Source organism: Petromyzon marinus, chromosome 66, assembly GCF_048934315.1.
Source record: "Petromyzon marinus isolate PM22_M1 ecotype Great Lakes invasive population chromosome 66, UKy_Petmar_22M1.pri1.0, whole genome shotgun sequence".
Taxonomy (NCBI): domain Eukaryota; kingdom Metazoa; phylum Chordata; class Hyperoartia; order Petromyzontiformes; family Petromyzontidae; genus Petromyzon; species Petromyzon marinus.
The window spans coordinates 7347574-7491752 of NC_133732.1; the positions used below are offsets into that span (position 1 = coordinate 7347574).

The 144179-nt window shown below is 48.7% G+C and overlaps 2 protein-coding genes across 3 annotated transcripts; both read right to left on the reverse strand.

Moving 5' to 3' along the window:
* Nucleotides 1–2547: 2547 nt before the first annotated feature.
* On the reverse strand, nucleotides 2548–26141 carry LOC116956624 (uncharacterized). 2 transcript variants are annotated; one of them, XM_032978382.2, is made up of 6 exons: nucleotides 23136–26140; nucleotides 20280–20334; nucleotides 12656–12761; nucleotides 11192–11278; nucleotides 10227–10391; nucleotides 2548–9127 (listed from the first exon to the last, which is right to left on the reverse strand). In XM_032978382.2, the coding sequence occupies exons 3-6, from the start codon at nucleotides 12759–12761 to the stop codon at nucleotides 7914–7916; spliced, it is 1572 nt and encodes a 523-aa protein (XP_032834273.2). In that variant the 5' UTR covers nucleotides 20280–20334; nucleotides 23136–26140; the 3' UTR covers nucleotides 2548–7913. The 2 variants fall into 2 exon arrangements, with proteins under 2 accessions (XP_032834273.2, XP_032834274.2); XM_032978383.2 differs by lacking the exon at nucleotides 20280–20334 and having other exon boundaries at nucleotides 23136–26141.
* Nucleotides 26142–26543: 402 nt separating this feature from the next.
* Nucleotides 26544–79085, reverse strand: LOC116956569 (uncharacterized). The gene is made up of 11 exons (XM_076054547.1): nucleotides 76710–79085; nucleotides 69750–69849; nucleotides 64921–65007; nucleotides 62120–62314; nucleotides 56387–56521; nucleotides 46493–47526; nucleotides 37285–37359; nucleotides 34645–34750; nucleotides 33087–33170; nucleotides 31177–31311; nucleotides 26544–30589 (listed from the first exon to the last, which is right to left on the reverse strand). The coding sequence occupies exons 1-11, from the start codon at nucleotides 78666–78668 to the stop codon at nucleotides 29478–29480; spliced, it is 5022 nt and encodes a 1673-aa protein (XP_075910662.1). The 5' UTR covers nucleotides 78669–79085; the 3' UTR covers nucleotides 26544–29477.
* Nucleotides 79086–144179: the final 65094 nt, after the last annotated feature.

The window sequence follows — 144179 nt, forward strand, 5'->3', positions numbered from 1 at the left end:
GTGGTGGGGGATTGTGTGATGGTGGTGGTGGGGGGGCCTGTGTGGTGGTGGTGGTGGGGGGGGGGCTGTGTGGTGGTGGGGGGCTGTGTGGTGGTGGGGGGGGGGCTGTGTGGTGGTGGTGGGGGGGATTGTGTGGGGGGGGGGGAGGGGGCTGTGTGTGTGAGTGTGGGGAGCGGTGGCGTAGCGGTGAGCGCTACGCTATGACTCCCGGGGTTCGACTCCCGGTCACGGCCAACACCGCCAGTGACGATTATCTGAACCGCTCCCGGGCCTCCCCCTAGGTCGACCCAGGCTCAAATGTGCACTCGGTGCAGTGCGGTAAAACATCGCCACTGGGGAGACAAAGGCGGCCTGGCGTGGTGGTGCTGGCCACCCACCCCCTCGTGTGCCACAGTGCCGGTAGCCTACATAGGCGCTCGCTAACAGCACTTGCCCCAACACTCACTCTGTTGGTGGTGTGGCAGAGGCGTGCAGACTGCCCTGCATGACATCTTTCACGACAGTCTGGACCACAGGACGGGGATCCACGGGGATTTGGAAGGAGGCCCCCTGGCGCAACAACTCCAGGGGCAATCTCTCCCCTCATTGTGAGCCCCCGGAAAGTCCCTGGGGCCAGGGTTATTCAACATCGCCTTGCCAAGGTGGCAACGCTGAGAAGAGGCTTGCGGAGCCTCCAATGTGGGTTTTAGACCTGGGCGGTCCTGCACGGGTGCCTTATTCTCTCTGCCCGTCCGCTATGCAGCAGAGGTGGAGGTAATTCCAACAAGACCTAACATCTCTTGCTTTATTGATCTGGTCAAGGCCTATGATACCAGCAACAGGCCAGGGCTGTGGGCAGTTCTTCGTGCTTTCGGAGAGTCCCCGACTCTCCGCTCACGATCAGCAAAGGGCCTTCACGATGGGTGGGCGGGCCCGGGTAAAACGACGTGGCCGGGAGTTTGGGAGCTATTCCCTGTTCACCTTGGGATGCGACCGGGATGTCCTCTGGCTCCCACATTTTTTAACGTCATCTTTGGCCAAGTAGTTTGAGAAGCTTCCCATGGCTGTACCGGAGGAATTTATATCTAGGACGTATACAATGGGAGGCTCATCGATGCCCAGGTGCGGTCGAGGGATGGCTCCCTATTCGTCAACCATGTTACGTATGATCATGATCTGGTGATTGATGCTCACTCAGAGGAGGAGTTGGAGACGCTGCTGCTGAACCTGGGGTGTGCCACCAAGAGGTGGGGCCTTACCATCAACCCCACCAAAATTAAGCACCTACCTGGTTATCTTGTGCCATCAGACACTCCACCCCCACAACTCCCAATTGGTGATGGAGCAGTTGTGGAGAGAGTGAAGAGTTTCCCCATACCTGGGCAGGGTGCTTATGACCAGCTCCGGTTTAGCAGCAGAGGTCTTACTCCGAATCAGTCGAGCGGCATTATCTTCTCATTCGCTGCATAACCCCATGTGGAAGCTACCTGGCATGTCGCTCCGCACAAAGCTTTGGGTCTTATCGGCCACGGTCATGCCCTCCCTTCTCTTTGCTTGCGAAACGTGGATCCCCCCGCATGGAACATCTGCGCCAGTTAGAAACATTCAGGGTGGCATGTCTGTGATCCATCCTGGGTTTAACCAGCAGGCTGGATTGTGTGAGGAGCTCACAAATCTTTGCAGATCTGGACAAAGTCCCATCGGTGAGCTCCTCCGGCAGGGAAGGCTGCGTTGGCTGGTTTACGTAGATTTTTCTCTAGATCCTCCGGTGTTACCCTCCACATTTAGAAACGTGCGTTTAGAGTGTTTGGCTTCTCTAGATTTCCACGTGATAAGCCACTTCGGTGAGCCATCATTTGTGGCTATGTCACTTCTGAAAAAAAGCTATATGGCTCAGGTGGGTCTTACCTGGCAAAACAAAAAATAGTTTAGTCTATAGAGGATGTCAATGGGCTTATCAGCTCCACGTTCTTGCTTGGACACGGCGTGCATCCATGATGTTGTGTGTATGTCAATGCCAGAACAGCGTGTAATTAAAACCCCATGGGTTACACAGCTTTCTTGCAGCCTCCTGCTACCGCTGTTATTAAACTAAACTTTATTTTAATTTACTAGGTAAGGCCCCACTGAGCCATGTAGCTCTTTTTCAGAAGCGGACCTGGCAATCACAAATAAGCTCAACGAAGTGGCTCATCGTCATGTGGAAATTTATAGCAGCCAAATACTAAATGTGGAGGGGAAAACCAGAGGACCTGGAGAAAAATCCACGCGACCATGAGAGAGAACATATAAACTCAAACTATACGGGCAAGTTTGGCTCGAACCCACGAACTCCTGTATAAAAGGCGAGGTAGTGAGCGTCTCGCCACTGTGGTTATTGAGCCGATCTGGCCCATACCTTCAGATCGCTCCAGCCGAGGTGCCTGCGCCTGGACCCACTCGGGCATTAAACTAGCCCAACATGACTTTCCCGAGGGGAGCCTTACATTAGCCACACGCACACAATCGCACACGCGGGTTCACGATGATGATGACGACGATGGAGCAATGACAGTGAAAGCAGTGGAAGAGATTTATTGATATGATGTTTATTGATGTGCGAATGCGAATTCGTCTCGTGTCTCGAAATGTTTTTTTCAATGCCCGCCGTATTGCTCGCAACTCAACGGCAGCAAGCGTCAGCATCGTCAGCAGGAGCACAGTGATGTGATGATGCGATGGGGCACGAGTTGCTTCCCCAAAAGACGGAATTGAATGCGACACGGTTGATGAGAAAAGATCACGTCAGACGTTAAAGAACTGCTCAACCCGGGCTATTAATGCTTTCATATTGTGCATTGCCTTTTGTGCCGTTCGCCTTTTGGCGTTGTTCTCCGGTCTAACACCGGTGGTGAGCCTAGACCGCGAAGGATGGCCGTCTCTGGTGCAGACCAATCGGTTCCGAGCACAATGCGTACATCATTATCAAAGCATGTTTCGGTTGCATTGCCCTTGTACTGTTCACCTTTTTGGCGTTGTTCCCCGGTCTAACACCGGTGGTGAGCCGAGACAAAGAAGGATGGCCGTCTCTGGTGCGGGCCAATCAGTTCCGAGGGCAATGCGAACATTTATACATCAAAGCGCGTTCGTTTGCATGTTTGACCACAAAGTGTGTGTGGCGAATGCAGACTTGATGATGCCATGCGAACGGCGTTGTCTAAACGGTGTTGGAACATCTCGACGCCTCCTGCGTATTATTTGCCGGACAGGGGTAATGAAGCATTACAAATGTTTTCATAATCTTTCATTCATCAAACAAGACGTCCCTTTCTAATGCGTGGGAAACCAAAGCCACGCTAACTTCCGAGCGTGGCCAGTCGCCAATTATTTTCCCGACCCGACGTTTATGCGAACAGAATTCAAAACCACGTTGCAACTCAACGGCAGTGTATGTGAGTGTGGGGGGCCTTTAAAAGATATACAGATTGTCTAAAAATGAACATACCATATAAGTAAGTTGAATAGTTGTATTGTTATTGGAGGGACTGACACGAATGTGATGTGACTACATGCATTGGACTTCCAAGTTTTGGTCTGTTGTGAATATTGATGGGCACTTTCTTTTATGCTTCAAGAGAAACCCCCACTGTCTGATATGACGACAAGTCTGACCCCCGTTCACACTACTTCACACCGTTAGATTTTAGCTTTATCTCTGCTTTTTTGTTGTTGCTTTTTGTTATTGTAAAGAAAGTTAAGTCTCCAACTAGCAAAGCAAGGGACCTTGGAAAACTTATGAACGGCGTAGGTTGATGTTGATGCTGTCATCATCCATCCCTACAGCTGTTGGAAAATGTTTTCTCAGCAGTTAGATTGGTCATAGCGAATAATGGGCGACATCAGCGTATAAAAGCCCGGCGTTCCATCAGTCCGTTTATCTGTTTATCCATTTGTCCACTTGTCCGTCAAACAAATTATGAGAGCCTACCGAACCAGTATGATCAATCAAATTATTGTTTCTCCAATTATTGTTTCATCCATTATCCAGCAATGCATAACTTTCCACTTACTGAGCATTTATTTAGAGTTTTCATAGTTGCGGTTATGGATGGAGGGCGACTTAAAATATATCTAATGAACTTTGAGGAACAACCCAGGAGTATCTGCACACATTGGGGGGGGGGGGGGGGTGGAAAAGAAAACACATTTGGGGGCGACATGCGGTGCGCTCAGAACCCCCTGCAGGAGGTTCGAATTTCGGCGGCCATATAGTCCAGTGGTTCTTAACCTTTTCACTGCAGCCTTGCATCCCTGTTAGTTCTCAATCGTTTAATTAAAATGTACAATGCTAATAAGCACATAGAGTATGATGAAATAAAGACATTTTTTTTACTTACGTGCCCGTGCTTAATTTGTGTTTTCGATTATTAACCTTCGAAGATAATCTGGCCTTTGTCTCGCACCCCCAGAAAGGGTATCTTGCACCCCCCCAAGGGGTGCGTGCACCTCAGGTTAAGAACCAAATGGTCTAATCAATAGCATACAAAAGTGAAACAACCTAAAGCCTATCAATTATATTGCGTGCATTCATGTTGCATTTCCGTCAGTATCTCGAATAAAGCAACACGACTATCAATGTTCTTTCGGGTACATTCATTTTTGGGCACCCTGTGTATGTGTATATAACATAGGAGACAGGTTAAGTCAACGGCCCTTTTCTGAAGGGGGAGTGGGTGGGGAGGGTGTAGAAGGTAAGCTTCAACATAAAAACGGTTTGGGATTCATCTTCTTTGGTTCTTTCGGTAAAGTCACGTAGAATGAGAATAAAATAATAAATTAATAAAATAACACAATTAAATTCTCACGACGTTTCGGCCACAACACAAGTGGCTCCAGCGCTGTCCTCCAGACAGTCTCGTCCCTTCACCTGACGAAGGGCACTTGTGTTGTGGCCGAAACGTCGTGATAATTTTTATTGTGTTATTTTATTTTATTAATTTATTATTTTATTCTCATTCTACGTGGTGACTTTACCGAAGGAACCAAAGAAGATGAATCCTTGCAGTCACGAAAGCTTTAAATCGAGGTTCGGGATTAGTTCGCGTAAATACAAACGCGTCGTTAAACCCGCCGGGTGGTGGCGCGTTTAACGGCGCGTTAATGTTCACGCGATCTGACCCCCACAAAAAAAATACCTCTATTAATACGGATAATATTGGTCGCGAAAGCCGACTACCGCTACGTCTTAAACAGAAGGAAAACCGTATTCGGCGAGGTGTCGTCCGAGGTTCGATGACGGGCTCTTCAATGGGTCAGCCCCGCAATATCTACAGGCACCGATCCTCAGTCACTCTCCAACGACCTCCCCCCTGAGATCTTCGCGTCGCCTTCTTCCAAGAGCTCCGAGGTCAAGGGGGGCACTCTGTCCCCCGCAGGGGTGACGGGGCTCCCGCCTCTGCACCGCGCAGCCCCCAGAGCTTTGGAAGAACGCTTTGCCTTTGTGGCCACGAGGCAAATCAGAGTCGTTTGAACCGTTTTAAGTCCTGTCTTGAAAACGCACCTCTTTTTAAAATCTGGCCTTCACCCCCTAGTTATGGCATAAACCAAACTTAAACTTTTTAAGTTACCAGGTGAAGCCCGCCGAGCTACGTTGCTCTTCGTTTTAGAAGCGACCTAGCTATCACAAATGGCAGCTCAACGTAGTGGCTTATAACCACGTGGATAAGTCTAGCAGCAGCCAAATACTCCGAACGCACGTTCATTCTAAATGCGGAGGGGAAAACCAGAGAGACATCCACCCGACCACGGGGAGAGAGAAGATACGAACTCTAAATAGAAAGCAGGCATCGTCGGGATCGGAATCGAACCCACGACCTCCTGTATACCAGGCGAGGTAGTTAACATATCCTAGCCACCGTGGTTCTGTTTATTTCCTGCTTTCAATATACGGTGACGCATTGGGTACGGACGAAATGAGCCACCTTTACAAATGCAACTTGTTTTTATATTATTGTAATTAATCATACGCTGTGTTTGGTTGCAAAGGAGCAGATCCCATGTTGTCCATAAGAGTTTTCCTTGGGGTTAAATTGCGTAAATATAAATGTGTCGTTAAACTCGCTGCCACCCGGCACAGCCAATTAGTGAGATTTGTCACGTAAACAAAACGTGGGCAATTCGTTACTAGTACAGCCCTAACCGGTTGTGTGTTGGAGAGTAAAACCCACTACAACATTCACAATTCGAGTAGCCGTGATGTTTCGCCGCCAGTAATTACAACAGCAACCAGCATCATCAGGCGATACAGCCAAAAATGTGGAGAAATCCTGCTGTTTCGTAATGTAATGCCTTCACTTGTGAGCCAATCAAGTGTGAAGATCAGAGGGGAGGGGGGGGGTGGAGTTAATGGATATAAATTTGCAATGGAGATTGTAATCATAACATGTCGCATCGTGCTTGTGTGGAGTATAATACTCCTCGGGATGGCTTTCCCAAAGCCCGAACAAAGCATCAAAAGCCGCTCTCTAACACATGAAAACACCATTTAAAGTCACACTGTAGAGTAAAACCTCGTTATTTCGGTATTTGATCGTTCTGAATTGGGGATAATTCGGCACGGCTGCCCTTTCGGCATATATACGGCGTGTATTAGCGATTGGCCGCGAGCCGAATTGCCGTACCGAATGGTCCAATTTCGGCATAGCGCGTGGAGCAACGCCGAGAGCCACGACCAAAAACAACGACTCGGTCCGTTGGTGGCGCTCGTGGTGAGCGTTAGTGCAGACCTGTCGCTTTGGACATCACCTTGTTTATGTGCACTCTGTGCAAGCCAAGCCTCTCAGAAATGTCGTCTACGCCCACATCAAGAAGTAATGGAAAGGGACTGAAGTATAAATCCCTTGGCGTGCGAGACAAATCCAAAGCTTTGGATAAAATGGATGCGGGGGCGTGTGTCAATGCGTATGGTGCGTGAAGACTGTAGGAGCAAGTGCTGTTAGCGAGCACCTACAAAGGTCGGCACGACGTACGAAGGGGTGGGTGGCCAACACCACGCCCGGCCGCCTTTGTCTCCCCAGTGGCGATGTTTACTACACACCGCACCAGGTACTAATTTGAGGCTGAGTCGACCTAGGGGAGGCCCAGGACCGGTTCAGACAATCGTCACTGGTTTTGGCCGTTTTGGCCGTGAGCGGGAATCGCACCCGAGTTTGGAAAACAAATTTGGAAAAAAATTTGTATCGTGGCAGGAGGCATTGGGGAGTACCTTTGTACATAATTCTGAATATTGGATAACTCGGCAAGGCCGGGGCCCCATGTGTGTCGAATTAACAAGGATTTACTGTAGTTCCCTATCATCACGAGAGGAGATGATTCAATCAGACCTCAGTCCCGACGGAAAGCACTTGGCCTCCTAATCGTGCGATTCAACAGAAGCTTTGCGGGATTTACCGAAAGGCACTTGAAAGGCCGTGGCGTCGGGGGGGGGGAGGGGGGTTTGCGATGAACACATTTTCACATTCTACAGCAGGAGCAAAAAAAAACACCAGACCGGTCACGCTGGCCACTCGGAACCGCTGAACAGTTGGGCGCGGCACCGTCAAACGTGGTCTTAAGTTTTCAAAACGTCTCTCCTCTCTCCTGAAAACTCCCATCGCATTCTCTGCGCGCGCACAGGGAGAATCGTTTGCTGTCCTTCAACCCAGCCGCCCCCCCCCCCCACCCACCCCTTCCCGCCCGCACCTCCAATTAGCGCGTTCGGCCGCGTAGGGAGCAAAAGAAGTTCAACGTCCGTACATACAACTCATTTCTTTTAGAGCTGCTCCTTTGTGTTTAGTTTGTTGTTCTTTTCCCCCAGTCCGCACCCACCTGCGATTAGCGCGGTTGGTCACGTACGGTGGCGAAAGAAGCTCAACGCACGCACCCACCCACCCACCCACCCGCGCCACTCGGGCGACTTACTCACGGGCATGGGTCCGAGCGTGCGCCTCCAAGAGGAAGCGCTGGAAGAAGCCCTTGCCGCACTCCTCGCACGAGTGCGGCCACACGCCCGCGTGCGTCGCAGAGTGCTCCTCCAGCTCGCCGCGCTTCGCGAAGCCCTTGCCGCACTCGGAGCACACGTGCGGCTTCTCCCCGGCGTGCCGCCGCGCGTGCGTGTGCAGGTTCGAGTGCTGCGAGAAGCCCTTGCCGCACTCCTTGCACACGTACGGCTTCTCGCCCGTGTGCGTCCGCCGGTGCTTCTTCAGGTCGGAGAGCTGCGCGAAGCCCATGCCGCACTCGCCGCAGACGAGCGGCCACACGCCCGTGTGCAGCACCGAGTGCGCCTCCAGGTGCGAGCGCTGGGCGAAGCCCCGGCCGCACTCGGCGCACGCGTGCGGCCGCTCGCCCGTGTGCGTGCGCAGGTGCGTGTGCAGGTTCGAGTGCTGCGCGAACCTCTTGCCGCAGTACTCGCACACGTGCGGCTTCTCGCCCGTGTGCCTCCGCGAGTGCTTCTCCAGGTCGGAGCGGCGGGCGAAGCCCTTGCCGCACTTGCCGCACGCCAGGGGCCAGGCGCCCGTGTGCGACGCCGAGTGAGCCTCCAGGTTGGAGCGCTGCGCGAACCCCCGGCCGCACTCGCCGCACACGTGCGGCTTCTCCGCCGCGTGCGTGCGCGCGTGCGTCTCCAGGTTGGAGCGCTGCGTGAAGCCCTTGCCGCACTCGGCGCACACGTGCGGCTTCTCGCCCGTGTGCGTGCGCGAGTGCCTCACGAGGTCGGAGGCGCGCGCGAAGCGCTTGCCGCACTCGGCGCACTCGTGCGGCTTCTCGCCCGTGTGCGTGCGCGCGTGCGCCTCGTAGCTGGAGCGCACCGCGAACCCCCGGCCGCACTCGCCGCACACGTGCGACCACTCGCCGCTGTGCGTCCGCGCGTGCGCCTTCAGGTAGGAGCGTGTCGTGAACCCCTTGCCGCACTCCTGGCACGCGTGCGGCTTCTTCCCGGCGGCGACGGCGGCGACGGCGACCGCGGCGGCGGCGGCGGCGCACGTCGCCGCGCCTTCGAGCGGCTTCCCGCAGCGCGCGCAAGCTCGCCGGGCCTCGCCGTCGTCGTCGCGTCGCGCCTTGTCCGTCGCCGTCGCCGTCGCGCCGTAGCCGCCGCACTCCTCGCAAAGGAGCTCCGTTGCTTTCCCTTCGTCGGCTGCGTCGGGTGCGGGAAACGCCAAATGCGCGGGTCGGTTAACCGAGGCGCGGGAAGGAAGCGGGTGCCGGAAATAGGGCGTCGGTAAGATTTTTAGGCCCGCGATATTTTGGCGACCTGTTCGCGGTCGCGAGGAGATGCTAACAAGCTCGCCTGGCGGACACGAGTTTTTTTGGCGTGGGTTCGATCCCGACCCGGACGCCTGCTGTGTATTTTGAGTCTGCGTGCCTCTCTCTGGACTCGTAGAACGGCCGATATTTAAGCCACGCAGAAACGATCAAGGATTAATAATGTTAGCCTATTCAAGCAAACAGATAGTCGGACTATCTAACTCATTTGAAGGGCAATGTAGACAAATTATTATCGAGGCTTAACCCCCCACCCCCCCATACTTAAGCGTACACATTTGGGTTAACCCCCCCCTCCCCCCTCCATGCGTACGTACTAAATGGCTGGCCCCTTATCACGTGGAAATGTATAGCAGCAGCCAAATGCTCTGAACGCGTGACGTTAATTCTAAATGTGGATGAAAAAAAAACGGAGGACACCCGAGAAAATTCCACGCGACCACGGGGAGGGGGCGAGAGACACGCAGACTCCAAATATACAGGAGGCAGTTTAACACGTAGCAGGCTTTTCGCGATTAATATTATTCACAATAAAGGTTTTTGGATTAGATCGCGGTAAGGATAAATGTGTCGTAAACCTCCAACACCCGACACGGCCAGTAAGGTTTGTGACGTAAACAACGCGCCAATTAGTTACTAGTATAGTGTAGGATAGTGTACAGTGTAGTATAGTGTACGGTGTAGTATAGCGTAGTATAGTGTAGTGTATAGTGTAGTTTACTACTTCAGCCCACCGGTGTGTTGGAGAATCAATCCACATTTACAATTTGAGTGATGACGTTTCGCTGGTAATTACACCCAGCACAGTGAAACAATCCACCAGCAGGCGTCAGGGTCGGGATCTCCTGCATACCAGGCGAGGGAGTTAACAGCTCCTAGCCACCGCGGTGCCCGAATTGCGTGCGACACAGATTACTGGCGACAAATAAAGAAAACATTCCACCATCTCTGCAATCGAAGGGGGAACCCACCTTGACCAATATCCTCCTCCAACAACTCCACCTCAATGAAGTTCTTGTCAGTTGCCGCTGCCGCTGCGGTACTGGTGGTGTTCAGGCTTCCGTAGGAATCCGCTTCATCCTCCTCTGGCCTCTCATTATTGGCTCCGTCGACATTAAAAATGTTGTTGTCCGGAGCTACAATTCAGAAAAAAGACGTGTGCCATAGTCTCTCAATCACGAGGGGGAGGGGCGATTCCTAAAGTAACAAAAGCAGGCGAACAGGCGCGCTCAGGATGCTTGTTTCGTCCGCCCGAGTTTCCACCCTGCTACCTTTTAGAATTCACGGCATCTCGCCTGAGTTTACGCCGGCCGAGGACGGCGAAAACCCTCGCTGTTACGTTGGACCCTCGTTTGATAAAATCGCCATCGATTAAAAATATTAAACATTTGTTTCCACGAGCCATAATGAAAAACTCTCCGGGTGCGCGACCTTCTCCCTCCCTCCTGTTCTTCTTCCGAATGGCTACTGACGTAGATGGCAGAGCAACAACGACAGTGTCACATTCGGGTGAGCAAGCCAGCAGACAACCGTGTCAAGAGCCAGCGGAGTAGCGTAGCTCTCTTTATGTTGTCTCTATGAGCCTGGGTCTACATGAATCCACGCGGCCACGGAGAAAGAGAGACGCAAACTCCAAATATAGAGCGGCAGGCGTCGTCAGGGTCGTGATCGAACCTACGACCTCCCGCGTACCAGGCGATGTAGTTAACATCTCCTATCCACTGCCGCAGAACGCACCGTGGCAATACGGTGGCCGTCTTTGTTGATGTAGGACGATGGGGAGGGGGATGGGGTGGGCAGGGTGGGCGAGGTGGGGGAGGGAGATGGGGGGGATGAGGTGGGGGGGGATGGGGGGGATGGGGGGGCAGAGTGGGGGGATGGGGTGGGGGGGGATGGGGGGGGCAGAGTGGGCGGGGTGGGGTGGGAGGGATCTTACCGTTTTGCTCCACTTCACTTTTCACCACAACCCTCAAATTCTCATCGCCCAGCCTCTCTTCTTCATCTTCCGGCATCGCGACAGCTCCTGCACGCGCCGCGGTCAAAGCGCTGCCGTTACCATTTGGTGGAACGACATGGCACGAGATTGACGTGGCCACGGCCGTTCCCCCGGCGATCGCGACGACGAGCGGCGACGAGCGGCGGCGGTCTGGAAGTGCTTGTGAACAGCTCAATTTTCGCGGACAATGATATTTGGCCTAAAACAATGAACTACATCATGGGACCTCCCTTTGCCAGTACCAAAATATGAGAAGAGGTTTTCCCCTTTTTTTCTGGCAACAGAACAGCTGTGTTAAGATGTTAAAACACCAAACCGAAACCTTTAACAAGGAATCATGTTACTGCATTAACCACAATACTTGAGGTCAGAATGCAAACAAAAAACATACTCTGATAATATATGTGACATTGTCTTTGAAACTGATTGGTCCACACTAGAGACAGCTTTCTTTCGAAAGTTAAATTTAAATAATTTGGAGCTTTCGTGACTGCAGGAATCCATACTCTTTGGTGGTTCTTTCGGTAAAGTCACGTAGGTAGCAAAAAATAATAGCTCACGACGTTTCGACCGCAACACAATGTATCTTTTAACCTCTCGTCACGGCAACTCTCTCGCCTACTTCGACAGTATTCTTGCTGTGGTTGTCCCGCCCGATGACGGTTGCTTGTGTGTTGCGATCGAAACGTCGTCATCTATAATTTTTTTTCTACCCACGTGAGACTATACCGAAAGAACCAATGAGTATGGTTAAATAACAGTTAGCAAACGAACTTACCTTTCATTATCGAGGTTTTCGGGTTAGATCGCGGCAAGTGGCGTAACCCTCCACGACCAAGGATTGAGGGTGGTTCACTGCGCGAATGATACATTTACAGTCGATGGTTTACGCTCACTCATCTCGCCACTGTGGGGAAACGCGGTGGCTACGAGATGTTATCTCCCTCGCCTGGTGTGCAGGAGGTCGTGGGTTCGATCCCGACCCCGACGCCTGCTGCTGTATATTTGGAGTCTGCGTGTCTCTCTCTCTCTCATCATCATCACGGTGGCTAGGATAAGTTAACTACCTTGCCTGGTGTGCAGGAGGTCGTGGGTTCGATCCCGACCCCGACACCTGCTGCTGCTGTATATTTGGAGTCTGCGTGTCTTTCTCTCTCCCCGTGGTCACGTGGATTTTTCTCGGAGTCCTCCGGTTTTTCCCCTCGCGCATTTAGAATCAACATCACCGCGCGTTTAGAGTATTTGGCTGCTGCTAAAAATGTCCACGTGATGATGATGATGATGACAATAAGCCACTTCGTTGAGCTATCATTCGTGATAGCCAAGTGGCTTCTGAAAAAGAGCTACACAGCAGCTCAGCGGGGCCTAAACTGGTCAAATAAGAAACGAGTTCAGTTTACTCACCAGCATCGGCATCTTCGCGTTTCACCAACGGGTTAGGAGACATCCCGGGATTTGGATGCTCTTCATATTCTTGCTTGATGAACGGCAATTTGAAGTGTGGATCCATCTGAAGGGGAGACGAACAAAAAGTGGAAATCCTCTCATTCCACAAACGAACCTCGCCGCAGATCTCATCAAGGAGCCACAAACCATCATCGCGCAAAACTCCGATGGTCATCCTCACAGCAGCAGGAGCTTTTGGCTGGCCATCAAACAAAAGACGATGTTATATACGCTACACTATACACTGCTATAACCTACACTATACGCTACACTATACACTACACACTACACTCTACACACTACACTATACACTACAATATACACTACACTATACACAGCTATAACCTACACTATACACTACACTATACACTGCTATAACCTACACTATACACTGCTATACACTACTATACTGGGGCTGAACGGTTAATCGATTTCAAATCGAAATCGCTATTTGAAACAATGCGATTAGCAAATCGCAAAGGCTGCGATTTTTTGCGATTTGAAAAGTCCTCCAACTTTCTTATTGGAATTGTTTTATTTTGTTATCATTATCATTTTAATTTATTTTACTTAACAATTGTTCTATGTTTGATTGTTCTATTTCAATTAAAACCTTTTAATAAATACATGTTGGAAGAAATTCATATATCTTAAGTTCTCATCCTTGCGTTAGAATCTATGGAGCAGTTCATACTTTGATGGTACGGTAAAACCTCGGTTTGCGAGTAACTTGGTCTGCGAGTGTTTTGCAAGACGAGCAAAACATTTTTAAGTAAATATTAATTTGATAAACGAGCAAGGGTCTTGCAATACGAGTAGTGTACGTGTAGACGCTTTTTACTGCCGAGCGTCACGTGATCACAACTGATATATTACGAGTGCTTTGATGTACGAGTGCTTTGGATTACAAACGTGTTTCCGGAACGAATTATGCTCCTCGCAATCCAAGGTTTTACTGTATCATGTGGTAATTCTCCATCACAAGTATTAAATATATTACACAGTCAACATTGAACTCAAACTTTACTTTAAAAGTTTTCATCGCGAATCGCAATAGCAATATCTGTCAGAAAAATCGCCATGAAATATTTTCCCCAAATCGTTCAGCCCTATACTATATACCCTTCACTATAAATATTACATTACACACTCCACTATACACTGCTTTACACGACACTATACATTGCTTTACATGACATTATGCACTGCTATAACTACACTATACACTACACTATACACTACTATACACTACACTATACACTACTATACACTACACTATACACTACCACACACTGCACTATACACTACACTATACACTACTATACACTATTCTAGATTTAAAGCTTTCGTGACTGCTAGGATCCATACTCTTTGGTTCTATTGGGTAAAGTCACATAAGTGAAAATAAAATAACAAAAAATCACGACGTTTCGGCCACAACACAAGCGGCCTTCATCAGGTGAAGGGACGAGACTGTCTGGAGGACAGCGCTGGAGTGGAAGAAGCCACGCTTAGATCACGACCTTTAAGCTGTGTGAGAAGAAAAAGACCACGCGCCTTGACAAAGGAATTAGCATATAATTTAGCATTGAAATGGCTCATTGAAATAGCTAAGTTAAAGTATACACATCCGCAGAGGTACCCCTTGACAAAGGAATTAGCGCTGGAGTGGAAGAAGCCACGCTTAGATCACGACCTTTAAGCTGTGTGAGAAGAAAAAGGCCAAGTGCCTTGACAAAGGAATTAGCATATAATTTAGCATTGAAATGGCTCATTGAAATAGCTAAGTTAAAGTATACACATCCGCAGAGGTATCCCTTGACAAAGGAATTAGCATAGAATTTAGCATTGAAATAGCTGAGTGATTAGCTTGTAACTGGTCACAGAAATAGCTATGTTAAAGTTAGAGCATATACATTCACCGAGGCACCTAGTACTCATCAAACAGGAGAATTTAGCGAAACACAACCACGCTCAGACATTGGACCTGTGTGCGAGCAAACAAGGTGTTCTGACAAAGAAATTAGCATAAAAATTAGCATTTGATTGGCGGATTTTAGGAAAGAGGTGGTGTACGTGCCGGTGGACTCGCAGTTTGGCGCGGGGGGGAAGGGGGGAGGGGGGAGTTTACCTATTGATGGTGTGAAAAGGGGGAATTTATAAGAGCTGCGAAAGTTTGGGGTACCACTACTTGAAAAATTTACTGTACCATTGAAATTAGTTTAATGTTTAGTTCGATTTAGAACATCTTTCCAATGGTTGCTTAATTTGAAACCATCCTCTCGGTTGAAATTGTGTCTGTGTTTGTAGATCTGAATTGCTTCATGAACAAATCTCTGATAAAAGCCCGTGGGTTTGCAAAGAACCTTGGTATCGGAGAAAATTATATCGTGATCCCCCACAGCGTTGTAACAGTGATCAGCCACGGCAGAAGAATTCGTTTTGCCGTGTTTCAAATCTGATTTGTGCTCGCGAATTCGGTCAGAGACATGTCGCTTTGTCTCACCGATGTAGCAATCACCGCAGGTACAACTCAATTTGTAAACCCCGGGGTACTGTAAATCAGGAATGACATTCTTCACGGATGGGATCAGATCACGAATTTTGTGTACTGTATTGAACCGGACCTGGATCTTGTGTTTGTTTAGAATTTTGGAAATCTTTTTAGTAACGCCTGCTATATATGGAAGTGTGATGGTTTTTAAACGTCCCTCCCTAAAACCTTCTGCTGCAAGACCCCCTAGATTATATGGTCTTCCCAAGATTCATAAAGAAGGCACCCCACTTTGACCCATCGTATCCACGATCAACTCCCCTACCTATAGACTAGCCCGTTTTCTGTCAGATACCTTGCTGCCTTTCACTGGCAAGACCGCCTCAGCAGTACTCACCTCAGCCCAATTGGTCTCTATGGTCAAAGACGTTGTACTGTCCCCTGACGATATCCTTGTCAGCTTCGATGTGGTCTCTATGTTCACCAAGGTCCCAGTACCTGATACCATTGAAATAATTGAAAATTTGGTCCAACATGGACTAGACCCCGACACACCTGCACTGGTTAGGCACTGCCTCAACAATACCTACTTTACTTGGAATGGCTCCTTCTACAAACAAAATGAGGGTACCCCCATGGGATCCCCCTTATCACCAGTGATAGCCAATATTTTCATGGAGAAATTTGAATCAGATGCCATCCAGACTTCCACCCTCAGACCTTCCCTGTGGAAGAGATATGTGGATGACACTTTCGTCATTTGGCCACATGGCCTCCCAGCTCTGAACCTTTTCCTACACCACATCAATTCCAGACATCCCGCCATCAAATTCACCATGGAAGTGGAGAAAGATGACAAGCTACCATTCTTAGATGTTCTGTTTGAGACGAGACCTGATGGCTAATTTGGGCATTCTGTCTACAGGAAACCCACCCACACAGATTCCTACTTGAAACCTGATTCCCACCACCACCCAGCCCAAAATAATTATCTCATCAAAACTTTATACCATAGGGCTCATTGCATTTCGGACCAACACCACCTGACCAGTGAATTAAAACATGTACACCTGGCCCTCAAAAGGAATGGTTACTCTGACCGTACCATTCGCCAAGCTCTCTCTCCCTCCATACAGAAACAACCACTTGATACTCCGGTCAAAACCATCACACTTCCATATATAGCAGGCGTTACTAAAAAGATTTCCAAAATTCTAAACACAAGATCCAGGTCCGGTTCAATACAGTACACAAAATTCGTGATCTGATCCCATGCGTGAAGGATGTCATTCCTGATTTACAGTACCCCGGGGTTTACAAATTGAGTTGTACCTGCGGTGATTGCTACATCGGTGAGACAAAGCGACATGTCTCTGACCGAATTCGCGAGTACAAATCAGATTTGAAACACGGCAAAACGAATTCTTCTGCCGTGGCTGATCACTGTTACAATGCTGCGGGGGATCACGATATAATTTTCTCCGATACCAAGGTTCTTTGCAAACCCACGGGCTTTTATCAGAGATTTGTTCATGAAGCAATTCAGATCTACAAACACAGACACAATTTCAACCGAGAGGATGGTTTCAAATTAAGCAACCATTGGAAAGATGTTCTAAATCGAACTAAACATTAAACTAATTTCAATGGTAAAGTATATTTTTCAAGTAGTGGTACCGCAAACTTTCACAGTCTTATAAATTCCCCCTTTTCACACAATCAATAGGTAAACTCCCCCCTCCCCCCTTCCCCCCCCGCGCCAAACTGCGAGTCCACCGGCACGTACACCACCTCTTTCCTAAAATCCGCCAATCAAATGCTAATTTTTATGCTAATTTCTTTGACAGAACACCTTGTTTGCTCGTACACAGGTCCGATGTCTGTGCGTGGTTGTGTTTCGCTAAATTCTCCTGTTTGATGAGTACTAGGTGCCTCGGTGAATGTATATGCTCTAACTTTAACATAGCTATTTCTGTGACGAGTTACAAGCTAATCACTCAGCTATTTCAATGCTAAATTCTATGCTAATTCCTTTGTCAAGGGGTACCTCTGCGGATGTGTATACTTTAACTTAGCTATTTCAATGAGCCATTTCAATGCTAAATTATATGCTAATTCCTTTGTCAAGGCACTTGGCCTTTTTCTTCTCACACAGCTTAAAGGTTGTGATCTAAGCGTGGCTTCTTCCACTCCAGCGCTAATTCCTTTGTCAAGGGGTACCTCTGCGGATGTGTATATACTTTAACTTAGCTATTTCAATGAGCCATTTCAATGCTAAATTATATGCTAATTCCTTTGTCAAGGCACGTGGTCTTTTTCTTCTCACACAGCTTAAAGGTCGTGATCTAAGCGTGGCTTCTTCCACTCCAGCGCTGTCCTCCAGACAGTCTTGTCCCTTCACCTGATGAAGGCCGCTTGTGTTGTGGCCGAAACGTCGTGATTTTTTGTTATTTTATTTTCACCTACGTGACTTTACCCAATAGAACCAAAGAGTACTATACACTACACTATACACTGCTATACACTACACTATACATTACTATACACCACTATACACTAATATACACTACACAATACACTACACTTCTGGCTGGCCATCGGAAAAAAGATGGTGGTCACCGCATCGCACGCTTTAAGATGCACTTCTGCAACCTTCCTATATTAGGAAGCTACTGGAGCTATGCCACTCTTTAAAATCATCATCGATATTGACAAACTCATTTCTTTAGAACTTCTTTCAGGGTTAAGTTCTTCCCCCCGCACCTCCGATTAGCACAGATGGCTACGTACGGTGCTAAAGACATTCAACACACGTACATTACACTATACACTACAACGCACAACATTACACACTATACATTACAATACGATACATCCTGCAATATGGGGCCGTCCATAAATGACGTCACGCAATTTTGGACGATTTTTGACCCTCCCCCTCGTCACACGGCGTCACAAGAAGTCAGACCCCCCCCCCCTCAAATATGACGTCACAAAGCTCTGCCCCCCTCCCCCCAAAATAAAACATGCTTCAAATCGCTTTAAAATATTGTCATTGTAGTATTATTTAATGTGGCGCTGCACTCTGATGTTGTAGGAGAAAACATTTATTAAAAATTCCATTTAATTAAGTAGATCGTGCTGTCTATATTTATTTAAAGTTGCGCATTTTGATGTGACGTCACATTTCTCAAACACCCCCCCCTCGTCACACATCGTCACAAATGTCTGACCCCCCCCCCCACCCCCTAGGTGCGTGACGTCATTTATGGACGGCCCCTATACACTACACTATACACAATACAAACTACACTATACACTACATACTACACCACAACGATACACACTACACTATGTGTAGGGGTGTTGTGCGAAGGAAACACACAGCCACACCTTGGTGGCTACAACCACGTCCGCTATAGCCCCGCCCCTCAGTAGTGTATGGGTATAAAGGGCGGGGAGCCAGAGAGCTCGGGGCAGTGTGTTGGGGCCAAGAATGAAGAACCAGTGAAGAAGGAAGGCCGGCTAGATAGACCCTAGGACTTCCCTGACCGCTGTCCTTTTGAGGGCCGGCAGGGTAAGCCAGTGGTGCGGTCCCAGAGCCTCAGAGCCGGAGTCCTTTTAAGGGCCGGTCTGTCTGGTGGGGTGCCGTGATCTGTGCTTGACCAGGGCCAGATCAGATAGCCTCCTCTAGCGCCTGTAGCTGGAGGAACTGGGAGCACAGGAGTTAGGCTAGATAGCGTAGAGGGTGTCCCAGCGTGTATACGGGTGATGGGGCCGTTACCCCTTCCAGTGTAACCCTTGTTACGTTAAATAAATAGTGCTGCCTCTACTCCACCGTCTCCGTGTCCCGTGAACCCACTACATAAGTACGACAATTCACACGACACTATACACTACGCGACGACACACACCATGCAATACACTACACCACGATACTAAATTGAAAATTCACATCTTTAGTCCATTGCCCATCAACGGTTAGCCAAAAGCCGTACGGTGCGAAAGAAGTCCAACGTACATACAACAAACATCGACGAATTGGAAGACCACTCGGATTAAAGCTATTCGCTGCTAAACTGAGACGTAAACTACGTTTTATTATTGCACGCTTTTTATTAACTCACTCTGTCTGTTGTTGTATCCTCAAATCTTGCAACTCAATTGTAACCCACTTCCCAATGTGGTATCGACTGCAAACTTGGTATACTGATGTCGCACTGATGACAATACTATATTCTATCATTAAAAATGAAAAATAAAACTTGGAAACAATCTTTTTGTTATGTTATGTTTCGGCGTGGGTCTCATTGACCACGGTCAACTGACGTTGGCTGTAATTGTCCACGGTCCCTTACGTCATGCCAAGCTTCGGGGCCACTTCCTGGAGTCGTGGAGTTCTTCCATTACTAGTGTAGTGTTGCTCCGGAGACACCTCGTAGGGGGGGCACGTCTTTATTTTCCACACGTACCCTAACCACTATACACTAATTCTTCATACAGTTGATCTTGAGGACCTCTTCCACTTGGTATATTATACGCGTCCTGTGTAGCGTGCCTAACCCGACTACGCTCCAGGTCCTCCGGCTATAATATACTATGTGAGACTACCTGACCTGACCCAGCCAAGGTACAGGTCCAACACTGACCTCACAGAGCTTCGGCCCTTAAAAGGACGGCGAAGCTTGGGGTTCAGAGTGCTACTCTAGCAGCGTCTTCCTTCTTCAACTGGTTATCTTCAACTGCTTCCGCCTCCAACTGCTTCCGTCTCCAACTGCTTCGGTTTTTAAACTGCCTGGACCTCTCCAGAGGTTCGCCTTATATCCGTTTCTCAGCCGAGGTGCGGACCTCAGTGAGGGACGTGGGTGACCCCACTGAGGTCCGCATGTCTGCCGTTGCAGGTCAGTGCAGCCGCAGCCCCCCAGCCTTTGGGAGTGTTTGCGAGGGATCATAGAATCCCTCGCGGCCCCCCAACTGCTTCAGGGCTGCCTGTCATTGCCTGCAAGTGCAGCCCATCCATGGCACTACACTAGTACGGTACATTTCATTAAAGTGTGTTTTCAATTAAAAAAAAATATTAATTCTTACCAGATTAGGGCACCGCTGAGCTGCTGTGTAGTGGCTCTCTTGTTCAGAAGCGACCCTGGCGATCACAAATGATCACAGCTCAAGCCAAGTTGCGGCTTCTCATCATCATCATGACCGCATGGGAAATTTGTAGCAGCAGCCAAACATTCTGAACGCGTGATGCTTGATTCTAAACGTGGATGGGAAAAACCGGAGGACCCGGAGAAAAATCCACCGCGGAGAGAGAGAGAAAGAGACGCAAACTCCAAATATACACTGGGCAGGCGTCAGGGGTCGGGATTAGAACCCACGACCTCCTGTGTACCAGGCGAGGTAGTTAACATCTCCTAGCCACCGTGATGATGATGATGAGAGACGCAGACTCCAAATATACAGCAGCAGCAGGCATCATCAGGGTTAGCATGGAACCCACGACCTCCTGCATACCAGGCGAGGTAGTAAATATCTCATAGCCACCGTGATGATGATGATGAGAGAGAGACGCAGGCTCCAAATATACAGCAGCAGCAGGCATCGTCAGGGTTAGGATGGAACCCACGACCTCCTGCATACCAGGCGAGGTAGTAAACATCTCATAGCCACCGCGGGGCGCTGCTTGCAAAGACGAGAAAGCCATCGACAACGAATATTCATGATGCCTGGAAGGAACGTCACCGATATTTATAAAGAAGCTGTGGGTCACATGTTTCACTGTAGGGCCAACTGCAGGGCTCATGTGAATTACAGTCAGTTAAGCCAACAGCATCAGAGTATGTATTTATAGTGGGAGGAATCCGATGAGCTTTAAAGCTCTTTTTTTATCACAGATGTCCAGTATAGCGGCTGTGTGATTCTGGCCAGAACCATGAGCCTTACAGATATATAAACACACACACACACTCTGGCATATCAGAAAGATGCTGTTGTTATTTTGGATGCTGTTATAAATGTCCACGTTATGATGATGACGATAACCTTTAGTTGAGCTACTATCATTTGTGATGGCCCAGGGGCCTTATCTGGTCAAAATAATAAACAGTTTAGTTTAACAGTTCATATTATTAGCAAGGGAGCAATACACACCGCAACGATTAGTGGATACGTGTTAACAATCACAATATTTGTACTCCGATTAGCGCGGTTGGCTACGTACGGTGCGAAAGAGGTTCAACACACACTACAAACTACAAGTATACATCCCACGATACTTTACACTACGATACGCTACACTATACTCTGCAATATGCACTACGATACACTATTATACACTACACACTACATTACTATACATTCCACTATACTAAATTGAAAATTCACTTCTGCAGAGCTGATTGTTGTTGTATTGAGTGTCTTGTCATCCCACCACACCTCCTGATTAGCACGGTTGACTATGTACGGTGTGAAAGAAGTTCAACATGTACACTATACACTACTATACACTATTATACACAGCACTACTATACACTACATTCTACACTACTATACACTGCACTACTATACACTACTATACACTGCACGACTATACACTGCACTACTATACACTACTATACACTTTACCACTATACACTGCACCACTGTACACTACACTACTATACACTACACTATACACTACACTACTATACACTGCACCACTATACACTACACTACTATACACTACACTACTACACACTACATACTACACTGATATACACGACTATACACTGCACTACTATACACTACACTACTATACACTACATACTACACTACTATACACTGCACCACTATACACTACATACTACACTATATACTCATCTACACACTACATTATGCACTACTATACACTACACTAGAACACACTACATGTATAGTAGTGCAGTGTATACACTACATACTACACTACTATACACTGCACCACTATACACTACATACTACACTATATACTCAGCTATACACATTATGCACTACTATACACTACATACTACACTACTATACACTACACTGCTATACACTGCACTACTGTACACTACACTGCTATACACTGCACTACTGTACACTACATTATACTCAGCTACACACTACACTACATTATGCACTACTATACACTACGATACACTATATACTACACTACTATACACTACACTGCTATACACTAATATACACTGCACCACTATACACTACACTATATACTCAGCTACACACTACACTACGATACACTACACTACATTATGCACTACTCTACACTACACTATATACTACACTACTATACACTACGATACACTATATACTACACTCAAGCTGGCCCGTTCACTATACCCTTTTGCTCTTTCGGTAAAGTCACGTAGGTCATAAAAAAACGACGTTTCGTGCGCAACGCAAGCGTCCATCATCAGGTGGGAGAGAGCTTCGCCTGCTTCACGATGACATTGCCCGCTAACAAATTCTCGACTTTTTTTAAATGAAAATAAATAAATTTTGCTTCCGTGAATTGCAGGAATTCGTATTCCTTGGGGTCTTTCGGGCGAAGACACGTAGAGATCAGGGCTTTCCGAAGAAAATAACACGACAAATAACACGACAACAAACACGAAGACGACGTTTCGGTCCCGACACAAGCCGACCGTCATCAGGAAGAATCAAATAAAACCGTTGAGAACAAAAAGCAAAAAGGATGGCTTGGCTTGAGATCGAAACGTCGGTTTTAAAAAAAAAATGTGTTCCTTTCTTTGAACATGAATCTACGGGGCTTCGCCGAAAGACTTCAGAGTTAACAAAGTTGGGTATCCACTGCTGGATGAATGCCTCCAACCCCACGCTGTGCAAGGCGTGGGGAGGGGAGGGGGGTCAAGATGACCATACTTCACCACGCCGTGCGTCACGTGCGGGGGTGTCAGGACTCACCACGTGTTGAGTCTCCACGTCTGTCTGTCTGTCTGTGTCTCTCTCCTTGTGTCTCTCCCTGTGTCTCTCTCCCTGTGTCTCTCTCCTTGTCTCCTTTCCTGTGTCTCTCTCCTTGTGTCTCCCTCCCTGTCTCGATGTCTCCCTCCCTGTCTCCTTCCCTGTGTCTCTCTCCTTGTCTCCCTCCCTGTCTCCCTGTGTCTCCCTCCCTGTCTCGATGTCTCTCTCCCTGTGTCTCTCTCCCTGTGTCTCTCCCTGTGTCTCTCTAGTCACCCCTCCCTCCCTGTCCCTCTGTCCACGTCTCCCTGTGTCTCTCTCCCTGTCTCCCTGTGTCTCTCCCTGTCTCGATGTCTCTCTCCCTGTCTCCCTGTCTCTCTCCCTGTGTCTCGATGTCTCTCTCCCTGTGTCTCTCTGTCTCCCTGTCTCTCTCCCTGTGTCTCGATGTCTCTCTCCCTGTGTCTCTCTGTCTCTCTCCCTGTGTCTCGATGTCTCTCTCCCTGTGTCTCTCTGTCTCTCTCCCCGTGTCTCGATATCTCTCTCCCTGTGTTTCGATATCTCTCTCCCTGTGTCTCTCTCCCTGTCTCTCTATCTCCCTGTCTCGATGTCTCCCTGTATCGATGTCTCTCTCCCTGTGTCTCGATGTTTCTCTCCCTGTGTCTCGATGTCTCTCTCCCTGTGTCTCTCTCCCTGTCTCTCTAGTCACCCCTCCCTCCCTGTCCCTCTGTCCAAGTCTCCCTGTGTCTCCCTGTCTCTCTCCCTGTCTCCCTGTGTCTCTCCCTGTCTCTCACCCTGTGTCTCTCCCTGTCTCTATCCCTGTGTCTCGATGTCTCTCTCCCTGTCTCGATGTCTCCCTGTGTCTCCCTGTCTCTCTCCCTGTGTCTCTGTCTCCCTGTCTCTCTTCCTGTGTCTCGATGTCTCTCTCCCTGTGTCTCTCTCCCTGTGTCTCTCTGTCTCCCTGTGTCTCTCCCTGTGTCTCTCTCCCTGTGTCTCGATGTCTGTCTCCCTGTGTCTCTCTGTCTCCCTGTGTCTCGATATCTCTCTCCCTGTCTCTCTCCCTGTGTCTCTATCCCTGTGTCTCGATGTATGTCTCCCTGTGTCTCTGTCTCCCTGTGTCTCTATGTCTCTCTCCCTGTCTCTCCCTGTCTCTCTCCGTGTCTCTCCCTGTGTCTCTCTGTCTCCCTGTGTCTCGATATCTCTCTCCCTGTGTCTCGATGTCTCCCTGTGTCTCTGTCTCCCTGTCTGTCTCCCTGCGTCTCCCTGTCTCTCTCCCTGTGTCTCGATGTCTCTCTCCCTGTGTCTCGATGTCTTTCTCCCTGTATCTCGATGTCTTTCTCCCTGTGTCTCGATGTCTCCCTGTGTCTCGATGTCTCCTTGTGTCTCGATGTCTCCCTGTGTCTCCCTCTCTCGATGTCCCCCTGTGTCTCTCCCTGTGTCTCTCTGTCTCCCTGTCTCTCCCTGTGTCTCGATGTCTCTCTCCCTGTCTCGATGTCTCCCTGTGTCTCGATGTCTCCCTGTGTCTCGATGTCTCCCTGTCTCTCTCCGTCTGTCTCGATGTCTCTCTCCCTGTGTCTCGATGTCTCTCTCCCTGTGTCTCGATGTCTCCCTGTGTCTCTCTGTCTCCCTGTGTCTCGATGTCTCTCTCCCTTTGTCTCTCCTCCTCGTGTCTCTGTAAGCCCCAGCCCCCTCCCCTCCTATCGCCCCGCCCCCTTTGCACGGCGCATCCAAGCGACAAGATGCGGCACAAGACACTGAAGCAGCCACCGCCCGCTAGAGGGTGGGGGGGTCGAACCGAGGCCGTCTTTCGTCCTGTGCTTTGCTCGTTTCGGTCACCACAAAGTCACTTGCCCGTCCACAACAACAACCGCCATTCGCCACTAAGTGGGAGGTGACGTCACCACGACGCCAGTGCCAGGCCATGTGCACCTCGAGGCCACGTGACGTGTCGAACGCCCGCTGGCAGGAGGTCACGGGGCAGACCCAGGTGCCACGGATCGACTGAGATGACTGGCTGTTGCACCACCTGTGCCCCCCTACTGTGCCAATCTGCTGTGCTTTAGCCACCCGGCGCTCCGCTCGTTGTTGTGAGCGTCGCTCCTCCGCCCTCCGTTGTTGTTGGAGGGCGACTGCCTCCAACTGCCCAGGAGCGTCCTTCACGAGCCTCCTCCACAGAGGCCGATCTTGACACCACTGGTATCGGTCATCGGAAAGTCCACTCAGCTCCACATCCTCCTGTAGCACGTCGCTCCATCTCTTCTCTAGCCCGTGCCGCGCCCGTCCACCCCCCCCCCCCCTTATCAGTTTAACACTGAACTGGGCATTCGCCCCCAATATTCATCCATAAGGTTTTTTTTGGGAGTTAATTCGCGTAAATTTAGGGTGCTTCAAACATAGTTTTTTAACACTCATACGGGACGATAATACACTGTAAGATGATAACAAATCATTAGACCTCCTTTGCCAGTACCAACATATAATAGGGTTTTTCCCCTTTTTTCTGGCAACAAAACCCTATTATATTTTGGTACTGACAAAGGAGGTCTAATGATGTAGATGCTCACACCGAGCCCTCATTACTTTGATAGTGCATTGTCTTTGAGCTGTGTGACGCCTTTTGGCGTCATCTGGTCGAGCACCAATTGGGTCGAGGCTCAAAAGAAAGCCGTCCCTTGGTGTGGACCAATCAGTTTAAAGGAAAATGCATCATATATCAGTATGTTTTTTTTGTTTGCATTTTGACTGCATGTATTGTGGTTAATGCAGACATGAATCCTTGTAAAAAGGTTTCAGTTTTGTTGCCAGAAAAAAGGGGGAAAACCCTATTATAACAAATCTAATTTTGATTTAAAGCTTTCGTGACTGCAGGGATTCATATTCTTGGTGATTTCGGTAAAGTCACCACGTAGAAGGGAAACAACAAAATAATAAAAATATAAAATAAAATTCTCACGACGTTTCGACTGCAACACAAGCAATCATCATCAGGTGTGAAAACTACAGTAAGAAAATTTGAAAAAAATGTGAAATTAGAATTTTTTTTGAAAACTTTCTTGCTGTGGTTTTCACACCTGATGACGATTGCTTGTGTTGCAGTCGAAACGTCGTGATAATTTTATTGTTTTATATTTTTATTATTTTATTGTTTCCCTTCTACGTGGTGGTGACTTTACCGAAAGAACCAAGAATAAAAACAAATGTAACGTTACAGGCTTCGAAGAGTCTCCCACTTAAATTTCGACTTAAAGCTTTCGTGACTACAAGGATTCATCTTCTTGGTTCTTTCGGTAAAGTCACAACGTAGAATGGGAATAAAACAATAAAACAAAATAAGACAATACAATTCTCACGACGTTTCGGCCACAACACAAGTAGCCCTCTTCAGGTGAAGGAACAGAACTGTCGGGACGACAGCGCTTCAATGTTTTGTTTTATTCTCATTCTACGTGACTTTACCGAAAGAACCAAGAAGAAGTCTCCTACTTGTTCGCCATCGTTGTCAATGCGTGCCCCGGAATCTTCTCCAAGTCGTCTCCAGAGCCATGGCGGCACATTCCTCGTGGTGTTGTTGCGTATTCTCACAAGCGTCAACATTTATTTTGAAGCACCCTGTATATGTGTCGTGAAACCCGCCACCACCCGCCACATCCAATTAGTAAAGGTTTGTCACGTGAACGGAACGTGCCAATTCGTTGCTGGTACAACACTAACCGGTTGTGTGTTGGAGAGCAAAGCCACAGCATTGACAGTGAGTTTGACGTTTCGCCAGTAATTACAACCAGCATCATCAGGCGACAGCCAGATTTGTACAGAAATCCCCCAGTTTCGTACTAAAATAGCTGTACGAACGGTAATCCCTATTTGAGTATGGTGACCCTGTATAGGTGACCCTGTATAGGCATGCATTTAAACAATGTATTCTTTAATTATTCGATTCCAAGCAGCACTCAGTTCCTGCCTTATTACAGACCAACGCAGACCTCATTGGTCACCCGCGTGCCCTTATACATCTCAAAGTTCATCCTTTTTAAATACTGTCATGGACTTTTAATGACCCAGCACCGTACAAGGTTTTGAGACTCGTGTGACAGGACAAGATAGACAAATGTATGTTTTTTTTAACGTGCAAAAGGAATCTCGTTGCATAATAAATAAACCTGCTTACCTCGTTGAAATAAATAATAACCTTTGGCCTTACCGGGGTTCAATGCAGGTAACTGTTGGTCATCCCATTCTGGTGGATCCACCAACATTGATCATCAGTGCTTGGTGTATTGGCCATCGCTGCAGTAGGGGATTGATAATAATCACGAGGCAGCTGATATCTTAGTAACCCTGCTCCGAGACGCCTGCAAGTTTGCGGGGTGGTGGGTGGGTCCCGAATCTTGGAACGGCACGAGAGGCTCTGTTGCTCTTACAAAGACGTCGTTACCGACGATAGCCGGCGCCAAACAATCTGTGCCACACGCCCCTCCCCGCGTGGCCTCGTGGTTGGAAGCCTTCCCGGGCGGAAGTCGTGCCGATGAAGTTGTTTCTATTTCATCTTCCGATTCCGATGACGTACGCGCACGCACGTCATCGAAGACTGATGACGTACGCATGATCAGGCCTGAGCTCGGGCCGAGTTCATAGCGCGCACGGTTCAGCCTGAGTCGAGCCCAGTTGGTCGTGCATCGGAATGGGAAAGGGTTAATAGCTCTTGAATGCAAATAGTTTGTGTGCATGCTGAACTTCTTTCGCACCGTGCGTAGCCAGCCGCGCTAATCAGAGGTGCGGAGTTCGGAGTTTAAGTGTGCATGCTGCGACAATGGCAACTGGTGTTCTTCGCATTATTTCATCTCATAAATTCACCGTGGTCAATAGAAACGCGACTCTGCTTCAATGCGTTTGCTGCGCGGTAGACATCTTCTATATATGTCAAAAAGTGTCTGTGGGTTTTTTGGTGGGTTTGTGTGTGTTCGCGCACTTGCGAACAATTTGCCTCTCCAACGGTGGGGTTTACGTAAAATAAAAATAGCCAGGTACCACGCCGTAAGCCCTGCGGTGAGCAAGCGCTATTCCTTTTTCACATCCGTCAATTTTAAATTAGTTAAATTAGCGATTTAGTGCGATTTTTTTTGTGCGCTTCCCTTTTCTTTATTTATTTATGACGCGTGCACGGCCATACCAACGCACGTGCCTTCGGTAGGGGGGACGGCCTATGCCAAGTCGCACGCCTTCGGTGGGAGGGGGACATTTTCTTTCGCGTTAAAAATACTATAAAAAATACACTAAACGCTGACGTTAATTCTTCACTGTGTGATGTCCCCCCCACCCCGATGCGTGCAGTTATTACTACTATACAGTCGCTAGATGCTACCACTATAGGCCGTAGATATTACTGCAGGGTGGCCGGGGAGATCGTAGCTGGGGGGGGGGGGTCAGGGGTAGCAGCCCAGCCCCAGCCTGCCAAGATGCCACCTCGGCCGGCTGGACAATGTAGACAAGTACTTTGTGCTATACAGTCGATAAATACTGCTATAGAGTCAGCATGTACTACTGTAGTGATAGCAGGTACAACCACAGTCGGTATGCACTGCTGTAATCATAGCAGGTACCACCACAGTCGGCATGCACTGCTGTAATCATAGCAGGTACCACCACAGTCGGTACGCACTGCTGTAATCATAGCAGGTACCACCACAGTCGGTATGCACTGCTGTAATCATAGCAGGTACCACCACAGTCGGTACGCACTGCTGTAATCATAGCAGGCACCACCACAGTCGGTATGCACTGCTGTAATCATAGCAGGTACCACCCAAGTCAGTACGCACTGCTGTAATCATAACAGGTACCACCACAGTCAGTATGCACTGCTGTAATCATAGCAGGTACCACCGCAGTCGGTATGCACTGCTGTAATCTTAGCAGGTACCACCCAAGTCAGTACGCACTGCTGTAATCATAACAGGTACCACCACAGTCAGTACGCACCGCTGTAATCATAACAGGTACCACCACAGTCGGTATGCACTGCTGTAATCATAGCAGGTACCACCGCAGTCAGTACGCACTGCTGTAATCATAGCAGGTACCACCACAGTCGGTATGCACTGCTGTAGTGATAGCAGGTACCACCACAGTCAGTATGCACTGCTGTAATCATAGCAGGTGCCACCAGTCAGTATGCACTGCTGTAATCTTAGCAGGTACCCACCACAGTCAGTACCCACTGCTGTTAGATTTTTAAGAGTAGTTTTGAAATATTTTTAAGACCCGGGCAATGCCGGGTACTTCCCGCTAGTTCCATATATATATACAAAAAATATTATTTGCAGCGTACACGAACTCCTCAAACTCCCCGAACATTCAGGTCATCGGCCCGACGTGCAACTCGGAGTGCAGGGTCAACTGGGAGCGTTGCAAAAAGCCCTTGCCGCACTCGGCGCACGCGTACGGCCTCTCGCCCGTGTGCGTCCGCGCGTGCTTCGCCAAATTGTTGCGGTGGGCGAAGCGCTTCCCGCACTCCCCGCACGCGTGCGGCCTCTCCCCGGTGTGCACCGCGGAGTGCACGTTCAGCTGGGAGCGCTGCGCGAAGCCCCTGCCGCACTCGGCGCACGCGTGCGGCTTCTCGCCCGTGTGCGTCCTCGCGTGCGCCTCCAGGTCGGAGGGCCGCACGAAGCCCTTGCCGCACTCCCCGCACGCGTGCGGCCTCTCCCCGGTGTGAGTCGCCGAGTGCACTTTCAGCTGGGAGCGCTGCGCGAAGCGCTTGCCGCACTCGGCGCACGCGTGCGGCCTCTCGGCCGTGTGGGTCATGCGGTGCGTCTTCAGGTGCTCGCGACGCGCGAACGCCTTGCCGCACTCCTCGCACGCGTGCGGCCTCTCCCCCGTGTGCGTCGCCGAGTGCCCCCTCAGGTGCTCGCGACGCGCGAACGCCCTGCCGCACTCGGCGCACGCGTGCGGCCTCCCGCCGGCGTGCGTCCTCGCGTGCTTTTTGAACTCCGAACGTTGCGCGAAGCGCTTGCCGCACTCGGCGCACGCGTGCGACCATTCTCCCGCGTGTACCGCGGAGTGCTTCTTTAACGTGTACGGGGTCGCGAACGCCTTGCCGCACTCGGCGCACGCGTGCGGCCTCTCGCCCGTGTGCGTCCTCGCGTGGGCGACCAAATGCGAACGCCGCGCGAACCCCTTCCCGCACTCGTCGCACGCGTGCGGCCTCTCGCCCGCGTGCCGCGTCGCGCGGCGCAACCGCGGGCGCTCGCGCCGCGCGAGCGCCTTCCCTCGCCGCCTGCAGACGCGTGGCCGCGCGCCGGCGCGCGGCCCTCGCTCCGTGCCGTCGGCGGCGGCCGTCGTGCGACGGGCGGCGCCCCCGGGCGCCTTGCCGCATCGCTCGCAGGCGCGCTGCGTCTCGCCGGGGAGGCCCGCGAAGCCTCCGCCACCGGCGCACCCCTCGCACGCGAGTTCCGCGTCTCTTGCTCCGTCTGTTTTGAACAAAGGAGGAAGGAGGGCAGCGAATCGTCGGACCAGCCGATGCGAGCGAAGAAGAAAAACTATCGGTCCCGGAAAACAGCACCGTTAACATTTCACGTTTGCATTTTTTATTGGGTCAAGGGCCGCTTCAATGATGATTCTGCTCCGTTCCAAAATCATCGGCCACAGTCTGTTCTCCTATAACGCCGCGTTTTGTTTTCATAACGCGACTTGGGTGTAACGCGATGATGAATGCATTATACGGAACTCACTTTTTACAACGCGAATACGAATTGGATATTATAACGCGAACGAGCGGACAGAACTACGTCGCGCGAGTAGGACTAAGCGCTCGTAATACGGCTTCCTCGGCGCAAGCATCATCATCGCACAAGGCGTTGGGATGCTGCTGGATGCTTCTAGATGCTACCCACGCGCCTCGGCCTTTGTTCAGGCCTGCGTTACACATCTCACGTGTTATCGCAAGACTGTGCTTTGGTCTCCTATATTCAAAATTACTTTTCACAACGCGATTTTTCCATGAAGCGCAGAAGAGACGGTACATCGAAGGCAGTGGAGTGGTTAAAGGAGGACTCACCTTCACACGTGTCTTCCTCTGACAACTCCACCTCGATGAAGTTCTGGTCTGGAGCATCCACGCATCCGCGAGAATCGCCCATCTCCGCTGGCCTCTCGTGACCTTCTTCACCTTTGACAATCCACACATCTGTGGCTGTAATGTAGAATACGCGCTATGGTAATGTAAGAATGGGCAGTTCGACGCTTACAAATCTTGCTATATTGCCTTTGTTTGCCTCTTTGGTCGTAAACATCAAACCGTTGTGATATCTCACCTACGTAGGTGAAAATAAAATAACAAAAAATCACGACGTTTCGGCCACAACACAAGCGGCCTTCATCAGGTGAAGGGACGAGACTGTCTGGAGGACAGCGCCCTTCACCTGATGAAGGCCGCTTGTGTTGTGGCCGAAACGTCGTGATTTTTTGTTATTTTATTTTCACCTACGTGACTTTACCCAATAGAACCATAGAGTATGAATCCTAGCAGTCACGAAAGCTTTAAATCTAGAATATCTCACCTATTTTCATGCATGTTGAACTCCTATCGTTACCTATGTAGCCAACCGTGAAAATCGGAGGTCCGGGAGAAGGACAACAAACTAAACACGGAAAGCTTCCTAATATCGGAAGAGCATTCCCGGCGGCCACAGAAGCGCATCTGAAAGCGTGCGATGCGGGGTGACAATCTTTGTTTGTAATGAGTGCAATGCAGCTTGGCGAGCACTGGACAGACACTGCAGTACACGTCGCGACACGTGTTCGAGAAGTTTGTACACACTGCAGCTTGGTAATGCTTTTTGCCAGACATCCTGTAGAGTAGCAAGTTGCAATAATCGAGCCATATCGGTACTATGCTACACGCCACCACCGTGTTGGCAACGTCATGACTCAATAGTGGCCGAAGGTGTCGCAGAGCCCTGATAACAAAATTGCAGGACCTGACTATATCACGCACGCGGTGATCAAACGACATATTCTGGTCGAGTGTGGTGCCGAGGCTCTTTAGATGAGTAGAAAACTGAACCCTGGGGTCAACGACTGCCACACCTGATCCTCTCACAAATGTTCTCGCCTGAGCCTGAGTGCCAACCAGCAGAACCTCCGTTTTTTCTACAACAAGCGGCATTTCGTGTCGTGCAAACCACACGTGCACCGCTCGCGTGCAACCTTCGAGGTTCCCGAGGCTCTTCACGCCTAACTTTGACTTCACTGCGGTGTACAAGTGTGTATCGTCAGCATATTGATGGGACTTGATGTCGTGCGATGAGATGACTTCGGCGATCGGAGAGACGTAACGTTGAAAACAGGAAGGGCCCGAGGACGGACCCCTGTTGGTACGCCTGCTAGGCACGGCACAGGCGATGACTGTTCGTCGCCCAGCTTGACAAACTGCGATCGTCCGTGTCGAGTAGGTACGACTCAATCCATCCCAAGTGGGGTACCCGACACACCGAACCTTGGGGGCCGTCCATAAATGACGTCACGTGATTCTGGACGATTTTTTACCCCCCCCCTCTCGTCACACATCGTCACAAATGTCTGACTCCCCCCCCCCCCCCCCCAGGTGCGTGACGTCATTTATGGACGGCCCCTTGACCTTAGCCACCCGATGAGTATCTCATGGTCGATGGTGTCGAAGGCGGCTGAGAGGTCGAGTTGAACCAACGCTGCGGCGCACCAGCCATCTGCGACCTTGTCGAGGTCGTCGGTGATCTTTCGCAGGGCCATCTCGGTGCTGTGGAACTTCCGGTACCCACAATGCAACGGGTTGAATCTGCTGCCGCTGCCTCCACAAGTGCTGGATCACAGGCCACGTGCATAGCCGCCATGGCCTGGCCATTCGACCCTCCTTAACACCTTAGGCATCTCTGGCACAATCTTTTTCTCATCGATCCGCTCTACTTTCGTGTAGGAATGAGCCCTTACCTTGTTTCTCAAATTCAGATTTCACCGCTTTCCTTAACCTTTCATCGTCCAGACCCGCTTCATCTCCTTGCACCTCAACTGCTCCTACACAAGAGATAAAGATCCCCCGTGTAACCTTAAGAGACTGTTGCGGCAAGTGCTGTTGGCGAGCACCTATGCAGGCCGGCACGGCACACGAGGTGGGGTGGGTGGCCAGCACCACGCCCTGCCGCCTTTGTCTCCTGAGAGGCAATGTTGACACAATGGACCAGGTACTCGTTTGAGGCCTATTCGACCTAGGGGGAGGCACAAGACTGGCTCAGGTAATCGCCACTGGTGTTGGCCGTGAGCGGGAATCGAACTCGGGTCGCCGGGTTCGTAGGGCAGTGCGCTAACCGCTACACCGCCACTACTACTACACACACGCGCATTCACACTAAACTGTTAAAACCGCAACAGAATAATATTCAAACAGTTTGGATTCCTAACACGCAGGAGACAGTCGCGCCAAATACTGCATTGATTCATAAATTAGTTATTTTGAGTCAGATCGCCGTGTGAATAAAATGTGTGTCGTAAACGCCTTCCTCCACCCAACACGGCCAATTCATAAATTTGTCACGTGATGAACAACCGCTGCCAGCTGATCACTACTGGTAACAAAGGTACCGTTATCTTTTACGAGCAAATGTACATTTTTGATTGCACGATTGTCCCTCCCCGACCGTAAGCATGTGCGTTGAACTACTTTTGCACCACCGTACGTAGCCAAATGAGGCAGGAAGGACAACAAATATAACACAACAAGCAGTTCTAAAGAATTTAGTTTTCAATCTAGATAATTTTAAGGGTGGTATATGGCTTCCAAATATCGGAAGAGCATACCAGACAGGCTGCAGAAGCGCATCTAAAAGCATGTGATGCGGTGACCGTCTTTGTTCTGATGGTTAACCAGAAGTCTAGTGTATAGTGTAGTGTATAGCAGTGTATAGTGTTGTGTATAGCATTTTAGAATTGGATTTTAGTGTACAGAGTGGTTTGCTCTGCAAGCCGTCTGGATGCCACCAAAGATTTGTCCATGAAGCCATACAGATATACAATCATAGACATAACTTCAACCGAGAAGATGGATTCAAATTGAGCAATCATTTGAAAGATGTTATTAACCATGTTAAACTTTAGCCGCCACTCTCCCTCTTTCCGTGCTCCCCCCCCCCCCCCATTCGTGGTACAGGAGCAATAGCAGGAGCAGCTTCACCATCCTGGCTCCCGCCACCCACACCCCAAAGCCCCCCCCCCACCCTGCATCCGTCCTCCCTGGCTCCTCCCACCTCCTCTTACCCTATATAATTAATCTCTCATCACAAATAGCTCTCTCTACAGTAATTTTGCTGTGCTTTTTACACCTGATGAAGGAAGCTTGTGTTGCCTCCGAAACGTCGTAATTTAATTGAGTTGTTTTCATTTTTGTTTCATTTTATTTAAAATTTTATACAAATTTTACCTATGTGACTTTACCGAAAGAACCAAAGAGTATCAATTAGCATTGCAATCGTATTTGATGTCTATGATCACTCACCATCATCTGCATATTCACGTTTCACTATCAAGTCGGAGCCTATCACTGGATTTGGATGTTCTTCGTATTCTTGTTTGATGAAGGGCAATTCGAAGTGTGGATCCATCTGAAGGGGAAAACAAAGGAAACATTGCAATCCTCGCATTCCATCAACGAACCGCAAAACCTCGCTGATCTCGTCAAGGGGCCATAAAACCACCATCACGCGAACTCCGATGGTCACCCTCACAGCGGCGGATTTTGGCTGGCCATCGCAGAAAAGACGGTCAACGCATCGCGCACTTTCAGACGCGCTTCTGCGGCTGCCTGGAAACGCTCGTCCTTCCGATATTAGGAAGCCGCTTGAGCTGGGCACTTCTAACTAATCTCGATTACAAACCCATTTCTTTAGAACTGCTTTTTGTGTTTCGTTTGTTGTCCTTCCCCTGCACCTCCGATTAGCGTGGTTGGCTACATACGGTGCAAAAGAAGTTCAACGTACTACACTATACTATACACTAAAATATACACTACATACTACACTATACTATACGCTAAAATATACACTACATACTACACTATACACTACATTCTACAATACACACTACACTATACGCTACACTATAATACACTATACACTACATACTACACTACATCCAAGGCTACACACTACACTACTATACATTACACCACGACACTAAAATTAATATTTTTAGAACTGCTTTATGGGTTTAGTATTTTGCCCTTCCCCCACACATCTGATTAGCACACACACATGTGACAAAACACACTATACTTTACACTATATACTCCACTATACACTACATACTACACTATACACTACGCTACACTTTACACTATATATTATACTATACACTGCATACTATACTATACACTAGGCTACACTCTACACTTTACACTATATAGTGAGGGAAAAAAGTATTTCATCCCCTGCTGATTTTGTACGTTTGCCCACTGACAAAGAAATGATCAGCCTATAATTTTAATGGTAGGTTTATTTGAACAGTGAGAGACAGAATAACAACAACAAAATCCAGAAAAACGCATGTCAAAAATGTTATAAATTGATTTGCATTTTAATTAGAGAAATAAGTATTTGACCCCTCTGCAAAACATAACTTAGTACTTGGTGGCAAAACGCTTGTTGGCAATCACAGAGGTCAGACGTTTCTTGTAGTTGGCCACCAGGTTTGCACACATCTCAGGAGGGATTTTGTCCCACTCCTCATTGCAGATCTTCTCCAAGTCATTAAGGTTTCGAGGCTGACGTTTGGCAACTCGAACCTTCAGCTCCCTCCACAGATTTTCTATGGGATTAAGGTCTGGAAACTGGCAAGGCCACTCCAGGACCTTTATGTGCTTCTTCTTGAGCCACTCCTTTTTTGCCTTGGCCGTGTGTTTTGGGTCATTGTCATGCTGGAATACCCATCCACGACCCATTTTCAATGCCCTGGCTGAGGGAAGGAGGTTATCACCCAAGATTTGACGGTACATGGCCCCGTCCATCGTCCCTTTGATGCGGTGAAGTTGTCCTGTCCCCTTAGCAGAAAAACACCCCCAAAGCATAATGTTTCCACCTCCATGTTTGACGGTGGGGATGGTGTTCTTGGGGTCATAGGCAGCATTGCTCCTCCTACAAACATGGCGAGTTGAGTTGATGCCAAAGAGCTCCATTTTGGTCTCATCTCGCCACAACACTTTCACCCAGTTGTCCTCTGAATCATTCAGATGTTCAGTGGCAAACTTCAGACGGGCATGTATATGTGCTTTCTTGAGCAGGAGGACCTTGCGGGCGCTGCAGGATTTCAGTCCTTCACGGCGTAGTGTGTTACCAATTGTTCTCTTGGTGACTATGGTCCCAGCTGCCTTGAGATCATTGACAAGATCCTCCCGTGTAGTTCTGGGCTGATTCCTCACCGTTCTCATGATCATTGCAACTCCACGAGGTGAGATTTTGCACGGAGCCCTAGGCCGAGGGAGATTGACAGTTATTTCGTGTTTCTTCCATTTGCGAATAATCGCACCAACTGTTGTCACCTTCTCACCAAGCTGCTTGGCAATGGTCTTGTAGCCCATTCCAGCCTTGTGTAGGTCTACAATCTTGTCCCTGACATCCTTGGAGAGCTCTTTTGTCTTGGCCATGGTGGAGATTTTGGAATCTGATTGATTGCTTCTGTGGACAGGTGTCTTTTATACAGGTAACAAGCTGAGATTAGGCGCACTCCCTTTAAGAGTGTGCTCCTAATCTCAGCTCGTTACCTGTATAAAAGACACCTGGGAGCCAGAAATCTTTCGGATTGAGAGGGGGTCAAATACTTATTTCCCTCATTAAAATGCAAATCAATTTATACAAATTTTGATATGCGTTTTTCTGGATTGTGTTGTTGTTATTCTGTCTCTCACTGTTTAAACAAACCTACCATTAAAATTATAGACTGATCATTTCTTTGTCAGTGGGCAAACGTACAAAATCAGCAGGGGATCAAATACTTTTTTCCCTCACTGTATACTACACTATACATATCAACTACACTACACACAGCATACTACACTATACACTACACCGTCAGAAAAATCTAAATGAGACATCTTCCCCAAATCGTTCAGCCCTAGTGGAGGGGTAATTTGATCATACTTTACCATGCTGGTCAATGCGGGTTGAGGTGAAGGACTCCGCGTTTGTCTCTCTCCTCGTCTCTGTGTCTGTCCCTCTGTCTAATCTGTCTCTTTCCACGTCTCTGTGTCTGTCCCTCTGTCTAATCTGTGTCTCTCTCCACGTCTCTGTCCCTCTGTCTAATCTGTGTCTCTCTCCACGTCTCTGTGTCTGTCCCTCTGTCTAATCTGTTTGTCTCTCTCCACGTCTCTGTGTCTGTCCCTCTGTCTAATCTGTGTCTCTCTCCAGGTCTCTGTCTGTCCCTCTGTCTAATCTGTGTCTCTCTCCTCGTCTCTGTGCCTGTCCCTCTGTCTAATCTGTGTGTCTCTCTCCACGTCTCTGTCTCTCTGTCTAATCTGTGTCTCTCTCCACGTCTCTGTCCCTCTGTCTAATCTGTTTGTCTCTCTCCACGTCTCTGTCTGTCCCTCTGTCTAATCTGTGTCTCTCTCCACGTCTCTGTGTCTGTCCCTCTGTCTAATCTGTGTGTCTCTCTCCACGTCTCTGTGTCTGTCCCTCTGTCTAATCTGTCTCTCTCCACGTCTCTGTGTCTGTCCCTCTGTCTAATCTGTCTCTCTTCACATCTCTGTCCCTCTGTCTAATCTGTGTGTCTCTCTCCACGTCTCTGTGTCTGTTCCTCTGTCTCTCTCCTCGTCTGTGTGTCTGTGCCTCTGTCTAATCTGTCTCTCTCCACGTCTCTGTGTCTGTTCCTCTGTCTAATCTGTTTGTCTCTCTCCACGTCTCTGTGTCTGTCCCTCTGTCTAATCTGTCTCTCTCCACGTCTCTGTGTCTGTCCCTCTGTCTAATCTGTCTCTCTCCACGTCTCTGTGTCTGTCCCTCTGTCTAATCTGTGTCTCTCTCCACGTCTCTGTGTCTGTCCCTCTGTCTAATCTGTTTGTCTCTCTCCACGTCTCTGTGTCTGTCCCTCTGTCTAATCTGTGTGTCTCTCTCCACGTCTCTGTCTGTCCCTCTGTCTAATCTGTGTGTCTCTCTCCACGTCTCTGTGTCTGTCCCTCTGTCTAATCTGTTTGGCTCTCTCCACGTCTCTGTGTCTGTGCCTCTGTCTAATCTGGCTCGTGTCTCTGCAGCGACCTCATCCGCCCCAATCGCATCGCAGCAGGCGACAAGATGCACCGACAAGACAAAATACGTGAAACAGCTAGATTGCGTACAAGACGAGGTCTCACTTCCAAACGAAGACAGCCCAACCATCGGGCGCGTGGAGTGTGTGCTCCGTGTCAAAATACGACACGAGATGTTGACAACCTCGCCTGGTATGCAGGAGGTCGTGGGTTCGATCCTGACCCTAGCGCCTGCTGTATATTTGGAGTTTGCGTCTCTCTCATCATCGTCACGGTTGCTAGGGGATGTTAACTACCTCGCCTGGTGTACAGGAGGTCGTGGGTTCGATCCCGACCCTGACCCTGCCTGCCGCTATAGATTTGGAGCTTTCGTGTTAACTACCTCGCCTGGTATGCAGGAGGTCGTGGGTTCGATCCTGACCCTAGCGCCTGCTGTATATTTGGAGTTTGCGTGTCTCCCCGTGATGGTCACGAGGATTTTTCTCCGGGTCCTCCGGTTTCTCTCTCCACATTTTGAACCAACATCACGCGTTTAGAGTATTTGGCTGCTATACATCTGATAAGCCACTTAATTGAACTATCGTTTGTGGCCAGGTCGCTTCTTAAAAAGAAGCTAACAGCTCAGTGGGCTGTATCTGGTAAAATAAGTTTTGTTTTATTCAACTTGGTTATCAATTTGAAATTTGATTTAAAGCTTTCGTGACTGCAGGGATTCATATTCTTGGTTCTTTCGGTAAAGTCACCACCACGTAGAAGGGAAACAATAAAATAAAAATATATAAAACAATAAAATTCTCACGACGTTTCGACTGCAACACAAGCAATCATCATCAGGTGTGAAACCCACAGCAAGAACATTTGAAAAAAGTGGCGTTTTTTTAACGTTAGCCCCACGGAGAGCGATTTGGCAGTTATTCAGATGAACGAGTCAATCTATGTTCGGAAAAGAGGAGGGGAGAGGCGAAAATAATGGATGCGGTCTGAAAGCCACCGTAGGCGTGAACAATCAATTAAGACCCGAAATGCTTTATCAAATCCTTCCAATGATTGCTAAGCCAGAATCCATCTTCTCGGTTGAAATTGTCTCTTTGTATATGTGGATAGCCTCATGAACGAATCTCTCATGGTAGCCAGATGGCTTGCAAGGAACCTCTGTCTTGGAGAAGTCAATGTCATGTGAGCCTACTGAATTATAACAGTGATCTGCCACGGCCGAGGTGTTGGTCCTACCGTGTTTAAGGTCTGCTTTGTGTTCACGAATGCGGTCCGAGACATGTCGTTTGGTTTCTCCAATGTAACTACTACCACAGAGGCAACTTAGTTTGTAACGCTTTGACCTCATGCTCCTATAGGACATCTGTGAAAAAGAGCTTTATAGCTCATCGAATTCCTATAGTATACATATGTAGTGGGTAACGAACTGGAGGAAGCTTTCTCTGAGGCAACACATTTATTACAACTTATCAACTTCAATACAAAAGGGGTAACGGCCCCTTCACCCGATGTGCTACGTAGAGCGGTTAGCTCGCCTGTTGTGGAGTAACTCATGCAGCCAGCTACGGCTCTAGGATTTGGTGTTACATGTTATTATTTACGTAGTTTATTGTAAAAATTCGGTCACAGTCCGTGTGATCACTGCTACGTTGCAATTATGGCTTTATTTTTTGGTGATTTCGAAAAGTTTTTTTCGTTTCGACATGTTTGTTTTGTTGTAGTACGGAGTTAGACTGACGGCCTTAATCTAAGTTGTGGTTTTTGTTGTTGTTTGATTTGCATCCCACTGGGATTTTTTGCACACAGCTTTGGTGCACGGTGCTTTTTTCAGGAATATTTTTGCTGTTTTTTTTCCCATGGATTTTCTGTTTGCACAGTCAACAACACATAGTAGTCACTTTAAGATGTTTTTCTTGTTCATGTTTTTTTGTTGTGGTTGCACCAGATTCAAGAGCCGAATGGCTCACAGGGCTATACCAAAATAAATCAACTGAAACTCTTCGGCTATCCCTACGGCTACACTGCCAGGGGCTTGAGTCTTCTCTGAAATCTTCGCTGGTTATAAGCTCGGAGCTTCACTGGTACAGCTCCAGCCTCGCCCTAGCCAGGGGTTCGGCTTTGCCCACAGGACTGTTTCCCTTCGGGGGGCCGTCCATAAATGACGTCACGCGATTTTGGACGATTTGTGACCCCCCCCCTCGCCCTCGTCACACGGCGTCACAAAAAGTCAGACCCCCTCCTCAAATATGACGTCACAAAGCTCTGCCCCCCCCCTCCAAAAAATATAAAACATGCTTCAAATCGCTTTAAACTATTGTCATTGTAGTGCGTATTTAACGCGGCGCTGCACTCTGATGTTGCAGAAGACATTTATTAAAAAGTCTAATTAAGTAGAACGTGTTGTCTATATTTATTTAAAGTTGCGCATTTTGATGTGACGTCACAGTCTGACGATACTGAGCTGAGCCGTTCAGGGCGCTGGCTTATATACAGGGTCATGGCTCACTCAGCCCCTGGCCACGCCTCCCTTCCAGAAGCTTCTCGAAGGCCCTGGATGATGACCTCATCCAACAGCCCCCTTCCCGAGGGCCTGGGGTCCCAACCGTTGGTCCCGATGCTTCTCCCCAGGGATTGCCGTGAAGCAGGGGTGGGGGACGTCCGAGGCACCGCGGAATCATTTTGGGTCTCTGGCCCTGCCAAGCCGAACGCAGGCGGGACTCGAAATTCAATAAATCTAGGAGAGCAAACCTGGAACAGCAATTGAGAGTAGCAGCAACATCGTCAATAGCCAGCTAACATCATCCATACCAGCTAACATCGTCAATAGCCAGCTAACATCACCACCACACAAGCCTCGCCAAAGAGAAGCTGTTCCAGCCCATCGCATTAGGGGCGAGTTAATTCAACGTTTGACCAAATATAAACGGGCTAATTTTTTTAAGTTGATAATTTTGCGTCGCCCGCGAATGATGTTACGTGAATATCCAAATGGCCCTTGGCAGAAAAAAAGGTTCCCACCCCTGGCCTAGGGCCAACTTCCCATCATCATTTTTGAGCAGGCCCGGCTCCCCTTCTGATCTCTACTCGCCTGAGCTCGTACTGCCGGCTATGAGTAGTGGCGATCATGGCCAACCATGCCACTACACACTCTTTGGTTCTATTCGGTAAAGTCACGTAGGTAAAAAATAAAGCAATAAAAATCACGACGTTTCGGCCACAACACAAGCGGCCTTCATCAGGTGAAGGGACCAGGCTGTCTCAAGGACAGCGCTGGAGTGAAACACAGCCACGCTCAGACCGCGACCATATGGGGCCGTCCGTAAATGACGTCACGCACCTGGGGGGGGGGGGGGGGTCAGACATTTGTGACGATGTGTGACGAGGGGGGAGGGGGGAGGTTTGAGGAATGTGACGTCACATCAAAATGCGCAACTTTCAATAGATATAGAATTGTTACAACAACGCTCCTACAGCATCAGAGTGCAGCGCCACACTAAATACGCACTACAATGACAACAGTTTAAAGCGATTTGAAGCGTGTTTTATTTTCAAAATGGAAATATGGTGCAGAGCTTTGTGACGTCATATTTGAGGGCGGAGGGGGGTCTGACTTTTTGTGACGCCGTGTTGAGGGTGGGGGAGGGGTCAAAAATCGTCCAAAATCGCGTGACGTCATTTACGGACGGCCCCTTATTCTGATTTTCTGTTGAAGAATCGCAGACGAGAGTGGTGTTCACTGTTCAGTCTCTTTGGGTCTCTGTGTCTATGTATCTCTATGACTCTCTGTGTATCTCCATGGGTATGTTTTCCGTTGGGTCTCTATTCGTGTGTCGCAGTGGGTCTCAGTGTTTCTCTACGAGTCTCTTTGTATCTCTGCGAGTCTCAATGGATTTCGGGGCCGGCCATAAATTACGTCACACACCTGGGGGGGGGGGAGGGGGGGGTCAGACATTTGTGACGGTGTGACGAAGGGGGGAAGGGGGAGGTTTGAGGAATGTGACGTCACATCAAAATGCGCAACTTTAAATAAATATAAATAGAATTGTTAGAACAACACAAATTTAGATTAATTTTCATTTTTAACTATTTTATTATTTTAAATTTACTAAGGTCACCTTTTATTTATTCCATGAAGGAGCATTTTGCTTCTCCATGGGAGAATGGAAAAGCATACATTTTGTACATTTGTTTTTAATGATTGTTATTAAACATTATGATTTAATGTTTCTACCAGGGCTTTTCATTCTGTGGAATGAATAAGTGATGATTATAATTGTACTCTCCATTTTGCTTCGTTCTACTACAATGTTTCAAGTATTTTTTTATAGTTATAATTACTTTTAATCTATGTATATAAAAGGGAAATTTGTGAATATGTGTCTGTTCGAAATGTTAAGCATGCTTCCCAACATGCAAAAAGTATAAAAATAGACTTTGTATTGGGGGGGGGCGCAATAATGGATTTAATATATTGCACGGAAAGCGAGCGATGACGTCACATCTGTGATGTCACCCGCATGCGGCAGCGTCACGCATTGCGCCTCCTGACGTCACGCAGTGTGCCTGCTGACGTCACGCAGTGTGCCTGCTGACGTCACCCCCCCACCCTCCGCGTCGGCCGTATATTAATCCAAGACAAGAATCCAAATTTCGATTTAAAGCTTTCGTGACTGCAAGGATTCATCTTCTTTGGTTCTTTCGGTAAAGTCACGTAGAATGAGAATAAAATAATACATTGATAAAATAAAATAACAATAATATTATATTCTTAGTTTTTTCGGTAAAGTCACGTTGAAGGGAAACAACAAAATAATAAAAAATATATATAAAACAATAAAAAAATTCTCACGACGTTTCGACCATAACTCAAACGGTCGTCTTCAGGTGTGTTGGTTTGCATAAATGTATTTTTAAACGTCGCATTTATTTATTTATAAAAAAACGTTAGCGCCACGCGCAACGATTTGGCAGTTTATTTAGGACTAGTCCATCTATATTCTGAAAAGAGGAGGGGGGAGACGAAATTTTTTATAATGTATGCTGTCTGAAAGCCACTGTAAGTGTGAACAATCAATTAAGACCTGAAATGGTTGATCAAATCTTTCCAATGATTGCTAAGATAGAATCCATCTTCTCGGTTGAAATTGTCTCTGTGCTTGTATATGTAGATAGCCTCATGAACGAATCTCTCATGGAAGCCAGATGGCTTACAAAGAACCTCTGTCTTGGAAAAGTCGATGGCATGTGAGCCTACTGAATTAGAACAATGATCTGCCACGGCCGAGGTGTTGGTCCTACCGTGTTTAAGGTCTGCTTTGTGTTCACGAATGCGGTCCGAGACATGGCGTTTGGTTTCTCCAATGTAACTACTACCACAGAGGCAACTTAGTTTGTAGACACCAGGGTATTGTATGTCCGGAATCACATCTTTTACAGACGGAACCAGATCACGGATTTTATGTAATGTGTTGAAACGGACCTGGATCTTGTGTTTATTCAAGATTTTGGAGATCTTTTTTGTGATCCCCGCAATGTAGGGTAAAGTGATGGTTTTGAAAGGCTCCTCAAGAGGGTTCTTCTTCATGGTTTGAGTGATAGCTTTGCGGATTGTATAGTCGGAGTAACCATTAGCCCTAAGAGCTTGGTGTACGTGCTTGAGTTCACTGCTTATGTGTTCCTGGTCGGATATGCATTGGGCTCTATGATACAGAGTCTTGATGAGAGAATTCTTCTGTGATGGATGGTGGTGGGAATCCGGTTTCAGATAAGCATCCGTATGGGTAGCTTTCCTGTAGACAGAGTGGCTCATTGAACCATCAGGTCTCTTTTTAATTAGGACATCCAAAAAAGGTATCTTGCCATCTATTTCGACTTCCATGGTAAATCTGATGGCTGGGTGTATGGAATTGATGTGGTCGAAGAATTGGTCTAGAGCAGGCCGGCCATGTGGCCAGATGACAAAAGTGTCATCCACGTACCTCTTCCATAAGGTTGGGCGCAGAGTGGCAGTCTGGATGGCGTCAGTCTCAAATTTCTCCATGAAAATGTTAGCTATAACTGGAGAAAGGGGGGAGCCCATTGGGGTGCCCTCAGTTTGTTTGTAGAAAGTTCCATTCCAAGTGAAGTATGTATTGGTTAAACAGTGTCTCACCAGGGGGGGTACCTCAGTGTTTAGTCCTTGATGAACCAAGTCTTCAATGATTGCAATGGTGTCAGGTACAGGAACCTTGGTGAATAAGGAAACATCAAAACTGACAAGCAGGTCGTCTGGGGACAGGGAAATACCCTTGATTGTCGATACCAGGTGAGTAGAATTTTGTACCGCAGAGGTGGTCTTTCCAGTGAAAGGACGCAGGATTTCAGACAAAAAACGAGCTAGTTTGTAGGTGGGGGAGCCGATAGTAGAGACTATGGGACGAAGGGGTGTATCTACTTTATGTATTTTTGGTAAGCCGTAGAATCTTGGTGGCCTGGCAGCAGAAGGTTTCAACGAAAACTGTTTAGATTGATCAATTAATGCGGTTGAATCAGAAATTATTTTGTTGGTTTGTGTGACGAGGCTGTTGGTGGGATCTCTTTTTATTTTTGTATAACTACCATCGTCGAGTAATTCTTTAATTTTGTTGTTGTATTCTATTTTATCCATGATGACAGTAGCATTGCCTTTGTCAGCTGAGAGGACTACAATATCATTCCTCTTTTTAAATTTATATAATTCAAAACGCTCATCTGTGCTGAGGTTGCTAGCTGGCATCTTAGCGTTTTTGAGGGTTGCAGCGATTTCAGATCTTGCTACGTCTGCAGCGATGTGACCCAGGCCCCTGAGAGCAACGTCTACTTGGGCAATTATATCATTAACTGGTATGTGTTTAGGTGTGACTGCAAAGTTTAGACCTTTAGCTAAAACGGATTTCAGACCATCGGAAAGAGAACTGTTACTGCGATTAATTACGACTTTGTTAATGTCTAACTTTTTGGTGTGTGGGTCCGGTCTTTTGTTGAAGAGGAGGTTAAATTTGGAAATCAGGTTTTCCTTACATTTGGTCGACATAGTAGCAGCTGAAGAGGCAGTCATATTGTCTACATGTTCCCAATCCGATGTGGACATTGTTGCCATCAATGATAAGTGTCATTTGTAGAGTGTCTTGTCTAACTGATCTAGTTCGGTGCGTATAAGTCTGATTTTTTCTGAGATAAGAGCTAAGCTAGTTTTGAAAAGAATTCGTTTCGCATTAGAAGAAGTTACAGCAGCAGAGGTCAGTGTAAATGCGATTGGTATTACCCCAGAGTCGCGGCATCTCTTCAGGAAGGTGAGAGACTCGATCAGCTGAGCTTTCTTATCCCGGAGTTTGTTGAAGGATCTTAAAGTTACGTGAAAACCCTCCCCGTATTTTATCAATTTATTATTCTGAGAATATTATTACGTTATTTTATTTTATCAATTTATTATTTTATTCTCATTCTACGTGACTTTACCGAAAGAACCAAAGAAGAAGAATCCAAATATCGGGCGAAGCTGGCTAGTAAAGCTCGTATTTTATAATTGTAACAGAATTTCAATATATTCTGAAAATCTGCAGTTTTAGTTAGACGTTGAATATTTTCAAGTTAATTTAATGCTAAATTTCAGCTTTCCAACTCCTCCTTTTTAATACGTGTTTTCTCCTACAACATCAGAGTGCAGCGCCACATTAAATACACACTACAATGACAATAGTTTAAAGCGATTTGAAGCATGTTTTATTTTCAAAATGGAAATATGGTTTTGGGGGGGGGGGGGGGGGCAGAGCTTTGTGACGTCATATTGAGGAGGGGCTGACTTTTTGCGACGCCGTGTGACGCCATTTATGGACGGCCCCTTACTGAGGCTGCAGGTTGCTCACTGCATCAGAGCCCAGGAGTCTTGAGGCTGCACGCTGCTCCTCGGCCTAGCTAAAAAAAAACCAAAAGAAACTCTGATCCAAGGTTTGTAATGCAAAGTACACATTCGACGTAAATTACCTTCACAGCGCGCATCCGTGAAAATGCCTTCTAGGGCTCCTCGAACGTTTAGGGCACCTGACCAATGTGCGTTTCGGAGCGCACAGGCCAGTTGATAGCGCCGTGCAAAGCCCTTCCCTCACTCGCTGCACGCGCGCGACCTCCCGCGGGTGTGCGTTTTCGTGTGCTTCTCCAAATTAGAGCGGTGTGCAAAACGCTTCCCGCACTCCGCGCACGCGTGCGGCTTCTCGCCCGTGTGCGACATCGCGTGCGCGACCAAGTGGGAACGCCGCACGAATCCCTTCCCGCACACGCCGCACGCGTGCGGCCTCTCCCCCGTGTGCGTCGCGGAGTGCAAGTTGAGCTGGGAGCGCCGCGCGAACGCCTTCCCGCACTCGGCGCACGCGTGCGGCCTCTCGCCCGTGTGCGTCCTCGCGTGCGCCTCCAGGTCGGAGGGCCGCACGAAGCGCTTCCCGCACTCCCCGCACGCGTGCGGCCTCTCCCCGGTGTGCGTCGCCGAGTGCACGTTCAGCTGGGAGCGCTGCGTGAAGCGCTTCCCGCACTCGGCGCACGCGTGCGGCCTCTCGCCCGTGTGCGTCCTCGCGTGCGCCTCCAAACCGGAGGGCCGCACGAAGCCCTTGCCACACTCCCCGCACGCGTGCGGCCTCTCCCCGGTGTGAGTCGCCGAGTGCACTTTCAGCTGGGAGCGCTGCGCGAAGCGCTTGCCGCACTCGGCGCACGCGTGCGGCCTCTCGGCCGTGTGGGTCATGCGGTGCGTCTTCAGGTGCTCGCGACGCGCGAACGCCTTGCCGCACTCCTCGCACGCGTGCGGCCTGTCGCCCGCGTGCGTCCTCGCGCGCGCCTCCACATTGGAGGGTCGCGCGAAGGGCTCCCCGCGCTCGGCGCAAGCGTTCGGGCGCGGCCGTTCCCCGGCGCGCCTCCGAGAATGCCCGTTCAAGTTTGGGAGCGTCGCAGACCCCTTCCCGCGCTCCCGGCAGGCGTGCGGCTTCCTCCCGTCGGTGGCGATTGCCGCGGTGCCCTTGAGCGGCATCCCGCACCGAGTGCAGGCTCGCGGGGTCCCGTCGCTGCTGCGTTGCGCCTTTGCCGTCTTCGTTGCGGAGCCTCTGGCCTTCCCGCACTCCTCGCACCACAGGAGTTCCGTTTCACTTGCTTCATCTGTTTACAAGGTGGTCCCCCCAACACCCCAACACCCCATCACCCCCCAAAAAACAAACAAAAGGGAATGCATAGTTTGGTAAACTGATACAAGAAAAATAAACAATGAGCGCCAAGAATCAGACGCCGTTCAACCTTTGATGTTTTGCGATTTCTTTGAACTTACGATTTTGCTTCATTCCAAATAGATTCATGGCTAGGACTATACAGCAAGTCCCCGGGTTGCGGAATACCCAACTTACGGAAATCCGACTTTACCGAAATTTTCCCATGAATCATGTCACGAAACAAAAATCAACATGCGGAAACGTTTGCGTTAGTAACGTAAGGGCGAGAGGTGCAGTGAGGTGAGGAAGCGGATAAAGACCGCGGGGCGGGGCGGAAGGGGGACGGCCGCCTTATGCCTCGCTCCACCAAAACGCCGCCTTCACCAAGGCCGAGCTTCGCTAGGATTAAATGAAATGTTATTTTTGTAGCGTTACGTAATCATGTTCCTTTTGTGGCATTGCGCAATTGTTTACAATGCTTTCAACTATATTTTCCCCCTCATCTTTTGTATTGCTAGTTTTCTTAATTTTAAGTTTATTTCATGAGTTATTTACTGTATGTACTGTGTATGTGTGTATCTGTGTGTGTAGGCAAGCCTACACCACCTTTGTCTTTGTATGCGTGTATGTGCATGTGCCGGACGGGCAACTCTGTCGTGGACAGTGCTGTGGGGGGAGGGCCAATTCCGATTGGCTCCTCCCCTCATGGCGTCTGTGTCCACCACAGTGGCTAAATGGGGGCTCTGGACGGGTGCGAGGGGCTGGTAACCCCTCCACCTTCAATTGATTACCACTAAACTACGAATGAGATATGTAACTAATAAGCTTGTGCCGGAGGCCCCGGGGGGACAGGCGTCTATGACGTCTCCTGGCCAAACCCCAATTGGCAGAGCCAGGAGATTGAATCTCTACCCTCGGGGCTCCTCCAGAAACAACGAAAAGCCACTTCGTGTGGCCACGTGGAATGTTCGAATGCTCACTGCGGAGGAGAGGCTGCCACTCCTCTGTCGGGAGCTGGACCGGTACCGCCAGGATCTCTGTGGCATTCAGGAGGTCTGGTGGACCGATTCTGGCTCCTGCCACCATGAGGGGTGGACGGTCCTCTACTCGGGGCAGCAGACTGCCAAACAACAGGGTGTGGCTCTTCTTTTGAACAAAAGAATTAAGGGGGCGTGGGAGCGTGGCGGTGAGGTGTGGGAAGCTGTAAGCCTCAGGCTACTTTGGGCTCACCTTCCCATCAACCGGAGGCGAGGAGTGGTGGTCGTGGTTACTTATGCCCCCACCGAAGACGAACGTCCGTGGAGGGATGCAGGCAAAGCCGATGAGTCAGATGCCTTCTATGACCTCCTGTCACAGGTGCTGGCTAAAGTGGCCCCTCGGGATAGAGTTATCTTGTTGGGTGACTTCAATGCCCGAGTTGGTCATGATACTGGCACCTGGTCTGGAGTGATTGGAGGGCATGGGCCAGATCAGCTCAATAACAACAGTAGGAGGCTGCTAGATTTTTGTGCAGCCCATGGGCTTGTAATTACCAACACGCTGTTCCGGCATCGGCGCATCCACACAACATCATGGATGCATGCCGGGTCCAAGCAAGAACATCTGCTGGACGACATAGTGACGGACCAGCGGATGCGAACCCCTGTCCTTGACACCAGGACCTACCGTGGAGCTGATCTGTCCTCTGACCATCGACTAGTCATCTGTAAGATGCACCTGCCATTCTTCCACTCCGGTGGTGGGTGTACACCCAGGACCCCATTCCAACCTAAAGTGGCCTGGTCTCAGTTATCTGATGAAAGTTGCAAGCGAGAATTTCATCATCGCTTGCAGCTGAGGCTGACATCGTCCCCCACTCCTCCTGACGTCGAGGGTAAATGGGCGAGGTTTAGGACTGTGACTCATGCAGCTGCAATGGCTGCTTTGGGTACGCAGTCCAGACCTCCCCAGAGACCCTGGCTGACAGAGGAGGTGTTGAGGATGGTTGAGAAAAAGCGACAGGCCCACTGTCATCGGCTACAGAATCCCACGTCAGAGAATGAGGAGGCTTACCGAAGCCTTCGCTCGGAGGTTCGGAGAGCCGTGAGGCACTGCAAGGATGGGTGGTGGTCCCGGGTTGCTGAGGAGATGGAGTTAGCCTCAGTGGCCCGCGATCACAAATCTCTATTTAACTCCATCAAAAAAGTAACCTGCAGCGCCACACCTATTACCATCATTAGGGGGAAAAACGGTGATCCAATCTCCGACCCCCAGGAACAGGTTTGCAGATTTGCTGAGCATTTCTGTGAGGTCCTGGGGGAGGGAAAATTCCTCAGCCAGGAAAACATCGTGGCACAAAGTGAGGATGACCCTGCTGAGGCTGCGGTGCCTCAAATATTGGAAGAAGTCACCCCCTGTGAGCGGCTGGCTGAAGTGCCATCTGTTGAGCAAGTACTGAAGGCGATCCGGAGTCTGAGACCAGAAAAGGCAGCGGGCAGAGATGATCTCCCAAGCGAAATGCTGAGGGAGGGTGGTGTTTGTGCACAGACTGCCCTACATGACATTATAACAACAGTCTGGACCACTGGATGGGTTCCGCAGGATTGGAAGGATGCCCTGGTGGTCCCCCTCTTTAAGAAGGGGTACCGCACAGACTGTAACAACTACAGGGGCATCTCACTCCTCAGTGTGCCGGGAAAGGTCCTGGCAAGGATTATTCAATATCGCCTTGCCAGGCACGCTGAGGAGAGGCTTGCGGAGCCCAATGCGGTTTCAGGAAAGGGCAGTCCTGCACAGATGCCATATTTTCTGTCCGTCTGCTACAGCAGAGGTGTAGGGAATTCCAGCAAGACCTACATCTCTGCTTTATTGACCTGGTCAAGGCCTATGATACCATCATTAGGCCTGGGCTCTGGGTTGTTCTTCGTGCTTTTGGAGTACCTGACCCTCTGCTCACGATCATTAAGGACCTTCATGATGGTGAGCGGGCCCGGGTAAAACTACGTGGCCGGGAGTCAGAGCCATTCCCTGTACACCTTGGGGTGCGACAGGGATGCCCTCTGGCTCCCACATTGTTTAACATCTATTTTGACCACGTAGTTCGTGAAGCCTTCAATAGCTGTACCGGAGGAATCTCCATATGGTACAGATATAATGGGAGGCTGATCGATGCCCGGGTGCGGTCAAGGGATGGCTCCCTATTGCTCAACCACGTTATGTATGCCGATGATTTGGTAATAGCTGCTCATTCAGAGGAGGAGTTGGAGACGCTGCTGCTGAGACTGGAGTGTGCCACTAAGAGATGGGGCTTTACCATCAGCCCCACCAAAACTAAGCACCTGCCTGGGTATTTTGTACCATCGGACACTCCACCCCCACAACTCCCAATCGGTGATGGGGCAGTTGTGGAGAGAGTGGAGAGTTTCCCATACCTGGGCAGTGTGCTTATGACCGGCACCAGTTTAACAGCAGAGGTCTCACTCCGAATCAGTCGAGCGGCAATATCTTTTCATCGGTTGCGTAACGCTGTGTGGAAGCTACCTGGTCTGTCGCTCCGCACTAAGCTTCGGGTCTTCTCGGCCACGGTCATTCCCTCTCTTCTCTATGCTTGCGAAACGTGGACTCCCCCTAATGGAACATCTTCGCCGGTTAGAAACATTTAGGCTGACCTGCCTACGATCCATCCTGGGTTTAACCAGGCTAGATTGTGTGAGGAGCTCACAAACCCTTGAGAGATCTGGGCAGGGTCCCATCGGTGAGCTCCTCCGGCAGGCAAGGATGCGTTGGCTGGGTCATGTAGCCCGCATGCCCAGACACCGCATGCTGAAACAGCTTTTGTTCGGCCGGATCGAGGGGGCTAAACGGGTGCGGCACGGGCTAGAGAAGAGATGGAGTGATGTGGTACAGGAGGACGTGGAGCTGAGTGGACTTGCCGATGACTGGTACCAGCGGTGTCAAGATCGGCCTCTGTGAAAGAGGATCGTGTAGGACGCTACTGGGCAGTTGGAGGCAGTCGCCCTCCAACAACAACGGAGGGCGGAGGAGCGACGCTCACAACAATGAGCGGAGCGCCGGGTGGCTGAAGCACAGCGGGTTGGCACAGTAGGGGGCACAGGTGGTGCATCAGCCAGTCATCTCAGTCATCTTAGTCAGTCGACCTGTGGCACTTGGGTCTGCCCCGTGACCTCCTGCCCGCGGGCGTTCGACACTTCACATGGCCTCAGGGTGCACATGGCCTGGCACAAGCGTCGTGGTGACGTCACCGCCACTTAGTGGCGAATGGCGGTTGTTGTTGTTGTTTGTGAAGTCTAGGCCTAGCCTAATGCACGGTAAGCGAACATTCGGAAATGGACGCTTTCTGTTAACAAGTAATATCAAAATGTTTCGTCGTATTCGTAAACAATTGGATACAGTATTTGTTCCGTCACTTTAATTATGGGTAGTGTCCGGCTAGACATTCGACGAAATGAAAGAATCGTAGGCTGCAGAGCGTATGTACAGCGACACGATACAGGGAGCGATAGAAAACGGACGACAGCACAATACAGTACTGAGAGAAAACGGTAGCGGAGGCATGAGTACTTCTGCCTACGAGATTTTATCTTTCACTGTGGGGGGAAATTGTTCAGTTTCCCAACATATGGAAAATTCGGGTTTCGGATCGTTCCCGGGAACCTAACCCTTCCGTAACCCGGGGACTGCCTGTACATAAGAAGCCACGAATACAACGCGATCGTCCGTCAGACGCCATGAACATTAACTCATTCTCTCTCTCGCTCTCTCTTTCGAGTCTACCTCTCTCAGTGCACGCAAAATTCTTGCCACAAACGAACCACAATACCTCCCTGATCTCGTCAAGGGGCATAAACCATCGTCACGCAAACTCTGGTAATGCTCGCAGCAGCGGCGGCTTTTGGCGAACTATCGAACAAAGTCGGTCACCGCATCGTGCGCTTTAAGATGCTAGATACACTACACTATGCACTGCACTATATACTACACTATAGACTACACTACTATACACTACGTTATACACTATACTATACACTGCTATGCACTACACTATACACTGCCTTATACACGACACTATACACTACACACTGCTATGCACTACACCAGGGGTCGGGAACCTTTTTGACTAAGAGAGCCATGAAAGCAAAAAATTTGGAAATTTATTTCAGTGAGAGCCATATAATATATTTTAAAAGTGAATTCAACTAAATGTCAGTATAATAAGCCTCTGAATTTATTCTTTTAAATAATGTTGTTATAACACTCACCATTAATGCGACTTCTGGTGCTGCATGGATTTGCTGATGTCTTTGTAGTCGGGTTGGTACTTTGTAGTCGGGTTGGTACTTGGTGAGGTTAAGCTTCATGCAAGCGTTGAGGCTTTCATCCGTTAAACGTGATCGTAGGTTGGACTTGATGTTTTTAAGATGTGAGAATGACTGCTCACATGCATACGTAGATCCAAACATGGTCAATACAGCAATACTCACACGCTGCAGTGTGTGGTATGTGACAGGAAGCGCGTTCCAAGTTTTGAGAATCAGCTGGTCTTCGGGTTGGAGTTTTTTCATTTCTGTCCACATGTGCTTGCTCGCCAACTCCGCTTTCTGTCGTGTGATTCTTTCCAAATCTTCATTCAGTGACTTGAACTTATTCACCCACATGTCTGAGGCCTTCAGGTCAGCCACTTCTGCTTCAAAATCTCTGACGGAGACACCAGGGATGTAATTCAGGTCGGCTGTGTTCAGTGAACACTCGTTTGGATGGGTGATGAACTTAAAAAGACGAGTGTGCTCACGAAATTCTCCAAAGCGTGCTTTGAAGGACTGTAGGAGACTGGATGTGCAGCCAGCTAGCTGGTGGAGATCAAGGTTTTGAATGGGCTCACTTGCTGTGCATGCATCTTTAAATTGGCTCAGTTTTTCAAAATGTAGTAAACGACCTGTTTCAAGATCCGTGATGAAAAGCTCCAGCTTGTTTTCAAAAGCAAATACAGCTTGTTGAAGGGATAACACTGTATTTCCAATGCCTTGCATTTTCACGTTGAGCTGGTTCAGATGTTCAGTCAGATCTACGAGATAGTAAAACTTGAGGAGCCACTCGGTGTCGGCTAGCTCAGGATGCCCGACGCCTTTCATTTCAAGGAAAGTCCGGATTTCGTTCAGGCAAGCCGCAAAACGGCTAAGCACCTTCCCTCTTGACAACCAACGCACATTGCTGTGCAAAAGCAGACCAGGATAGTTATTTACAACTTCATCCAGCAGTGTTTTAAACTGGCGATCATTTAAGGCTCGGGCAACAATAAAGTTGATCACACGAATGACCAGCGACATCACTTCGCCAAACTGCCTGTCACACATCTGAGCACAAAGTGCCTCCTGGTGTATAATGCAATGGAAACTTAGGATGGGTCTATTTTCATGTTCACGGAGAAGCGCCACAAATCCTTTGTTTTTCCCCACCATACACGGAGCACCATCAGTACACACTGAGAGAAGTTTATCCATAGGTAGACTTTTTTCTTGAGCAAACTCCATGAAAGACTTGAATAAATCCTCACCTCTTGTGGACCCTTTTAATGGCAGAACAGCAAGACTTTCTTCGCGCAGTGTGTCACCAACAGCATATCTTGCAATCACGCTGAACTGCGACAAATGGCTCACGTCTGTTGACTCATCCAAAGCCAGAGAAAAGAACGGCGCTGCATTTATGTCCTTCACTTGCGTTTCCTCCACTTTGTTTGCCATCACGATGGTACGATCATGAACAGTTCTTGCCGACAGAGGCATGTCTTGTATCCGTTTGATTATCTTGTCTTTGTTCGGAAGATCATCAAAAAGTTCATTGGCTACATCCAGCATGAACGTTTTAGCATACTCGCCATCTGTGAATGGTTTTCCGTTCCTCACTATTGCTAAAGAACCAGCAAAGCTAGCCGAATTATAGTCACCTTGCCGGGTCCATACGCGGAGTTGCTGCTGGCTAGCTTGCACCCTGCTCAGCTCTTGGCACGCTTTCTTTCTGCTGTCTCCCGCAGGGTATTTTGATGCAAAGGTAGCGTGGCGCGTGTCGAAGTGCCGCTTTACATTCGACCGTTTCAACGATGTAATTTTGTCATTGCAAATTAGACACACCGCAGAACCCGCTCTCTCCACAAAGGCGAATTCTTCGGTCCATTCGTCCTGAAATGTACGATACTCGTCGTCTTTTTTTCTTTTCGCCATCTTCTTCGTCGAAGGGTTAGCTTTGAGCTAATGACCGAGCAGACGCAGTCTCAGACTGATTCAAAAGGGGGCGTTTACCTGTTTTACCCAGCAACGGCAAACGTAGGCCAGTATCATCCAATTAAAATAATGGACAATTGCTCCTGCAGCCCTGAACAGGACATGCGCAGTGAAAAATCGATGGATGGATTAAAACAAGTGAGAATATTTTGTTTTATCTGCGAGCCATATGCAATCATCAAAAGAGCCACATCTGGCTCGCGAGCCATAGGTTCCCGACCCCTGCACTACACTATACACTGCACTATACACTGCACTATACACTACACTATACACTACACTACTGCACTATACACTACACTATACACTACACTATGCACTGCACTATATACTACACTATAGACTACACTACTATGCACTACGTCATACACTACACTATACACTGCTATGCACTACACTATACACTGTCTTATACACTACACTATACACTACACACTGCTATGCACTACACTATACACTACACACTGCTATACACTACACTATACACTGCACTATACACTACACTATACACTACACTATACACTACTATACACTACACTATACACTACACTATACACTACACTACACGACTGGACATCGAACAAAGACGGTCACCGCAACGTGTGCTTTCAGACGCCCTTCTGCGGCCGTCTGGACAGCTCTTTCGATATGAGGAAGCCACTGGAGCGATGCACTTTTAAATCATCATCTAGATTGACAAACTCATTTCTTTAGAGCTGATTTCCGTGTATAGTTTGTTGTCTTTCCCCCGCACCTCCGATTATCGCGGTCGGCTACGTACGGCACGAAAGAAGTTCAGCACACATACACTACACACTGCACTATACACTACGCTACAAACTTAGACTACACGCGACACCAGAGGTCGGCAACCTGCGGTTCCAGAGCCGCGTGTCGCTCTTCATGGACCGCTTTAACGCATTGCAGCTCTTGAAATATTGATATTTGTACCGAATATGAAAAAAAATGGCTCTACTACACACTACGATGCACTACACTCATACACACAACACCAAGATACACTACAGTATTATACACTACTATACACTACACCATTATACTAAATTGAAAACTCATTTTGATTTGAAGCTTTCGTGACTGCAGGAATCCATACACTTTGGTTCCTTCGGTAAAGTCATCACGTGGGTAGACAAAATAACAATGGATCACGACGTTTCGAGAGCCACACACGCGATCGAAACAGTCGTGATCCATTATTACTTTTCTTCTGAGCGACTGTGAGTATGAAAACGGATTTCTTGAGAACTGCTGCTTGTTGTTGTTGTTGTGTTTAGTTTGTTGTCCTTCCCCTGCACCTCCGATTAGCGCGGTTGGCTACGTACTGTGCGCAAATAATTGCCCCGTAAAAAAAATAGTAATAATAATCACATGTTGTACCTTTTGTGGGTCAAAATAGGCAACTGCGTGAGACCCCCCCCCCCATCAGTGGCGCCAAACTAAATATGGCCGGCGGTCAAAAAAATAGAATTAAACTTTTTACATTTCTCTGTGACGCGTGGTCGAGAAGGACTCTCTCACCTTCATCCGTGTCCCACTCTGATAACTCCACCTCGATGAAGTTCCGGTCCGGAGCGTCCGCATGCCCATGGGAATCGACCATCTCCTCCGGCCTCTCGGAACCTCCCCCACCTTCGACGATCCCCAAATCTGTGGCTGCGATTTTGGAAACATATAACGGTGTCCCATCGTTTTATTCACGATGGGTACGCTCCTGAGATGCTCGTCACTTTATCTCTCGTCACTTTATCTCTCTCATCGCTTTATCTCTCGTCGCTTTGTCTCTCGTCACTTTATCTCTCTCGTCACTTTATCTCTCGTCACTTTATCTCTCGCCACTTTATCTCTCGTCGCTTTGTCTCTCGTCACTTTATCTCTCGTCGCTTTGTCTCTCGTCACTTTATCTCTCACCACTTTATCTCTCGTCACTTTATCTCTCGTCACTTTATCTCTCGTCGCTTTGTCTCTCGTCACTTTACCTCTCGTCACTTTATCTCTCGTCACTTTATCTCTCTCGTCACTTTATCTCTCGTCGCTTTGTCTCTCGTCACTTTATCTCTCGTCACTTTATTTCTCACCGCTTTATCTCTCGTCGCTTTGTCTCTCGTCACTTTATCTCTCATCACTTTATCTCTCGTCGCTTTATCTCTCGTTACTTTATCTCTCATCGCTTTATCTCTCGTCACTTTATCTCTCGTCACTTTATCTCTCATCACTCTATCTCTCGTCACTTTATCTCTCATCACTTTATCTCTCATCACTTTATCTCTCGTCACTTTATCTCTCATCACTCTATCTCTCATCACTTTATCTCTCATCACTTTATCTCTCGTCGCTTTGTCTCTCACCACTTTATCTCTCGTCACTATATCTCTCATCACTTTATCTCTCATCACTTTATCTCTCATCACTTTATCTCTTGTCACTTTATCTCTCATCACTTTATCTCTCATCACTTTATCTCTCGTCACTTTATCTCTCACCACTTTATCTCTCATCACTTTATCTCTCATCACTTTATCTCTCGTCACTTTATCTCTCGTCGCTTTGTCTCTCGTCACTTTATCTCTCACCACTTTATCTCTCGTCACTTTATCTCTCGTCACTTTATCTCTCGTCGCTTTGTCTCTCGTCACTTTACCTCTCGTCACTTTATCTCTCGTCACTTTATCTCTCTCGTCACTTTATCTCTCGTCGCTTTGTCTCTCGTCACTTTATCTCTCGTCACTTTATTTCTCACCGCTTTATCTCTCGTCGCTTTGTCTCTCGTCACTTTATCTCTCATCACTTTATCTCTCGTCGCTTTATCTCTCGTTACTTTATCTCTCATCGCTTTATCTCTCGTCACTTTATCTCTCGTCACTTTATCTCTCATCACTCTATCTCTCGTCACTTTATCTCTCATCACTTTATCTCTCATCACTTTATCTCTCGTCACTTTATCTCTCATCACTCTATCTCTCATCACTTTATCTCTCATCACTTTATCTCTCGTCGCTTTGTCTCTCACCACTTTATCTCTCGTCACTATATCTCTCATCACTTTATCTCTCATCACTTTATCTCTCATCACTTTATCTCTTGTCACTTTATCTCTCATCACTTTATCTCTCATCACTTTATCTCTCGTCACTTTATCTCTCACCACTTTATCTCTCATCACTTTATCTCTCATCACTTTATCTCTCGTCGCTTTGTCTCTCACCACTTTATCTCTCGTCACTATATCTCTCATCACTTTATCTCTCATCACTTTATCTCTCATCACTTTATCTCTTGTCACTTTATCTCTCATCACTTTATCTCTCATCACTTTATCTCTCATCACTTTATCTCTCATCACTTTATCTCTCGTCACTTTATCTCTCGTCACTTTATCTCTCGTCACTTTATCTCTCATCACTTTATCTCTCGTCACTTTATCTCTCGTCACTTTATCTCTCGTCACTTTATCTCTCATCACTTTATCTCTCTCATCACTTTATCTCTCATCACTTTATCTCTCATCACTTTATCTCTCGTCACTTTATCTCTCATCACTTTATCTCTCATCGCTTTATCTCTCGTCACTTTATCTCTCATCACTTTATCTCTCGTCACTTTATCTCTCGTCACTTTATCTCTCGTCACTTTATCTCTCGTCACTTTATCTCTCGTCACTTTATCTCTCGTCACTTTATCTCTCACCACTTTATCTCTCATCACTTTATCTCTCGTCGCTTTATCTCTCGTTACTTTATCTCTCATCGCTTTATCTCTCGTCACTTTATCTCTCATCACTTTATCTCTCATCACGTTATCTCTCGTCAATTTATCTCTCGTCACTTTATCTCTCGTCACTTTATCTCTCGTCACTTTATCTCTCATCACTTTATCTCTCATCACTTTATCTCTCACCACTTTATCTCTCATCACTTTATCTCTCATCACTTTATCTCTCGTCGCTTTGTCTCTCACCACTTTATCTCTCGTCACTTTATCTCTCATCACTTTATCTCTCGTCACTTTATCTCTCGTCACTTTATCTCTCTCGTCACTTTATCTCTCGTCACTTTATCGCTCGTCACTTTATCTCTCTCGTCACTTTATCTCTCGTCGCTTTGTCTCTCGTCACTTTATCTCTCGTCACTCTATCTCTCGTCACTTTATCTCTCATCACTTTATCTCTCGTCACTTTATCTCTCATCACTTTATCTCTCGTCACTTTATCTCTCACCACTATATCTCTCATCACTTTATCTCTCATCACTTTATCTCTTGTCACTTTATCTCTCATCACTTTATCTCTCATCACTTTATCTCTCGTCGCTTTATCTCTCACCACTTTATCTCTCGTCACTTTATCTCTCGTTACTTTATCTCTCATCACTTTATCTCTCATCGCTTTATCTCTCATCACTTTATCTCTCATCACTTTATCTCTCATCACTTTATCTCTCGTCACTTTATCTCTCATCACTTTATCTCTCGTCACTTTATCTCTCGTCACTTTATCTCTCATCACTTTATCTCTCGTCACTTTATCTCTCGTCACTTTATCTCTCATCACTTTATCTCTCGTCACTTTATCTCTCGTCGCTTTGTCTCTCACCACTTTATCTCTCGTCACTTTATCTCTCATCACTTTATCTCTCGTCACTTTATCTCTCATCACTTTATCTCTCGTCACTTTATCTCTCACCGCTTTATCTCTCGTCACTTTATCTCTTGTCACTTTATCTCTTGTCACTTTATCTCTCGTCACTTTATCTCTCACCACTTTATCTCTCATCACTTTATCTCTCTCGTCACTTTATCTCTCGTCACTTTATCTCTCACCGCTTTATCTCTCGTCACTTTATCTCTCGTCACTTTATCTCTCGTCACTTTATCTCTCATCACTTTATCTCTCGTCACTTTATCTCTCACCACTATATCTCTCATCACTTTATCTCTCGTCACTTTATCTCTTGTCACTTTATCTCTCATCACTTTATCTCTCGTCACTTTATCTCTCATCACTTTATCTCTTGTCACTTTATCTCTCGTCACTTTATCTCGATGCAGTAGCCGTGTAGAGTTCCAGATGCAATTCGCGGATAGCAAAAATCGCGGTTCGCCAAGTTCGTGAATAACGATTACCGACTTAAAACACAAACAAAATAAATGACAACATTTATGTTGTCATTCATTTTGTAAATAATATTTGACATGAAAGACAATATAATAATAGGGTTTCTCCCCTTTTTTCTGGCAACAAAACTGAAACCTTTTTACGAGGATTCATGTCTGCATTAACCACAATACCTGCAGTCAAAATGCAAACAAAAAACACACACTATGATAATATATGCATTGTCCTTGACACTGATTGGTCCACACCAAGGGACGGCTTTGAGCCTCGACTATATTATCATAGTACTTTTTTATTGCATTTTGACTGCAAGTATTGTGGTTAATGCAGACATGAAGCCTTGTAAAAAGATTTCAGTTCTGTTGCCAGAAAAAAGGGGAAAAAACCCTATTATTATATTTTGGTCCTGGCAAAGGAGGTCTCATGATGTAGATGCTTACCACGAGCCCTCATTACTTTGATAGTGCATTGTCTTTGAGCTGAACGCCTTTTGGCGTCCTCTGGTCGAGCACCAATTGGATCGAGGCTCAAAAGAAAGCCGTCCCTTGGTGTGGACCAATCAGTTTCAAGGACAATGCCACATATATTATCATAGTATGTTTTTGTTTGCATTTTGACTGCAAGTATTGTGGTTAATGCAGTAACATGATTCCTTGTAAAAAGGTTTCAATTCTGTTGCTAGAAAAAAGGGGAAAAACCCCCGATTATTATATTTTGGCACTGGCAAAGGAGGTCCAATGATGAAAGGCAACATGAACATTTACACACTCTTTAGTTCTATTCGGTAAAGTCACGTGACTTTACCGAATAGAACCAAAGAGTATGGATCCTTGCAGTCATGAAAGCTTCAAATCTAGAATTAACATTTAAACGTTTCAATCTTATTCTTCCGTGCGGCTGATGTAGATGCAGAGCAGTGACCACAATGTCACATTCAGGTGGTCAAGCTACAGACAACCGCATCAGCAGGAGCAGCAGCTGGGTGGTGAATCATCGTCATCGTCGTCATCGCTGCGACGATGTCTCCTCCTTCGTATTCGTGTACCGGGGGCATTGCGTCGTTACGCATTGTGTACGGCCCCCGTTCTGGATTGACGCAGTCGCACACTGGCTGATGATGATGCTGCTGATGATGATGAATTACAATAGAAGGCTCGGAGAGGCCTTCATCTAGCAGTGGATAGTCCCTGGCTGCCGCTGCATAGGATGAGATTTGTCTTCTTTCGTACGGCTGATGTAGATGTCGCATTCAGGTGGTGAAACCCAGACTACAGCGTCAGCAGGAGCAGTAGGGGAGCAGTGAATCGTCGTCGTCGTTGTCATCATCATGGCTGCGGCGATGTCTCCTCCTTCGTATTCGTGTGCCGGGGGCACTGCGTCGTTATGCGTTGTGGACGGTCCCACAGTCATGGCACCGTCACTATCGGGCAGAGTTTTTGATTTTCCATTTGTGCATCATCAGCTATCATCCCGTATCTGCTGCTGCCATTGTTGGTGCAGTGGCTGGGGGTGGGGGACCACGAGCATCTTCGTGGAAGATCAAACCCCAGCGATAACTTTTCAGTCATGGGATCAGAGGACCGACTAATTGGCCCTGCCGGGTGGTGCCGGCGTTTAACGGACACGTTCACATTTACAGCGATCTAAGCCAAAATAAGTAATGTTTAAAAAAAAAAAACTTTTTTTAAAAACACGCTTTTATGAAACGTACCGTACTAGTAATGTCAGAACTCCACGGCTCCAGGAAGTGGCCCCGAGGCTCGCCACGACGTAAGGGGCCCGTGGTGATTTACAGCCAACGTCAGTTGAGCATGGACAATTAAGCCCAAGTCGAAACATAACATATATAAAAAAGAATGTTTTAAAATATTTCTTCTTTCATTTTTAACGATAGAATACAGTATTGTCACCGGCATCACATAATTATACCAAGTTTGCAGTCGACGCCACATTGCGCAAAATTGAGTTACAAGAGTTTGAGGATACAACAACAACGACGACAACGACAGACAGAGCGAGCGAAATAAAAGCGCGTAAAAACGCAAGTGAACTTTGATTACGGATAACGTCGGTCGCGAAAGCCGAACCGCTGCGTGCGTTGGAAGCCCCCGCCGCCCGCGCGCCTTCAGCAGAGAACTCACCGTCCCCACTGCGCGCTGGGCGCCGCACGTCGCCGAAGGCGCTCACCGGGGGCGCGACAGCGTCCGCCTCCTGCGACTCCACCTTGACGAGCGCCTCGTCCACGGAGGGCCGGCGCCCGTCGGAATGCTCCTCCGTCTCCTCCGGTCTCTCGCCGGCGGTCCCTTCAACTTTAACGATCTTCAGGTGCCGCGAGGCTGCAACCGAGGAAAAGCGCCGGCGGTCCTCAAGACGTTCTTTGCAGACCCACGGGTTTTTTTTTTTTTTATCAGAGATTTGTTCACGAGGCAATTCATATCTACAAACACAGACACAATTTCAACCGAGAAGATGGTTTCAAATTAAGCAACCATTGGAAAGATGTTCTAAATCGAACCAAACATTAAACTAATTTTCAATGGTACAGTATATTTTTCAAGTAGTGGTACCCCAAACTTTCAAAGCTCTTAAAAATTCCCTTTTCACACCATCAATAGGTAAACTCCCCCTCCCCCCCTCGCCAACCGGCAAGTTCACCCGCATGTACACCACCTCTACACCGTTCATCATGCTACGTCGGCCAATCAAATGCTAATTTTTATGCCAATTCCTTTGTCAAGGCACCTTGTTTCCTCGCACACAGCTGAAAGGTCGCGGTCTGAGCGTGGCTGTGTTTCACTCCAGCGCTGTCCTCGAGACAGTCTGGTCCCTTCATCTGATGAAGGCCGCTTGTGTTGTGGCCGAAGCGTCGTGATTTTTGTTGTTTTAATTTTTACCTACGTGACTTTACCGAATAGAACCAAAGAATATGGGTCCTCAAGACGGTCGGGAGGTTTGAACATTCAACGTCGGCTCGGAATCAAGAGTCTCTACGTGGACTGCAGGCGGAGGAATCAGACGGGTATTCCAGCACGACAATGACCCAAAACACACGGCCAAGGCAACAAAGGAGTGGCTCAAGAAGAAGCACATTAAGGTCCTGGAGTGGCCTAGCCAGTCTCCAGACCTTAATCCCATAGAAAATCTGTGGAGGGAGCTGAAGGTTCGAGTTGCCAAACGTCAGCCTCGAAACCTTCATGACTTGGAGAAGATCTGCAAAGAGGAGTGAGACAAAATCCCTCCTGAGATGTGTGCAAACCTGGTGGCCAACTACAAGAAACGTCTGACCTCTGTGATTGCCAACAAGGGTTTTGCCACCAAGTACTAAGTCGTCTTTTGCAGAGGGGTCAAATACTTATTTCCCTCATTAAAATGCATATCAATTTATAACATTTTTGACATGCGTTTTTCTGGATTTTGTTGTTGTTATTCTGTCTCTCACTGTTCAAATAAACCCACCATTAAAATTATAGACTGCTCATTTCTTTGTCAGTGGGCAAACGCACAAAATCAGCAGGGGATTAAATACTTTTTTTCCCTCACTGTATGAGGCTCTTTTTTTTTTACAGATGTCCGGTAGGGTCATGGGGTCAGGATGTTAGAACAACAACACCAGACAATACACACACACACACCATAGGAGTGCAAAGTACAGTAAAACCTTGGATTGCGAGTAACTTGGTCTGCGAGTGTTTTGCAAGACGAGCAAAAATTTTAAATAAAATTTTTATTTGATAAACGAGCGAGGGTCTTGCAATACGAGTAGTGTACGTGTCGACGCTTTGTACTGCCGAGCGTCACGTGATCACAACTGATGTACAAGTGCTTTGATGTACGAGTGCTTTGGATTACAAACACGTTTCCGGAACGAATTATGCTCCTTGCAATCCAAGGTTTTACTGTATAGGGAAAGATAAACAAATCTACAAATAAAGCGAAACTATTTTCGTCTTGATTTGAAGCTTTCGTGACTGCACGAATCCATACTCTTTGGTTCTTTAGGTAAAGTCGCGTATTATGAGACCTCCTTTGCCAGTAGCAAGATATAATCATAGGTTTTTACCATGTCATCTGGCAACAAAACTGACACCTTTTTACAAGGGATCATGGTTGCATTAACACAACACTTGCGGTCAAAATGCAAACAAAAAGACAACACTGATAATGTATTGGCACTGTCCTTGAAATTGATTGGTCCACACCCGAGGTATCAGTTTTGTTGCCAGATAAAAGGGTAAAAACCTATTATTATATCTTGCTACTGGCAAAAGGAGGTCTCATAATGTAAATGCATACCCCGAGCTCTCAATACTCTGATGGTGCGTTGTCTTTGAGTTTTGCGCCTTTTGGCGTCATCTGAGACTGGGCTCTAAGAAAAGCTGTCTCGGGTGTGGACCAATCAATTTCAAGGACAGTGCCACATACATTATCAGTGTTGTCTTTTTGTTTGCATTTTGACCGCAAGTGTTGTGGTTAATGCAAGCATGATCCCTTGTTAAAAAGTGTCAGTTTTGTTGCCAGATAAAAGGGTAAAAACCTGTTATTAATGTCACGTAGTTAGAAATAAAATAAAACGAATGTTTACTTTATTTTTTATTTAATTTCTAACTACGTGACTTTACCGAAAGAACCAAAGATTATCGAAACTATTTTATTGTTACCGGGTAAGGCCCCACTGAGCTGCTATGTTAGGAGCTCTCTTCCAGAAGCGACCTGGACATCACAAATGATAGCAGCTCAAGGAAGTGGCTCATCGTCATGACGGATTAAGAGGTTTAAACATTCAATAGCATCAGAATATTTGTTTACACTGGAGGAATCTGATGAGCTATAATGCTCCACTGAAGTCGAATCTAATAAGCTAGAGACATCTCCTTATATACTTCGAAGTCTTGTTCTTCGATTCTTGTTTACGGCACTATCTGTCCCATGTGAAGAGGTTTACCATCATCCTCGATTTCAGTTTTCACCACAATCCTCAGCGTCTCGGTGCCCAGACTCCCGTCATCATCTTCTTGCTTCACGACTGCGTCTGCAAGCAAAGACAAAAATATCCCCCGTGTAGCCTGTAACAGACTGTGACAGACTGTTGCACACCGCACCAAGTACTAAGTACTATTTTTGAGGCTGAAACGACCTAGGTGAGGCCCAGGACCGGTTCAGATAATCGTCACTGTTATTGATCGTGAGTGGGAATCGAACTCTGGTCATCAGGTTCGTAGCGCAGCGCATTAAACCGCTGCGCCACACACAAATCAAAGACCCCCCGTGTAGCCTGTAACAGACTGTTGGGGCAAGTGCTGTTAGCGAGTAGCAGCAGCTGTGAAGGTCGGCACGGCACACGAGGGGGTGGGTGGCCAGCACCACCACGCCCGGCCGCCTTTGTCTCCCCACTCCCCCGGTGCTACTGTCCACTACACACCGCACCACGCACTCGACTTGAGGCTGAGTCGACCTAGGGGAGGCCACGGCACCGGTTCAGATAATCGTCACCGGCGGTGTTGGTGGCCGTGAGCGGGAATCGAACTCGGGTCGCCGGGTTCGTAGCGCTGACCGCTGCACTGCTGTGTGTGTGCTCCTGCACACGGAGCCAACACCACTGAGGTCCTGGATTTTCAACGTCGCATTCGGCCTCCAGAGATTAAACCAGGATCCCCAAATGCAATGAGCCGATTGTTTCAGCCCAGTTACCAATTGCCGAACAAGTAATTGCACTGCATTTTTATTTTCTACGAGCTAATTTGGCTTATTCCAGCACTGATTATCATTACCGATCGCAGGGATGCTGTGAACCAAAACTACGAATAACTAAACGACAGTGGCACCTCGGAGATCTGTCTGTCCTTATTTCGTTGCAGAAGGCCGTTCGATCACCGATTTGTTCGAACACCGAATTAATTTTCCCCATAAGAATGAATGTAAATGACATTAATTGGTTCCAGACGTAAGAAATCTCTCATTTAGAAAGCATTTTTACGCGAAGTTTACAGTACTTACACGCATAAAATCACACGCAAAAAAAAACAACCAAGAAAGACAAGAAATAAATGGAATAAATGAAATAAATGAACATTGAACTTCACTTTACCTGTAGTAAGGAGAGTTGATGGCTTGAGTGGAAGGTGGTGAGGAGGAGGAGGTGGTAAAACCTTTGTCTGGGCAAGCGTCGTGCACGCTGGGCCACGTGCGTCTCAGTCGTGTACAGGTTCTTTCAAAATAAAGGTTTTTGGGGTGAGATCGCGTTATTTAACAGGTCCCTGCAGGGTGGGCTGGTAGGACAAGTCTCTGCGCTGTCTGTTGCTGATTTTACACCCAACAGCACGAGATTTCACTTCGTTAAAGTATTGAAAGGGGACAGACGGACGGATACATTAATATATTGCAGGCTGGTACACTCAGTTTACAACTTCGTTCCTACCAGCATAAATGTGTCGTAACCCTCCACCATCCGACACGGCCAATCAGCAAAAAAGTGTCACGTTGACAAAAGACAAAATAGTTCACTACTTTAGCCCACCGGTGTGTTGAAAGGTGAATCCACAACATTTACACTTTGATTAGTACGACGTGGATTCACTCTTCAACACACCAGTGGGCTAAAGTATTGAACTATTTTGTCTTTTGTCAACGTGACACTTTTTTGCTGATTGGCCGTATCGGGTGGTGGAGGGCTAGGACACATTTATAAATAACGCGATCTAACCCGAAAAACCTTAATTATGAACAATACTGGTCGCGAAAGCCTGCTGCGTGTTAAACTGAGGTTCTTTCAAGTCGCGATTGCCCGTTCGACCTCCGAATTTCGTTCGGTATTTCCGGGGGCCAAAATTTTTTTCGGAAATATCGTTCTATCACCGATTTGTTCGAGTTCTGGTGCGTTCGATCTCCGAGGCTTGACTGTATTTTTTAAAAATGTTAACAGGTTAAGGCCCCAGTGAGCTGCTACGTTAACAGGTTAAGGCCCCAGTGAGCTGCTACGTTAACAGGTTAAGGCCCCAGTGAGCTGCTACGTTAACAGGTTAAGGCCCCAGTGAGCTGCTACGTTAACAGGTTAAGGCCCCAGTGAGCTGCTACGTTAACAGGTTAAGGCCCCAGTGAGCTGCTACGTTAACAGGTTAACAGGTTAAGGCCCCAGTGAGCTGCTACGTTAACAGGTTAACAGGTTAAGGCCCCAGTGAGCTGCTACGTTAACAGGTTAAGGCCCCAGTGAGCTGCTACGTTAACAGGTTAAGGCCCCAGTGAGCTGCTACGTTAACAGGTTAACAGGTTAAGGCCCCAGTGAGCTGCTACGTTAAGGCCCCAGTGAGCTGCTACGTTAACAGATTAAGGCCCCAGTGAGCTGCTACGTTAACAGGTTAAGGCCCCAGTGAGCTGCTACGTTAACAGGTTAAGGCCCCAGTGAGCTGCTACGTTAACAGGTTAAGGCCCCAGTGAGCTGCTACGTTAACAGGTTAAGGCCCCAGTGAGCTGCTACGTTAACAGATTAAGGCCCCAGTGAGTTGCTACGTTAACAGGTTAAGGCCCCAGCGAGCTGCTACGTTAACAGATTAAGGCCCCAGTGAGCTGCTACGTTAACAGGTTAAGGCCCCAGTGAGCTGCTACGTTAACAGGTTAAGGCCCCAGTGAGCTGCTACGTTAACAGGTTAAGGCCCCAGTGAGCTGCTACGTTAACAGGTTAAGGCCCCAGCGAGCTGCTACGTTAACAGGTTAAGGCCCCAGTGAGCTGCTACGTTAACAGGTTAAGGCCCCAGTGAGCTGCTACGTTAACAGGTTAACAGGTTAAGGCCCCAGTGAGCTGCTACGTTAAGGCCCCAGTGAGCTGCTACGTTAACAGATTAAGGCCCCAGTGAGCTGCTACGTTAACAGGTTAAGGCCCCAGCGAGCTGCTACGTTAACAGATTAAGGCCCCAGTGAGCTGCTACGTTAACAGGTTAAGGCTCCAGTGAGCTGCTACGTTAACAGGTTAAGGCCCCAGTGAGCTGCTACGTTAACAGGTTAAGGCCCCAGTGAGCTGCTACGTTAACAGGTTAAGGCCCCAGTGAGCTGCTACGTTAACAGATTAAGGCCCCAGTGAGTTGCTACGTTAACAGGTTAAGGCCCCAGCGAGCTGCTACGTTAACAGGTTAAGGCCCCAGTGAGTTGCTACGTTAACAGGTTAAGGCCCCAGCGAGCTGCTACGTTAACAGGTTAAGGCCCCAGTGAGCTGCTACGTTAACAGGTTAAGGCCCCAGTGAGCTGCTACGTTAACAGGTTAAGGCCCCAGTGAGCTGCTACGTTAACAGATTAAGGCCCCAGTGAGCTGCTACGTTAACAGGTTAAGGCCCCAGTGAGCTGCTGACATGGTTCTTCTTAAGCAGCGACCCTGGCGAGCGCAAATGATCGCTCGGCAAAGTGGCTCCTCATCATCATCATCACCAAGTGGGCATTCACAGCAGCCAAAATGATCGAAATGATCTCAAAGCACGTTTAATAAACGTGGAGGATTGGAAATAAACTCCTTAAAGATCATATTCTTGGTTCTTTCGGTAAAGTCACGTGGAAGGGAAATAATAAAATAATAAAAATTAACCAATAATTTTATTGAACCAAGAATGTGAATCCCTGCAGTCACGAAAGCTTTAAACTCCTTAACAATCGTTTTTAAAAAATAAACGGTTTTATTAACAACTTCGCTGAACACGCGGTCGAAAAGTACGCCAATGGCGCCTGCTCCCACATCAACGCTTACTTGAATTAATCGATTACTTTATAAATGAATCTTCAATGTACGACTTTTGTTCGTGCGGAGTGAGGGTGCCCGCAACTCGTTCACACGGAGCGGGCGCACCTGAGACACGCGGCGCCTGCTTCTTGGGCGAGGCGATTCGAGAGTTTAGGGACCGCGGACTTTTTGACCTACACATATATTTAATAAGGCGTCCATACAAAATGTTAATTGCTTTAAAGTAGCGAATTCATTGATTAATTGATGCCGATTTTGATACAGGCATGCATTGTCACCGGATCTGAGTACGCGTGCAAAATGTGGATTGAATGGACAACGGGAAGTGGACGAAGATTTGACCCAGACAAACAGAGGAGATTTAAAGCTTTCGTGACTGCAGGGATTCATATTCTTGGTTCTTTTGGTAAAGTCACCACGTAGAAGGGAAATAATAAAATAGTAAAAATATAAAACAATAGAATTCTCACTACGTTTCGACTGCAACACAAGCAATCATCATCAGACGTGAAAACCACAGCAAGAAAATTTGAAAGTGGAGGTTTTTTCTTAACGTTAGCACCACGGAGAGCGATTTGGCAGTTATTCAGATGGACGAGTCCATCGATGTTCGGAAAATAGGAGGGGGGAGACGAAGAGAATGGAATGCGGCCTGAAAGCCACCGTAAGCGTGAACAATCAATTAAGACCTGAAATGGTTTATCAAAACCTTCCAATGATTGCTAAGCCAGAATCCATCTTCTAGGTTGAAATTGTCTCTGTCTTTGTATATGTGGATAGCCTCATGAACAACTGCCAAATCGCTCTCCGTGGTGTTAATGTTAAGAAAAAAACGCCACTTTTTTCAAATTTTCTTGCTGTAGTTTTCACACCTGATGATGATTGCTTGTGTTGCAGTCGAAACGTCGTGATAATTTTTTTAGAATTATTTTATTGTTTCCCTTCTACGTGACTTTACCGAAAGAACCAAGAATATTAACATAGGAGAGTCAAGTTAAGTGAAACCGATGAAAAAAAACACCGGAGGACCGGGAGTTGCTACGCTCACTCACCGCTGTGCACATCCTGGTCACGTATGACCGGGAAGTCTGGACCCATCCCTGGGTTTTGATTTTCTTGCTTGACGAAGGGCGGGTGGACGTGTGAATCCATCTGGGAAGAGCGGGGGGAGGGGCCAAAGAGACGAAGCTAAAGCACCACAGCTAACGATGACAAACGAGGCAAGATGAGAATTGGGCTTCATGGCAATAAACACGGGCGCTGTGTTAAGATGTTCAAACACCGAATGGACACAGCGCCAAGTCCGCATTAACCACATGTATTGTTGGCAAAACATGCAAAGAAACACGATCTGATAATGTGCACATTTTGCTGTACCGCCTTCGACCTGGTAGAGCGAGGCGTACGGCTCGTCCTTGACGCCCACCCACCGGTAGAAGGGAGATGGAACAGATGGGGATTAGTCCACACACTCTACTGTAGGAGGGAGTTAGATGGAACAGTTGGAGATTTGTCCACACACTCTGCTGTAGGAGGGAGCGAGCTGGAACAGATGGAGATTTGTCCACACACTCTGCTGTAGGAGGGAGCGAGCTGGAACAGATGGGGATTCGTCCACACACTCTGCTGTAGAAGGGAGTGAGATGGAACAGATGGGGATTAGTGCACACACTCTGCTGTAAGAAGGAGATGGAACAGATAGAGATCATCTGTGGAACGTTTAGCCAGTATAAAAATTGAAGCTCTCACAATACAATGGCCACCTCCACAGCTTCGTAGTCGTGGAGGTAGCTCAGCTATCCGTTCTTACATTTACACGCAAATTCCATCTCTAGCCCCGCCCACTTCGCTTATGACCCTACACCCATCTCAAACCTAAATAACATCCAGCCCCAGCAGCTCTCCCGCTATATTGTTTCCTGCTTCAGCAGCTCTCCCGCTATATTGTTTCCTGCCTCAGCAGCTCTCCCGCTATATTGTTTCCTGCCTCAGCAGCTCTCCGCTATATTGTTTCCTACCTCAGCAGCTATCCCGCTATATTGTTTCCTGCCTCAGCAGCTCTCCCGCTATATTGTTTCCTGCCCCAGCAGCTCTACCGCTATATTGTTTCCTGCCCCGGCAGCTCTCCCGCTATATTGTTTCCTACCCCAGCAGCTCTCCCGCTAAATTGTTTCCTGCCTCAGCAGCTCTCCTGCTATATTGTTTCCTACCCCAGCAGCTCTCCCGCTATATTGTTTCCTGCCCCAGCAGCTCTCCTGCTATATTGTTTCCTGCCTCAGCAGCTCTCCCGCTATATTGTTTCCTGCCCCAGCAGCTCTCCCGCTATATTGTTTCCTGCTTCAGCAGCTCTCCCGCTATATTGTTTCCTGCCTCAGCAGCTCTCCCGCTATATTGTTTCCTACCTCAGCAGCTCTCCCGCTATATTGTTTCCTGCCTCAGCAGCTGTCCCGCTATATTGTTTCCTACCTCAGCAGCTCTCCCGCTATATTGTTTCCTGCCTCAGCAGCTCTCCCGCTATATTGTTTCCTGCCTCAGCAGCTCTCCCGCTATATTGTTTCCTGCCCCAGTAGCTCTCCCGCTATATTGTTTCCTACCCCAGCATCTCTCCCGCTATATTGTTTCCTGCCCCAGCAGCTCTCCCGCTATATTGTTTCCTACCCCAGCATCTCTCCCGCCATATTGTTTCCTACCCCAGCAGCTCTCCTGCTATATTGTTTCCTGCCCCAGCAGCTCTCCCGCTATATTGTTTCCTGCCTCAGCAGCTCTCCCGCTATATTGTTTCCTGCCCCAGCAGCTCTCCCGCTATATTGTTTCCTGCTCCAGCAGCTCTCCCGCTATATTGTTTCCTGCTTCAGCAGCTCTCCCGCTATATTGTTTCCTACCCCAGCAGCTCTCCCGCTATATTTTTTTCACCTGATGACGATTGCTTGCGTTGCGATCGAAACGTCGTGATATTTTTTTTTCCTATCTACGTGGCTTTACCGAAAGACCCAAAGAATGTGATTTCCTGCAGTCACGAAAGCTTTAAGGCAAGACCGTGTTACAGGATGTTTTGTTATGGGACGCGCAGCAAAACCAACGGTGCCACGCCTTTTCGCAACACATCTCTCCATCCCATCACGAGGTGGAACGGCGTGGATGAAGAGTCTTCGTTGCAAAATTTTAAAGAAACTTGAAAAACTATTTTTTATTTATTTTACCAGGTGTAAGGCCCCACTGAGCAGTTATGGGGTGGCTCTTATTCAGAAGCGACCTGGTCGTCACAAATGATTGCTGCTCAAGCGAAATGGGATCATCATCAGCGTCATCGACATGTGGACATTCTTAGCGGCAGCCAAATACTCGAAGCGCGTGGTGACGTTGATTCTAAATGTGGAGGGGAAAAAACGGAAGATCCGGAGACGAATCCACGTGCCCACAGGGAGAGACAGAGAGGAGAGAGACAGACTCCAAATATACAGCAAGCATCGTGAATTGAACCCGCGACCTCCTGGGCACCAGGCGAGGTAGTTGACATCTCCTAGCCACTGAACCCACGACCTCCTGCGCACCAGGCGAGGTAGTTGACATCTCCTAGCCACTGAACCCACGACCTCCTGCATACCAGGCGAGGTAGTTGACATCTCCTAGCCACTGAACCCACGACCTCCTGCGTACCAGGCGAGGTAGTTGACATCTCCTAGCCACTGAACCCACGACCTCCTGCGTACCAGGCGAGGTAGTTGACATCTCCTAGCTACTGTACCCACGACCTCCTGCGTACCAGGCGATGTAGTTAACATCTCCTAGCCACTGAACCCACGACCTCCTGCGTACCAGGCGAGGTAGTTGACATCTCCTAGCCACTGAACCCACGACCTCCTGCGCACCAGGCGATGGAGTTGGCATCTCCTAGCCACTAAACCCACGACCTCCTGCGTACCAGGCGAGGTAGTTGATATCTCCTAGCCACTGAACCCACGACCTCCTGTGCACCAGGCGATGGAGTTGACATCTCCTAGCCACGGTGATGGTCTTGTGCAGTGGTGGTCCCGATGTCTTGTGACCCCCCCCCCGGAAAGTTTAATTCCAATTTGTGTATCAAGTAAAGGTTTATATTTAAAACGGAAATGAACACGCAAAGAGGGTGCTGGTAAACAAATCGTCGTGGGTTTATTTAATTTGTTGGTGGTCACGAGACATCTGGCCCGTGAACACAGAGCGGTGCCCTTTGCAAATCCACTGCTGGATGATTGCCTTCAACTCCACGCTGTGCAAGGCACTGGGGAATTGGGGGGGAGGGTATTTGACCATACTTCACCACGCTGGTCAAGTGCGGGTTCGAATAACTCACCCCGAGTTGACTTTGAGTTGGACCCTCTCACCGCGTCTCTCTGTGTGTGTGTCTCTGTCTCTCTGTCTGTGTGTCTCTGTGTGTGTGTCTGTGTGTGTCTGTGTGTGTGTCTCTGTGTGTGTGTCTCTGTGTGTGTGTCTGTGTGTGTCTGTGTGTGTCTCTCTCTGTGTCTCTGTCTCACCGCGTCTTTCTCTCTCTGTGTCTGTGTCTGTGTGTCTGTGTGTGTCTCTGTGTCTCTGTGTGTGTCTCTCTGTGTCTCTGTCTCTCTCTGTGTATCTGTGTGTCTCTGTTTGTCTCTCTGTCTCTGTGTCTCTCTCTGTGCCTCTGTTTGTCTCTCTGTCTCTGTGTGTCTCTCTGTGTCTCTCTCTGTGTCTCTGTGTGTATCTGTGTGTGTCTCTCTGTCTCTCTGTGTGTGTCTCTCTGTCTCTCTGTGTGTGTCTCTGTCTCTCTGTGTGTCTCTCTGTCTCTGTGTGTCTGTGTGTCTCTCTGTCTCTCTGTGTGTGTCTCTATGTATGTGTCTCTCTGTGTGTCTCTGTGTGTCTCTCTGTCTCTGTGTGTCTCTCTGTCTCTGTGTGTCTCTCTGTCTCTGTGTGTCTCTCTGTGTGTCTCTCTGTCTTTGTCTGTCTCTCTCCGCCTCTTTGTCTCTGTCTCCGTGTGTGTCTCTCTGCCTCTCTGTCTCTGTGTCTGTCTCTCTGTGTCTCTCTGTCTCTGTGTCTCCGTGTCTGTCTCTCTGTCTCGATGTTTGTCTCTCTGTCCCCTCTGTCTCTTCAAGTCTCTGGCGACCTCCTCCGCCCCATTCAACTCCCAGCAAGCGACAAGATGCAGCCCAACAGGATGGCATCCTCACTTTAAAAACAACCCCCCCCACCCACACCACAGCTGCGGATGGTTTACCAACCATCGGGTGCGTGGAGTGCGTGTCGCAGCGGCTTAACTCGCCCGTGCGAGCGTGAAGAACAAAAGAAAATCACAATTAGTGTAATCGTCTTGTGGGAATATACAAACGACTAAATAGATTATGAGACGATGTCTCATTCGCATAGTCATATCTCCGTATAGAAATATATACAGGGGCTCATCTACTTATGAACGAGTTAGCTTCCAGAGGTCTGTTCGTAAATCGATTTTGTTCGTAAGTCCAACTTTACTCCTGTTGATTCCAAACGCGTTGCACGGCGCGTACACTAAACACGGGGAATGGTTTTAAAAGTTGTATAATCTCCTGTAGATGGCACTGGTTTTTCACGTTTTGCAGATGTAGATGCCACTGGTTCTTCACGTTCTTCACGTTCTGCAGATGTAGATGCCACTGGTTCTTCACGTTCTGCAGATGTAGATGCCACTGGTTCTTCACGTTCTACAGATGTAGATGCCACTGGTTCTTCACGTTCTGCAGATGTAGATGCCACTGGTTCTTAACGTTCTGCAGATGTAGATGCCACTGGTTCGTCATGTTCTGCAGATGTAGATGCCACTGGCTCTTCACGTTCTTCAGATGTAGATGCCACTGGTTCGTCATGTTCTGCAGATGTAGATGCCACTGGTGCTTCACGTTGTTCAGATGTAGATGCCACTGGTTCTTCACGTTCTTCAGATGTAGATGCCACTGGTTCGTCATGTTCTGCAGATGTAGATGCCACTGGTTCTTCACGTTCTTCAGATGTAGATGCCACTGGTTCGTCACGTTCTGCAGATGTAGATGCCACTGGTTCTTCACGTTGTGCAAATGTAGATGCCACTGGTTCGTCATGTTCTGCAGATGTAGATGCCACTGGTTCTTCACGTTCTTCAGATGTAGATGCCACTGGTTCGTCATGTTCTGCAGATGTAGATGCCACTGGTTCTTCACGTTGTGCAGATGTAGATGCCACTAGTTCGTCATGTTCTGCAGATGTAGATGCCACTGGTTCTTCACGTTCTTCAGATGTAGATGCCACTGGTTCTTGATGTTCTGCAGATGTAGATGCCACTGGTTCTTCACGTGCTGCAGATGTAGATGCCACTGGTTCTTGATGTTCTGCAGATGTAGATGCCACTGGTTCTTCACGTGCTGCAGATGTAGATGCCACTGGTTCTTGATGTTCTGTAGATGTAGATGCCACTGGTTCTTCACGTTCATCAGATGTAGATGCCACTGGTTCTTGATGTTCTGTAGATGTAGATGCCACTGGTTCTTTACGATCTGCAAATGTAGATGCCACCACCGCCATCTATTGCACGGCAGTTAAGCTTATTACTCTCGTTCCAAACAGGCAACTGGACATACGAACAGGTATTTTAAAGTTCGTAAGTCGAGTGTTCGTAAGTAGAGTAGTTCCTGTAAAAGTATTTCATACACAGCCTATTTACGTGACCCAATGGCTCCTTCTGGAAACGCATCACTTCAGCTGCAAAACTGTGGACCGGTTTTTACACACATCTGTGAAAACGAGCTTTATAGCTCATCGGATTCCTCCAATGTAAAAAAAATGATTCTGATTCATCTCATCAGCAGCAGAGTCAGGCTTTGCTTAAGTCAATGCTAGTGAACGTCCCAGATGTTTATAGGGAAGGACCGGTTTCGACATTCAGTGTTTCATCAGCAGCAGAGTCGGGCTTTGCTTGAACCAACTCTGCAGATGAATTGCCAGATGTTTAACGTATACATGTATGCAAAAAAAAACACCATTCTGAACAAGCAAAGTGGGGCATCGCTTGAATGAGATGATTGCTTTTTTTTCACCACGCCAGAAGGTATCGAAGAACGGATCGACGATGACTGTGATTACAACAAACGGAGAATCACTTGGCCATCACGTAGAGTTATAGACAACGTCGATTACAATGCAGGCTATAATGCTCACAATAGACCCATTACAATCTCGCCGAGGAGCACGAACCACCATCACGCAAACTCCGACGGCTTTTCGTGAACCGTCGAACAAGGTGGGTCACCGCATCGCGTGGCGCTTTCGAATGCTACAAACACACTACACACTATACTATACACTCCATTACTATACCACACTATATACTATACACTCCATTACTATACCACACTACACCATACTACACTATACATTACACTGTACTATACACTACACCATATGACATTACACATTACACTACACATGACTAAATACACTACACGATACAATACACTACTATACCCTAGAGGCCTAGACTGTATATTGCATTATACACACTATACATTACTATACCCTACACTGTATATTACATTATACACGCCTATACCCTACACCACATTTTACATTATACACTACACTACATTGCTCTATAAACTGCTGTACACTTCCGGCTAGCCTTCGAACAAAACGGTCCCCGCATTGCGTGGCGCTTTCGGATGCGCTGCTTCTGAGGCCGTCTGGAACGCTCCTCCCTTAGGAATGCCACTGTGAGCTGTGTGTAGCCGGTGTGAGATATGCCTGTGATGAATCGCACGTGCAATTGTGCATTTCTGCTACGTGTTGCTGTAAATGCTACGGAGAGCCACGTGCGTTTTAGTTCGTGTAGCCCAGGGGTCGGGAACCTTTTTGACTAAGAGAGCCATGAAAGCAAAAAATTTGGAAATTTATTTCAGTGAGAGCCATATAATATATTTTAAAAGTGAATTCAACTAAATGTCAGTATAATAAGCCTCTGAATTTATTCTTTTAAATAATGTTGTTATAACACTCACCATTAATGCGACTTCTGGTGCTGCATGGATTTGCTGATGTCTTTGTAGTCGGGTTGGTACTTTGTAGTCGGGTTGGTACTTGGTGAGGTTAAGCTTCATGCAAGCGTTGAGGCTTTCATCCGTTAAACGTGATCGTAGGTTGGACTTGATGTTTTTAAGATGTGAGAATGACTGCTCACATGCATACGTAGATCCAAACATGGTCAATACAGCAATACTCACACGCTGCAGTGTGTGGTATGTGACAGGAAGCGCGTTCCAAGTTTTGAGAATCAGCTGGTCTTCGGGTTGGAGTTTTTTCATTTCTGTCCACATGTGCTTGCTCGCCAACTCCGCTTTCTGTCGTGTGATTCTTTCCAAATCTTCATTCAGTGACTTGAACTTATTCACCCACATGTCTGAGGCCTTCAGGTCAGCCACTTCTGCTTCAAAATCTCTGACGGAGACACCAGGGATGTAATTCAGGTCGGCTGTGTTCAGTGAACACTCGTTTGGATGGGTGATGAACTTAAAAAGACGAGTGTGCTCACGAAATTCTCCAAAGCGTGCTTTGAAGGACTGTAGGAGACTGGATGTGCAGCCAGCTAGCTGGTGGAGATCAAGGTTTTGAATGGGCTCACTTGCTGTGCATGCATCTTTAAATTGGCTCAGTTTTTCAAAATGTAGTAAACGACCTGTTTCAAGATCCGTGATGAAAAGCTCCAGCTTGTTTTCAAAAGCAAATACAGCTTGTTGAAGGGATAACACTGTATTTCCAATGCCTTGCATTTTCACGTTGAGCTGGTTCAGATGTTCAGTCAGATCTACGAGATAGTAAAACTTGAGGAGCCACTCGGTGTCGGCTAGCTCAGGATGCCCGATGCCTTTCATTTCAAGGAAAGTCCGGATTTCGTTCAGGCAAGCCGCAAAACGGCTAAGCACCTTCCCTCTTGACAACCAACGCACATTGCTGTGCAAAAGCAGACCAGGATAGTTATTTACAACTTCATCCAGCAGCGTTTTAAACTGGCGATCATTTAAGGCTCGGGCAACAATAAAGTTGATCACACGAATGACCAGCGACATCACTTCGCCAAACTGCCTGTCACACATCTGAGCACAAAGTGCCTCCTGGTGTATAATGCAATGGAAACTTAGGATGGGTCTATTTTCATGTTCACGGAGAAGCGCCACAAATCCTTTGTTTTTCCCCACCATACACGGAGCACCATCAGTACACACTGAGAGAAGTTTATCCATAGGTAGACTTTTTTCTTGAGCAAACTCCATGAAAGACTTGAATAAATCCTCACCTCTTGTGGACCCTTTTAATGGCAGAACAGCAAGACTTTCTTCGCGCAGTGTGTCACCAACAGCATATCTTGCAATCACGCTGAACTGCGACAAATGGCTCACGTCTGTTGACTCATCCAAAGCCAGAGAAAAGAACGGCGCTGCATTTATGTCCTTCACTTGCGTTTCCTCCACTTTGTTTGCCATCACGATGGTACGATCATGAACAGTTCTTGCCGACAGAGGCATGTCTTGTATCCGTTTGATTATCTTGTCTTTGTTCGGAAGATCATCAAAAAGTTCATTGGCTACATCCAGCATGAACGTTTTAGCATACTCGCCATCTGTGAATGGTTTTCCGTTCCTCACTATTGCTAAAGAACCAGCAAAGCTAGCCGAATTATAGTCACCTTGCCGGGTCCATACGCGGAGTTGCTGCTGGCTAGCTTGCATCCTGCTCAGAAGCTCTTGGCACGCTTTCTTTCTGCTGTCTCCCGCAGGGTATTTTGATGCAAAGGTAGCGTGGCGCGTGTCGAAGTGCCGCTTTACATTCGACCGTTTCAACGATGTAATTTTGTCATTGCAAATTAGACACACCGCAGAACCCGCTCTCTCCACAAAGGCGAATTCTTCGGTCCATTCGTCCTGAAATGTACGATACTCGTCGTCTTTTTTTCTTTTCGCCATCTTCTTCGTCGAAGGGTTAGCTTTGAGCTAATGACCGAGCAGACGCAGTCTCAGACTGATTCAAAAGGGGGCGTTTACCTGTTTTACCCAGCAACGGCAAACGTAGGCCAGTATCATCCAATTAAAATAATGGACAATTGCTCCTGCAGCCCTGAACAGGACATGCGCAGTGAAAAATCGATGGATGGATTAAAACAAGTGAGAATATTTTGTTTTATCTGCGAGCCATATGCAATCATCAAAAGAGCCACATCTGGCTCGCGAGTCATAGGTTCCCGACCCCTGGACTGTAGACTATTCAGAGTACGGGGCACACCCAGCTGTAGACTATTCAGAGTGCGGGGCACACCCAGCAGTGTGTAGACTATTCAGAGTGCGGGGCACACCCAGCAGTGTGTAGACTATTCAGAGTACGGGGCACACCCAGCGGGGTGTAGACTATTCAGAGTAAGGGGCACACCCAGCAGGGTGTAGACTATTCAGAGTACGGGGTACACGCAGCAGTGTGTAGACTGTTCAGGCTGCGGGACCTGATGGCGTCCCGGGACGTGTGCTGAGGGACTGTGCTGACGAGCTGGCTGGAGTCTTCACAAGGATTTTAAACCTGTCTCTGGAACAGTCCACGGTACCACCCTGCCTAAAAGTCCTCCACCATAGTCCCCCTGCCGAAAAAAACCCCGACATTTCCAGCCTCAACGACTATCGGCCAGTAGCACTGACGCCAGTGGTGATGAAGTGCTTTGAAAAGACCGGTCCGGAGTCACATCATTGCAACATTGCCCCGAAGCCTTGACCCCCACCAGTTTGCCTACAGAGCGAACCGATCCACGGAGGACGCCGTGGCCACAGCACTGCGTGCTGCACTGTCACACCTGGAGCAGCAGGGGAGCTGTGTGCGGATGCTCTTCGTGGATTACAGTTCTGCGTTCAACGCCATCCTCCCACACAAACTGGTGGTAAAAATGGGCGACCTGGGGCTTCCACATTCCACCTGCGTGTGGATGCATAGCTTCCTCTCGGGCCGCAGACAGAGGGTCAGAGTGGGCCGTCATACATCCGCAGCCCTGAGCCTCAGTACTGGCTCCCCCCAGGGCTGTCTACTGAGCCCCCTGCTCTACTCCCTCTACACACATGGCTGTGCCCCCGTCCACCATAGTAACACCATTGTGAAGTTTGCTGATGAGACCACAGTGGTGAGGCTCATCTCTGGGGGGGATGAGTTTGCCTACAGGGACGAGGTGGAGCGGCTGACAGCGTGGTGCAGGAGCAACAACCTGCTCCTTAACACCGCAAAGACCAAGGAGCTCATAATAGACTACAGGAGAAAGAAAACGGACATGCCACCACTAACCATCAACGGGGACTGTGTGGAGAGGGTGGCAGACTTCCGCTTCCTGGGAGTCCACATCGGGGAGGGCCTGACCTGGAGCGCCAACACCTCTGAGCTATTGAAAAAGGCCCAGCAGAGACTTTACTTCCTGAGAATACTCAGGAAGAATAACATCACACAGAAACTGTTGGTGTCCTTCTACCAAGCTTCCATCGAGAGCATTCTTACATACTGCATCTGTGTATGGTACACCAGCTGCACAGTGGCTCAGAGGAAAGCGCTGCAGAGGGTCATCAACACGGCCCAAAAAAATCGCCGGGTGCTCTCTCCCCACATTGGAAGAACTACACAATTCCCGTTGCATCGAAAAAGCGAAGAACATTATAAAGGACTTTTCTCACCCTGGACACTCTCTGTTTGAGCCGTTGCCATCAGGCAGACGATTCCGATCAGTCAAAACAAGGACAAACAGATTCAAACACAGCTTTTATCCTACAGCAATTACCACACTCAATACTGCTAATTAATTACGAAGTAATACTGTATACAATTGACTGTAAAATAAGGATGTGCAATGATAAAATGTACTTTTATGTGGGTATACTTGGGTAGTTTATATATAAAATTTATTGATTATCTTTTATTTTTATTTCTTGTTTTATTTAAATTTATGAATGATGTACTGACTGGTGAGCACTTTAAATTTCGTTGTACTGGTGACAATGACAAAATATCTTTCTAATTCTTCTATCTATTCAGAGTGCGGGGCACCCCCAGGAGTGTGTAGAGTGACCAGGGGTCTCAAACTCGCGGCCCGCGGGCCAATTGAGGCCCGCGGAACGATATTTTGTGGCCCCCTACTTGACATCAATTTTTTTTTTTACCATAGCTCAGGCTTGTGACAGCGTTGCTAATTCGCGTTATTCAACGCGAATTAGCAACGTTAGTCACTTGGTTGAAACGTGATTCCGGAGTGACACCAAGTGGAAGGAAAATATATCCTGTCACCCAGTGCAAGGTACAGAGGACTTAGGAAGTGGGCGGACTCAACAAGAGTAATCAGTGACCAAATAAAGACAACAGAGTTGCAATAGGAAAGGGAAAATAATTACATGGATAGCAAATAGCATGAGATGGGTGGCAAGAATAAAAGCCAAATGGTGGTTAGAACCTGAATATTATAAAGAAGTTATAGATTATTATTACAAGAGAAACAAAGACAAGGAAAAAGGACAGATATGTGCAATCGCAAAAGAAAACGAATTTACCAAGAACAATTTAATCAAGAAGAGCAAGACGTTAAAAGATATAAAACATGAGACAATGCACTTGATGTTAAGAATTAAGACAGGTGGAGTAACATGGACACCAGAGTTAGCTCAATGGCATCCAGAGAGATTTTGTAGAGCAGAAGGATATGTAGGATGTAAAGAAAATCTAGATCACTTTATTTATGAATGTGAAAGGTATAAACACCTGAGAGAGAACACGATTGATAAATTTAATAATGATAAGAAAAACGAAGTGCTCAAAAAAAGCTATGAACAATGATAACGTTTTCAAATACCTCTCAGAATATATAGAAAGGGCATACTAAATAAGATCCCAAATACTCAGGTATTGGGATAAAAACATGTAAATATATCACAATGGAAAGCCTGCCTTAAGGGTGACCAAAGCGCTGTAAAAGTGTATGGTAGGCAGAAGCCAAAGCATTGATAGTACCGTAATTTCCGGACTATTGAGCGCACCTGATTATAAGCCGCATCCACTAACTTTAAAAATAAAAATAAAGTTGTACATATATAGGCCGCATTTGTCTATAAGCCGCAGGTGTCCACGTTGTAACATGAGATATTTACACGGAAAGATTTTTTTAAAGTTTTAATTAAATAGCACCGGTAACATACACAAATACGTACTGCAAATGCTTTTTTTCCGAACAGTAGCCAACCAGGAACAGTCCATCCATTTTCTATCCCCGCTTTTTCCTAATCAGGGTCGCCTCTGAAAGCTTTTGTCGTCTTTTTTCATTGAGTCAGTTATTCACGCTACCGTCTCCAACGTCTCACCATTGATTCATTGATGCCAAGCTTACGTGCAGCAGCTCCATTTCCTTCTTTGACAGCCAGATCGACCGCCTTTGACTTGACAGCTGCATCATGTGCACTCCTTCGCGTGTTTTCCGTGATGACGGTGTGTGCATGAAGCTCAAAATGACTGATCTGAAGAATTTAGCGTGAGTGCATTTGATTGGTCCACTGTGGCCTGTTCGGTAATTGAATTGGTCTGATGTGACGGTAAATGTTTTGGCGGCATGAAGCTTGTGTAAAAAAACATAAATTAGCCGCACCATTGTTTAAGCCGCAGTGTTCAAAGCGTGTTAAAAGAGTAGCGGCTTATAGTCCGGATATTACGGTAGGTTTTTTTATTAACTTTTTTCCATTATTATTAAATGTGTTTTTTTTGTCACCCAGCCCCAGTCATGTCTCTCTCAAAACCTGCCGTGAAGAGAAAGGTTGGCGATGAGCACAGACAATTTCAGGAAAAGTGGGAGACGGAATATTTTTTTGTTGAGCACAGGGGCACTCCGACGTGTCTTATATGCACAGAGAAAGTTGCGGTGCACAAAGAATACAACATCAGAGGTCATTACTTAAGTAGACATACTGAGGAGTATGAAAAATACCAGGGAGATGAGAGAGAGGACCGGGTCGCCAATCTTAAAACATGTCTACTGAGGCAACAAGATTTTTTCAACTAAGCAAGCAAAGAGAGTGATGCAGCAGTCGAAGCTAGCTACGCGGTGAGTGAGATGATTACTAAGGCGGGAAAGCCATTCAAAGACGGCGAGTTCATCAAAAAGTGCATGTTACAGGCTGCAAGTATAGTCTGTCCGGAAAAGAAGGGCCAGTTTAGCAACATCAGCCTTTCAGCCAACACAGTGGCAGAGCGCATTTCTGCCCTGTCGGGTAACATATATACCATCAACTGCGTGAGAAAGCCAACACGTTTCCGTGTATACTCAGTCGCTCTTGATGAGAGCACAGACATCACTGACACTGCGCAGCTCGCAATGCATGTCCGTGGTGTTGACGACAATTTTGAAGTGACGGAGGAGTTGCTCACAGTGAATCCAATGCATGGCCAGACCACCGCTCAGGAGATATTCCGCCAGCTGTGTGATGCCATTGTGGATGCCGGTTTACCATGGAAGAGGTTTGCTGGAATAACAACCGACGGAGCGCCATCAATGACAGGGAGGAGAAATGGACTGGTGGCACTTGTTCAAAGAAAACTGGAAGAGGAGGGTGTGGAGGAGGCCATTGCTCTGCACTGCATTATCCATCAGCAGGCCCTTTGCAGCACATGCCTGAAGTTTGACAATGTGATGTCTGTCGTTGTGAAATGCATCAACCGTATCAGATCCAGGGGCTTAAAGCACCGGCAGTTCCGCGCCTTTTTAGAGGAAATAGAGTCAGCATATGAGGATGTGCTCTACTTCACCGAGGTACGTTGACTCAGCAGGGGAAACGTCTTGAAGAGGTTTTTTGAGTTGAGAGCAGAATTGAAAGCCTTCGTGGAGAAGTATGAGATGGCTGTTCCTGTGCTAAGTGATCCCAAATGGCTCATGGACTTAGCTTTTCTTGTTGACATCACACAGGAGCTGAATGTACTGAACAAGAAGTTACAAGGCCAGGGGCAGCTTGTCAGTGCTGCCTATGACAAAGTCAGACCATTCTCCACAAAACTTGTGTCATGGAAAGCCCAGCTCTCTCAGACAAACCTCTGCCATTTCCCAGCATGCAAGGCACTCATGGACGCGGGCACACCATTCAGTGGTGAGAAGTATGCTGATGCCATTGTAAAGCTACAGGAGGAAATTGATCACAGGTTTGCAGACTTCAAGACACACAGAGCCACTTTTCAATTTTTTGCTGACCCCTTCTCCTTCGATGTGCAAGATGCCCCTCCTGTGCTTCAAATGGAGCTAATTGACCTGCAGTGCAATTCTGAACTCAAAGCCAAGTTCAGGGAGGTGAGTGCAAAAGCAGACAAGCTTGGACAATTTTTGAGAGAATTGCCCCCCACCTTCCCAGAGCATTCTAGGATGTTCAAGCGGGCCATGTGCCTTTTTGGGAGCACATATCTGTGTGAAAAGCTCTTCTGCACATATCTGTGTGAAAAGCTCTTCTGCACCATGCACTTTAATAAGTCAAAGTACAGGTCCAAACTTACTGATGAGCATCTTCAAGCAATACTGAGGGTCTCAATTGCTTCCTCCCTCAAGCCAAATGTGGCTCAGCTGTGTAAGAAGAGGAAGCGCTGCCAGGTCTCTGGCAGCAAGGAGTAGGTAAGAGAAGCCTATGTTCTGAAGAACCGTTCATGTTCTGAACTGTTATTAATAAAGATTGAGGAGATTGGATCAGTTGTACTTTTTTTTGGAATACTTGATGCGGCCCAGCCTCACCCAGACTCTAGCTCCAGCGGCCCCCAGGTAAGTTGAGTTTGAGACCCCTGCTGTAGACTATTCAGGGTACGCGGCACCCCCCCCCCCCAACCCAATTCAGATGTCGGGGTGGACTCCGTGCGAAGGGACCGAGCCGTGTGACGTGCGGGGTGATGTGGGAGGGGCTGTGTCTGGTGACGGTTGCAGTCACGTGGACGCTCCCCGCGACAGAGCACGTGGCTCCGAAGCGCCGTTGTGCCCCATCCGTGGTGGAGTCGCTCGACTTCCCCAGGAGGACAGAACGCAACGCAGCGAGCGTCTACGCTTCATCATCTCAGAACTTTATTGTGTAACGAGGGGGGTTCGTTACGATCCACGGGAGGAGAGGAGACGGAGCGGACCGGCTACTAATGCACTTTAAAATCATCGAGATTTCAAACTAATTTCTTTACAATACCCTCCCCCTCTCGGCCTCAGATCACTGCACCTGAATGAATTAAATGATGGCGTCACCCTGCTGCTGCTGATCTATTTAAGACCGGGAGCAAGTGGAGAGGGCTTTACCATTCTGGCGAATTGCCCGATGATGCTGGATGTAATTACCAGCGAAACGTCGTACTCAAATTGTAAATGATGTTGATTCATTCTTCAACACACCGGTGGGCTAAAGTCGTGAACTATTTGTCCTTTGTAAACGTGACACATTCTTTACTGTTTGGCCGTGTCGGGTGGTGGAGGGTTACGACACATTTATAAATAAAGCAATCTCACCCAAAAACCTTTATTATGAATATTGGTCGCGGAAGCTTGCTACGTGTTAAAATAATTTCTTTAGAACTGATTTTTGTCTTTAGTTTGTTGTTCTCCCACCACCTCCGATTATCACGGTTGTCTACAGATGATGCAAAACAAGTTCAACATACAGACTATACACTACAATACACACTACACTATACACAATATAAAATATACTATACACTGCACTACGATACACTACCATACACCAAACCACAATATAAAATTGAAAACTCATTTTTTTGCACCACTTTTTGTGTTCAGTTTAGTGGGCTTGTCATTTTATCTCAACCAGCCAGAAAACCTCCTCCTTCAGCTAAGGTCTCTGAAAAGGTCTGGACTGCGTACCCAATGCAGCTATTGCAGCTACATGAGCCACAGTCCTGAACCTCACCCATTTCCCCTCAGCATCAGAAGGAGGGGGAGGACAATGCCAACCCCAGTTGCAAGCGATGTTTGAATTTCTGCTAGCAACTATCCTCAGTTGAAAGCAGGCCGCTGTGGGTTTGAATGGGGGTCCTAGATGGACACCCACTCCCGGAGTGGAGGAATGGCAGGCACATCTTGCAGATGACAAGCCGATAGTCGGTAGGGCAGATCAACTCCATGGTATGTCCTGGTGTCAAGGACATGGGCTCGCAACTGCTGGCCCATAATTATATAGTCCAGCAGATGTTCTTGCTTGGACCCAGCGTGAATCCAGGATGTTGTGTGGATGTGCTAATGGCGGAAAAGGGTGTTGGTAATTACAAGCCCATGGGTTGCACAGAAGTCTAACAACCTCCTACAAATTTCGTTTCAAAGCTTTCGTGACTGCAGGTATTCATCTTCTTGGTTCTTTTGGTAAAGGCACCACGTAGAATGGAAATAAAATAATTAAAATTAAACGTAATAAAATAAAATTCTCACGACGTTTCGGCCACAACACAAGTAACCTTCTGCTAAGATTCGCAGCGTCTTTTAAGCTAGGTGGGAGAAGTAAAGCGCCTTGACAAAGGAGTTTACATATCAAATAGGAGAATTTAGCGTTGAAATAGCTGTGTTAAAGTGTTGGATCAGCAGGGTGTTAAGGTCAGGAATTAGCATGTAACTGGGAGATTAGCATGATGTTAATGTGAGGGATTAGCATGTGACTGGTCACGGAAATAGCTATGTTAAAGTCAAAGTTTACATATGAACAGGGGCATTTAGTATGTTTATTTTATTGTTTTATTTTTTATTATTTTATTTCCATTCTACGTGACTTTACCGAAAGAACCAAGAAGAACCTCCTACAATTATTATTGAGCTGATCTGCCCCATGCCTTCTGATCACTCTAACCCGAGGGGCCCATTTAGCAGGAACCTGGGACAGGAGGTTGTAGAATGTGTCTGACACATCGGCCTTGTCTGCATCCCTCCACTGGTATTCATCTTCGGTGGGGGCACAACCAACCACCACCACCATTTCTCGCATCTTGTTGATGGGGAGGCGAGCCCACAGTAGCCTGGGACTTACAGCTTCCCACACCTCACCGCCATGTTCACACACCCCCTTCATTCGTTCAAAAGAAGTGCCACTCCACACAAAGACACACACACACGGACATGCAAACGCAATTCCCCACTCCCCCTCTTAGTTTGGAACTACATAGCGAACGCATTCACTGATGCTCGCGGCAGTGACGAAGCTGCGATTGGAGGCTCTCGCTGCCGAGTACACCGCGGAGTGCCTCTTAGGGCAACGGGAACCCCACGCCACACTCCCCGCAACACGTGTGGGGAGTGTGGCGTGTCTCAGTGTCTCTGTCTCTGTGTTTGTGTCTCTGTGTTTGTGTCTCTGTGTTTGTGTCTATGTGTTTGTGTCTCTGTGTTTGTGTCTCTGTGTTTGTGTCTCTGTGTTTGTGTCTCTGTGTTTGTGTCTCTGTGTTTGTGTCTCTGTGTTTGTGTCTCTGTGTTTGTGTCTCTGTCTGTCTCTGTGTGTCTCTGTGTTTGTGTCTCTGTGTTTGTGTCTCTGTGTTTGTGTCTCTGTCTGTGTTGGTGTCTCTGTCTGTCTCTGTGTTTGTGTCTCTGTCTCTGTGTCTCTGTGTTTGTGTCTCTGTGTTTGTGTCTCTGTGTTTGTGTCTCTGTGTTTGTGTCTCTGTTTGTGTCTCTGTGTTTGTGTCTCTGTGTTTGTGTCTCTGTGTTTGTGTCTCTGTCTGTCTCTGTGTCTCTGTGTTTGTGTCTCTGTGTTTGTGTCTCTGTGTTTGTGTCTCTGTCTCTGTGTTTGTGTCTCTGTCTGTCTCTGTGTTTGTGTCTCTGTGTCTCTGTCTCTGTGTTTGTGTCTCTGTGTTTGTGTCTCTGTGTTTGTGTCTCTGTTTGTGTCTCTGTGTTTGTGTCTCTGTGTTTGTGTCTCTGTGTTTGTGTCTCTGTGTTTGTGTCTCTGTCTGTCTCTGTGTCTCTGTGTTTGTGTCTCTGTGTTTGTGTCTCTGTGTTTGTGTCTCTGTCTCTGTGTTTGTGTCTCTGTCTGTCTCTGTGTTTGTGTCTCTGTGTCTCTGTCTCTGTGTTTGTGTCTCTGTGTTTGTGTCTCTGTGTTTGTGTCTCTGTCTGTGTTGGTGTCTCTGTCTGTCTCTGTGTTTGTGTCTCTGTCTCTGTGTCTCTGTGTTTGTGTCTCTGTGTTTGTGTCTCTGTGTTTGTGTCTCTGTGTTTGTGTCTCTGTTTGTGTCTCTGTGTTTGTGTCTCTGTGTTTGTGTCTCTGTGTTTGTGTCTCTGTCTGTCTCTGTGTCTCTGTGTTTGTGTCTCTGTGTTTGTGTCTCTGTGTTTGTGTCTCTGTCTCTGTGTTTGTGTCTCTGTCTGTCTCTGTGTTTGTGTCTCTGTGTCTCTGTCTCTGTGTTTGTGTCTCTGTGTTTGTGTCTCTGTGTTTGTGTCTCTGTTTGTGTATCTGTGTTTGTGTCTCTGTGTTTGTGTCTCTGTCTCTGTGTTTGTGTCTCTGTCTCTATGTTTGTGTCTCTGTCTGTCTCTGTGTTTGTGTCTCTGTATTTGTGTCTCTCTCTGTCTCTGTGTTTGTGTCTCTGTGTTTGTCTCTGTTTGTGTCTCTGTCTCTGTGTTTGTGTCTTTGTCTGTCTCTGTGTTTGTGTCTCTGTCTGTCTCTGTGTTTGTGTCTCTGTCTGTCTCTGTCTCTGTGTTTGTGTCTCTGTGTTTGTGTCTCTGTCTGTCTCTGTGTTTGTGTCTCTGTCTGTCTCTGTGTTTGTGTCTCTGTCTGTCTCTGTGTTTGTGTCTCTGTCTGTGTCTCTGTGTTTGTGTCTCTGTCTGTCTCTGTGTCTCTGTTTGTGTCTCTGTCTGTCTCTGTGTTTGTGTCTCTGTGTCTCTGTCTGTCTCTGTGTTTGTGTCTCTGTGTTTGTGTCTCTGTCTTTGTCTCTGTGTTTGTGTCTCTGTGTTTGTGTCTCTGTGTTTGTGTCTCTGTGTTTGTGTCTATGTGTTTGTGTCTCTGTCTCTGTGTTTGTGTCTCTGTGTTTGTGTCTCTGTGTTTGTGTCTCTGTGTTTGTGTCTCTGTGTTTGTGTCTCTGTGTTTGTGTCTCTGTCTGTCTCTGTGTGTCTCTGTGTTTGTGTCTCTGTGTTTGTGTCTCTGTGTTTGTGTCTCTGTCTGTGTTGGTGTCTCTGTCTGTCTCTGTGTTTGTGTCTCTGTCTCTGTGTCTCTGTGTTTGTGTCTCTGTGTTTGTGTCTCTGTGTTTGTGTCTCTGTGTTTGTGTCTCTGTTTGTGTCTCTGTGTTTGTGTCTCTGTGTTTGTGTCTCTGTGTTTGTGTCTCTGTGTTTGTGTCTCTGTCTGTCTCTGTGTCTCTGTGTTTGTGTCTCTGTGTTTGTGTCTCTGTGTTTGTGTCTCTGTCTCTGTGTTTGTGTCTCTGTCTGTCTCTGTGTTTGTGTCTCTGTGTCTCTGTCTCTGTGTTTGTGTCTCTGTGTTTGTGTCTCTGTGTTTGTGTCTCTGTTTGTGTCTCTGTGTTTGTGTCTCTGTGTTTGTGTCTCTGTCTCTGTGTTTGTGTCTCTGTCTCTATGTTTGTGTCTCTGTCTGTCTCTGTGTTTGTGTCTCTGTATTTGTGTCTCTCTCTGTCTCTGTGTTTGTGTCTCTGTGTTTGTCTCTGTTTGTGTCTCTGTCTCTGTGTTTGTGTCTTTGTCTGTCTCTGTGTTTGTGTATCTGTCTGTCTCTGTGTTTGTGTCTCTGTCTGTCTCTGTCTCTGTGTTTGTGTCTCTGTGTTTGTGTCTCTGTCTGTCTCTGTGTTTGTGTCTCTGTCTGTCTCTGTGTTTGTGTCTCTGTCTGTCTCTGTGTTTGTGTCTGTCTGTGTCTCTGTGTTTGTGTCTCTGTCTGTCTCTGTGTCTCTGTTTGTGTCTCTGTCTGTCTCTGTGTTTGTGTCTCTGTGTCTCTGTCTGTCTCTGTGTTTGTGTCTCTGTGTTTGTGTCTCTGTCTTTGTGTCTCTGTGTTTGTGTCTCTGTGTTTGTGTCTCTCTCTGTCTCTGTGTTTGTGTCTCTGTGTTTGTGTTTCTGTCTGTGTTTGTGTCTCTCTCTGTCTCTCTGTCTGTCTCTGTGTTTGTGTCTCTGTCTGTCTCTGTTTGTGTCTGTGTTTGTGTCTCTGTCTGTCTCTGTGTTTGTGTCTCTGTCTCTGTGTCTCTGTCTGTCTCTGTGTTTGTGTCTCTGTCTGTGTTTGTGTCTCTCTGTCTCTGTGTTTGTGTCTCTGTCTGTCTGTGTTTGTGTCTCTGTGTTTGTGTCTCTGTGTTTGTCTCTGTCTGTCTGTGTTTGTGTCTCTGTGTTTGTGTCTCTGTGTTTGTGTCTCTGTGTTTGTGTCTCTGTCTGTCTCTGTGTTTGTGTCTCTGTCTGGCTCTGTGTTTGTGTCTCTGTCTGTGTCTCTGTCTATCTCTGTATTTGTGTCTCTGTGTCTCTGTCTGTCTGTGTTTGTGTCTCTGTGCTTGTGTCTCTGTCTCTGTGTTTGTGTCTCTGTCTGTGTTTGTGTCTCTGTCTCTGTGTTTGTGTCTCTGTCTCTGTGTTTGTGTCTCTGTCTGTATCTGTGTTTGTCTCTGTCTGTCTCTGTGTTTGTGTCTCTGTCTGTCTCTGTGTTTGTGTCTCTGTGTTTGTGTCTCTGTCTGTCTCTGTGTTTGTGTCTCTGTGTTTGTGTCTCTCTCTGTCTCTGTGTTTGTGTCTCTGTGTTTGTCTCTGTCTGTCTCTGTGTTTGTGTCTCTGTCTCTGTGTTTGTGTCTCTCTCTGTCTCTGTGTTTGTGTCTCCGTCAGTCTCTGTGTTTGTGTCTCTGTCTGTCTCTGTGTTTGTGTCTCTGTGTTTGTGTCTCTGTGTTTGTGTCTCTGTCTCTGTGTTTGTGTCTCTGTCTGTCTCTGTCTCTGTGTCTCTGTCTGTCTCTGTGTTTGTGTCTCTCTCTGTCTCTGTGTTTGTGTCTCTGTCTCTGTGTCTCTGTGTTTGTGTCTCTGTGTTTGTCTCTCTCTGTCTCTGTGTTTGTGTCTCTGTCTCTCTGTCTCTGTGTTTGTGTCTCTGTCTGTCTCTGTGTTTGTGTCTCTGTCTGTCTATGTATTTGTGTCTCTGTGTCTCTCTCTCTGTCTTTGTGTTTGTGTCTCTGTGTTTGTGTCTCTATCTGTCTCTGTGTCTCTGTGTTTGTGTCTCCGTCTCTCAATGTCTCTCCGTCTCTCTCTCCATGTATGTCTGTCTTTGTCTCTAGCCCCACGTCTCTCTGTCTGTCTTCCTGACTGTGTCAGTCTCTCTTGCCTCTGTCTGTACCAATGTCTCTCTGTCTCTGTGTTTGTGTCTCTCTCTGTCTCTGTGTTTGTGTCTCCGTCAGTCTCTGTGTTTGTGTCTCTGTCTGTCTCTGTGTTTGTGTCTCTGTGTTTGTGTCTCTGTGTTTGTGTCTCTGTCTCTGTGTTTGTGTCTCTGTCTGTCTCTGTCTCTGTGTCTCTGTCTGTCTCTGTGTTTGTGTCTCTCTCTGTCTCTGTGTTTGTGTCTCTGTCTCTGTGTCTCTGTGTTTGTGTCTCTGTGTTTGTCTCTCTCTGTCTCTGTGTTTGTGTCTCTGTCTCTCTGTCTCTGTGTTTGTGTCTCTGTCTGTCTCTGTGTTTGTGTCTCTGTCTGTCTATGTATTTGTGTCTCTGTGTCTCTCTCTCTGTCTTTGTGTCTCTGTGTTTGTGTCTCTATCTGTCTCTGTGTCTCTGTGTTTGTGTCTCCGTCTCTCAATGTCTCTCCGTCTCTCTCTCCATGTATGTCTGTCTTTGTCTCTAGCCCCACGTCTCTCTGTCTGTCTTCCTGACTGTGTCAGTCTCTCTTGCCTCTGTCTGTACCAATGTCTCTCTGTCTCTGTGTGTCTGTCCCTCTGTTTGTCTCTGTCTGTCTCTCCCCACGTCTCTCTGTCTCTGTCCCTCTGTTTGTCTCTGTGTCTGTCTCTCCCCACGTCTCTCTGTCTCTGTGTGTCTGTCACTCTGTTTGTCTCTGTCTGTCTCTCCCCACGTCTCTCTGTCTCTGTCCCTCTGTTTGTCTCTGTGTCTCTCTCCCCACGTCTCTCTGTCTGTTTCACGACGTGTCGTGCCAGCGAGCGACAAGATGCAGCATCACAACGTGTCGCGCCAGCGAGCGACAAGATGCTGAATCTTGTCGCGCCAGCGAACGACAAGATGCAGTATCACGACGTGTCGCGCCAGCCAGCGACAAGATGCAGCATCAAGACGTGTCGCTATAGCGAGCGACAAGATGTAGCACACGACGTGTCGCGCCAGCGAGCGACAAGATGTAGCATCAAGACGTGTCGCTACAGCGAGCGACAAGATGCAGCATCAAGACGTGTCGCTACAGCGAGCGACAAGATGCAGCATCAAGACGTGTCGCTACGGCGAGCGACAAGATGCAGCATCACGACGTGTCGCGCCAGCGAGCGACGACAAGATGCAGCATCAATGAGAGAGAGAAGTGACGGAGTCAGGGGAGGCGACGAGATGCGAACGCAGACGGAAGACGACGACAAAATATCAATCAGAATCTGCAATTATGCCGCAGTTTTCAGTTTAATGTATTAGGGTACGAGCTGTACTACCCGGCTTCGACCTGGAACTTGGATTCACCACACCCGGCCGCCTTTGTCTCCCCAGTGGCGATGTTCACCCACCACAACAGTTACTCGTTTGAGGCTGAGTCGACCTAGAGGAGGCCCAGGAGCGGTTAAAAAATAATCGTCACCGGTTGGTGGCCGTGAGCGGGAATCGAACTCGGGTCGCCGGGTTCGTAGCGCGGCGTAGCGCTAACAACTACACTACAATGCGTTACGCTTCCACACAGATACACACACAGACACACACACATACACACACAGACACATACACAGCGCGCTAACCACTACACCACAATGCGTTACGCTTCCACACAGATACACACACACAGACACACACACATACACACACACAGACACAGCGCGCTAACCACTACACTACGATGCGTTACGCTTCCACGTGCGCGGGTCACGTGACACATGTGACGTCACAGCTCACTTGCCGTGCAAAAAATACATGCATTATTGAGCTCCCCCCCCTCTAAAACACAAAAGTGTATTTTTATAATGTTTGCATGCTGTACAGTCTGGAAAGTAACCACATGGCAAATTCCAAGTTTGTTGCATGTCGAGAAGTACGCTAAACATTTTGAACAGACACACGCACACACACAATCACAACTTTTATATAAATTTCGATTTCAAGCTTTCGTGACTTGCAAGGATTCATCTTTTTTGGTTCTTTCGGTAAAGTCACCACGTAGAATGAGAATAAAATAATAAAATAACAATAAAATTCTCACGACGTGAGAAAAGATTCTCACGTGAGAATTTTCTCACGTCGTGAGAATTTTATTGTGTTATTATTATTTTATTCTCATTCTACGTGACAATACCGAAAGAACCAAAGAAGAATAACTTTTATATATATGGAGATGTATGGAGATAGCCCCTGTGAGCATCATGCGGCTCTCGACTCGGGCGCAACCGCAACAAACAAAAACATGAACGAAGAAAACATCTTAAAGTGACTACTACACGCAAACAGAAACATCCAGGAAAAAAACGAAACACAGCAAAAGTCTTCCTGAAAAAAAAACCCAGGTGGGATGCGAGTAGATTATATAGTGTGGTGTGTATTGTATATAGTGTGGTGTGTATTGTATATAGTGTGGTGTGTATTGTATATAGTGTGGTGTGTATTGTATACAGTGTAGTGTGTATTGTATATAATGTGGTGTGTATTGTATATAGTGTGGTGTGTATTATGTATGGTGTGGTGTGTATTGTATATAGTGTGGTGTGTATTGTATATAGTGTGGTGTGTATTGTATATAGTGTGGTGTGTATTGTATATAGTGTGGTGTGTATTGTATATAGTGTGGTGTGTATTGTATATAGTGTGGTGTGTATTGTATATAGTGTGTGTATTGTATATAGTGTAGTGTGTATTGTATATAGTGTGGTGTGTATTGTATATAATGTAGTGTGTATTGTATATAGTGTGGTGTGTATTGTATATAGTGTGGTGTGTATTATGTATGGTGTGGTGTGTATTGTATATAGTGTGGTGTGTATTGTATATAGTGTAGTGTGTATTGTATATACTGTGGTGTGTATTGTATATAGTGTGGTGTGTATTGTATATAGTGTGGTGTGTATTGTATATAGTGTGGTGTGTATTGTATATAGTGTGTGTATTGTATATAGTGTAGTGTGTATTGTATATAGTGTAGTGTGTATTGTATATAGTGTGGTGTGTATTGTAGGTGGTGCATCAGCCAGTCATCTCAGTCGACCCGTGGCACCTTGGTCTGCCCCGTGACCTCCTGCCAGTGGGCGTTCGACACTCCACGTGGCCTCAAGGTGCACATAGCCTGGCACAAGCGTCGTGGTGACGTCACCGCCACTTAGTGGCGAATGGCGGTTGTTGTTGACTTTATATAGTGTGGTGTGTATTGTAGAATGTAGTGTATAGTGTAGTACAGGGGTCGGGAACCTTTTTGACTAAGAGAGCCATGAAAGCAAAACATTTGGAAATTTATTTCAGTGAGAGCCATATAATATATTTTAAAAGTGAATTCAACTAAATGTCAGTATAATAAGCCTCTGAATTTATTCTTTTAAATAATGTTGTTATAACACTCACCATTAATGCGACTTCTGGTGCTGCATGGATTTGCTGATGTCTTTGTAGTCGGGTTGGTACTTGGTGAGGTTAAGCTTCATGCAAGCGTTGAGGCTTTCATCCGTTAAACGTGATCGTAGGTTGGACTTGATGTTTTTAAGATGTGAGAATGACTGCTCACATGCATACGTAGATCCAAACATGGTCAATACAGCAATACTCACACGCTGCAGTGTGTGGTATGTGACAGGAAGCGCGTTCCAAGTTTTGAGAATCAGCTGGTCTTCGGGTTGGAGTTTTTTCATTTCTGTCCACATGTGCTTGCTCGCCAACTCCGCTTTCTGTCGTGTGATTCTTTCCAAATCTTCATTCAGTGACTTGAACTTATTCACCCACATGTCTGAGGCCTTCAGGTCAGCCACTTCTGCTTCAAAATCTCTGACGGAGACACCAGGGATGTAATTCAGGTCGGCTGTGTTCAGTGAACACTCGTTTGGATGGGTGATGAACTTAAAAAGACGAGTGTGCTCACGAAATTCTCCAAAGCGTGCTTTGAAGGACTGTAGGAGACTGGATGTGCAGCCAGCTAGCTGGTGGAGATCAAGGTTTTGAATGGGCTCACTTGCTGTGCATGCATCTTTAAATTGGCTCAGTTTTTCAAAATGTAGTAAACGACCTGTTTCAAGATCCGTGATGAAAAGCTCCAGCTTGTTTTCAAAAGCAAATACAGCTTGTTGAAGGGATAACACTGTATTTCCAATGCCTTGCATTTTCACGTTGAGCTGGTTCAGATGTTCAGTCAGATCTACGAGATAGTAAAACTTGAGGAGCCACTCGGTGTCGGCTAGCTCAGGATGCCCGATGCCTTTCATTTCAAGGAAAGTCCGGATTTCGTTCAGGCAAGCCGCAAAACGGCTAAGCACCTTCCCTCTTGACAACCAACGCACATTGCTGTGCAAAAGCAGACCAGGATAGTTATTTACAACTTCATCCAGCAGTGTTTTAAACTGGCGATCATTTAAGGCTCGGGCAACAATAAAGTTGATCACACGAATGACCAGCGACATCACTTCGCCAAACTGCCTGTCACACATCTGAGCACAAAGTGCCTCCTGGTGTATAATGCAATGGAAACTTAGGATGGGTCTATTTTCATGTTCACGGAGAAGCGCCACAAATCCTTTGTTTTTCCCCACCATACACGGAGCACCATCAGTACACACTGAGAGAAGTTTATCCATAGGTAGACTTTTTTCTTGAGCAAACTCCATGAAAGACTTGAATAAATCCTCACCTCTTGTGGACCCTTTTAATGGCAGAACAGCAAGACTTTCTTCGCGCAGTGTGTCACCAACAGCATATATTGCAATCACGCTGAACTGCGACAAATGGCTCACGTCTGTTGACTCATCCAAAGCCAGAGAAAAGAACGGCGCTGCATTTATGTCCTTCACTTGCGTTTCCTCCACTTTGTTTGCCATCACGATGGTACGATCATGAACAGTTCTTGCCGACAGAGGCATGTCTTGTATCCGTTTGATTATCTTGTCTTTGTTCGGAAGATCATCAAAAAGTTCATTGGCTACATCCAGCATGAACGTTTTAGCATACTCGCCATCTGTGAATGGTTTTCCGTTCCTCACTATTGCTAAAGAACCAGCAAAGCTAGTCGAATTATAGTCACCTTGCCGGGTCCATACGCGGAGTTGCTGCTGGCTAGCTTGCACCCTGCTCAGAAGCTCTTGGCACGCTTTCTTTCTGCTGTCTCCCGCAGGGTATTTTGATGCAAAGGTAGCGTGGCGCGTGTCGAAGTGCCGCTTTACATTCGACCGTTTCAACGATGTAATTTTGTCATTGCAAATTAGACACACCGCAGAACCCGCTCTCTCCACAAAGGCGAATTCTTCGGTCCATTCGTCCTGAAATGTACGATACTCGTCGTCTTTTTTTCTTTTCGCCATCTTCTTCGTCGAAGGGTTAGCTTTGAGCTAATGACCGAGCAGACGCAGTCTCAGACTGATTCAAAAGGGGGCGTTTACCTGTTTTACCCAGCAACGGCAAACGTAGGCCAGTATCATCCAATTAAAATAATGGACAATTGCTCCTGCAGCCCTGAACAGGACATGCGCAGTGAAAAATCGATGGATGGATTAAAACAAGTGAGAATATTTTGTTTTATCTGCGAGCCATATGCAATCATCAAAAGAGCCACATCTGGCTCGCGAGCCATAGGTTCCCGACCCCTGGTGTAGTATGTAGTGTGTATCGTATATAGTGTTATGTGTATTGTAGAACGTAGTTTATAGTGTGTGTAGTGTAGCATGTAGTGTATGTTGTAGCATGTAGTGTATAGTGTAGCATGTAGTGTATAGTGTAGCATGTAGTGTGTAGTGTAGCATGTAGTGTATAGTGTAGCATGTAGTGTAGTGTATAGTGTAGCATGTAGTGTATAGTGTAGCATGTAGTGTATAGTGTAGCATGTAGTGTAGTGTATAGTGTAGCATGTAGTGTATAGTGTAGCATGTAGTGTATAGTGTAGCATGTAGTGTATAGTGTAGCATGTAGTGTAGTGTATAGTGTAGCATGTAGTGTATAGTGTAGCATGTAGTGTATAGTGTAGCATGTAGTGTAGTGTATAGTGTAGCATGTAGTGTAGTGTAGCATGTAGTGTATAGTGTAGCATGTAGTGTAGTGTATTGTGTAGCATGTAGTGTAGTGTATAGTGTAGCATGTAGTGTAGTGTATAGTGTAGCATGTAGTGTATAGTGTAGCATGTAGTGTAGTGTATAGTGTAGCATGTAGTGTATAGTGTAGCATGTAGTGTATAGTGTAACATGTAGTGTATAGTGTAGCATGTAGTGTAGTGTATAGTGTAGCATGTAGTGTATAGTGTAGCATGTAGTGTATAGTGTAGCATGTAGTGTATAGTGTAGCATGTAGTGTATAGTGTAGCATGTAGTGTATAGTGTAGCATGTAGTGTAGTGTATAGTGTAGCATGTAGTGTATAGTGTAGCATGTAGTGTATAGTGTAGCATGTAGTGTAGTGTATAGTGTAGCATGTAGTGTAGTGTATAGTGTAGCATGTAGTGTATAGTGTAGCATGTAGTGTAGTGTATTGTGTAGCATGTAGTGTAGTGTATAGTGTAGCATGTAGTGTAGTGTATAGTGTAGCATGTAGTGTATAGTGTAGCATGTAGTGTAGTGTATAGTGTAGCATGTAGTGTATAGTGTAGCATGTAGTGTATAGTGTAACATGTAGTGTATAGTGTAGCATGTAGTGTAGTGTATAGTGTAGCATGTAGTGTATAGTGTAGCATGTAGTGTATAGTGTAGCATGTAGTGTAGTGTATAGTGTAGCATGATGTGTATAGTGTAGCATGTAGTGTAGTGTGTATTTGATGAGAATGATCAGGAGATCCAAGAGCTGATCGCTCACAAACGCCAAGGCTTTCTGTGCTTGGCAAGATGACGCCAATTCCAAGCAAAAAACGTGGAATTGCCAACAAGCTAACGGGCCGTCCATAAATGACGTCACGCGATTTCTGACGATTTTTAACCCCCCTCCCCTTGTCACACGGCGTCACAAAAAGTCCCCCCCTCAAATATGACGTCACAAAGCTCTGCCCCCCCCCCCATTTATTTTAAAACATGCTTCAAATCTCTTTAAACTATTGTCATTGCAGCTCGTATTTAATGTGGCGCTGCACTCTGATGTTGTAGGAGTGTTTTTATAACAATTAGTGTTATAGCAATTCCATATTTATTTAAAGTTGCGCATTTTGATGTGACGTCACATTTCTCAAACCCCCCCCCCTCCTCCCCCCTCGTCACATATCGTCACAAACGTTTGACCCCCCCCCCCCCCAGATGCGTGACGTCATTTATGGACGGCCCCTAACCCATACAGTCCGTTCTCCTGTAACGCGATAGTAGATGTGTTCCTGAACAACAGCGCGTTATGGCATAATATATCATACAGTAAAACCTCGGATTGCGAGTAACTTGGTCTGCGAGTGTTTTGCAAGACCAGCAAAAATGTTAAACAAATATTAACTTGATAAACGAGCGAGGGTCTTGCAATACGAGTAGTAGTACGTGTCTACGCTTTGTACTGCCGAGCGTCACGTGATCACAACTGACATACTACGAGTGCTTTGATGTACGAGTGCTTTGGATTACAAAACGCGTTGCCTGAACGAATTAAGCTCCTCGCAATCCAAGGTTTTACTGGTACTAGCTCTTTTGCCCGTCCAAGGACGGGTGTCTCTTGCAGTAAATCTGAAAATACTTAAAAGAAAAATTTGTTCAGCATCATCCTAGATTTGAAGCTTTCGTGACCGCAGGAATCCATACTCTTTGGTTCTTTCGGTAAAGTCGCGTTGGTATAAAATAAAATAAATCAAGACGTTTCGATGGCAACACAAGCAATCATCATCAGGTGGGAAACCCCCCCCCCCCCCGCCGCTTCAGCAAAAAAAATTATTGCTGTGGTTTTCCCACCTGATGATGATTGCTTGTGTTGCAATCGAAACGTCTTGATTTATTTTATTTTATACCTACGCGACTTTACCGAATGAAACCAAAGAGTATGTTCAGCTCATGATTATTAATGGGGGTGGGGGGGGGAGGTTGCCCCATGTAGGAGTGACGTCATCCGCTAATGGTTATTGGGGAGGGGTGTGGCATGTGGAGTGACGTCACCCTCTCGTGGTTATTGTGAAGGGGAGGGGTGTGGCATGTGGAGTGACGTCAGCCCCTCGTGGTTATTGTGGAGGGGAGGGGTGCGGCATGTGGAGTGCGCGACCTTCTTGCGCGTTAGTATAAATTTCCACGCGGGCGTGAATATTAATGAAGGGGGCGGGGCCTCTTTTGCGGTGACGTCACGCACGGATGCAGCGCTGTGCTGCGTAGATTTACTTTTCACCGTCACTTTCTGTAAAGAAACGTCGTCATATTTGAAGCGGCTTTGCGCAATCAATTATTTAATTCGGCGCGACCTTCCTCTGCGTTCGTGTAAAAATCCACCCCACTCATGAATATTAACTAGGAGGGGGGGGTGGGCCTCATGTGGAGTGTCGTCACGCGCGGGACGGACAGACATTTCTGAGTGATTATAGTAGCTAAGTGCAGAGCGCAGCCCGCGATAACACGTGAGATGCTTACGCGGCCTGAACAAAGACCGAGGAGCGTGCGTGGCATCTGGAAGCATCCAGCAGCATCCCAATGCCTTGGGCGACGACGACGACGCTGCTACGCCGAGGCGGCCGCATCACAACCGCTGCGACGTAGCTCCGTTCGCTCGATCGCTTTATATCCGATTCGCTGTCCGCGTTACGAAAGGCGGACGTGTTCCCTAAATACGTTCTCAGCGTTGTGTCCAATTCGCGGTGTTAAAAAAACCCCAACACGCGGCGTTAAGGAGGATAACGGGCGATTATTTGTGTTGTTGTCAACGCGACTCATGGGATGAAGGTCTCTCCTGCCCTGTCATTCGCGGGGGCTTTTGTTTGATCGTTGGCCAATCGTGAAGCGGCTTCGTGACCCTCGACCGCAAGGTGTGCACGCTGCATCGGGAAGTGTCGTATCTTTGTTTTTTTCCTCCTTCGACAAAGCCTCTCGAATAGGCCTCACTTTGTAAGCCTGACGTTTCCTCATGAAGTGCCCAAAGCGTTGCTGCCGCTGACGTTTGCGCAGGGTGACAGCCGCGAGTTGGCAGTCGGCAGATCTCTCTCCCGTAAGCAGCGCCGTAATTAAAACTGCTGATGCTGTGCTTCTGGACGTAATTTATCTTACGTTTATATATGTTTTTTTTTTATGGCGTTCACGCAAAAACAAAAACATCCGTACGTTTTTTTGGTTATTTGTAATAGCCGTGACATTTTATTTGATTTCTCTGGTTTATACGCATCAAGCGAAACAAAAATGTTGCCACAAGTCCATATTGGCAAAACATCTACAGGAAATCCTCGACTTAGGAACGCCCGCACTTACAAACACCCATACTTACGAACACCCGCACTTACAAACACCCATACTTACGAACACCCGCACTTAGGAATACCCAACTTACGAACGAACACCTGTACTTACGAACGCCCGACTTATGAACATCCGCACTTACGAACACCCGCACTTACGAACACCTGTACTTACGAATACCCGCACTTACGAACACCCGTACTTACAAATACATGACTTACGAACCCCCGACGTACGAACACCCGCACTTACGAACACCCGGAGTGAGTGTTCGTGTGTGTGTGTTTGGGCATTCAAATATACAGCGGATTGCTTACTCTTTGGTTCTTTCGGTAAAGTCACGTAGGTAGAAATGATAAATGATAAATCACGACGTTTCGATCGCAACACAAGCAATCGTCGTCAGGCAGAAAGACACAGAAGCAGAACTGCTGAACATGAAAGGGCTGGTTGCAGCCAGAAGCTCTATACAGGTGTAGAGGAGTAGAACGGGGAAGTGGCATCACTTGTGCTGTCCAGGGCGATGACGTGACGTCATGCGCTTGGGGCAGCAGAGTGACGTCATGGCTCCTGAAGGATAAAAAGGGGACCCCGTGACGTAAGAGGGGTCGTAGCTGGAGAGTAGGGTCTGAGAAGGGTGAAACGGGGAGCCAGGGGCAAGAGGGTAGGGATAGGGGAGAGCACAGTGCCAGGCTAGACGTGGCTGTGCTCCTCGCTCGGCCGTGTTGGTTGATCCCACGGCCGGGGCAGAGGAGACAGCACAGGGCAGCCGTCTGTGTCGGGACCTAGCCCGGGACCCCTAACCCCTGGGGAGTTGTTCACGCCTGTGTATTGTTAAAGATTTGTAATAAAACCTTGGCGGAAGCCTCTACCTTACCTTAGCCTCCGAGTGAGTCGTCGGGAACTCCTTTACAACTGGTGTCAGGAGTGGTTACGCTGCTGTCGCTATGCCTAAATCGGGCGGGCGGCGTAAGAATCCACCGGCGGAACGCCGGGAGAGTGCTGACGACGTCGGGGAGGCTCCGGCTGCGACCCGGGGGCAGTCCGTCGCCGTGGAGATGAACTGGGCGGGGCAGGTGGTGTCGGCGGCTGGGGGTCCCAGCGCACCACCGCCGGTGGCCGGGGGGCGATGCCGAGGAGCGGTCGCAGCTGCTCCTGCGGGCGATCGGGCAGCTCACCGCCGCCCTTACAGAGGTGGGAGCGCGGACACACCCACCCGGCCCACGCTCCGCGTGGCACCGGCGGATTCCCGCCGCTTTGCCGCCCGCCAATTTGGAAGTCGGCGCCATTTTTCATGCGCCGCCGGAAGTGGCGGCCATGTTGGTGGGGGAGCCGCAAGCGGACGTCATTTCCGCTGCGACGCCGGAAGCGGCAGCCATTGCGTCCGTGGCGGCCGCGGATGCGGCTGCGGATGCCGCCGCGGACTCGCACCTCGCCGTGGCTGCGAGCTTGGCCGCGGAGGCTGCCGCAGATGTCGCTGCCGCGGATGTCGCTGCCGCGGCTCCGCACCTCGCCGTACCGGCGAGCCGGGCCGCGGATTCCGCCGCAATTGCGGGATGGGCCGCGGATCCATATGCCGCCGCATTTGCGAGGTGGCTCGCCGGTGCTGCTGCGCCTCCGCACCTCGCCGCGTCTCCGGCTTGGCCCACGGGGGCCGCAACGCTGCCGCACCACGCCGCGTCGCGGGAGGATGCCGCGGATGCGGAGGCCGCCGCAGGCACGCACGCCGGCACCGCGGCTCCGTACGGCGCCGCGGACAGGTGGGTCGCGGGTGCTGTGGCGCCTCCACACCTCGCCGCGTCTACGGCGTGGCCCGGGGAGGCCGCAACGCCGCCGCCCCTCGCCGCATCGCGGGAGGTTGCCGTGGCTGCGGCTGCAGATCGATCCGTTGCCGCGCCTGCGGGGTGGCCCGCAGGGGCCACCGCGGGGCCGTGTTATACCGCCGCGACTCCGGCGTGGCCTATGGGGGCCGCAACGCTGCCGCACCACGCCGTGGTTGCAGGGTGGCCCGCGGGAGTCGGGGGGCTTCCATACCTCGCCGCACCCCGCGGCCAGGGGCTGCGCCGGTTACCCCACATCGCGCCGTTTGTCACGAAAGTGGGCGACTGGTTGGCCTTCCAGGACCGGTTCGACGTGGCGTATATGTCGGTCGGCCTGTCCATGGAAGAGGCGTTGGGGGCCCTTCCGACCTACCTGGACGAGAAGGCGATGCAGGTCTTCAAGTCCATTCCCCCGGCCGATAAGGCTACGCTTCCGACGGTGTACCTCCGGATGGCCGATGTACTCGAGCCGCCGTCCAGGGCACGCCAGAAGTTTTCACTACGGCGACGGGAGGAGGGGGAATCTCCATTGGTTTTCCGCTGCTCGCTCCTGGCCTTGGCACAGGCCGCATACCCTGATATACAGGGCAGGGCGCTGGACTCGATAGCCCTGGAACGGCTACTCAACCTGGCACGTGAGCTGGGGATCGCTTTATCCATAAATAGCGATCGCCAGATCACGTCGTTGGCGGTGGCCGAAAACATCCAGGCGCACTTCTCCCTCCGCCAACAGCCCCGGATGGCGGCGTGCGTGGGGATCCCGGCGCCAGAAGAGGAGGCCGCCTCTCAGGGGGTGGACACCCTCGCGGCCCTGGCGATGCCCGGTCGTCGCGGGAGGGGGGCGGGTGGTCGCCGTCCGGAGCAGCGGGGGCAGCCGGGACCTTCCCGCCCGCAGGACACTGCCACGGTGACCTGCTTCCACTGTGGTCAGCAGGGCCACATTGAGCGGGGGTGTAGGAATGCCCCGGGGGCCTTCAGCAAGGGGGCTCCAACTCCTCCCGGACCTTCATCGGCATCGAGCCCAGGGCCCCAGGCGAGTCGCGACGCATCACCCGCGCGGCCGCCCCCCCTCACCTCATGCATCTAGCGGGGCTAGGGTTCATCGTCAGGTGGTTGTCCTCGAGGGGTCGGGTGCACCACCATTGTCACCCACTGGATGGCCCAGGCTGACCCGCCACTGGAACGCGCTGGCCAATCGGATGGTGGCGGCAGCTGCTGGCTCCTCAGCATTGGCGGGTTGCGTGCAGGGGGTGCGAGTTCGCCTCTACGTGGATACGGGGGGCGTCTGCCACCATTATTTCAGAGGCCATTTTCAAGCTCCTACCCCGCAGCGTCGGTCCGTTAGGGCCGGTTCGTGGGGCTTGTGTCGCCGCGAACGGCAGCAGTTTGGGCATATTGGGCCAAGTTATAGCATCGGTTCGGGTGGACGAGATTGAGTTGGCCGGGCCTATTTTGGTCTCCAAGACGTTGGCAGTTCCATGCCTCTTGGGGACCGACTTTTTGTCTCGAATGCCCATTCGAATTCTCGTTGACCAGGGCTGTGTGGAATTGCCGTCAGGGAGGCGGCTGCAATTCCTACAATCGCCTACCGTCCTGTCTCCCTTGGTTGCCAGTGTGCGGGCCTTGAATAGGGCGGCGGTGACCGTGCCGCCGGCATCACAAATCTTGCTACCCCTTAGGTTGCGCAGACCGCTCGAAGGGGACTCCACGGAGACAGGTATCCTCCTGTCCCCGTCGAGTTACTTTTCAAGGACGATGGGATTGGTGGGCGCCTTGACGGCCGTGTCGGGGGGCCAGGACCTTTTTCTACAGGTCCTCAATTCAGGGCCCACGCCGATCGTAATCCCGGCCGGTGCCGTCCTGGCGCACGCGACCCCGGCTCCCCCACCCGAGAGCGCTGCCCCGGATGGAGGAGTCGTGGCGGGCGTGATGCGTGCGGGGGACTCCGACGCATCGTGGATCGCCAAGTTGTGCGACGAGAATGCCTCGTTGTCCACCGGGGAGCGTCAGCAACTCCGCGAACTCATCGAGAGGTTCACCGATGTGTTTAGCCAAAGTAAGTTTGATCTGGGTCGCACTACTCTTTTGGAACACCACATAGATACGGGCGACTCAGCCCCTATTCGGCTTAATTCCCACCGCTTTAGCCCTGCGGAAAAGGAGCATGTCCGCTCGGCTGTCGACGAAATGTTGGCGGCGGACATCGTCTCCCCTTCCACTAGCCCTTGGGGTGCCCCCATTGTGCAAGTCAAGAAACGGGACGGGAGTCTCCGGTTCTGCGTTGATTTCTGTAAATTGAACAAGATCTCGGTGGCTGACGCATATCCATTGCCTCGCATGGATGATTCCCTGGACACCCTCTCGGGCGCGCGGTTCTTTTCGACTCTAGATTTGCTCTCCGGCTTCTGGCAATTGCTGCTGGACGAAGCCTCTAGACCCAAGACAGCGTTCTGCACGCCCCAGGGGCTGTTCGAGTTCAATCGGCTTCCTATGGGTCTTCATTCGGCCCCAGCCACCTTCCAGCGTCTCATGGAGATGGTTTTGGCGGGGCTGCAGTGGGAGTCATGTTTAATCTACTTGGACGACGTTATTGTTTTTGGGCGTACGTTTGACGAGCACTTTCAACGCCTCGAGGCTGTGTTCATCAAAGTGCGCGCTGCGGGCTTGAAATTTAAACCCCAGAAATGCCATTTGCTACAACCATCGGTGAAATATTTAGGACACATTGTTAGTGCATCAGGTGTCGCCACGGACCCGGAGAAAACGGCTTGTGTCCGGACGTGGCCGACTCCCACATCTGTCGCGGAGGTGCGTAGCTTCGTCGGCTTCGCTTCGTACTATCGCCGGTTTGTCCACGATTTTGCGACGATTGCGAAGCCGCTGCACGCCCTCTCCGCCAAAGGCCAAAGGTTTTACTGGGGCGTGGAGGAGGAGGCTGCTTTTGCGACGCTTCGCACGGCCTTGGCGGATGCGCCGCCCTTGGGGTACCCCGATTTCTCGAAGCCCTTTCTGCTTGACACCGATGCCAGCGACATGGGCATTGGGGCAGTCCTGGCCCAGGTGGTCGACGGGGTGGAGAGGGTGGTAGCATACGGCAGTCGGGTTCTGTCTCCGACGGAACAGCGTTACTGCGTGACTCGGAGGGAGCTTTTGGCCATAGTTTTTTTGTTCAATTGTATAGGCCCTACTTATACGGTAGGCGGTTTACAGTCCGAACCGACCACGCGGCCCTGCAGTATTCGCTGAGGATTGGTCAGCCCTCGGGTCAGCTGTCCCGCTGGCTCGAGGTGCTCCAGGATTACCCCTTTGACGTAATCCACAGAAAGGGGGCACTGAATGGAAATGCGGACGGTTTGTCCAGATTGCCGGCAGGCGGCAGGTGTGCTTGCGCCCTGGGCTCTAGCCGTTGCAAGGCCCCAGGGGACGTCGCGGCCCAGTTGGTCGCGTCGGCCACGACGGCCACCCCCCCGGGTGCGGTGACATCCGCGGATTTCGGCCTGGGACTCCCCCGGGAGGTATGGTCCAGCTTGCAGATGGAGGATTCCTCCTTGCTGAAGCTACGGCGACGCGTCGGACGTACGGCCCGGGGTTCAGCTTCGTCGGCGGCCCCAGTGATCGCCGTGCATGACGGACTCCTCATGCGTTGGGATGCCCAATTGGAACGCTATTGCGTGGTTGTGCCCACTAGCCTACGTGGTAAATTAACCCGAGCCATTCACGAGAAGCTTATGTACCTTGGCTACCACAAGACCCTATTGACCCTTAAGCGGGACTATTACTGGCCAGGTGTGAAGGGTGACGTGGCACTGATTTTGAAGGGTTGCCACGACTGCGCGCGGAGGAAGGCCCCAGTTGTCCAGGACCGGGCCCCGCTGCAGTCCATCCGGGTTTCTCACGTTAATGAACTCGTGGCGCTCGACATCTTGGGCCCATTCCCTGCATCCCAACGAGGCCATAAATACCTCTTGGTGGGCGTTGGGTACCTCACACGTTGGCCTGTGGCGTGGCCTTTGGTCGATCAGTCGGCCTCTTCTATCACCGAGGCGTTCGTCCAGGGGTACGTATTGGACAAGGGTGCGCCGGAACAATTGTTGATGGATCAGGGGCGGAATTTCTCATCTAAGCTGCTCAAGGAGGTGTGTGACCTCCTTGGCACCAAGAAAATCCGCACCTCGCCCTACCACCCCCAATCGGACGGGATGGTAGAGCGCTTGAACTGCACCCTCACTTCCATGCTGTGCCACCATGTGAACACGTCTCAATCGGACTGGGACCTGTTCGTCCCGGGGGTCTTGGCAGCGTATCGATTGGCTCCTCACGCCTCAACGGGATTTTCGCCTTTTTATTTAATGTACGGGAGGGAGCCGGAGCCCCCGGTGCACGTCCAACTGGACGTGGGGTCCTCCAGGAAGGGGTCGGCTGCGCCGGTCCCTTTGAAAGTCGCGCTTGACCAGGTGCGCGAGGGACGGCAGGCCACTGCCGAGAATTCCGCCGGCCGGCAGGCGGCTAATGAGCGGCTGCCCAAACACCAGGCAGCGGGCCTCCCGTGGGTAGCGGGCCAGAAAGCGTGGCTGCATTGTCCCCAGGTCCCGGTTGGCACATCTGCCAAATTGCACCGTCCCTTGGCAGGGTCCCGTTGAGGTCGTGGAAGTCCCCCGGCCGCAGTGTGTCCGGATTCGGTTCGGACGCCGGCGGTGGATAGTGCACCCGTCCCGGCTCAAACGCTATATTCCATCTACCCTGGGGGATCCACCCCCAACTCCGGGGCGGCCGGCGGGTGATGCGTCCGTCGTGCCTGTCCGGCCGGGTCCTGTTGACGGGGGCGGCGTTCGCCCTGTTTGTGTGCCCCCAGGGCCCTTCCAAGTAGCGCCGGCGGGGACCCCCCGGCCACCGGAGGCTACGGCGGTGGGCCTGTTGCCTGCGGACAGCCCACCTGCACCGGCGGCGGATGCCACACGGGGAAGCAGACCGGCAGCGCATACCCGTTCAAGGGGGATGCGGCTCCGGTGATGGCCTGGGCGGCCGTTCGTCGGACCCAGCCCCGGCGCCCGCTCGGTACTGCCGGCCGGAAGAAGCCGTCTTACTTTTTTTTTTCCCGTTCATTTGGTTGTTGTTATTGTGATGCCTGGGATGCCATGCTGCCCTAAGGTTGGGGTTTTCTTGCAGCCGGGTCGGCTGTTTTTTGTAGAGGAGTAGAATGGGGAAGTGGCATCACTTGTGCTGTCCAGGGCGATGACGTGACGTCATGCGCTTGGGGCAGCAGAGTGACGTCACGGCTCCTGAAGGGTAAAAAGGGGACCCCGTGACGTAAGAGGGGTCGTAGCTGGAGAGTAGGGTCTGAGAAGGGTGAAACGGGGAGCCAGGGGCAAGAGGGTAGGGATAGGGGAGAGCACAGTGCCAGGCTAGACGTGGCTGTGCTCCTCGCTCGGCCGTGTTGGTTGATCCCACGGCCGGGGCAGAGGAGACAGCACAGGGCAGCCGTCTGTGTCGGGACCTAGCCCGGGACCCCTAACCCCTGGGGAGTTGTTCACGCCTGTGTATTGTTAACGATTTGTAATGAAACCTTGGCGGAAGCCTCTACCTTACCTTAGCCCCCGAGTGAGTCGTCGGGAACTCCTTTACACAGGTTTGAGGTGGGTGTCACCCAAGGGCAAGTAGGCGGGGTCCCGTCGCCGTGCACACGCACAACAGCTGCGTCAAAAGAAGGATTGGCATGCTGATGCAAACGAGCACAATGGGAAAATGAGCCTCGTCGTCGCCGCACGTACAACCGCCGTCTTTGTTCGACGGCGAGCCAAAAGCCGCCGCTGCTGCTGCTGCTGCGAGGATGATGACTGGAGTTCGCGCAGCGATGGCTTATGCTCCTTAAAGAAAATGTTTCATTTGGTAAGAAATTAGTTTTCAATGTAGATAGCATTCACTGCCCTCAAGATTCTCACTTGACCGTGCAATGCGCCTCTCCTCAGTCCTCCTCCTCGCCCATTGGCCCAGCGCTCCCTAAATGAGGAGGCATTAATTATGACGCGGGAAGTTTATTATGACGCAGTTGCCGTGACGCGTCGTCGGTGAGCCTTTTGGCCACGTGGAGATCACGTGGAGCTCGGAGACCTGTGGGCGGAGTGAGAGCTCGGAATTGTGTGGAAATGGGGCAATAGAGCATGGTTGCTATAAATGTGTCCACGTGATGATGATGATGAAGCCACTTCGCTGAGTTGCTGTCCTTCGTGAGAGGCAAGGTCACTTCTGAAAAAGTGCCACATAGCTCAGTGGGGCCTTACCTGGTAAAATAAAAATATAGTTTATCTCCACATATATAAAAAGCAAAATTGTGATTATGTGTGTCTGTTCAAAATGTTTAGCGTACTTCCCGACATGCAACAAACTTGAAATTTGCCATGTGGGTACTTTCCAGACTGTACACCATGCAAATATTATAAAATACACTTTTTGGGTGGCGGGGGGGGGCTCAATAATGCATTTATTTTTTTCCACGGCAAGTGAGCTGTGACGTCACATCTGTCACGTGACCCGTGCACGTGGAAGCGTAACGCATTGTAGTGTAGTGGTTAGCGCGCTGTGTATGTGTCTGTGTGTATGTGTGTGTGTCTGTGTGTGTGTATCTGTGTGGAAGCGTCACGCATTGTAGTGTAGTGGTTAGCGCCGCGCTGCGCTACGAACCCGGCGACTCGAGTTCGATTCCCGCTCACGGCCACCACCGGTGACGATTATTTTAACCGGTCCTGGGCCTCTCCTAGGTCGACTCAGCCTCAAACGAGTAACTGGTGCGGTGTGTGTGAACATCGCCACTGGGGAGACAAAAGCGGCCGGGCGTGCTGAATCCAAGTCCCGGGCGAAGCCGGGTAGTTAAAGCTAGTAGGTCAATAAAAGAAATAGCCGTGGAACGGAGATTCAGGAAAGGACTCACAGTGCGTTCGTCGCGGCCTCTGCCCTGCCCCAGGGATGTTTGTCATATACAAGACAAAGATCCCCCGTGTAGCCTTTAACACACTGTCGGGGCAAGTGCTGTTCGCGAGTAGCAGCAGCGCCTACGAAGGCCGGAACGGCACACTAGCGGGTGAGTGGCCAGCACCACGCCCGGCCAGCGCCTTTGTTTCCCGAGTTGCGACGCTTGCCAGGCACCGCACCGTGTACTCATTCCGAGGCCGAGTCGACCTAGGGGAGGCCCATGACCGGTTCAGGTAATCGTCACTGTGGCCGCGAGCGGCGAATCGAACCCGGGCCGCCAGGTTCGTAGCGCGGCGTAGCGCTAACCGCTGCACCGCCGCTCCCCCATACACACGCGCACACACACACGTATATTTATATAATCCTGCGAAAATGAAGGTTTGACATCCGTGAATTCCCGAAGCAATTCCTCGAGCGCCCAATGCGCTCGGCTTAAAATACCATCAGTCGTGTTTGGTGTCGGTGTTGCGGAGAGACGGCCCATGGCGTGCCCGTTGCGTGCTCGCGGAAATTATTCTCGTCCGTCTTGTGCCCTCCTATCCTCCTCCACCCTACCCCCAGAGTGGCTCCGATGTTATTGTATAATTTTTTTAATAAATTTTTAAAAAAATATATTATCACAATTTATTCTGGCGGTTCTGTCGCGTGCTCACGTAGCGCTTAACTTCAGAATCTTGTATTTTATACAAGGTGTAAGCGCATTCGTTGTGTGGTCTTCAGAATCTTGTATTTTATACAAGGTGTAAGCGCATTCAGTGTGTGGTCTTCAGAATCTTGTATTTTATACAAGGTGTAAGCGCATTCAGTGTGGTCTTCAGAATCTTGTATTTTATACAAGGTGTAAGCGCATTCGTTGTGGTCTTTCGGTCAAAGTCACGTGTGTAGGTTCAAAGAAAATAACTCAAAAATAAGACGTAAAGAAACCCCGACGTTTTCAGGATGATGACGAACGCTTGTTGTTGCGATCGAAACGTCGTCGGTTTTTTTTCTTCTTATTTTTTAAAGTTATTTTCTTTGAACCCACATACGTGACTTTACCGAAAGACCCCAAAGAAGATGAATTGCCGCTGTCACGAAAGCCAAAAGTCGAGATTTAAGATGCAAGTATGTTGAACTTCTTTCGCACCGTACGTAGCCAAACAGCAATAAAGCAATAAAAAATGTTTTGTCACGGATATGCGTTAGGGGCGCACGGGGTCAGAAGGCTACAATAACAAACACAGATAGGAGTGCAAATTACGGGAAAGTTAAACAAATAACTTTTAAACAATAGACAAATAAAGAAAAACACTTTAAAAATAATCTTACCAAGGTGAAGCCCACCAAGATATGAACTGATTTTGCAGAAGCGATCTAGCGATCACAAATTAAAATTATTATTCTTGGTTCTTTCGGTAAAGTCACCACGTAGAAGGGAAACAATGAAATAATTAAAAAATATATTAAACAATAAAATTATTGTTAAACAATTAAATTATTATTCTTGGTTCTTTCGGTAAAGTCACCACATAGAAGGGAAACAATGAAATAATAAAAAATATAGTAAACAATAAAATTATTGTAAAACAATAAAATTATTATTCTTGGTTCTTTCGGTAAAGTCACCACATAGAAGGGAAACAATAAAATAATAAAAAGATATCAAACAATAAAATTATTGTAAAACAATAAAATTATTATTCTTGGTTCTTTCGGTAAAGTCACCACAATGAAATAATACAAATATATAAAACAATAAAATTATTGTTAAACAATCAAATTATTATTCTTGGTTCTTTCGGTAAAGTCACCACGTAGAAGGGAAACAATCAAATAATAAAAATATAAAACAATAAAATTCTCACGACGTTTCGACTACAACACAAGCACTCATCATCAGGTGTGAAAACCACAACAAGAAAATATGAAAAAAGTGGCGGTTATTTTAACGTTAGAACCACGGAGAGCGATTTGACAGTTTTGTTCAGATGGACGAGTCCATCTTAAGGTGACTTTCAGACCGCATCCATTATTTATCGTCTCCCCCCTCCTCTTTTCCGAACATAGATGGACTCATCCATCTGAACAAAACTGTCAAATCGCTCTCCGTGGTGCTAACGTTAAAATAACCGCCACTTTTTTTCAAATTATGTTGTTGTGGTTTCACACCTGATGATGATTGCTTGTGTTGCAGTCGAAACGTCGTGAGAATTTTATATTTGTATTATTTTATTGTTTCCCTTCTACGTGGTGACTTTACCGAAAGAACCAAGAATAATAATTTTATTGTTTTACAATAATTTTATTGTTTTATATTTTTATTATTTTATTGTTTCCCTTCTACGTGGTGACTTTACCGAAAGAACCAAGAATATGAATCCCTGCAGTCACGAAAGCTTTGAATCAAAATTCAAATTTGCTCAACAAAGTGGCTTATCCCGTGGACATTTACAGCGGCAAGATTTGTCTAAATAATTTTAAATGCATAAATGACGTCACGCACCTAGTCCATAAATGACGTCACGCACCTGAGGGGGGGGTCAGACATTAGTGACGATGTGTGACGAGGGGTGGGGGGGGGGTGAGAAATGTGACGTCACATCAAAATGCGCAACTTTAAATAAATATAGACAACACGTTCTACTTAATTAAATATACTTTTTAATAAATATTTTCTCCTACAACATCAGATTGCAGCGCCACATTAAATACGCACTACAATGACAATAGTTTAACGCGATTTGAAGCATGGTTTATTTTTGGTAAGGGGGGGGGCAGAGCTTTGTGACGTCATATTTGAGGGGGGGGTCTGACTTTTTGTGACGCCGTCTGACGAGGGGGGCGGGGTCAAAAATCGTCCAAAATCGCGTGACGTCATTCATGGACGGCCCCTAAACAAATAGATACATAAATTAACGAAAGTAGCACAAGGATCCATACTCTTTGGTTCTATTCGGTAAAGCCACGTAGGTAAAAAATAAAACGACAAAAATCACGACGTTTCGGCCACAACACAAGTGGCCTTCTTCAGGTGAAGGAACAGAACTGTCGGTACGACAGCGCTTCAATGAACGCCGCTAAGATTCGCGGCGTCTTTTCAAGCTGGGTGAGAGAAGTGAGGCACCTTGACAAAGGAGCTTACATATCAAACAGGAGAATTTAGCATTGAAATAGCTGAGGGATTAGCTTGTGACTGGTCACAGAAATAGCTGTGTTAAAGTCAAAGTTTACACCATCCACAGGGGCACCTAGTACATGGACGCCAAAGGGGCTGCGCTACCCAACTATCATACAGTGAACAACAACGGCAGCAGCAGCAGCAGTTATCACAACAGAGAAATGAGTCCACTGAAGTCTCCACATCTCAGACCACAGTCCTAACTTCTCACTCACTTCACTGCAGTGCGACAGACGAACCTGTTGATTTCATGCTTCGCTTACAACGATACGTGCTGTGAAGTTGGGCGAAATGTTAACCACCTCGCCTGGTGCGCAGGAGGTCGTGGGTTCGATCCTGACCCTGACGATGCACGCTGCTGCTGTATATTTGTAGTATTTGTGTGTGTCTCTCTCTCTCTCTCATCATCATCACAGTGGCTATGAGATGTTGACTACCTCGTGTGGTATACAGGAGGCCGTGGGTTCCACCACCATCATCATCACGGTGGCTAGGAGATGTTAACTACCTCGCCTGGTACGCAGGAGGTCGTGGGTTCGATCCTGACCCTGACGATGCCTGCTGCTGTATATTTGTAGTCTGCGTGTCTCTCTCATCATCACGGTGGCTAGGGGATGTTAACCATCTCGCCTGGTGCGCAGGAGGTCGTGGGTTCGATCCTGACCCTGACGATGCCTGCTGCTGTTGTATATTTGTAGTATTTGTGTCTCTCTCTCATCATCATCACGGTGGCTATGAGATGTTAACTACCTCGCCTGGTATACAGGAGGTCGTGGGTTCGATCCTGCTGCTGTATATTTGGAGTCTGCGTGTCTCTCTCTCATCATCATCACGGTGGCTATGAGATGTTAACTACCTCGCCTGGTATACAAGAGGTCGTGGGTTCGATCCTGCTGCTGTATATTTGTAGTATTTGTGTCTCTCTCTCTCCCCGTGGTCGCGTGGATCTGTTTCCGAGTCCCGCCGGTTCCCCCCCCCCCCCCCCTCCACATTTAGAATCAACGTCACCACAACGTGCAGAATGATTTGGCTGCTGCTATGCATTTCCACGTGGTGGTGATATCAGTCCACTTCGTTGAGCTGCTATTATTTGCGATGGTCAGGGTCGCTTCTGAATAAGTAATATTCAAAAAAAAACTTTTTTTTTAAAACACTCTTGAATGAAATGTACCGTACTAGTAATGTACGAACTCCACGACTCCAGGAAGTGGCCCCAACGTCAGTTGAGCGTGGACAATGAGACCCAAGCCGGAACATAACATAACAAAAAGAACGTTTAAACATTTTACTTTTCATTTTTTAATGATAGAATATAGTAATTGTCATCGGTATGACATAAGTATACCAAGTTTTGCAGTCGATACCACATTGGGAAGTGGGTTACAATTGAGTTACAAGATTTGAGGATACAACAACAGACAGAGTGAGTTTATAAAAAGCGTGTAATAAAAAAAAGAGCCACATCGTAGCTGGTACGATGAAAAACAATTGTATTAGTTGGCCTTCCCCGAGAACTCCCACCCCGTGAGAGAGTTATGGTCTCTCCGTACATCAGTGACTCGTTGCGGTCGCCCCAAAAGGCGTGACATGAGCAGAACGGGGAGGTGATGATGTCTTACGTGAGAGAGAATGGCGTTGGTGGTATTAATTAATAAATACTTATGTATGCAGGGTGGCCCAAAAGTCAGAACACGTAGGGCTGTTATACAGGGTGGCCCAAATGTCAGGGCACATAGGGGTTGTTGTTATACAGGGTGACCCAAAAGTCAGGGTACATGGGGTTATTGTTTTACAGGGTGGCCCAAAAGTTAGGGCACATAGGGGTTATTGTTATACCGGGTGGCCCAAAAGTTAGGGCACACAGGGGTTATTGTTATACAGGGTGGCCCAAAAGTCAAGACACATAGTGGTTGTTGTTATACAGGGTGGCCCAAAAGTCAGGGCACATAGGGTTATTGTTATACAGGGTGGCCCAAAAGTCAGGGCACATAGGGGTTATTGTTATACAGGGTGGCCCAAAAGTCAAGACACATAGGGTTGTTGTTATACAGGGTGGCCCAAAAGTCAGGGCACATAGGGTTATTGTTATACAGGGTGGCCCAAAAGTCAAGACACATAGGGTTGTTGTTATACAGGGTGGCCCAAAAGTCAGGGCACATAGGGGTTGTTGTTATACAGGGTGGCCCAAAAGTCAGGACACATAGGGTTGTTGTTATACAGGGTGGCCCAAAAGTCAGGGCACATAGGGTTATTGTTATGCAGGGTGGCCCAAAAGTCAGGGCACGTAGGGTTATTTAATTTATTTTAACAAATCACCTAACGTTATAATATTTCAATCATTATGTACAGGGAGGCCCAAAAGTCAGGACACACGGGGTTACTGTTATACAGGGCGGCCCAACATATTGAATCGGGCCGTTTCATTTAAACATGTATATACAGGGTGGCCCAAAAGTCAGGACACACGGGGTGAATGTGTTTTATATATATGAAATAACCATATGTGATTAAAACAAATAGATGTAATATTTCCAATATTTCCTGACATATTTATATTTTTGATTTAAAGCTTTCGTGACTGCAGGGATTCATATTCTTGGTTCTTTCGGTAAAGTCACCACGTAGAAGGGAAACAATAAAATAATAAAAATATAAAACAATAACATTCTCACGACGTTTCGACTGCAACACAAGCAATCATCATCAGGTGTGAAAACCACAGCAAGAACATTTAGATTCTGGCTTAGCAATCATTGGAAGGATTTGATAAACCATTTCGGGTCTTTATTGATTGTTCACGCTTACGGTGGCTTTCAGACCGCATCCATTATTTTCGTCTCCCCCCTCCTCTTTTCCGAACATAGATGGACTCGTCCATCTGAATAACTGCCAAATCGCTCTCCGTGGGGCTAACGTCAAAAAAACGCCACTTTTTAAAAAAATTCTTGCTGTGTTTTTCGCACCTGATAATGATTGCTTGTGTTGCAGTCGAAACGTCGTGAGAATTTTATTGTTTTATATTTTATTTTATTGTTTCCCTTCTACGTGGTGACTTTACCGAAAGAACCAAGAATAGATTTATATTTAATAAAAATGAAATAAAACAAGGTTGAAACATCGCGACACCTTCCATGCTCCCTAGGGGACGCTTCGAGTGGAGAGACTGGTGGGGGTGGGGGGCATATTTGGCAACACGGCGTTACCAGGCTTGGAGTTCACACCTTCTCGCCTTCGAGGGGGGTGGTAGGGGGTGAGTGGGGGGACCATATTTGGCAACACGCCTGCTCGCCTTTAAAAAGAAGCCACGTTGGGCATTTTAACTTCGGTACGAAATAATATTTCTCAGAGATCTGCCGCTCAGCGAGAGCTCACTGGGCTTGTGTCGTACGAAGTAAGGAGCGTCGTTTGCACTACTCTAGTTTAAGTTTTATATATATACACATACAGGGTGGTCTAAAAGTCAGGGCACACATATAGTTATTATATTTATTGTAAACACTGCCATCATAACCGTTTTGTTTACCCTCCGAGTTGATATTGTATTTGTGTATGTTATTAATTCTCAAATTTGTCTTACACTTATTCTTAGATGACATTTGAAAATGTTAAGAAAATTGAGCCGATGAAACATAATGAGCGAACGATAAAAGATTACACGTGTAATCGTACGAAAATATATTAAAGATCCTGAATCTGTTTGACAAAAGAGAATGCATGCATCGTGCATGCACGGTTAGCAAAGTCAGTTTGAACATTTCTTCCATTAAATATAACCCTATGTGTCCTGACGTTTGGGCCACCCTGTATAATAATAACAACCCGATGTGTCTTGGCTTTCAGGGCCACCCTGCATGAATATTTGTGTGTGTGTAATGCAAATTGTATGTGCAGAAATGTGATGGGTCCAATGCTTCGCTAAAAGAATCAGGGAGACGTGAAAGGAATGCTTTCCTACCTCTCCCCTCTCATCTCACTCCACTCCCCTCCACTCACTCCCCTATCTCTCATCTCACTCCACTCCCCTCCACTCACTCTCCCCTCTCATCTCACTCCACTCCCCTCCACGTACTCTCTCCCCTCTCATCTCACTCCACTCCCCTCCACACACTCCCCTACCTCTCATCTCCCTCTACTCCCCTCCACTCACTCTCCTGCCTCTCATCTCACTCCACTCCACTCCATACACTCCCCTACCTCTCATCTCACTCCTCTCCCCTCCACGCACTCTCCTCCCTCTCATCTCACTCCACTTCACTCCACTCACTCTCCTACCTCTCATCTCACTCCACTCACCTCCACTCACTCTCCTACCTCTCATCTCACTCCACTCCCCTCCACTCACTCCCCTACCTCTCATCTCACTCCACTCCCCTCCAGGCACTCCCCTACCTCTCATCTCACTTCACTCCCCTACACTCACTCCCCTACCTCTCATCTCACTCCACTCCCCTCCACTCACTCCCCTACCTCTCATCTCACTCCACTCCCCTCCACTCACTCTCCTACCTCTCATCTCACTTCACTCCCCTACACTCACTCCCCTACCTCTCATCTCACTTCACTCCCCTACACTCACTCCCCTACCTCTCATCTCACTTCACTCCCCTACACTCACTCCCCTACCTCTCATCTGACTCCACTCCACTCCACGCACTCTCCTACCGCTCATCTCACTCCACTCATCTCCACTCACTCCCCTACCTCTCATCTCACTCCACTCCACGCACTCTCCTACCTCTCATCTCACTCCACTCACCTCCACTTACTCTCCTACCGCTCATCTCACTCCACTCATCTCCACTCACTCCCCTACCTCTCATCTCACTCCACTCCACGCACTCTCCTACCTCTCATCTCACTCCACTCACCTCCACTTACTCCCCTACCGCTCATCTCACTCCACTCACGTCCACTCACTCTCCTACCTCTCATCTCACTCCACTCCCCTCCACGCAATCTCCCCTCTCATCTCACTCCACTCCCCTCCACTCACTCCCCTACCTCTCATCTCACTCCACTCCCCTCCACGCACTCTCCCCTCTCATCTCACTCTACTTCCCTCCACTCACTCCCCTACCTCTCATCTCACTCCACTCCCCTCCACTCACTCTCCTGCCTCTCATCTCACTCCACTCCCCTCCACTCACTCTCCTACCTCTCATCTCACTCCACTCCCCTCCACGCACTCTCCCCTCTCATCTCACTCCACTCACCTCCACTCACTCCCCTACCTCTCATCTCACTCCACTCACCTCCACTCACTCTCCCCTCTCATCTCACTCCACTCCCCACCCCGCACTCCCCTACCTCTCATATCACTCCACTCCCCTCCACGCACTCTCCCCACTCATCTCACTCCTCTCCCCTCCGCGCACTCTCCCCTCTCATCTCACTCCAATCCCCTCCACTCACTCTCCCCTCTCATCTCACTCCACTCCCCTCCATGCACTCTCCCCTCTCATCTCACTCCAATCCCCTCCACTCACTCCCCTATCTCTCATCTCACTCCACTCCCCTCCACGCACTCTCATACCTCTCATCTCACTCCACTCCCCTCCACTCACTCTCCCTTCTCATCTCACTCCACTCCCATCCACTCACTCCCCTACCTCTCATCTCACTCCAATCCCCTCCACTCACTCTCCCCTCTCATCTCACTCCACTCCCCTCCACGCACTCTCCCCTCTCATCTCACTCCCCTCCACACACTCTCCTATCTCTCATCTCACTCCACTCCCCTCCACGCACTCTCCCCTCTCACCTCACTCCACTCCCCTCCACGCACTCTCCCCTCTCACCTCACTCCACTCCCCTCCACGCACTCTCCCCTCTCACCTCACTCCACTCCCCTCCACGCACTCTCCCCTCTCATCTCACTCTACTCCCCTCCACTCACTCCCCTACCGCTCATCTCACTCCACTCCCCTCCACTCACTCCCATACCTCTCATCTCACTCCACTCCCCTCCACTCCCCTACCTCTCATCTCACTCCACTCACCTCCACTTACTCCCCTACCTCTCATCTCACTCCACTCCACTCCACGCACTCTCCTACCGCTCATCTCACTCCACTCCCCTCCACGCACTCTCCCCTCTCATCTCACTCCACTCACCTCCACTCACTCCCCTACCTCTCATCTCACTCCACTCCCCTCCACGCACTCTCCCCTCTCATCTCACTCTACTCACCTCCACTCACTCCCCTACCGCTCATCTCACTCCACTCACCTCCACTCACTCTCCCCTCTCATCTCACTCCACTCCCGACCCCGCACTCCCCTACCTCTCATATCACTCCACTCCCCTCCACGCACTCTCCCCACTCATCTCACTCCTCTCCCCTCCGCGCACTCTCCCCTCTCATCTCACTCCAATCCCCTCCACTCACTCTCCCCTCTCATCTCACTCCACTCCCCTCCACGCACTCTCCCCTCTCATCTCACTCCAATCCCCTCCACTCACTCCCCTATCTCTCATCTCACTCCACTCCCCTCCACGCACTCTCCTACCTCTCATCTCACTCCACTCCCCTCCACTCACTCTCCCCTCTCATCTCACTCCACTCCACTCCACTCACTCCCCTACCTCTCATCTCACTCCAATCCCCTCCACTCACTCTCGCCTCTCATCTCACTCCACTCCCCTCCACGCACTCTCCCCTCTCATCTCACTCCACTCCCCACCCCGCACTCCCCTACCTCTCATCTCACTCCACTCCCCTCCACTCACTCCCCTACCTCTCATCTCACTCCACTCACCTCCACTTACTCCCCTACCTCTCATCTCACTCCACTCCACTCCACGCACTCTCCTACCGCTCATCTCACTCCACTCACGTCCACTCACTCTCCTACCTCTCATCTCACTCCACTCCCCTCCACGCAATCTCCCCTCTCATCTCACTCCACTCCCCTCCACTCACTCCCCTACCTCTCATCTCACTCCACTCCCCTCCACGCACTCTCCCCTCTCATCTCACTCTACTCCCCTCCACTCACTCCCCTACCGCTCATCTCACTCCACTCCCCTCCACTCACTCCCCTACCTCTCATCTCACTCCACTCACCTCCACTTACTCCCCTACCTCTCATCTCACTCCACTCCACTCCACGCACTCTCCTACCGCTCATCTCACTCCACTCACGTCCACTCACTCTCCTACCTCTCATCTCACTCCACTCCCCTCCACGCAATCTCCCCTCTCATCTCACTCCACTCCCCTCCACTCACTCCCCTACCTCTCATCTCACTCCACTCCCCTCCACGCACTCTCCCCTCTCATCTCACTCTACTCCCCTCCACTCACTCCCCTACCTCTCATCTCACTCCACTCCCCTCCACGCAATCTCCTCTCTCATCTCACTCCACTCCCCTCCACTCACTCCCCTACCTCTCATCTCACTCCACTCCCCTCCACGCACTCTCCCCTCTCATCTCACTCTACTCCCCTCCACTCACTCCCCTACCTCTCATCTCACTCCACTCCCCTCCACGCAATCTCCTCTCTCATCTCACTCCACTCCCCTCCACTCACTCCCCTACCTCTCATCTCACTCCACTCCCCTCCACGCACTCTCCCCTCTCATCTCACTCTACTCCCCTCCACTCACTCCCCTACCTCTCATCTCACTCCACTCCCCTCCACTCACTCTCCTACCTCTCATCTCACTCCACTCCCCTCCACGCACTCTCCCCTCTCACCTCACTCCACTCCCCTCCACGCACTCTCCCCTCTCATCTCACTCCACTCACCTCCACTCACTCCCCTACCGCTCATCTCACTCCACTCCCCTTCACTCACTCCCCTACCTCTCATCTCACTCCACTCACCTCCACTCACTCTCCCCTCTCATCTCACTCCACTCCACTCACTCCCCTACCTCTCATCTCACTCCACTCCCCTCCACGCACTCTCCCCTCTCATCTCACTCCACTCCCCACCCCGCACTCCCCTACCTCTCATCTCACTCCACTCCCCTCCACTCACTCCCCTACCTCTCATCTCACTCCACTCACCTCCACTTACTCCCCTACCTCTCATCTCACTCCACGCACTCTCCTACCGCTCATCTCACTCCACTCACGTCCACTCACTCTCCTACCTCTCATCTCACTCCACTCCCCTCCACGCAATCTCCCCTCTCATCTCACTCCACTCCCCTCCACTCACTCCCCTACCTCTCATCTCACTCCACTCCCCTCCACGCACTCTCCCCTCTCATCTCACTCTACTCCCCTCCACTCACTCCCCTACCGCTCATCTCACTCCACTCCCCTCCACTCACTCCCCTACCTCTCATCTCACTCCACTCACCTCCACTTACTCCCCTACCTCTCATCTCACTCCACTCCACTCCACGCACTCTCCTACCGCTCATCTCACTCCACTCACGTCCACTCACTCTCCTACCTCTCATCTCACTCCACTCCCCTCCACGCAATCTCCCCTCTCATCTCACTCCACTCCCCTCCACTCACTCCCCTACCTCTCATCTCACTCCACTCCCCTCCACGCACTCTCCCCTCTCATCTCACTCTACTCCCCTCCACTCACTCCCCTACCTCTCATCTCACTCCTCTCCCCTCCGCGCACTCTCCCCTCTCATCTCACTCCAATCCCCTCCACTCACTCTCCCCTCTCATCTCACTCCACTCCCCTCCATGCACTCTCCCCTCTCATCTCACTCCAATCCCCTCCACTCACTCCCCTATCTCTCATCTCACTCCACTCCCCTCCACGCACTCTCATACCTCTCATCTCACTCCACTCCCCTCCACTCACTCTCCCTTCTCATCTCACTCCACTCCCATCCACTCACTCCCCTACCTCTCATCTCACTCCAATCCCCTCCACTCACTCTCCCCTCTCATCTCACTCCACTCCCCTCCACGCACTCTCCCCTCTCATCTCACTCCCCTCCACACACTCTCCTATCTCTCATCTCACTCCACTCCCCTCCACGCACTCTCCCCTCTCACCTCACTCCACTCCCCTCCACGCACTCTCCCCTCTCACCTCACTCCACTCCCCTCCACGCACTCTCCCCACTCACCTCACTCCACTCCCCTCCACGCACTCTCCCCTCTCATCTCACTCTACTCCCCTCCACTCACTCCCCTACCGCTCATCTCACTCCACTCCCCTCCACTCACTCCCATACCTCTCATCTCACTCCACTCCCCTCCACTCCCCTACCTCTCATCTCACTCCACTCACCTCCACTTACTCCCCTACCTCTCATCTCACTCCACTCCACTCCACGCACTCTCCTACCGCTCATCTCACTCCACTCCCCTCCACGCACTCTCCCCTCTCATCTCACTCCACTCACCTCCACTCACTCCCCTACCTCTCATCTCACTCCACTCCCCTCCACGCACTCTCCCCTCTCATCTCACTCTACTCACCTCCACTCACTCCCCTACCGCTCATCTCACTCCACTCCCCTTCACTCACTCCCCTACCTCTCATCTCACTCCACTCACCTCCACTCACTCTCCCCTCTCATCTCACTCCACTCCCCACCCCGCACTCCCCTACCTCTCATATCACTCCACTCCCCTCCACGCACTCTCCCCACTCATCTCACTCCTCTCCCCTCCGCGCACTCTCCCCTCTCATCTAACTCCTCTCCCCTCCAGGCACTCTCCCCTCTCATCTCACTCCAATCCCCTCCACTCACTCTCCCCTCTCATCTCACTCCACTCCCCTCCACGCACTCTCCTACCTCTCACCTCACTCCACTCCCCTCCACTCACTCCCCTACCTCTCATCTCACTCCACTCATCTCCACTTGCTCCCCTACCTCTCATCTCACTCCACTCACCTCCACTTACTCCCCTACCGCTGATCTCACTCCACTCACGTCCACTCACTCTCCTACCTCTCATCTCACTCCACTCCCCTCCACACAATCTCCCCTCTCATCTCACTCCACTCCTCTCCACTCACTCCCCTACCTCTAATCTCACTCCACTCCCCTCCACGCACTCTCCCCTCTCATCTCACTCTACTCCCCTTCACTCACTCCCCTACCTCTCATCTCACTCCACTCCCCTCCACGCACTCTCCCCTCTCATCTCACTCCACTCACCTCCACTCACTCCCCTACCTCTCATCTCACTCCACTCCCCTTCACTCACTCCCCTACCTCTCATCTCACTCCACTCACCTCCACTCACTCTCCCCTCTCATCTCACTCCACTCCCGACCCCGCACTCCCCTACCTCTCATATCACTCCACTCCCCTCCACGCACTCTCCCCACTCATCTCACTCCTCTCCCCTCCGCGCACTCTCCCCTCTCATCTCACTCCAATCCCCTCCACTCACTCTCCCCTCTCATCTCACTCCACTCCCCTCCACGCACTCTCCCCTCTCATCTCACTCCAATCCCCTCCACTCACTCCCCTATCTCTCATCTCACTCCACTCCCCTCCACGCACTCTCCTACCTCTCATCTCACTCCACTCCCCTCCACTCACTCTCCCCTCTCATCTCACTCCACTCCACTCCACTCACTCCCCTACCTCTCATCTCACTCCAATCCCCTCCACTCACTCTCGCCTCTCATCTCACTCCACTCCCCTCCACGCACTCTCCCCTCTCATCTCACTCCACTCCCCACCCCGCACTCCCCTACCTCTCATCTCACTCCACTCCCCTCCACTCACTCCCCTACCTCTCATCTCACTCCACTCACCTCCACTTACTCCCCTACCTCTCATCTCACTCCACTCCACTCCACGCACTCTCCTACCGCTCATCTCACTCCACTCACGTCCACTCACTCTCCTACCTCTCATCTCACTCCACTCCCCTCCACGCAATCTCCCCTCTCATCTCACTCCACTCCCCTCCACTCACTCCCCTACCTCTCATCTCACTCCACTCCCCTCCACGCACTCTCCCTTCTCATCTCACTCTACTCCCCTCCACTCACTCCCCTACCGCTCATCTCACTCCACTCCCCTTCACTCACTCCCCTACCTCTCATCTCACTCCACTCACCTCCACTTACTCCCCTACCTCTCATCTCACTCCACTCCACTCCACGCACTCTCCTACCGCTCATCTCACTCCACTCACGTCCACTCACTCTCCTACCTCTCATCTCACTCCACTCCCCTCCACGCAATCTCCCCTCTCATCTCACTCCACTCCCCTCCACTCACTCCCCTACCTCTCATCTCACTCCACTCCCCTCCACGCACTCTCCCCTCTCATCTCACTCTACTCCCCTCCACTCACTCCCCTACCTCTCATCTCACTCCACTCCCCTCCACGCAATCTCCTCTCTCATCTCACTCCACTCCCCTCCACTCACTCCCCTACCTCTCATCTCACTCCACTCCCCTCCACGCACTCTCCCCTCTCATCTCACTCTACTCCCCTCCACTCACTCCCCTACCTCTCATCTCACTCCACTCCCCTCCACTCACTCTCCTACCTCTCATCTCACTCCACTCCCCTCCACGCACTCTCCCCTCTCACCTCACTCCACTCCCCTCCACGCACTCTCCCCTCTCATCTCACTCCACTCACCTCCACTCACTCCCCTACCGCTCATCTCACTCCACTCCCCTTCACTCACTCCCCTACCTCTCATCTCACTCCACTCACCTCCACTCACTCTCCCCTCTCATCTCACTCCACTCCACTCCACTCACTCCCCTACCTCTCATCTCACTCCACTCCCCTCCACGCACTCTCCCCTCTCATCTCACTCCACTCCCCACCCCGCACTCCCCTACCTCTCATCTCACTCCACTCCCCTCCACTCACTCCCCTACCTCTCATCTCACTCCACTCACCTCCACTTACTCCCCTACCTCTCATCTCACTCCACGCACTCTCCTACCGCTCATCTCACTCCACTCACGTCCACTCACTCTCCTACCTCTCATCTCACTCCACTCCCCTCCACGCAATCTCCCCTCTCATCTCACTCCACTCCCCTCCACTCACTCCCCTACCTCTCATCTCACTCCACTCCCCTCCACGCACTCTCCCCTCTCATCTCACTCTACTCCCCTCCACTCACTCCCCTACCGCTCATCTCACTCCACTCCCCTCCACTCACTCCCCTACCTCTCATCTCACTCCACTCACCTCCACTTACTCCCCTACCTCTCATCTCACTCCACTCCACTCCACGCACTCTCCTACCGCTCATCTCACTCCACTCACGTCCACTCACTCTCCTACCTCTCATCTCACTCCACTCCCCTCCACGCAATCTCCCCTCTCATCTCACTCCACTCCCCTCCACTCACTCCCCTACCTCTCATCTCACTCCACTCCCCTCCACGCACTCTCCCCTCTCATCTCACTCTACTCCCCTCCACTCACTCCCCTACCTCTCATCTCACTCCACTCCCCTCCACGCAATCTCCCCTCTCATCTCACTCCACTCCCCTCCACTCACTCCCCTACCTCTCATCTCACTCCACTCCCCTCCACGCACTCTCCCCTCTCATCTCACTCTACTCCCCTCCACTCACTCCCCTACCTCTCATCTCACTCCACTCCCCTCCACTCACTCTCCTACCTCTCATCTCACTCCACTCCCCTCCACGCACTCTCCCCTCTCACCTCACTCCACTCCCCTCCACGCACTCTCCCCTCTCATCTCACTCCACTCACCTCCACTCACTCCCCTACCGCTCATCTCACTCCACTCCCCTTCACTCACTCCCCTACCTCTCATCTCACTCCACTCACCTCCACTCACTCTCCCCTCTCATCTCACTCCACTCCCCTCCACGCACTCTCCTCCCTCTCATCTCACTCCACTCCACTCACTCCCCGACCTCTCATCTCACTCCACTCCCCACCCCGCACTCCCCTACCTCTCATCTCACTCCACTCCCCTCCACTCACTCCCCTATGTCTCATATCACTCCACTCCCCTCCACGCACTCTCCTCCCTCTCATCTCACTCCTCTCCCCTCCGCGCACTCTCCCCTCTCATCTCACTCCTCTCCCCTCCACGCACTCTCCCCTCTCATCTCACTCCAATCCCCTCCACTCACTCTCCCCTCTCATCTCACTCCACTCCACGCACTCTCCTACCTCTCATCTCACTCCACTCACCTCCACTCACTCCCCTACCTCTCATCTCACTCCACTCCCCTCCACGCACTCTCCCCTCTCATCTCACTCCAATCCCCTCCACTCACTCCCCTATCTCTCATCTCACTCCACTCCCCTCCACGCACTCTCCTACCTCTCATCTCACTCCAATCCCCTCCACGCACTCTCCCCTCTCATCTCACTCCACTCCCCTCCACGCACTCTCCTGCCTCTCATCTCACTCCACTCCCCTCCACTCACTCCCCTACCTCTCATCTCCCCTCCACTCACTCTCCCCTCTCATGTCACTCTACTCCCCTCCACGCACTCTCCCCTCTCATCTCACTCCACTCCCCTCCACCCACTCCCCTACCTCTCATCTCACTCCAATCCCCTCCACTCATTCCCCTACCTCTGATCTCACTCCACTCCCCTCCAGGCACTCTCCCCTCTCATCTCACTCCACTCCCCTCCACGCATCCTCCCTTCTAATCTCACTCCACTCCCCTCCACTCACTCTCGTACCTCTCATCTCACTCCTCTCCCCTCCACACACTTTCCTACCTCTCATCTCCCTCTACTCCCCTCTACTCACTCCCCTACCTCTCATCTCACTCTACTCCCCTCCACTCACTCCCCTACCTCTCATCTCACTCCACTCCCCTCCACGCACTCTCCCCTCTCATCTCACTCCACTCAACTCACTCCCCTACCTCTCATCTCACTCCACTCCCCTCCACCCACTCTCCTGCATCTCACTCCCCTCCACTCACTCTCCCCTCTCATCTCACTCTACTCTCAGCAATCCGGAATATTTTTGTCCTCTTCAATGTCCTACTTTTCTTTTGTTTGAGACTCGTGGCGCCTGCTTTTTGTGCGAGGCGATTCCACAGTTTAGGGATCGTGGCCTTTTTGACCTTCACATAAATATATCATTAGTAAGGCGTCCATACTAAAATTGTAATTGCTTGAAAGGAGCTAATTAATTGATTAGTTGATGCCGATTTTGATACAGGCACGCATCGTCACCGGATCTGAGGACGTGTGCTAAATTTCGAATTGATTGGACAACAGTAAGTAGACTACATTTTTATTACAATACTTGACCACGACAAACAGGAGTCAAGTTCAATAAAACCATTGAAAAAAAACACGCTTTTTTACATTATACACCGCTCAAAACGAATTGTGAATCTTTATTCATCCGTTTCATTTCTGTCGTCATATGATAAAAAAAACAACAACCCAACAACGTTGTTTGCAAATGTTTTTTGCGCCTTTGTAATTCCGCTCGGCAAGCGTCATTTGAAATAAGGCAGTCCCCCGACATACGAACGTGCGACTTGCGAACGTCCGCACTTACGAACGGACGAGCATACGTTGTTATTTTCAAACGGTCCCGCTGACGAACGTTCGCTATTTTGTTGGGTAGAGCGATCCTCGGCGAGTACGTAATGAGTCCCAGCGTCCCGCGTGACGCTACAACACCCCCCCCCCCTCCCACAGGAGCCAGCGCCAGGACTCGTGAAAATAAAATGGATTTTTTTCCTTTCATGTTCCTTTTACCTTTTAGTTACTGTACAGCATTTATCACGGTATTACATGGAAATGTTCATTTTCTTATTCTCGTTTGAGTTTTACAAAGCACAGTCCCGAGATACGGAAAAAAATCGACTTACGAACGGGTCTCAGGAATATATATAGGGTGCCGCGGTGGCGAAATGTTAATTACCTCGCCTGGTAAAACAGGAGGTCGAAGCTTCGATCCCGACGCTGACGCCTGCAGTTAATGCGCTGTGCCACGAACCCCCGTCACCTGAGTTCGATTCCCCGTTCGCGGCCAACACCGGCGATGATAATGATCTCAAACCGGTGCTGGGCATCCCCCTACGTTAACCCGGCCTGGTTGCGGCATGTAAATATTGCTTGCTTCGCCGGCAGCCGATCTTCCTCGTGTTGCCGCAGGTGCTGGGACTCGTTAACAGGCACCTGTCCCGCAAAGTCTGTTCAGGCTAACACGGGAGGAGGCGACTTTGTGTTCCAGTTGCAGCGGTCGGCGACTGAGAACCGCCGTTTCAACCCCGGAGGCGGCAGATCCGAACGCGAGCTCTCTGCCGCGACAGCTGCTCAGCTCTCGCAGTCAGCCGTCGGCATTAACGTGTCAGATCCCTCCCGACCGCTCCACGGGAACGTCATCCGAAAACTACCCCAAGCAAAAAAAAATAAACCGCCCCAGCCCCACCACCTCCCGTACCCAAAAAAACAAAAAACCATGGCGCGAACCGACAACGGAACGAACTCAAACCATCCGGCCAATTTCAGCGGCAATGAGTCCGTGCCGCCGCTGCTGGGCATCGACTACCAGCTCTACTTCTCCATCATCCAAATCATCAACATCGCCATGATGGTGCCGTCGATAGCGTTCTTCGTCTGCATCACCGCCATCATCTTCGGCGAGGCGAGCCTCCGCGAGAACTCCCGCTACGTCCTCTTCTCCAACCTGCTCACGTGCGACACGTGCTTCCTCACCTCGTCCGTCATCATCACGTCGCTCATTTGGCAGCACCAACGGTACGGCCTCGCCGCCTGCTACACCTACGTCATCATCAGCAGCACGCTCAACCACTGCGGCGTCCTCTGCGTCACCCTCATGTCCTTCGAGCGCTACGTCGCCGTGTGCCACCCGCTGCACCACGCCGCGTGGTTCAACCGCCGCGCCACCGCGCTGTCGCTCGCCGCCATCTGGGCGCTCGCCTCCGTGTGCCAGGTGGTACGTGGCGGCGTCGTGCTCGCGGGCACCGCCGCCGGCGCCGCCGAGCCGCCCCTCAACGTCACGTCGTCGTGCTCGACGTACGTCATCGACGCGGCGATGCCGAACGCCGACGTGCTCGTCACCCTCCGCGAGCTGCCCAACGCCGTCTTCTTCACGGCGTGCGCCGTCACGCAGACGTTCGCCTACGTCCGGATCGTGGCGGCGGCGAGGAGGGCGGCGGCGACGGCCTCCGACCGCGCGTCGAACGCGCGGCGCGCCACCAACACGGTGGCGCTGCACGCGGTGCAGCTCTTCCTGTACCTGTGCGCGCTCTCCAACACCCTGCTGCTCATGCTGTTCACCCTCGTGACGTCCGACGCGCGCGTGATCGGCGTCCTGAGGATCAACGCCTACCTGGTCATCTTCTTCGGCTCGAGGTTCGTGGCGCCGCTCGTCTACGGCCTGCGGGACAAGGAGCTGCGGAGGCACTTCAGGAAGAGGGTCGCGTGCCGCTACTTTGCCGCTTCCACCGGGAAGGTGGACGCGGCCTCGAACTGAGGGCTGCTGTTGTCGTTGCGTTTGTCGCTGCCGTGGTGCGGAGGTGCGTCCACGGTTGACGCACAGCGGACGCGGCGAACGTCTTCCGTTGCTTTTAGTCGCGCGGTGGTATGGTGTGGTATGGTGTGGTATGGGATGTACGTGCGTGCGGTGGTATGGTGTGGTATGGTATGGGATGTACGTGCGTGCGGTGGCATGGTGTGGTATGGTATGGGATGTACGTGCGTGCGGTGGTATGGTGTGGTATGGTATGGGATGTACGTGCGTGCGGTGGTATGGTGTGGTATGGTATGGGATGTACGTGCGTGCGGTGGTATGGTGTGGTATGGTATGGGATGTGCGTGCGGTGGTATGGTGTGGTATGGTATGGGATGTACGTGCGTGCGGTGGTATGGTGTGGTATGCTATGGGATGTACGTGCGTGCGGTGGTATGGTGTGGTATGCTATGTACATACGTGCGGTGGTATGGTAGGGGACGTACATGTGGTTGCTTGGTATCGTACGTACGAGCGTGCGGTTGTATGGTGTGGTATGGTACGTGCGGTTGTATGGTGTGGTATGGTACGTGCGGTTGTATGGTGTGGTATGGTACGTGCGTACGTGCGGTGGTATGGTGTGGTATGGTACGTGCGTACGTGCGGTGGTATGGTACGTACGTACAACTTATTTTGCGCACCATACATAACCGACTGTGTTCTCCCCGGAACCTGGTTTCGCTTCAAGTCGTTTTACGTAAAGTCGCACTTTCAAGTCGCACTTTAATCACCACGGTATCGCCGAGGAGTGAGTGTGGTCAACGTCTCCTAGCCACCGTGGCGCCCCCATATGTATGTATTTGTACGTATGCTGAACTTCTTTCGCACCGTACGTAGCCAACCGTGCCCATCGGAGGTGCGGTGGGAAGGACAGCAACACTAAACACAACAACAAACAGTTCTAAACGATGACTTTGTAAATCTAGATGATGATTTAAAAGTGGCGTAGCTCCTAAGTGGCTTCCTAATATCGGAAGAGCGTCCCAGACGTACACAGAAGCGGCATCTGAAAGCGCCGCGCGATGCGGTGACCGTCTTTGTTCGATGGCCAGCCAAAAGTGTATTGCATAACGTAGTGTAGTGTATAGCAGTGTATAGTGTAGTGTATAGTAGTGTATAGTGTAGTGTATAGTGTAGTGCATAGCGTAGTGTATAGTGTAGTATATAGTGTAGTGTATAGTAGTGTATAGTGTTGTGTATAGTAGTGTAGTGTATAGTGTAGTGTATAGTTGTGTAGTGTATAGTGTAGTGTATAGTATAGAGTGTAGTGTATAGTGTAGTGTATAGTGTAGTGTATAGTAGTGTATAGAGCAGGGACGTGCAGTCAGGTGAGGCAGGGGAGTCACAGCCTCACCTGTCATACTCCAATGAAAACAGCTGTTACGAAAAGTAAAAAACAAAGAATAATCAAATGAAATAAATATTAAGATTTTTCCACTGATCTGTGTTATAAATGTCATTTCTGTACGATTCCAATAATTTTAATAGTCAAAATCGTGAAATTTGCGGAGCTCCGCTGCAAATACTGCAGGAAGAGACGAGAGGTGAGGCAGCGACGAGCTCAGCCTCCCCTCTGATTGCGCAACCACTCAGTAACTGGATGGAGCACGGACAATAAGCGCGTGCCTGTCACGATCTCAGTATGTCACCAACGTAATGTTTGTAGACCCCTTCATTTCACGTCCTCGCCTTCCATACTCCAGGTAACTTATTTCACGTATTATGTGTATAAAGATATTTAGGCTCACTGGTCTCGTCGTTAAACTGCATTGAAAAAGCTCTAGGGGAGGCAGCTATCACATCTGCCTCACTGAGGGGTGGGGGGTGGGCGTGACAGACACGCGCCCCCCCCCCCCTCAATGAGGCCACGCCCCTCCGTGAGCCCACGCCCCCCTCAGTGTGTGAATCTGGCTCTGACACTAGCCGGTGCCTCCCCAGCCATTGATCTCGCTTCGGAAAAAAAGCTACATAGCTCAGTGGGGGCCTTACTTGGTAAAATAAAACAAAAGTAGTATCGCACAGCAGTATAGTATCGACTTCAGAGACCTCACGTGGGACCTTGGGCCTTGTGAAACGACGCCGGTGGTCGTAAAACTAGGGGGTTTTCCCCTTTTTTTCTGGCAACAAAACTTAAACCTTTTTACGAGGATTCATGTTTACTGCATTAACCACAATACCTGCAGTCAAAATGCAAACAAAAAACACGCTATGATAATATATGTGGCATTGTCCTTGAAACTGATTGGTCCACACCAAGGGAAAGCCGTCCTTTGGTGTGGACCAATCAGTTTCAAGGACAATGCATATATTATCATAGTGTTTTTTTGTTTGTATTTTGACTGCAGGTATTGTGGTTAATGCAGTGACATGAATCCTCATACAAAGGTTTCAGTTTTGTTGCCAGAAAAAAGGGAAAACCCCTATTATTACATTTTGGTACTGGCAAAGGAGGTCTAATGATGCCGGTGGTCGCGTTTGGGGCCTGTTGGTCAGAGGGAATTCCACCCCCCCCACCCCCATCCACGAATTGCAGCTGAATACCAAAGAACGATCGGTGATTTTTGCTCTATATCTAGCAGCCTATATCTCTAAACAGCTCTAAATATCTCTAAACCTAGAGATCTCTACCTACCTCTCTATCTTTCTATAAATCAGCTCAAGCCTCCAGTAAACCACCACGTGACTTCTGTGTGGCCACTCCCACTCTGAACCCCTCTCATCTAGAGATCTCTACATCTCTCTCTCTATAAACAGCAGCAGTAGGAGGCTTTCACGACCAATGTTATCCAGAGGTTATTTCCCTAGGTTCGATCGCGTAGATATAAATGTGCGTCGTTAAAACCCGCCACCGCCAACCGATAACGACCAAGTAGCGAGGATTTGTCACGTAAACAAAACGTGGCCATTTAAGTTGGGGGGCCGTCCATAAATGACGTCACGCGATTTTGGACGATTTTTGACCCCCCCATCGTCACACGGCGTCACAAAAAGTCAGACCCCCCCTCTCAAATATGACGTCACAAAGCTTTGCCCCCACCCCACCCCACAAAAATAAAAAAATGCTTCAAATCGCTTTAAACTATTGTCATTGTAGTGCGTATTTAATGTGGCGCTGCACTCTGATGTTGTAGGAGAAAACAATTATTAAAAAGTCTATTTAATTAAGTAGAACGTGTTGTCTATATTTATTTAAAGTTGCGCATTTTGATGTGACGTCACATTTCTCAACCCCCCACCCCCCTCGTCACACATCGTCACAAATGTCTGACCCCCCCCCCCTCTAGGTGCGTGACGTCATTTATGGACGGCCCCCTACCAGCTCGTCACGCTCGAATTTTAAGCGCTGTGGGTTTACTCTCCCGACACACCGGTGTGCTGTACTCGTTAACGAATTGGCCACTTTTTGTTTACGTGGCACAAACCATTACGAATTGGCAATGTCGGATGGTGGCGGGTTTCACGACACATCTACAAACTAGATTTCGATTTAAAGCTTTCGTGACTGCAAGGATTCATCTTCTTTGGTTCTTTCGGTAAAGTCACCACGTAGAATGAGAATAAAATAACCTGATGAAGGCCGCTTGTGTTGTGGCCGAAACGTCGTGAGAATATTATTGTGTTATTTTATTTTATCAATTTATTATTTTATTCTCATTCTACGTGACTTTACCGAAAGATACCAAAGAAGATCTACAAACTAGATTCGAAGCTTTCGTGACTGCAGCAATTACTCTTTGGTTCTTTCGGTAAAGTCACGTGGAAAACAAAATAATAATAGAATACGACGTTTCGGTTGCATCACAAGCAACCATCATCAAATTTTGATTTAAAGCTTTCGTGACTGCAGTAATTCATATTCTTAGTTCTTTCGGTAAAGTCACGTTGAAGGGAAACAAGAAAATAATAAAATATATAAAACAGTAAAAATTCTCACGACGTTTCGACCATAACACAAACGGTCGTCATCAGGTGTGCCGGTTAGCATAAATTTATTTATTTTTAAACGGTGTATTTATTTACACCGTTATTTACACAGTGGCGGTAACGTTGTTTAAATAAATAAATAAATACGACGTTTAAAAATAAATACATTTATGCAAACCGACACACCTGATGACGACCGTTTGTGTTATGGTCGAAACGTCGTGAGAATTTTTATTGTTTTATTATTTTATTGTTTCCCTTCAACGTGACTTTACCGAAAGAACTAAGAATATCAACCATCATCAGTTAAGAACGCACGATAAATCACAGACACGGGAACTGCATAGGCAGACACGCATGGAGACAGAGACACGCACAAAGACACACCCAGGTGTGTGTCTCGCTCTGTGTCTGGGCCCTGTCAAGGCAACCGCAGGCGGGACTCGAAATTCAACAAATCTAGGAGAGCAAACCTGCAAAAGCAGTTGCGAGTAGCAGCAACATCGTCAATACCGGCTAACATCACCACACAAGCCTCGCCAAAGAGAAGCAGTTCCAGCCATCACATCAGGGGCGAGTTAATTAAACGTTTGGCCAAATATAACGGGGTAATTTTTTTAAGTTGATCATTTTGTATGGCCCGCGAATGATGTTATAAATATCCAAATGGAGCCTTGGCAGAAAAAAGGTTCCCCAGCCCCTGTGTTAAACGAACAACGAAACTGGTCGTTCCTAATGTCATGGCCATGCACGTGGTGAGCAGCAGATGGCGGTGGAGGAATGTCATGGGCAATCAGGTCTCAGAGTACGCGTTTGGGGGTTAGGTTCCGTGTAACCCCGGCGAAAATTCGTGTAAGTTGAGGTTCGCCTATTCGAGTGTAGATATAGATTGTATACACACTACTATATATACTACTATATTACTACTTAAAGCTTTCGTGACTGCAATGATTCATCTTCTTTGGTTCTTTCGGTAAAGTCACGTGACTTTACCGAAAGAACCAAAGAAGATATATTACTACTTATTCTTAGCTCTTTCGGTAAAGTCACGTTGAAGGGAAACAATAAAATAATATATTTTATTATTTTATTGTTTCCCTTCAAATAATAATATCTAATATATATTTTAATATATATTTTATTAATATATATTTTATTATTTTATTGCTTCCCTTCAACGTGACTTTACCGAAAGAGCTAAGAATATGAATTACTGCAGTCACGAAAGCTTTAAATCAAAATATATTACTACTATCAGTGGCGGGCCGTGCATTTTACACCTCCAGTGCTATCCTCCCGCAATTAAACCGCCTTCGAATAACCTCACCATGACACTAGGGCTATAGGCTATTGTCATTCGACGAAACCACCCCATATTCACAGTGACTGTAATCTTTATCGAGTGGAATAAAGTGATTGAACACGAGGCTCAACACCTATGAGAGTTACAATACACTAATTGCAGAGAACATGAATACATGGTGACTGAAACCATCAAGGATGTACCACTATTACGCAGTATGTCAGGATGCTGCATCACAAATAGACATCGCATAGCCCAAATCAATGTCATTACCAAAGAAAGAAGGACAAACTCACAACAACCAGTCACATTTACTCATACGACCACCAAGCAAGCATAAATGCCGTAAAATACAAAAAACACAATCAGGATTCAACAGGCTTCCCCGCAAAAAAAGGATCCAAAGCACTACATCTAAAAATCTAAACGTCACGAAAGAAATTTACATTATGAGACCTCCTTTGCCAGAAACAAGATATAGGAATAGGTTTTACCCTTTTAACTGGCACAAAAACTGACAACTGACACCTTTATTCAAGGCATCATGTGCATATTATCAGAGTTGTCTTTTTTGTTTGCATTTTGACTGCTTGTGTTGTGGTTATTGCAAACATGATGCCTTGAATAAAGGTGTCAGTTTTTGTGCCAGTTAAAAGGGTAAAACCTATTCCTATGTCACGAAAGAAAGTTTAAATAAATCTTAGATGATGCTACGTTACGTGCTAGCTAGTTTTACTCCAGGTAGCCAACTGGCCCACCACACGAACAATGCTAACGTAGGCGGCTAGGCCAGCTAGAAGGCTCCGGCGTGCCAAAGAACACGCCCACCATGGCAAACTCGAAATCTGATTGGTTAAAGAAGATGACAATCTAGATTTGAAGCTTTCGTGACTGCAAGGATTCATACTCTTTGGTTTTATTCGGTAAAGTCACGTAGGTAAAATAAAACAAAATAAACAATCAAATATTCTGCGTTGACTATTCCATCTGAAGAAGGAAGCTTGTGTTGCCTCCGAAACGTCGTGATTTAATTGTTTCTTTTATTTTGTTTTATTTTATCTATGTGACTTCACCGAATAAAACCAAAGAGTAAGATGACAATCAACAACATCGTCCCCATTTGCTTCAACAGCAGAGGGGATTCACTCAAAATTCTGAAGGCCTCAGGCTAGATTTTTCACCCGGAGACAGCACAGGTGGAAAATCTGATTGGAAACGAACTTTGTAAAATACATATAGCATTAATGCAAATATATATGAAATTAGAAAAATAAAATTTTCTGATTCTGACAATCACTAGGCCAGCAGAGAAGGCCTTGCTGGCCCTGACGGCACGCCTCTGACTACTACTATATACTACTATATGATTACTATACACGACTAATATACTATATACTACTATACGGGGTGTTTCAAATCGATGGACCCAATTTCAAAGCAGTATATTTCACGATGGCAACATGTTATAATTACACACAAAAAGGTACAAACGGTTTCATGAGTTATCACGTTTTACGAACCATTTTATAAATGCTCTATGTGCCCTCGACCTGATGTACGGACAACATCGAGACGATAGTTGAATTCGTCCCAAACGCCTCTCAAAGTCTCTTCTTCCACTGAAGCCACCGCTGATGTGATTCTGTTTTTGAGGTCATCCAGATTAGTCGCTAATGGTGGCACAAAAACACCACGGTCTTTGACGTATCCCCACAAGAAAAAATCGCAGGGTGTGGTGATGTCTGTGGATCTTGGGGGCCAAGAGTGTAGCGCCAAGTCTTGGGGTGCCGTGCGACCTATCCAACATTGATGCAGTGTTGTCTTGCGAATGACTGAGGCTAGGGGCTGTTTGTGCGCCGGGAGAGGCATCTAGCGGTCATCTTTTGAAACTCTATGCCCCGCCCTCTCTGTTCCCCGCCCTCTCTGTGCCCCGCCCTCTCTATGCCCCCACCCTCTCTATGCCCCGCCCTCTCTATGCCCCGCCCTTTCAAGTGGTAAGAGTTTCGTTCATGGGCGGTTCGTGGTTGCAGAGATATAGCGATTTCAAATCGGGTCCATCTTTTTAAACACCCTGTATACTACGATATCACTATATACAACTATATACTATACGAGCTTTTTTTGCCCGTCCAAGGACTGGTGTATATTGCAGTAAATCTGAAATATGCAATAGAAAAATTGTTCAGCTCCTGATTATTAATGAGGGGGGGGGATTGCCCCATGTGGAGTGACGTTACCCCCTCATGGTTATTGGGGAGGGGTGCGGCATGTGGAGTGACGTCACCCGCTCATGAATATTCATGAGGGGAGGGGTGCGGCATGTGGAGTGCGCGACCTTCTTTTGCGTTCGTGTAAATTTCCACGCGGGCATGAATATTAATGAGGGGGGTGGGGGGTCACGTATGAGCGGGTCCGTGTACTCTCAGATACTTTTCTGTAACTGTCATGGTTCCCATTACATTTTGAACTCCGTTTGGCGCTCCACAGTACACACATGCACAGTACACACAGACACACAGTACACACACAATACACACAGACACACAGTACACACATGCACAGTACACACAGACACACGGTACACACAGACACACAGTACACACATGCACAGTACACACAGACACACAGTACACACACAATACACACAGACACACAGTACACACATGCACAGTACACACAGACACACGGTACACACAGACACACAGTACACACATGCACAGTACACACAGACACACATACACACAGACACACAGTACACACATGCACAGTACACACAGACACAGTACACACACAATACACACAGACACACAGTACACACATGCACAGTACACACAGACACACAGTACACACATGCACAGTACACACAGACACAGTACACACATGCACAGTACACACAGACACACAGTACACACATGCACAGTACACACAGTACACACACAATACACACAGACACACATGCACAGTACACACAGTACACACTACACACACAGACACACAGTACACACACAGTACACACATGCACAGTACACACAGACACACAGTACACACACATTACACACATGCACAGTACACACAAACACAAAGTACACACACACAGTACACACATGCACAGTACACACAGACACACAGTACACACATGCACAGTACACACAGACACATAGTACACACACAGTACACACATGCACAGTACACACAGACACACAGTACACACACAATACACACAGACACACAGTACACACATGCACAGTACACACAGACACAGTACACACACAGTACACACAGTATACACATGCACAGTACACACAGACACACAGTACACACACAATACACACAGACACACAGTACACACATGCACAGTACACACAGACACACAGTATACACATGCACAGTACACACAGTACACACACAATACACACAGACACACAGTACACACATGCACAGTATACACAGACACAGTACACACAGACACACAGTATACACATGCACAGTACACACACAATACACACAGACACACAGTACACACATGCACAGTACACACAGACACACAGTACACACATGCACAGTACACACAGACACAGTACACACATGCACAGTACACACAGACACACAGTATACACATGCACAGTACACACAGTACACACACAATACACACAGACACACAGTACACACATGCACAGTACACACAGATATACACATGCACAGTACACACAGACACACACTACACACAATACACACAGTACACACATGCACAGTACATACAGACACACAGTACACACATGCACAGTTCACACAAACACACAGTACACACACAGTAAAACACAGACACACAGTACACACATGCACATTACACACAGTACGCACACAGTACACACAGTACACACAGACACACAGTACACACAGTACACACAATACACACAGACACACAGTACACACATGCACAGTACACACAGACACACAGTACACACACGCACAGTGCACTCGCAGTACACACACACACACTACAAACACAGTACACACACAGTACACTCACGGTACACATGCTACACAGACAGTACACATATGGACGGTACACACACATGTAGTACACGAACAGTACACACGCAGCACACACATAATGTTCTATATCTCTATGCATCTCTGTGCATGTGTTTATCTGTATCTCTACGTGTACGTTTCTCTGTACGTTTCTGTGTGTGTGTGTATGTATCTCGTGTGTATTATCTATATTTCTCTTCACGTTCTCCGCCCTTCCCGTTCGTTCACCGCGCTTCGGCATCTTCTTCCTCCACTTCCCACGCTCTCGTCGGATCGCCGAGAGTTTGTCGTCGTTCGGGCACGCCCACGGCCCTCGGCGTCGACGCCTTTTGGACACGTGGAGGTCAGACTAGCGGCAGTTCGCCATGGCTGCCGCTCGGAGCTCCGCTTCAGCCTCCTCCGCCGCTCCTTGCTCGGGAGGGGCGTGGCTTTGGCGTGGCTTGAGTTGAGTGGAGTTAGGTTGGCTTGAGTTGAGTGGAGTTATGTTGCGGTCGGCTCGGACGTAATTTGGTCGGGTTGAGTTGAGCTAGGTTTGGGTTAAGTTTGGTTCGGGTTAGGTTGGGTTGAATGGGGTTGGGTTGGGTTGAGGCGAATGGAGTTGAGGAGAACGAAGCCGAGTTTGGTTGAGTTTGCTTTTGGGTTTACGTGAATGGAGTTGTTAATATTATGAGACCTCCTTTGCCAGAAACAAGATATAGGAATAGGTTTTACCCTTTTAACTGGCACAAAAACTGACACCTTTATTCTAGGCTCTAAGAAAAGCTGTCTCAGGTGTGGACCAATCAAATTCAAGGACAGTGCATATTATTATCAGAGTTGTCTTTTTTGTTTGCATTTTGACTGCTTGTGTTGTGGTCATTGCAAACATGATGCCTTGAATAAAGGTGTCAGTTTTTGTGCCAGTTAAAAGGGTAAAACCTATTCCTATGTGAATGGAGTTGATTGTAGTCGAGCCGGGTTGAGTTGAATGGAGTTTTGTTTTCTTGTTTGGGTGGGCTTCGGTTGAGTTGAGTGGAGTTGAGCCGAGTGGAGTTGCCTCGGCACTCATTTCACTTGGAGAGTTTGGGGGTTACACGGATGAGAGCTACGATCTCATCCACTAGCCTCCTCCTTTCGTTCCTGAGGTCCACCAGATCCTTCAGCTCCTCCTCCATCTCTGCGACCTTCCTCTGCAGCGCTCTCTTCACGCCCTTCTCTGTCGCCAGCTGCCTCTATTGGTCAGCCTTGAGGTCTGAGAGACTCTTCAGTCTCAGCTCCGTCTTCGAAAACTTCATATCGAGAGCCGTCTTCTCGCTCTCTTCACGCCCTTCTCTGTCGCCAGCTGCCTCTCATGGTCAGCCTTGAGGTCTGAGAGACTCTTCAGTCTCAGCTCCGTCTTCGAAAACTTCATATCGAGAGCCGTCTTCTCGCTCTTGGCCTCCAGAAGCGTCGATCGGCCCAGCGTCTGTGCCAAGGCAAAAACAAAGATCCGCCTTATAGCCGTAGGGGCCGTCCATACTCTGAAAACTTGCAGTGTCGTTGTACTGTTCACCTTTTGGCGTTGTCCTCTGCTCTGACACTGCTGGTGCAGAGACGAGGCCATAAGGGAAAGCTGTAGCTCTGGTGTACGCCAATCAGTTTCAAAGACAATGTATGGACATTGGGGCCGTCCATAAATACGTCACGCACCTGGGCGGGGGGGGGGGGTCAGACATTTGTGACGATGTGTGACGAAGTGGGGAGGGGGGGGGGTTGAGACACGTTCTACTTAATTAAATAGACTTTTTAATAAATGTTTTCTCCTACAACATCAGAGTGCAGCGCCACATTAAATACGCACTACAATGACAATAGTCTAAAGCGATTTGAAGCATGTTTTATATATTTTTTTTGGGGGGGGGGGTCAGAGCTTTGTGACGTCATATTTGAGGGGGGGTCTGACTTTTTGTGACGCCGTGTGACGAGGGGAGGGGAGGGGGTGGTCAAAAATCGTCCAAAATCGCGTGACGTCATTTATGGACGGCCCCTTAACAGACTGTTGGGGCAAGTGCTGTTAGCGGGTAGCAGCACCGATGAAGGCCGGAACGGTACACGAGGGGGGTGGGTGACCAACACTATGCCCGGCCGCCTGTATCTCCCCAGTGGCAATGTTTACAGATCATGCCAGGTACTCATTTGAGGTTGAGTCGACCTAGGGCAGCGCCAGGATCAAGTCAGATAATCATCACTGGTGTTAGCCGTGAATGGGACTCAAATTCGTGTCGCCAGGCCCGTTCGACAAGTAAATCTCGTGCGGATGACAATGATGATGTTTTTCTGTTTGTTTCCCATTGCAAACGCGTTTTGCGGTGCTACTACTTTTATCATCTTCCCCCCCCCCCCCCAAGGCGTCTTTTAAGTGCCTTCTCACCTTTCTCGGTCACATACGATGGGGAATCCGGCCGTCTGCACGAGTCGAATTGTGCCCAGCCAGAATCAGAATATGTATTTATACTGGCGGAGAATGGTTGCTAGTTGGGGGTATCACACAAACGCTGGCCACCCCACCTTTTAAGTGGCTCATGGCTGTAGCGCTTCGAGCATGTGAACACCATCACGTGTAATGACCGAAGATGACCCCCAAGCCAATGTGCGGCCTAACGGCTATTCAAACAAAAAAAAAATCAACAAAGTTCTCCGATTGGAGGAAAGAGGCCTCCACAGGGATTGGTCAGGAGGCGGGGCTTTTGCAGTGGCAGTGATTGGAGGGAAATTTTTGGAAGGAGATTAGGAGGGAAACAAGGTGGAACCCAGAGGCGACGGTTTGGATCAGTTGGAGGGAAAGGACAGGGATTGGCTTGCGGGAAACAGGGTGAGGGAACATTCCAGACAGGGGGGATGGGAGGGGCTGAGGGATATATAAGGGGAGAGAGCACGAGGAGTTGGGAGGTTCAGAGGAAGGTACAAGCTGGAAGACGGTCACCAAGCCTCGGGTCCCTTTTTGTGTAATCCACAGTAGGGTTCCTTATGGCGTAACCAATCAAAGTGGCTTTGAACCGCTTACGGTATGCAAGGTACCGTGCTTTCATGGATTGAGTCCTTCATTAGAGCTCGGGCACAAAGTGTCTGCAGCTTTTGCCGGTAATCTGTCACGCAGGTCATCGTACCTGGGCCCAATGCTCTTCCTACTGTGCACCACTGTGTCGTCCGGCCAGACCTCACACAAAACCTTCCCCCATCAATGCCTCCGTATCACAGGGATCAGCTTCATGGTCGATGCCTGCGAGGACCCAGCCGTACCTCTACGCTGACGAGTCAACCCTATGCTATGCTCCAATAAGATCACCTGCAGAAAGCAACGCGCATGCGCGCGTGCGCACACAAAGATAAAGATCCCCCGTATAGCCTTAACAGACTGTAGGGGCAAGTGCTGTTAGCGAGCAGCACCTATGAAGGCCGGATCGGTACAGGAGGGGGTGGGTGGCCAGCACCACGCCCGACCGCCTTTGTCTCCCTAGTGGCAATGTTTGCACACCGCACCAGGTACTCATTTGAGGCTGAGTCGACCTAGGGGAGGCCCGGGACCGGTTCAGATAATCGTCACTGGTGTTGGCCGTGAGCGGGAATCGAACCCGAGTCGCCAGGTTCATAGCGCAGCGTAGCGCTAACCGCTACACTATCGCTACACACACACACGGGAGCAGGCACACACACAAAGACACACATACACACAAAAGCCAAAAATGACCCATGTATACTCTTTGGTTCTATTGGGTAAAGTCACGTAGGTAAAAAATAAAACAACAAAAAATCACGACGTTTCGGCCACAACACAAGTGGCCTTCATCGGGAAAGTGTCATCCACATATCTCTTCCACAGGGAAGGTCTGAGGGTGGAAGTCTGGATGGCGTCTGATTCAAATTTTTCCATGAAAACATTTTTTGTTGTTTTATTTTTTTGTTGTTTTATTTTTTTACCTACGTGACTTTACCGAATAGAACCCAAGAGTATGGATCCTTGCAGTAACGAAAGCTTCAAATCTAAAATCACCCATGTAGCCTGTAACATAGCTGTTGGGGCCAAGTGCTGTTAGCGAATAGCAGCGCCTATGAAGGCTGGCACTGTCGCACACGTGGAGGAGGGGGGGGGTCAGCGCAATGGCCCGGCCGCCTTTGTCGCCCCCAGTGATGATGTTCACACACCGCACCAGGTACTCAATTGACGCTGAGTCGACCCGGGGGAGGCCCAGGTCCCATTCAGATAATCGTCAACTGGTGTTGATCGGGAATTGAACTTTGGTCGCCAGATTAGTAAGACTGCACGCTAACCGCTTGCACTCACACAAGACCCCGTATAGCCTGAGGCGCCGTCCATAAATTACTTCACGCGATTTTGGCCGATTTTTGACCCCCCACCCACCCCTCCTCGTCACACGGCGTCACAAAAAGTCAGACCCCTTCTCAAATATGACGTCACAAAGCTCTGCTCTCCCCCCCCCCCCCGCCAAAACCACATTTCCATTTTGAAAATTAAACATGCTTCAAATCGCTTTAAACTATTGTCATTGTAGTGTGTATTTAATGTGGCGCTGCACTCTGATGTTGTCGGAGAAAACACGTATTAAAAAAAGGAGGCGTTGGAAGTTGAAATATAGCATAAAATTAACTTTAAAATATTCAACGTCTAACTAAAACTGCAAATGTTCAGAATATTATATTTTAATTTTCTCAGAATTATTAAATATTAAAAGTAATTATAACTATTTAAAAAATACTTTAAACTTTGTAGTAGAACGAAGCAAAATGGAGAGTACAATTATAACGATCACATATTCATTTCACAGAATGAAAAGCCCTGGTAGAATCATTAAAATCAAAATGTTTAATAACAATCATTCAACATTTTTACAAAATTTATGCTTCTCCATTCTCCCATGGAGAAGCAAAATGCTCCTCCATGGGATAAACAAAAGATGACCTTAGTAAATTTAAATAATCAAATAGTTAATAATGCAAATTAATCAAAATTAGTGTTGTTATAACAATCATGTTTAATTAACATTCATTTAAAGTTGTGCATTTTGATGTGACGTCACATTTTTCAAACCCCTCCCCCCCTCGTCACACATCGTCACAAATGTCTGACCCCCTTCCCTCCCCCCCCTAGATGCGTGACGTCATTTATGGACGGCCCCTGAACAGACTGTAGGAGCAAGTGCGGTTAGCGAGCAGCACCTATGAAGGCCGGAACGGCACACGAGGAAGTGGGGTGTCCAACACCACGCCCGGCCGCCTTTGTGCCCCCAGTGGCGATGTTTACTACACACCGCTACACCAGGTACTGGTGTTGGCCAACTAAGGTGGCCGCTTTCGTAGCGCAGCATAACGCTAACCGCTACACCACCGCTTCCCACACGCACGCACGCAAACGCTCACTCTCACTGCGATGCCGACTCATTAACATCTCGCGGAGGATCGCCTCTGAAACAAAATAGTTCCGTGATTTAGTATGCAGTTGCGACTTCGCGTTTTAAGTCAATGTACAGTTTTTAAAAAAAATATATTTCATGGAAACTGGTTCGTAAGTATGGGTGTTCGTAAGTACGGATGGTCGTAAGTCGGGTGCTGTTCGTAAGTCGAGGAACCGTGTTGCATTGTGGGTCGAGCCAAGGGTCCAGTGAACTCGGTTGAATGAGCCAACGGTGAATGTGTTCGTTCGGCGCAGAGGGCTCAACTCACCGGCGCGTCTCCTCTCTGCACCTCCACGGTGAACGATTTCGTGCCCGGCGTGCTCAGGCATGCAATCGACGCAGATCGGCGCTCTGTACAACCTGCAGTAGAGATCTGAGCTCTTCCCGGGCCACTCGCAATGTCATCTCGCCGTCTTCCCGACGCCCAGTTGTCGCCTTCTTGAGACCCTCCACCAGGCTGGCGATGAGCACATTGTTGCTGAGCTCTGGCTTACGAAAGAAAACCGCTCTGCACTCGGGGCAGCTGAACCCAATCAAATTCCCCTGCGTGGCCCAGTGATTCTCTATGCACGTCTTGCAGAAGGTGTGGCCGCAGGTGAGACCCACGGGTGAATTGAACAGATCGAGACGGATCGAGACAGATCGAGACAGCAAAATTTGTCATTGTCTCTTGGAGCGGCCATGACTTCTAGGTAAAAAAACTCGCGCATGCGTGCAAAGTGAAATACAAACAGTTGGACGGGGAAATGACAGAATGTAAACGTGACCTTTAGCAAGGACGACAAAAAAAAACTCC

Coding starts and splice junctions, on each gene's coding strand:
- LOC116956624 (XM_032978383.2), bottom strand. CDS start 12,761: ATGGATCCACACTTCAAATTGCCGTTCATCAAGCAAGAATATGAAGAG. Junction 11,279..12,655: donor ACGCGAAGATGCCGATGCTG/GTGAGTAAACTG, acceptor CGGCGCGTGCAG/GAGCTGTCGCGATGCCGGAA. Junction 9,128..10,226: donor GGAGGAGGATATTGGTCAAG/GTGGGTTCCCCC, acceptor CACCCGACGCAG/CCGACGAAGGGAAAGCAACG.
- LOC116956569 (XM_076054547.1), bottom strand. CDS start 78,668: ATGGCGAAAAGAAAAAAAGACGACGAGTATCGTACATTTCAGGACGAA. Junction 62,315..64,920: donor AACTGAAATCGAGGATGATG/GTAAACCTCTTC, acceptor CCTCGGTTGCAG/CCTCGCGGCACCTGAAGATC. Junction 33,171..34,644: donor ACGTGAATATGCAGATGATG/GTGAGTGATCAT, acceptor TCTCTTGTGTAG/GAGCAGTTGAGGTGCAAGGA.